This window comes from Sus scrofa, chromosome 14, assembly GCF_054392235.1.
Source record: "Sus scrofa isolate SSC_HxYL_T2T_F1_AM1 chromosome 14, Sscrofa_HxYL_maternal_Yorkshire_Landrace_v2.0, whole genome shotgun sequence".
NCBI lineage: Eukaryota > Metazoa > Chordata > Mammalia > Artiodactyla > Suidae > Sus > Sus scrofa.
In genome coordinates, this window is record NC_139396.1 from 27,695,513 (window position 1) to 27,838,870 (window position 143,358).

The 143,358-nt window shown below is 44.1% G+C and overlaps 2 protein-coding genes and 1 non-coding gene across 11 annotated transcripts; 2 read left to right on the plus strand and 1 right to left on the minus strand.

Annotated features, from left to right (window-relative positions):
- Window positions 1–10,246: 10,246 nt before the first annotated feature.
- Window positions 10,247–81,867, plus strand: PIWIL2 (piwi like RNA-mediated gene silencing 2). 5 transcript variants are annotated; one of them, XM_084992648.1, is made up of 23 exons: window positions 10,247–10,558; window positions 13,263–13,461; window positions 15,046–15,133; window positions 15,278–15,416; window positions 16,404–16,652; window positions 17,553–17,663; window positions 18,940–19,057; window positions 19,737–19,861; window positions 21,292–21,372; window positions 21,693–21,806; window positions 44,155–44,343; window positions 44,932–45,016; window positions 45,930–46,019; window positions 50,242–50,382; window positions 54,649–54,762; window positions 56,566–56,754; window positions 59,289–59,390; window positions 59,965–60,081; window positions 61,563–61,651; window positions 62,790–62,895; window positions 76,645–76,898; window positions 78,214–78,321; window positions 79,378–81,867. In XM_084992648.1, exons 2-23 carry the CDS (start codon window positions 13,270–13,272, stop codon window positions 79,532–79,534), a joined length of 2,958 nt encoding a protein of 985 aa, XP_084848774.1. In that variant the 5' UTR covers window positions 10,247–10,558; window positions 13,263–13,269; the 3' UTR covers window positions 79,535–81,867.
- Window positions 81,868–88,908: 7,041 nt separating this feature from the next.
- SLC39A14 (solute carrier family 39 member 14) lies at window positions 88,909–136,720 on the plus strand. 5 transcript variants are annotated; one of them, XM_021072999.2, is made up of 9 exons: window positions 88,909–89,071; window positions 120,198–120,475; window positions 122,400–122,586; window positions 123,643–126,325; window positions 128,110–128,232; window positions 129,035–129,223; window positions 129,351–129,558; window positions 130,535–130,719; window positions 133,687–136,720. In XM_021072999.2, exons 4-9 carry the CDS (start codon window positions 125,582–125,584, stop codon window positions 133,831–133,833), a joined length of 1,596 nt encoding a protein of 531 aa, XP_020928658.2. In that variant the 5' UTR covers window positions 88,909–89,071; window positions 120,198–120,475; window positions 122,400–122,586; window positions 123,643–125,581; the 3' UTR covers window positions 133,834–136,720. The 5 variants fall into 5 exon arrangements, with proteins under 5 accessions (XP_020928658.2, XP_005657292.2, XP_001925732.3 ...); XM_005657235.4 differs by having other exon boundaries at window positions 123,643–123,812; XM_001925697.6 differs by having other exon boundaries at window positions 126,156–126,325.
- LOC146396439 (U6 spliceosomal RNA) lies at window positions 98,927–99,033 on the minus strand. Its single transcript, XR_014828640.1, has one exon. It is a non-coding gene; the product is annotated as a U6 spliceosomal RNA (small nuclear RNA).
- Window positions 136,721–143,358: the final 6,638 nt, after the last annotated feature.

The window sequence follows — 143,358 nt, forward strand, 5'->3', positions numbered from 1 at the left end:
TCCCTCAGTAGGTTAAGGATCCAGCATTGCTGTGAGCTGTGGTGTAGGTTTCAGCCTCGGCTTGGATCCTGTGTTGCTGTGGCTGTGGCTAGGCTAGCAGCTGTAGCTCCAGTTCAACCCCTAACCTGGGAACTTACATATGCCTTGGGTGTGGCCATAAAAAAACAGGGAGAAAAAAAAAAAATCCAAGTGAGTTCTACCTTCCACAAAGCACTAGACTATAATTCAGCCAAGTTCTTTGCTCCTTTATAACAAGGATCACCTCTTCTCCAGTTTCCAATAATACCTTCCTCATTTCAGTCTGAGACCTTATGAACTGGAGTTTGGCACTTGCATCAGCCTCTACATGGAGCAAAGCTTGAAAAATTGCAGCTGCACCCCCTGAGCAGAGCTCAGCGTGGAGACCAGGAGTGAGGCACTCTGTGCTCAGGGAAAACGGGAAGAACAAGTCTTCAGATTTTTAGGAGATATGATGAGCCCAGTTCTTGCACCTCCTCATAGCTAGAAAAACACTAAAATCCTTCAATGATGACTGGTGTCCGCGACTAGAAGTAACCTTCCCGAGACCAGCAGCAGACTCCTCCTGTAAAACGCGTTTCTGGCTGCGTGCACCTCCCCCTTCACCTTTAGGACTTAGAGCTTGATACTCGCCCTTTCCTCTTTCCTCTGTCTGAAATACTGCCTCCTGGGCTGTAGTTAGTGGACAGAACAAAAGATGTCGTGGTCATCTGTGAGAACAGCCACTCTCAAGGGTGGCCAGTGAGTCCTGAGGGAACTCAGGAAAGAAACAAAGACTGGGAGTTCCCGTCGTGGCGCAGTGGTTAACGAATCCAACTAGGAACCATGAGGTTGCGGGTTCGGTCCCTGCCCTTGCTCAGTGGGTTAAGGATCTGGCGTTGCCGTGAGCTGTGGTGTAGGTTGCAGACGAGGCTCGGATCCCGAGTTGCTGTGGCTCTGGTGTAGGCCAGTGGCTACAGCTCCGATTCAACCCCTACCCTGGGAACCTCCATATGCTGCAGGAGTGGCCCAAAGAAATAGCAAAAAGACAAAAAAAAAAAAAAAAAAAAAAAAAAAGAAAAGAAACAAAGACTGGCCCACAGCTGAGGAGAACACCAAAGGAGTGATTCCAGTAAGCCCAGACCTTTACATCTTCCTATAGAAACAGGTTCTCTGTAAATCTAGTTATCTGTAAACCTTTTATTCCTACAACTACCTTCCCTTTGTTGCAAAACCCATATATCCTAGCTTCCCCCCTTGCCTTCTGGGAGCAGTTTCTCAGGGTTACCTGAGATGCTGTCTCCTGGGCTTAAGTCCTAATTTCAGCCCAAATAAAACCTAACTCTCAACTTTCAGACTGTGCATTTTTTTTTAAGTCAACCACCTCATCAAAAGCACCTTTAGGAGTTCCCGTCGTGGCTCAGTGGTTAACGAATCTGACTAGGAACCATGAGGTTGCAGGTTTGATCTCTGGCTTGCTCAGCAGGTCAAGAATCCAGCGTTGCCGCAAGCTGTGGTGTAGGTCACAGACTCGGCTCAGATCTGGCGTTGCAGTGGCTCTGACGTAGGCCAGCAGCTACAGCTCTGATTAGACCCCTAGCCTAGGAACCTCCATATGCTGTGGAAGCGACCCTAGAAAAAGGCAAAAAGACAAAAAAAAAAAAAAACAAAAAAAAAAACAAAACACCTTTAACATCCATCCTTTTCCAAACAGTTCCTTTAAGGGAAACTAGGCATTTTGTAGCACATACCTCAAAACCCTTCCACTTGTACCCATCCCCCAGTTCCAAAGCCACTTCCACATTTTTATGAATTCCACATTTTTACCTTACTTTATGGTACCAAAATCTATATTAGGGTTCTCCAGTGAAACAGAACCACTAGGATAGATAGAGATATATAAAGCCATGTATATATTTTATATATGCATATATAAAATACATATATAATAAAGGATTGTGGTATGTATTAGGGAGGTTGACAAATCTCAAGATCTTCAGAATGAGTTGGGAACTGGAGTTGCAAGAGAGCCAATGGTGGTGTTCTAGTCTGAAGGTTAGCAGGCTTAAGACCCAGAAAGAACTAGTGTTTGTTTTTGTTTTTGGTTTTTATCTTTTTCCTTTTTCTAGGGCCGCTCCTGGGGCATATGGAGGTTCCCAGGCTAGGGGTCTAATTGGAGCTGTAGCTGCTGGCCTACACCAGAGCCACAGCAACACGGGATCCGAGCCGCATCTATGACCTACACCACAGCTCATGGCAACACTGGATTCTTAACCCACTGAGCAAGGCCAGGGATTAAACCTCATGGTTCTTAGTCGACTTCGTTAACCACTGAGCCACGACGGGAACTCCAAGAACTAGTGTTTTGTTTTGTTTTGGCTCCATCTGTGGCATGTAGAACTTCCTGGGCCAGGGATCAAACTCATGCCACAGCAGTGACCTGAGCCATAGCAATGACAATGCCAGAGCCTTAATAGCTAGGCCACCAGGGAACTCCAAGAACCAGTGTTTTCGCTTGAGTCCAGAGGCAGGAAAAGAACATTTTTCACATCACAGCAGTCAGGTAAGAAAATTTTTCTCTGATTCCAGAGAGTGTGAGCTTTCTGGTCTTAGGCCTTCAACTGGTCGAGTGAGGCCACCTACCTTAGAGAGGCTGTCTCTTTCGCCCAGTCTCCCAATTCAAATGTTAATTTCATCCAAAACACCCTCCCAGAAACACTTAGAATAATGTTTGACCAGATATCTTGGTACCTGTGGCTCAGTCAAATTGATACATAAAATACCCTCACAGTTATTATCTGTCTTAACTTATTACAGCCATTCTAGTGGGTGTGAAACAGCTCTTTGTGGTTTTAGTTTGCATTTCCCTGATGACTAATGGTGAAGAGCACATTTTCATGTGATTTTTAGCCATCTGTATCCTCTGTGGTGAAAGATCAGTTCACATCTTTTGCCTGTTGTTAAAATTGGGTTGTTCGTCTTCTTTTTTTTTCTTCTTCTCTTTTTTGATGCCCCAAGGCATATGGGCCAGGGCGGGGGGTCAGATTCCAGCCACAGCTGCAGCAACACCTGATCCTTTAACCCACTGTGCTGGGCCCGCCTGGCATTGAACCTTTGTCCTGACATTGAAGAGGCACCACCAATCCCATTGTGCCACAGTGGGAACTCTTGTTTGTCTTCTTCTTGAGCCTAATTTGTGTTTTTTTAATTTAAGCTAAAAAAAAAACAAAAACGAACAAACGAAACAGTCCACACATAATGACCCTAAAGTGTTTTATCTTTTTTTTTTTTTTTTTTTTTTTTTTGGTGAGTTCTTGTTTGGGAAGTTTGAGGGCCAGGTTGAGGGTGTAGTTCTCCAGGACAGGTCTGTATTTACCTCTGCCTGGAACCCAGAGGTACTATAGATATAGGTTCATTTTCAATTCTATCCTGCCCATAGTTTCTAGGCCAAAGAGATGTCATTTTTTGCCCTTAATCTTGCTGTGGCTCTAGTGACTATTTTCTCAATAATAGCAACAGCAAATCAAAGTATATGGTCAGAATGGAAGTACTTACTGGGGACAAAAGGCCAGACTAACAATAGGAGGAAATAGTATGTATACGTGTACGTGTAACTTGGTCCCCATGCCGTACAGTGGAAAAAAAATAAATAAATAAAGCAACTGTAACCTAATAGAAAAGAACAACAACAACAAAAAAGGCCAGACTATTTGATGTCACAACTGCTTGGGAAAATCCATATTGTATTTAGTTACAAGGCCATTCTCACCCTCAATTTTAGAGCCTGGCAAGGCCAAGTGGAGAGAATTGGGTGTTATAGAGATAACATATGTAATTTAATTTCAAATACTTTATTTTATTTTTACCTTTTCTAGGGCCGCTTCCACAGCATATCGAGTTCCCAGGCTAGGGGTCTAATCGGAGCTGTAGCCACCCCTCTATACCAGAGCCACAGCAACATGGGATCCAAGCCGTGTCTGCGACCTACACCACAGCTCACAGCAATGCCGGATCCTTAACCCACTGAGCAAGACCAGGGATCGAACCGGCAACCTCATGGTTCCTAGTCGAATTCATTAACCACTGCGCCACAATGGGAACTCCTAATTTCAAATACTTTAAACAGGACAATATGTGTGTGCTATTTTAAACCCATATTCTAGGGATGGTTAATTATTGATTGAAGTGCCCTGTTGGGGAATATAAACTCCAGGAGAGGTTGATTAGCATTTGAAAGATTTTAAGCAGGTGTCCATACTTCAGAGAGCCTATACCACTGTTAACTTCAGTCAACACCAAGACCGTGTGGGTTTTCCTTTAGTGAAATAACTGGTATTCATTATATGTGGATTGGCTAGAAATATTATACCAAGGCCACTTTCTCTTGTGTGACAGGATATAAAAATCTAGGGAACCCAATGTGTATGCCCTTTGTAATGATGCTTTTTTTTTCGTCTTTTTGTCTTTTTGTCTTATTAGGGCCACACCTGGGGCATATGGACGTTCCCAGGTCTAATCGGAGGTGTAGCCGCCAGCCTACACCACAGCCACAGGAACACCAGACCTGAGCCATGTCTGTGACCCACACCACAGCTCTTGGCAACGCCGGATCCTTAACCCACTGAGTGAGGCCAGGGAGCGAACCCGCAACCTCATGCTTCCTAGTTGGATTAATTTCCATTGTGCCATGAAGGGAACTCCTATAATGATGCTCTTGGTTTTGATTCCAAAACTGACAGTTTCAGAAATTCTTCTGAGAATTGCTATTGTGAAGATCTGCTGAATCCTTCCCCTAAAATAAGTGCACTTGCTATTAAATGTTTGCATGGGCAACAGAATTGAGTATATGTGTTATTATGACATAACATTGTAAGTAGATTGTAAGGTAGAAGAATTTATATATAATGTTAAACAAAATAACATCTACAAAGAACAAAGGGGTAGCCTGCCAATTAGATTCCTGCTTTGGAAATTTTCCTGCTCCAATAATGTTTAAATTCTGTTCTAATTTGGAAAGGAGAAGAGAGTCTGATAGGTTCCCAGGAGAATGGAGACCCCCTTGCCCCCCGGCCCCAAATGTGGCTGTTCACCTTGGAGACCCGCCTCGGACATGGGTACAGCCTGGCATAAGATCTTTGCCCTTTCCGGGAATGTGGATGCTCAAGTTGGGCAGGGAGAGAAAATAGCCTGTGGAAAACAATTGTCTGCATAGATTAACCATCTACAAGGATTAACTATCCTCTGCCATGGGACTCGGACCCCCTACCCTCCCTTGACCTTCCCCACCTCCTCCATCATCATTCCTGCCACAAGTTCCCGCCATGAACTCCTTCCAGCCACAGATCCTTTATAAGCCTGGCACCTCCTCACAGTCAGGGCTGGTGCCATCCTGAGCTCAGCCCGTCCCCTCAGATGCCTCAATAAATCTCTCTTGCTTTACTAACTTGGCCTTGCACATTCCTCCCTTGGCAAACCTAGCATTTGGTGCTGAAACCTGGGAGGGAATGGCGAGGGAATGGGTACCTGGTCGGCGGTGCCCAAAACTTCTGGTTTTGCACCCCGGAGCTCAGCAGGCAGGGACAGCTCTTCCTGGGCAAACCTCCAGATCCCATCCAGCTCTGGGTCCCTGATCTAGGCACCTCCCCACCAATCCTCTCGAGCCCAGCCAGGGAGCAACGCCCAACCGGGAGTTGCACTTTTCCATTTTGGACTCCGCAATGGAAAAGTGCCAACACCAGCCTCCTAATTCTTGGGTGAGTGATTGCCACCTCTCTGGTTCTTCTGTCGGCACAGCCATTGGGCCCTGGTTCCTCTGATGCATCAGAGTGCAACCCTCTCAGACAAATCCTAGCGCTAGGTCAGAAGACTCCACGGCCACTGGGCCCTGGTTCCTCTGACCTGGGAACGCCCGCATCAGAGCACAACCTCTCTCTCTTCTTGGGGCCACTACTCAGACCTTGGGGATGCCCAGCCTGAGGAGTGGCACTCCCTTACTTACCCTCCGTCCCCTCTCAGTCCTCTCTTTCCTTCTCATCTTGGGGAACACCTCCTCCACTGCTCCGGGAACATGCCTCTTGGCTGCCTCTTACAAAATTTAGATGCGCTCCAACTAAGAGGAGACACCAGGTCCAACTATTTTAAATTTATAATCCCGCTTGGGCACAATGCAGATTGGATAATGGATCTCAATGGCCCCAAAATTGCACTTTGGATTTTAAAATCTTGCATGACCTTGATAACTTTTGTTGCCGTAATGGCAGGTGGTTTGAAGTTCCCTATGTTTGGGCTTTCTTTACCCTCCACTCCTGACCCTCCCTCTGTTCTTCTTGCTCCACCTTTCAAATTTTTCTCCTTCATTCACAGCCACCTCCCTCTGATTCTGGTTATCTCGTCCTTTGATCCTGCAGATCATCGTCCTCCCCCACGTAACCTTCTCCGTGCTGCCAGCTCTTCCACCAGCACTCACTCCTCCTCTCCTCACCCTCAGCTTCCTCAGCTCCGCCTGATCCTAATCCAGATCCCAACCCCTTTTTCTCCCCTCCTCAGACATGGTGCTGGACCCGACCTCCTTCCTCCAAAGACACCTCCTCCCAACCAGCTCCTTTACTCCCTTTACGGAAACTTGCAGGAGCTGAAGGGATTGTCTTGGTCCATGTCCCTGTCCCTATGTCCAGCCTCCCTCAAATTGAAAAAAGGTTAGGCTCCTTCTCTTCTGACCCTTTCACCTACATTAAGGAATTCGAATGTCTCAATCAGTCCCATAACCTTAGGTGACGCGATGTCTATATCATCTTATCCTCCACCGTCTCCCCCGAGGGAAAGCAGAGGATCTGGTTAGCAGCTCAAGTCCACACTGACAACCTCCACCGCCAAGATAACCACCACCAGTAGGGGCAGCAGCAATCCCCAGGCAGGATCCAGACGGGGACTATCAGGTAGATTCCCCAGGCCACAGACACATGGTAACTTGCCTCATAGCAGGACTCTAGAAGGTGGCATACAGAGCTGTTAACTATGAAAAACTAAAAGAAATTAGCCAAGGCCCAGATGAAAGCCCTGCCCCACTTAACAGAGGCTCTCCAAAAATATACAAATTTAGACCCTTCCTCAGAAGGAAGTCTTTTTTTGTTTTTAGGGCTGCACCTGCGGCATATGGAGGTTCCCAGGCTAGGGGTCGAATTGGAGCTATAGCTGCCAGCCTTTGCCACAGCTGACAGCAACGCTGGATCCTTAACCCACTGATCGAGGCCAGGGATCAAACCTGCATTCTCATGGATGCTAATCCAGTTCGCTAACTGATAAGCCACAATAGGAACTCCCAGGCCTATATTTCAAATGTGGCAAGAGAGGGCACTGAAAGGTCAACTGTGACCATCCCCCCTCAGGGAAGGGCCACATCCTCCCTGTGGAGAGACCTGATTCATAGAACTTCAACCTGCCAAGCCACCTTGGCCTGCCTGTCCACAGATGACTGAGGGTGCCCGCCCCTGCCCCCCACCCCAGGCCTATCACTCCATCAGAGCCTTGGGTAATTTTTCTAGTTGCAGGTAAACTGATCTCTTTTCTTATTGACACAGGGGCCACTTACTCAACACTACCTGAATTTATAGGCCCCATGCACTCCTTTCAAGTGTCTATTATGGGGGGCGATGGCCTAATCTCCAAACCCTTAACAACACCCACTCTCTTCAGGAACACCCTTCAGCCATTCTTTCCTGATACTACCTCAGTACCCAACCCCGATTCGGCAGAGACATTTTATCTAAATCCACAGCCTCCTTTATGCTTCTCTCTTCTATATCTGAGCCCTCCCACCTCCTTGCTCAAGCAGCCTCCATTGTTTCACTCAGGGGATGGGATACCTCCATCCATTCCATAGCTCAACATCATGCTCCCACTCAATTTGAGTTAAAAGCCTTGTCCACATGCCCCTGTCAACCCCAATACATGCCCCTGAGGGAAGTTGCTAATGGAGTCTTGAGCACAGTGAGGGTCCATGTCCCCTTCCCATGTCTACTCTATACACTAATCTAGACCTGAGACCAGGAAAGGACGTGCCATTCTTGCAGTCCATTGTATAAGCCAGGCTTCCCCTGACAGACAAAAAAACAGGGCCCACAAACTCCATTCCAGTCTTACATGACATGCATGGCCTCTAAGGTCTCAGGGAAGAGGCTTGTAAGTATTGAGGGAATTTTTTTTTTTTTTTTTTTTTTTTTTTGTCTTTTTGCTATTTCTTTGGGCCGCTCCCGCGGCATATGGAGGTTCCCAGGCTAGGGGTCGAATTGGAGCCGTAGCCACTGGCCTACACCAGAGCCACAGCAACGCGGGATCCGAGCCGCGTCTGCGACCTACACCACAGCTCACGGCAACGCCGGATCGTTAACCCACTGAGCAAGGGCAGGGACCGAACCCGCAACCTCATGGTTCCTAGTCGGATTCGTTAACCACTGCGCCACGATGGGAACTCCGTGAGGGAAATTTTTTGATGGCCTTAAAGGAAGTCATTCCAGGAGGAATTTGCCTGTGCCTTTGAGAGGCAGATTTTCTACCTGTCAAGAAACTATGGCCTGTGGAAAACAACTACCTGCATAGATTAACCATCTACAAGGGTTAACTGCCCTCTGCTGTGGGACTTGAGGCCTACCCCTCCCTAGACCTCCCCCCCCCCTTCATTGTTCTGGCCACAAATTCCTGCCAAGAACTCCAGCCACAGATTCCCGCTACAGATCCTTTATAAGCCTGGCACTTCGTCACAGTCAGGGCTGCCACCATCTTGAGCTCAGCCCATGCCCCCACCCCTGATACCTTAATAAATCTCTCTTACTTTACCAGCTTGGCCTTGTATGTTCTTCCCTCAGCAAACCTAACAGAGTCCTTGAATGTATGGATTGAAACAAGGTATGAGATAGGTGAGGCTTGGAAATAGCTAGCGCTATTCCATACAGAGCATTTGCATGTCACCACAGCATCAGCTGTGGTCTCTGGAAGCCTCACCCCAACCATCTCAGAAGACATGAGATTGGAGAAGGGTGTGGTTATTCGCCAAACTGATTGGAGGGAGAGAAATCTTTATTTCCTTGGAAAATATACTGTAATTGCAGTATGCTTTTACATAGTTCGAAGAAAGCTCTTGGTTCACAGATTCAAGTATCAAGAAATAATGATAGGCAACATTTATTGCAGGCAGTCTTCTCCTTGTGTGAAGTATTTACACTTATCATCTCATTAATGTATGTATGTTTCTGTACAACCCTATGAATGGACGATTTTATTCCAAATTTATATGTAAAGACAGTGAGGTGCAGAGATCACATAATCATATGTTCAAATGTTAACTCAAGCTTACTCTTTCCTCTTCACCACCCATATTCTTATTCCTTTAACTGGGAAGGATGGGTCAAGTCAATTTCAACATGAGCATGGAAGCTAAATCTGTTTACAGGAGTTGCTCACAGCAAGGGAGTTGGGATCTTCAAAATGTAACGAATGCGGGTTTTTTTTGTTTGTCTTGTTGCCTTTTCTAGGGATGCTCCCTTGGCATATGGAGGTTCCCAAGCTAGGGGTCTAATCAGAGCTGTAGCCGCCGGCCTATGCCAGAGCCACAGCAACAGCAACATGGGATCTGAGCCGCATCTGCAACCTACACCACAGTTCACAGCAACGGGCAGATCCCTAACCCACTGAGCAAGGCCAGGGATCGAATCTGCAACCTCATGGCCCCTAGTCAGATTCGTTAACCACTGCTCCACGAGGGGAATTCCAAAATATAACAAATGTTAAAAAAAAAAAAAAAATTTTTCCGTTTATTTTTATGGCACAAGTTCTGGTATTTGGAAGTTCCCTGGCTAGGGATCAAATCAGAGCTGCAGCTGCCAGCCAACTCCACAGCCCCAGTAAAGCCAGATTCCAGCCATATCTGCCACCTACACTACTGCGTGTGGCAACACTGGATCCTTAACCCACTGAGCGAGGCCAGGGATCGAACCCGCATTCTCATGGTTCCTGGTTGGTTTGGGCTCATTAGTACTGAGGCATGATGGGGAGTCCAGAATGTAACGGATTTTAACGATTTTAACGCTTTTTACTTCCGGGCTCCAACTATCAGCACCCCTTTGTAGGGAACGTCGAGGATGAATCCGCTAGAGAGGGAGAAGGAGGTGCTCTGTGCAGAAGAGCCAATGAGACGGCTGACTCTTGTGAGTGACATATCGTTTGGCCAATGGGTTTAGTCCCTGAGGCCCCGCGAGAGGACCGGAACTTGGGAGTCTGAGTCTGTGGGCGCGTGGTGTGGTGCGACCCTTGAGCGCAGCGTTTTCTTGAGCCCTCCGCGGAGCTGCGCGAGCTTTGGAGTGCTGGTGAGGAAAAGGGTGCGGGTGTGGAAGGCCAGGGAGGCCACAGGCCAGGTGCGCAATTGTTCCAGCTCATGCTCTTGAGCCGGAGTCCCTCGCGCCTGCTGGAACCCTCCCCTGACCTCTCCCCTCTCTCCTGGGAAGCGCGAGGACTGTAGGTCCCGGGATGGGGCCTGGGCTGAGGGCGGGAAGTCGTTCTACGAGGCCAGGTGTGTAGGAGGAACATCGAACCTCCAGAAGGTGGAATGGTGGTGGCTGAAGGAGGGAGGCTGCTCGTAGGTTTGGGGGAGAGTGGGCGTGAGCGTGAGCGTTACTTGGACAGACAGGTGGGCAGGACCATTGGATAGAAATGGTGGGCGGAGTCTGGTTCAGGGCATGCACTTGGTCCGGAGTCAAAGGAGCAGAGGATGTGCTTGAGCCCCACAGGCTCAGGCCCGCAGCTCACACCTGGAGGAGGGAGAAGAGTAGGCCGCACTGGTCCTGAGACTCTTCTTGGTTGGCTTGTGTAGTCGCTAACTATCTGCTAACTGATGCAAGGAGAAAAATCCACGTTAAGGGAGAACCTTCTGGAAGAGGTGCCTGAATCTCTAGAAGGGATGGTGGAGGTGCCAGAGGGGTGGAGAAAGAAGGTTCCAGAAATCTTGTAATTAGTAGGTGTTATAGTGCTTCTCAGTTTGTACCAGTTAGGCTCTTCCAGTGGTGTTGGGAAGGTGTGAACGAAAAGTCTAGGCTAACTGAAAAGGAGATTTAAGCAATTAAAGGGGAGAATTGTCTTTGAGGAAGGGAGGCACGTCTTCCTGTTTTAGCGTAAAAGACAGTAGTTTATTTAAAAAGTTTTTGCCAGATCCTGAACTCTGCCTGTAGTATAGATTTAGGAATTTTATGTCAGTTTTTTTTTTTTTTGTTTTTTTGTTTTTTTGTTTTTTTTCCCCTGCATGGCCTGATTTCTCTGAAGCTAGTGTTTAAGACAGGCTTACAAAAGCTGTGAAGAGGCTTGTCAGTTAAAGATTCTTCAGGGATCGGGGGTGAGTGGGGGCAATGAAGGGCGTCCCTGAAAGAAGGAGTGCTAAAGTCTATAGATTATAAAGTGTGGGTTATTTGTTTGTTTTGCTTTTTAGGGCCGTACCCACAGCATATGGAGGTTCCAAGGCTAGGGGTCCATACGGAGCTACAGTGGCTCACCTAGGCCACAGCCACAGCAACATCAGGTCCAAGCCGTGTCTGCATCCTCCACCACAGCTCACGGCAACACTGGATCCATTAACCCACTGAGTGAGCCCAGGGATCGAACCTGCAACTCATGGTTCCTAGTCGGATTTGTTTCCGCTGAGCCATGACAGGAACTCATAGAAAGTGGTTTTGAAGAGGCTTGGTGGATCTGAGATTTGAGGGGTGGGAAGAGCAGCATCCCTGGTTACCTTGGGGGGGAAACGTGTTAAATGTCACCTGTCAGACTCACCAGGAATCATAGGCTCAAACCAAAAAGGCTTTGTACCCTGGAGACCTCAGTTTTGGTAGAGTTTTTTTTTTTTGTTTTTTTTTTTTGTCTTTTGTCTTTTGTTGTTGTTGTTGTTGCTATTTCTTGGGCCGCTCCTGCGGCATATGGAGGTTCCCAGGCTAGGGGTCCAATCGGAGCTGTAGCCACCGGTCTACACCAGAGCCACAGCAACTCGGGATCCGAGCCGCGTCTGCAACCTACACCACAGTTCACAGCAACGCCGGATCGTTAACCCACTGAGCAAGGGCAGGGACCGAACCCGCAACCTCATGGTTCCTAGTCGGATTCGTTAACCACTGCGCCACGACGGGAACTCCTGGTAGAGTTTTAAAGAAGAGTTTTATAGAAAGGAATTGGATAAAGTTTTAGAGAAACAACTAAGGAATCGAGGAGATGGAGTAGTTTAATGTAAAAATAGACTGGAAGAAAAATTCAGACTCTGGTAGAAGAGAGGCCCAAACCAAAGCAAAACCCATAAATATTTATGGACAGAAAAATTTTATGATGTGGTTATGTTACCGATAAACTTGCTTATAAAGCAAAATCATGCCCATATATGCCCTTCTGTAACTGGTGGTTAACTTACAGGACTGAGTTCTCTGAGAGGCTGTTTGGGTAAAAAAATATAAGTAAATTTAAGAGATTGTTGGTGGGTGAAGAGTGTTTAGAATAGAATAATCTGGGTTAAATAGAAGGTTTCGAAGTGAATATGATGTAAGAGGCTGGTTGTATCACTGATCTGATCCAAAGTAGCTTTTTTTTTTTTTTTTAGGGCCACACCCATGGTATATAGAATTTCCTGGGCAAGGGGTCAAATTGGAGCTTTACCTGCCGGCCTGCAGCACAGCCACAGCAATACAAGATCCAAGCCACATCTTCAATCTACGCTGCAGCTTGCAGCAGTGCAGGATCTTTAACACACTGAGCAAGGCCAGAGATCAAACTCATCTCTCAGACACTGTGTTGGGTTCTTAATCCACTGAGCCACAATGTGAACTCCTTTTTTTTTTTTTTTTTTTTTTTTAAATGCTTTGTGAGTCTGTGTTGAAGGAGAAGGAAACATAGGGCTCTTTAAAACTTTGTTTATTTATTTTTTGTCTTTTTGCCTTTTCTAGGGCTGCTTCCCACAGCATATGGAGGTTTCCATGCTAGGGGTCAAATCGGAGTTGTAGCTGCTGGCCTACACCAGAGCCACAGCAATGCGGGATCCGAGCCTTGTCTGTGACCTACACCACAGCTCACGGCAACGCCGATCCTTAAACCGACTGAGCAAGGCCAGGGATCGAACCCACAACTTCATGGTTCCTAGTTGGATTTGTTAACCACTGCACCACGATGGGAACTCCATCTTTAAAACTTTACAAACAGCTAGCTGGTAATTAACCAGAACAGATTAATGCCTGTGTTCTCTGCAGCCTTTCAATGGATCCTGTTCGACCACCCTCCAGGGTCCTGTCTCCTGTGCACCCATCTCGCTCTGTGCGGATGCCAGGCTCTCGGCCACAAGCTTCAAAACCTTTGGACTCAGCTCTGGGTAGGGCAGGACCTTCAGGCAGAGGCCATGTATTTGGAATGGGAGAAGAGCCAAGCCCACAGAGTGGGCCAACACAAAGGGTAACACCATGACTGCATGGATAGTAGTAGCATATGGCTTATTGTTAAATAGTGGGTTTCAAGGTACTTAGAAAACTGTGAAGCTCTATGCAAAAACAAGGGTTATTTTTTTCCCCTTAACACGTAGGTGCATCTTCTGGGCATATATTTCAAATTCTAGAGTTGCAAGTCTAGAAAAATTGCTCATAATGAATGCTAGATGGACTTGGGTAAATGCCTTAGTCCTCCAGCTTCTATAATTGTAAGTACATATATAAATAAATGATAGATTTAAAGATACAACCTTTTCCTTTTTATTGTGTGTTTAGATTTCCACTCTGGGCTTGACTCTAAGGTGTTATCAACCCACTCTAACCTCTGAGGTCATAGTTAAGAATGGTTCCTTTCAGATGTTCTTTGCTCAGATTTTTTTCCTCCGTCTTTTTAAGGCTGCACTTGTGGCATATGGTGTTTCCCAGGCTAGGAGTGGAATTGGAACTGCAGTTGCCAGTCTACACCACAGCCATAGCAACGCAGGATCCGAGCCTCCTCTGCCACCTACACTACAGCTCACTGCAACACTGGATCTTTAACCCACTGAGGGAGGTCAAGGATCAAATCTGCATCCTCATGGATACTCGTTGGGTTTATAACTTGCTGAGTTACAACGGGAACTCCTCTTTGCCCAAATCAAAAGGATCTTCAGCTATTGCTTCAGCTGTATTTATACTTGCATGGATGTGCATTTTTAGTCTCTTAATTATATAGTAATTTTAAGAATGATATTTGTCAATAATTAATAAACCTCAAAGAAAAAAGAGCAAATACAGAAAGGACCTAATAATGCAGTTACGACAATTTTTAGTAATGTTGACAGTGTCAAATAAATGTAATGTTATGTAAAAAACATTGGTGACAGTATTCTAGTATTTTTACTCACATGGATTGAGTCCATATGTAGCAGCTGTGATTGGTGTAATGATAGTAAACTTTCAAGGCTGCTGCAGGCAAACAGTAGCAAGTTTTGTTTAGGTTGTTTGAAAAAAACGCAAATGATTTGTTTTTTGGAGAGATTTGTTAGTCAGTATGCTTGTTCCACTTCCTTAGGTGTACACGAAATTAACTAGAAAAATTGAAAAGGTGATTCTGTGACTTTTGTTATACATCGAATCATAGACTATATTTATGCTTAAAAACCTAATATGACATAGTTATAAATGTTTTGTATTTTTCCTTTTTTGGCTACACCTATGCCTTATGGAAATTACTGGGCAAGGGATCAAACCTGAGCCATGGTTGTGGCAGCACCAGATCCTTAACCCTCTGTACCAGGCTGAGGATTGAACCCGCACTGCCACAGAGACAACGCCAGATCATTAACCTGTTGCACCACAGTGGGAACTCCAATTATAAGTTTTTTTAAAAGACTCTAAGTATTTTAAACAGTTTTTATGAGATATTTTTATTCTTTGTTCTCATAGCATTTATAGAATTTGAAGTGGATGGATGATTTTTATTATTTACCAAGACTTTAAGAAAACCAACAGTATTTCTGGAGTTTTTAAACTACATCTTACAGTAACTTTATTCTTTGATTTTCCATAGGAATCTGTGGGTTTGGTCCCCATGTTCCAAGGACTGGGCCTTGAAACAGCATCCCAGACCTCTCTGAAACAGGAAATGCCTCCTTTAGGTATGTAGAAAGCTATCTCAAGAAAATGTGTTGTATGTATGATGCCTTTGTTCTTAAATTCATACAGTATGTCTTCAGAAAAATTACATACTTTGCAAAATGTCCGGCTTATAGTTACAGCTAGGGTTTGATGCTTTTGTTTAGGTAGAGGCATTTTAGGTCGAGGCTTGTCTACCAGGGTGGCACGCAAGGACAAAGAAGAACCCCATCCCACTCTTCTGGATCCTTCAGTGTTGGCAGCTGGGGATAGCAAGATGGCAGAGGCCTCTTTTGGTTGGAATAGGTGGGTAAAGTTGCCTTCTTGAATAGCCATCAAATTCGGGTGAAAAATCTGAGTCCAAAGAGAAACTCTAAAGAGGATTATGTTACTTCACAGACAAACGATGCATGGTTTTATGTTAAGAACGGGTTCCAAGAGGGAGTTCCCGTCGTGGCGCAGTGGTTAACAAATCCGACTAGGAACCATGAGGTTGCGGGTTTGATCCCTGCCCTTGCTCAGTGGGTTAAGGATCTGGCCAACGTTGACTAGGAACCATGAGGTTGCGGGTTTGATCCCTGCCCTTGCTCAGTGGGTTAAGGATCTGGCCAACGTTGCCGTGAGCTGTGGTGTGGGTCGCAGACGCAGCTCAGATCTGGCATTACTGTGGCTCTAGCGTAGGCCAGCAGCTACAGCTCCAACTGGACCCCTAACCCGGGAACCTCCATATGCCGTGGGAGCAGTTCAAGAAAAGGCAAAAAGACAAAAAAAAAAAAGAAAAGAATGGGTTTCAAGACTATTTAGCAGGTACCAATCCAGTTAGTCTTTGGACAAGGGTCAACAGTTCTCTACTGAATAGTTCATACTCCATTTGCCCTCTTTAAGAAGTCAGCCTGGAGTTCCCTGGTGGCTTGGCTAGTTAAGGATCTAGTGTTGTCTCTGCTGTGGCTCTGGTAGCCGTGGTGGTGCAGGTTCAGTCCCCGGCCTGGGAACTTCCACATGCCATGGGCTTGCCTCCCCCCTCCCCCCAAAAAAAAGCCTGATGGTATTTTTTTTAAAGCCAGGTGGGTCAAACTTCCACCTCAGTTTCTGCTGTGGAAGTTGGCTGTGAAAGTCAGTATTGATAGATTGATAGTAGTTGATAAATGAGTCATGTGACATAGCGGATTTAGAGAGAATCCCTTTTTTGCTGACTCCTCCAGGGAGAGAATGTAGATTTGGGGGACTCATTTAGATGGGCCATAGATAGAAATGTGATCAAGAAAGTCCTGACTTGCCTCTGCAACATTTCAGAATGCTTGGAAGAGGGAATTTGGATGCATCTTTATTACCTGTGGGAAGAGCAGGTCGTGGTATTGGCAGAGGAGTATACAAGCCTCTGAGTGCTCCCAGCCTGACAGGTGTTATTGGTAGAGGAGTGTACAAGGCTCCAGGCCTGACTTCTCCGGATCCCGCCCAGCTGTCATCTCCGTCACCCCTGCCTCCAGCACCACTGCACTCTCTGGATCACCCTCCACTTGGGACTGCAGAACACAAGGAAAAGTAAGTCAGGAGTGCTGCCTTCCCTGCTTGATGTTGACGTGGAAGAGGCTTTCTCATAGTATTGTCAACTCTGTTCTGTTGTGTCTAAAGTCCTCCCTGGATGGTAGGTACTGCAGGGTTGGGTTTTTTTCTTTTTTTTTTTTCTTTTTTTGGAAGTGGGGAGAACAACAGGGAGGTGGGACAATTCCTAATGAAGTGAAGTGGGGTTTGTTTATTTGTTTGTTTATTTACTTTTTAGGGCCACACCCATAGCGTATGGAGGTTCCCCGGCTAGGGGTCAAATCAAAGCTGTAGCTGCTAGCCTATGCCACAGCCACAGCAACAGCAACATGGGATCTGAGCCGCGTCTGCAACCTACACCACAGCTCACAGCAACGCCAGATCCTTAATCCACTGAGCAAGGCCAGGGAACGAACCTGCATCCTCATGGATGCTTGTTGGGCTCATTTCCACTGAGCCACCATGGGAACTCCTGAAATGGAGTTTATGGTGACAGTGTGTATCAGAGAATAAACATCCCCTTCTCAGCTCAGACATAGATACTTCGTTGTCATGTTGAAGATAAAGAAAGGATCTAAGACAAATATTCCAGCAGTTCGTCCACAGAACTAGTTCTTATCGTTCTTAGAGAGCCAGCCTCATAGGATGACTTTGCTTCTCTAATTAGAGATTGCTAAGAATTTACCTTCTTGCTTTCAAGCTTCTTTTTGTATGTCTGGGTTCCTGGTCTGTGTACCTGTAGGCGAAATGTGAGATACTACTTCCTCCAATCTATCTTTCTTTCTCCCCTCCTTTCCCCCTCCCCTTTCCTTTCTTTTCGCTTGTATTTTTGTGGTACAGCGTTTTTTCTTTGTTTTTGGTGTATGTGGGTACTTTTGTTTTTATTTTTTTATTTTCTAGAGAGATTCTTGTGAAGCAAGGATCAAAAGGAACACCTCAATATTTGGGATTAAACCTTATCAAAATACAGTGTCAAAATGAAGCAGTTTATCAATATCATGTGACTTTCAGGTATTCACAGCTTTTTTCTCCTGTTATTGTTCACTTTCTAGAGAGCAGTGATAAAATAGTTCCATAGGAATATAACTGAATTGTTCTTCTACATAATTCCAGATGAATCTCTCCCTGCAATAATTCATATACACAAATGCTTCCAATAAATTTACAGTTATCATTTTTTTGTATTTAGCTATATTAGCAATTTAGATTTCAACATAAGTACCTTTTTTTTTTTTTTCTTTTTAGGGTGCACCTGCAGCATATGGAAATTCCCAGGCTACGGGTCCAGTTGGAGCTATAGCTGCCAGCCTACACCAAAGCAACAGCAACGCAGGATCCTAGTCACACTTGCAACCTACACCACAGCTCAAGGCAACGCCAGATCCTTTAGCCCACTGAGGGAGGCCAGGGATTGAACTCACATCCTCATGGATACTAGTCAGGTTTGTTTCCACTGAGCCATAACAGGAACTCCCTGTATATTTTTAAAATGTGCTTTTCTAGAGCAGGGATTAGCAAAATGTGTTTTTTGTTTTTGTTTATGTTTGCTTTTCAGGGCTGCACCTGCGACATAAGGAAGTTCCCAGGCTAGGGGTCGAAGTGGACCCCGTGCCACAGCTGATCCAAGTTGCGTCTGCGACCTACACCACAGCTCACGACAACAACAGATCCCCGACCCACTGAGTGAGGCCAGGGATGGAACCCACATCCTCATGGATACTAGTCAGATTCCTTTTTGCTGTGCCGTGATGGAACTCCCTGGTTTTTTTTTTTTGGCTACCCCTCAGAATATGGAGTTCCCCAGCCAGGGATCTCATCCAAGCCCCAGTTGTGACATGCATCCCGGCACTGCAGAGATGCCATAGATCCCATTGCACCACAGCAGGAAATCCCCATCTTCTGTTTTTGTGGTGAAATTTTGCTGGAACATAGCCATGCTCATTGGTTTTTTTCGGCTGTGGTGCTTTCGTGCTATGTGAACAGAGTTAAGCAGTTGCCGTAGACATTGTATGGCCTATAAAATAGTAAAAATATTTACTATTAGGCTGTTTCTAAAAACGTCTTCTGACCTTCTAGTCTAAACTCTCAAAGAATGAGAGTAATTGTGTTAGGGTTGTGGAATTATGAGTGGTTTTTATTTTCTGTATGCCAATATCCTTGGGTCAGATGTATTTAAAATTTTTAATATGACCACTAGATGGAGTAGTAGTTACAAGTGACTGTGTTTCTAACAAATCTGCGTAGCTAGCTGCGTATTCAAATTGAAGTCCTCTTTATTATTTTTTAGCCCCAATGTGGAGTGCAAAAGAATGAGGTTTGGCATGTTGAGGGACCATCAAGCTGTCACCGGAAACACCACTGCTTTTGATGGATCCATTCTTTATCTGCCTGTTAAGCTTCAACAAGTGAGACCAAAAAGGAGATGCATTTTGGGATGAAACATAAGTATTCTGGTGCTTTGCTTGAGTAGTGGGAAATCATAGTGTGCCTGAGAGTTTGAATTGTACTTTCCTATTCTGAGAAGGTAGGCAGATTTCTCCATAACAAAGAAATTGCAAACTGAGGAACTTTTACATTTGAATTCTTGTTTAACGAAATTTTTATTAGAGTATAGTTGACTTATAATGTTGTGTTAATATCAGGTGTACAGCAAAGTGAATCATTTGTGCATATATCTATTCTTTTTTACACTCGAGTTCTTTCAGGAAGTCCCTTCTCACATAAGAGGAGTGGTTGGAGGGGGCACAGTCTTTAAGGCATTAGCCTACTGTGAGCCTCTTTTGCCTGGCAAAGCAATAAAGCTATTTTCTCTCCTTCACCTCTCCCCCCCAAAAAGAAGTGGTTGGAAGCCCTTGACCATGATAAAAGAGTAAAGATTTCAAATTCAAAAGGATCTTTTTTGCTGGTTCTCCATTGGGTTTCTCTTACCAGGTCCTAGTTGTCCTGCTGTGATTTTTGTCCAGTATGCACAGCAAAGTAACAGACAAGAATAAAACATGTTTAAGATATTCTAGTGTTCTTGAACACAGATTGGGGTTTGGTAGTGTTGTCATTTCTTTTTACTTGCATGTATTTATCTGTTAGGTTCTTGAGTTAAAAAGTCAAAGGAAAACTGACAGTGCCGAGATCACCATTAAGATTCAGTTGACAAAGATCCTGGAGCCCTGTTCTGACTTGTGCATTCCCTTCTACAATGTTGTTTTCCGTCGGTGAGAAACAGCTGAAGTCTTATTTTTATTTTTTTGTCTTTTTAGGGCCACACCCATGGCATATGGAGGTTCCCAAAGTAGGAGTCCAGTCAGAGCTGTAGCTGCCAGCCTATGCCACAGCCACAGCAACGCCGGATCTGAGCTGTGTCTGTGACCTACACAACTCATGGCAACACCGGATCCTTACCCCACTGAGGGAAGCCAGGAATCAAACCTGTGTGTGTCCTCATGGTTATTAGTCAGATTCATTTCCGCTGAGCCACGATGGGAACTCCATGTTTTATTTTTTTTTTACCTCAGTCTTGTGTTTGTAACAAAGCTCTTCAAGAAGCATGGATGGTATTACACTATATTGCATATATAGATAACTTTGCAAACATTTAATAAATAAATGGATGACATTAAGGCTGAGTTATTAAGAATTTATCTCAAGAATTTTCACCAGTCCTTTAAATTTTTGGATATAGGCAGCTCATAAATTTTTAACTTTTCTGAAGACTCTCAAATTTTCATAAAACTGTTATTCCCGAAAATTAATTAATTAATTAATTATTTTTAGGGCTGCATGTGCAGCATATGGAAGTTCCCAGGCTAGGGGTCGAATAGGAGCTGCAGCTGCCATCCTCTACCATAGCCACAGCCACAAAAGATCCGAGCCAAGTCTGCGACCCATACCACAGCTCATGGCAGCACTGGATCTTTAACTCAGAGTGAGGCCAGGGATCGAACCCACGTCTTTGTGGATACTAGTCAGGTTTATTACCACTAAGCCACAATTGGAACTCCCCAAACCACCTCTTTTGAAATGAAACACAGGAGTTCCCATCATAGCTTAGCAGAAACGAATCTTGACTAGTATCCATGAGGGTGCAGGTTTGATCCTTGGCCTCACTCAGTGAGTTAAGGATCTGGCTTGGATCCCAAGTTGCTGTGGCTGTGGAGTAGACTGGCAACTGTAGCTCCCATTGGAGACCTCTTGCCTGGGAATTTCCTTATGCTGCTGGTGCAGCCATAAAAAGACCAAAAATAAAAAAATAAACGAAACAACCTGATTTCTACTAATAAGCTGAACTGCCAGGAACAAACATAACTTCCTATGCCAAACTGATATTTACAAATTTAGAAATGGACTCTATTGTGCTCTGTTTATTTCATGGGAAAAAGTAATGTAAATTGAGCTTGCAAAGTCAACTTGATTTTTGGCTACCTAGTTAATAGAAAAAGCTACAGTAGTTGCATATACCCCAAGATGAATGCTTTCGTGATTTTTATTTTTCTTTTGGCAAGAGTGTTCTCAGCATAAAAGCTGTATTCTGCAAAGAGCATCAACATTTCTGCTCTTTCAGGCTTCCAAGGGAAAATGTAGCTAATAGCAGTAGAGCTTAATTTTTTTATTCTTCTAGAAAACCCATTCTTGCTCTTTATTTCAGGGTAATGAAACTTCTAGATATGACACTTGTGGGGAGAAACTTCTATGACCCTATACGTGTTATGGTACTACAGCAACACAGGTTGGTGGTGTTTTCCTCTTCCTCACTTGTGAATGTTCCGGAAAGAAATTTATCATTGTAATCACCATATTTAGGACAGAAATTTTAGCACTATTTATGTTAGTGAGTGTAATTTATGAATTATCTTCCATTATTTAGTTTTTAGTAAGATCACAATGGTGTTGATTTAATTTAATTTAATTTGTTTCTTATTAGGGAGGGGCAGTAACTGTATTGCTTCAAATGTGGGCATGGGACTATCTGTGGTTGCTTCAGATGGGGACATGGGAATATCTGTGGTTCTTTTAGGACCCCAGGGTAAAGCCCACCTGTCTCTTCAGATTGCAGATCTGGCCAGGCTATGCAGCTAGCATCCGAAGGACAGATGGAGGCCTTTTCCTGCTAGCCGATGTCTCCCACAAGGTCATTCGGAATGATTCTGTGCTGGACATCATGTGAGTGAATGGTGGGATCTACCTTGAACAAGCTAACAATTTTTTTAAGAATTTCAGTAATAGCAGGTAATAAATACAGATTAGCCATTGTTCTGTTTGGGTTTTAAATTGTAGAATAGATTGAGAATGCTGAATATATGTTCTCTATTCCGTGAGTCCTACAAAGATAGGCCTCTGAATGGAGACCTCTGCGCTTAGACCTCTCCTCACACGGTTTGCATTGCAGTCAGGTGAGCTAAACAGTAAATAATAAACATGATAAGTAAATTGTATAGTATCGGTGATTTGGTTCAGGAGTTCTGTGGTGGCTCAGCAGATTAAGGATCCAGTGTTTTCACTGCTATGATTTGATTGCTGATGTGGCTTGGGTTCAGTCCCTGACCTGGGAACTTCTGTATGCTGTGGGCATAACCAAAGAAATCAAAAAAAGATTTGGTTTAGGAGTTCCTGTTGTGGCTCAGTGGAAATGAATCCAACTAGGAACCATGAGGTTGCGGGTTTGATCCGTGGCCTCCCTCAGTGGGTTAAGGATCTGATGTTGCTGTCAGCTGTGGTGTAGGTCGCAGACGAGGCTCGGATCCTGCATTGTTGTGGCTGTGGTGTATGCCAGCAACTGTAGCTCTGATTTGACCCCCAGCCTGGGAACCTCCATATGACATGGATGCGGCCCTAAAAAGCAAAAAAAAAAAAAAAAAAAAAAAAGATTTGGTTTATATACACACACCTTGAATTTTTGTTTAAATGTATTAATATACTAAATATTTATTCTAGTAAATATAGATGTGTGTAATTTGTAGTGGCTACATGAAATCCTATCTTATGCATAAATCTGTGTGCTTATATGATTTTTTATTTTAGGCTGTGTACTTAGAAGTGGAATTACTTAATGAAAAGGCCAAACAGGGAGCTCCATCATGGCCCAGCAGTTATCAAACCTGACTATCCATGAGGTTGCAGGTACAATCCCTGGCCTCACTCAGTGGCTTAAGGATTTGGCATTGCCGTGAGCTGTGGTGTAGGTTGCAGACACGGCTCAGGTCCCATGTTGCTCTGGTCATGGTGTAGGCTGGCAGCTGTAGCTCCAATTTGACCCCTAGCCTAGGAACCTCCCTATGCCATGGATGTGGCCCTAAAAAGACAAAAAAAAAGGGAGTTCCCTTTGTGGATCAGTGGAAACGAATCTGACTAGCCTCCATGAGGACGTGGGTTCGATCTCTGCCCTCGTCAGTGGATTAAGATTAAGAATCTGGTGTTGCTGTGAGCTGTGGTATAGGTCACAGACGTGGTGCAGATCCCACATTGCTGTGGCAGTGGTATAGGCCAGCAACTGCAGTTCCCATTCGACCTCTAGCCTGGGAACTTCTATATGCCACGGCCCTTAAAAAGGACAAACAAAAAATATTTCAGTTTTCACTGTTGGTGAAACATAAGGCTGTGGCCAGGGAGTGACACAATGTGACTGAGTTATGAAAGGATCCCTCTTATTACTGTGCAGAGAACAGACTTGGTGAGAAAGGAGTAGAACTGGAGAGACCAGCCAGGAGGCCTTTGTAGTGATCCAGTAGAGAAATGGGGGTGGCAACAGTGGAGGTGGGAATGGTTGGGTTCTGGATCTATGCTGAAAGTAGTGTTCAGTTGATTTCCTGACTGGATGTGGGGTTGAGAAGGAGAGAGGTTGAGGATGACTTGGACTTTTTTGAGTGAATTTGTAATTGAGTAAATAAATTGAGTGAATTTATTCTGTCTGTCCTAGACTGTCTCTCTTTGATGACTAGGACCATGTCTCTTTCTCTCATATGATACATCCAAGACCTAGTTTATGCCTAGCTTTGTAATGGGTGTTTAAGACTGTTTATTAAGGAGTTCCCGTCGTGGCGCAGTGGAAGCGAATCCGACTAGGAACCATGAGATTGTGGGTTCGATCCCTGGCCTTGCTCAGTGGGTTAAGGATCCGGCGTTGCCATGAGCTGTGGTGTAGGTCGCAGGCATGGCTTGGATCTGGCATTGCTGTGGCTGTGGTGTAGGCCAGTGGCTACAGCTCCGATTGGACCTGTTGCCTGGGAACCTCCATATGCTTCAGGTGCAGACCTAAAAATACTAAAGACGAAAAACCAAAAAGAATGTTTATTAAATAAGAATAGATTCTTCAGGGAGTTCCCTGGTGGCTCAGCCAGTTAAGGAGCTCGTGTTGTCACTGCTGTGGCACTGGTTTGATCCCTGGTGCAGGAACTTCTGCATGCTCTGGGCACAGCCAAAAAATTAGATATCTTTAGATTCACTCTTTCTTTCTTTATGGTTTCTGTCTTTTTCTGTTTAGAAAGGTCTACTTGTTTTATCTTTATTTCCAACGTTTCAAACTATCCCGACTTTATCTTGGTATGATTTTGGGATCATCATGATTGTTTTTGTACTGTTAAAAATTTTATTGAAAAACACTAAATCAATTATTTAGATTTAAATCACTATTGTATGTTAAAGTACTTGGTTTTATTTCTGAATATTTCATTTTGAACCATTGGTTAAAACCAATGTGATGCAGGAATTCCCACCGTGGTGCAGCAGGTTAAGAATTTAGGGTTGTCTGCAGTGGCACAGGTTTAATCCTGGCCTAGCACAGTGGGTTAAGAATCCAGCATTGCCCCAGCTGTAGCATAAATTGCAGTTGCAGCTCGGATTAGATCCCAGGCCCAGGAACTTCCATCTGCCTCAGGTGCAGCCAAAAAAGAAAAACCAATTTGATACTGTTTTAATTATTGCAATTTATGGAGTTCCCGTCATGGCACAGTGGTTAATGAGGAAGGATATCTGACTAGGAACCATGAGGTTTTGGGTTTGATCCCTGGCCTCACTCAGTGGGTTAAGGATCCAGCGTTGCTAGGAGCTGTGGTATAGGTCACAGAAGCAGCTCGGATCCTGCGTTACTGTGACTCTGGCATAGGCCGGCTACTACAGCTCCAATTAGACTCCTAGCCTGGGAACCTCTGTATGCTGTGGGTGCAGCTCTAGAAAAGACCAAAAAAAAAAAAAAAAATTATTGCAGTTTTATTCGTTTTTAATATTTGTCGAGAAATTGTTTTTAGGTTTTTTTTTTTTTTTTTTTTTTTGCTTTTTTTTAGGGTTACACCTGTGTTATATGGACTGGACGTTCCGAGGCTAGGGGTTGAATTGGAGCTGCAGCTGCTGGTCACAGCTACAGCTACAGCAATGTGGGATCTGAGCCGTGATTGTGACCTACATCACAGCTCACAACAATGCCAGATCCTTAACCCACTGAGCGAGGCCAGGGATCAAACCCACATCCTCATGGATACTAGTCAGATTTGTTTCCACTGCACCACAACAGGAACTCCTAGAATTTTTATACTGAATTTCACCTACTTATTCTTTCATGTGAAACTTTTTGCCTTTTCTAGGGCCACTCCCATAGCATATGGAGGTTCCCAGGCTAGAGGTTCGATTGGAGCTGTAACCACCGACAGCAATGCTAAATCTGAGTCGTGTCTGCGACCTACACCACATGGCACTGCCGGATCCTTAACCCACTGAGCAAGGCCAGGGATGGAACCTGCCTCCTCATGGCTGCTAGTCGGATTCATTAACCACTCAGCCACAACGGGAATTCTGAAACTTTAAATAATTTAATTAAAACAAAGCAAATAATCAGTTGGCATTTTGTTGGCACTGGGGAGAGTGTTAAGTGAGGCTTCTGTTCTTTATGTTTTTTTTTTAATTAAAAAAATTGTTTTGGAGTTCCCATTGTGGTGCATCGAAAATGAATCTGACTAGGAACCATGAGGTTGCGGGTTCAATCCCTGGCCTTGCTCAGTGGGTTAAGGATCTGGTATTGCCGTGAGCTGTGGTGTAGGCCGAAGACACAGCTCAGATCCCACGTTGCTGTGGCATAGGCCAGCAGCTGTAGCTCTGATTGGACGCCTAGCCTGGGAACCTCGATGTGCCTCAAGTGTGGCCCTAAAAAGCAAAAAAGAAAAGAAAAATTTTGTCTTTTTACAGCCACACCTGTGGCATATGGTATGTTCACTTTTTTATGGCCACACCTGTGGCATATGGTAAGTTCACAGACTAGGGGTCAAATCAGAGCTGAAGCTGCCAGCCTAGGCCACAGCCACAGCAACGTGGGATGCAAGCTGTATCTGACCTATAGTGCAGCTTGGAGCAAGGCCAGATCCTTAACCTACTGAGCGAAGCCAGGGATCAAACCTGCATCTTCGTGGATACTTGTCGGGTTCTTAACTACTGAGCCAAAACGGGAACTCTGAGGTTTCTATTAAATGGCATGTGTTTTTATTTATTAGATTTTATTTATTTTTATTTTTGTCTTTTTAGGGCAGCATCCGTGGCCTATGGAGGTTCCCAGGCTAGAGGTCGAATCCGAGCTACAGCTGCTGACTTGTGCCACAGCCACAGCAACGTGAGGTCCGAGCTGAGTCTGCAACCTACATCACAGCTCACAGCAATGCTGGATGCTTAACCCACTGAGCAAGGCCAGGGATTGAATCTGTGTCCTCATGGATCCTAGTCAGATTCGTTTCTGCTGAGCCACGGTGGGAACTCCTGAAATTTATTTTCATTGAAGTTCCACTTTTATTAAAGTTGTAGTCATATTATGACTACACAAAAGCTATATATAGATTAGCTGTGTGGTATGTACTGTGATTATTTTTGTTTTTTGCCCAGTTGCTTATCTTAGATATAAAAGTTATCTTTTTTTTTTTTTTTGGTATATACAGTTTAATGAGTTTGGACATATGAACATACCTGTGATGTCATCAAAACATGTAAGAGAAAATAGATATATATACATCAACCGAGGTGTTTTGGTTTTTTTTTGTAATTTGATTTTTATTTTTTTTTACAGAATAAAATACATATATTTAAACACAATTACATTCACACAGATAATTATATCATGGATCTGAAGAAACAGATTAAGTGATTCCTTCTGGAGAAGTGGAATAGAAAATATGCTGAGACAAATAGGAAGTTTATTCTATACTTTATTCCATTTCATATGGCTTTCACCTTTACTATTTAGTATTATCTATTACATTTCAATTTTTCTTTAAAAATTAGCATTATATTAAAATTGTGTATATTATGCGACTAAAATTTATAAAGAAGAAAGCCTTATATACCATTAAATGTTTTATATAGCATAATAAAAAGAATAACTTAACTGGTAAGAATAATGAAAATAATACACCCTCTGAAAATAAGTAAAATATAAAACGCATAAATTGGTTAAAAAACAGTGTAACTATAAAAATACGTCCTCACAATTTGTTACATCTTATTGATTCTTCAATATAGGCATTACACCGTTCTAGGTGATGTGATAAACAAGACATTATAGACCTTACATTGTACCATGGAGAGAAATGGTTATTAATAATACAATTGTAGAACTGTATTATTGAATTGTACAGTTGCATTATTTAATTATAATTATCATAAATTCTTTGATGGAGAGGAAATCAAAATCAGATCTAAGAAGACTACAACATTCCAAGAATGATGTCAAATGACCCCCTTCGTGGTGGATTATGCACTTATTTACTATGAGATATATTTCTTCTCCAGAGATTCCTTGTTTGTGTCTCAATTGTAGATGTTTGGTTTGCAGGTATTCTCAAGTTTTGGTATGAGTCTATATGTATATGAGATTGTTTTAAGTTGTTGTTCTCTTCATTGCAAGTTCATCTCCAGTGTCCTGCATTTGTACCCACCTCTTCTCCTGATTTCTGATTTTGGTGGTATAACTGTGCATGGATGATTTCATATCTTTACTGTATATATATGCCTTGACCGGTGAACCTTGTCATTTGTGGTATTTTTGTTTCCTGTTGATGTCTTTTCTTTTCTGCCTAGAGAAGTTCCTTTAGTATTTGTTGTAAGGCTTGTTTAGTGTTGCTGAATTCTCTCCACTTTTGCTTTATCTGTGAAGGTTTTGCTTTCTCTTTCAAATCTGAATGAGAGCCTTGCTGGGTAGAGTCATCTTGGTTGGAGGTTTTTTCCTTTCATCAGGTTAAGTCTATCATGCCCCTCCCTTCTGGCCTGCAGAGTTTCTGCTGAAAAACCTGCCGATAAACTTATCAGGCCAGATTTTCCCAAAATGGCCACCTCCAGAGAAAGGCAGCTGCTGAATATTCCCGAGAGCTTTGCCTTCAATGTCCCTCCCTCACAACAAGCCACATTCACCCCTGTTTTCCCAGGATGTCCTCCAAGAACTGTGGAAAGGTTTGACCCAAATTCCTTTGGAGACCTCGATGTGCCCTGGGACCCAGTGCTTGTGAAAGTCTGTGTGCGCCTTTTAAGAATGGGGTCTCCATTTCCCCCAGTCCTGTGGAGCTCCTGCACACAAGCCCCACTGGCCTTCAATGCCAGATGCTCCAGGGGTGTTTTCTTCCAGTGCCAGATCCCTGCACATGAGGGTTTGATGTGGGGCTCAGAACTCTCACTTCTGTAGGTGAGTCTCTCTGAACCAGTTAGTTTCCAGTCTGTGGGGATTCCCACCCGGGAGGTATGGGGTTGTTTATATCACGAAATCAACCCTCCTACGTCTTGATGTGTCTTCTTCTTTTTCTGCTGGAGTAGGGTATCTTTTTTAAGGTTTCCAGTCCATTTGGGTGGAAATTGCTCAGTCTTTAGATGTGAATTTTGTTGTTTTTAGGAGAGAAGTTGAGTTCCAGTCCTTCTATTCCGCCATCTTAATCCTTTTCTCATAAAAATTATCTTTTAAAAAATGTTGTGTATGTTATTCTATATGTATTTCCCATTAATTCACTTTCAGATTCATACCCACTTGTGTAATCTCACTATACACTCAGACCCTAGGTATTTTGTCAATTTCACCTTCCCTCCCCACCAACCCCTCTCCCTCCGAAAAATCTTATTTATCGAATTATTTAAATCAAGTTAGATCGAGCTTTGAGCTCCTGTTCTCCAAGATAGTAAGGAGCCCTAGGTCAGGTATCACCCCATTATGTCACACACATGGACATATGTTCTAGTCCAACTGCAGGGGGCCCAGCACTCTCGTTGGAGAATATGACTGTGGCTGTCAGGTGTGGAGCTCTGTACTTCTTATCCTCCCTCACAGCTTTGTAGCTATTACACACTTGGTTGGCTTACTTCTTAAAGGGTCATGAAATAACTGTTTGCCAAATAAAGTTAGATTTCATATGTTGCTGTTAACTTCTCAATAAGGGTTTTAGCAGCCCATTCCCACAGAATTCTATATCATCTGAATCTCTGTGAACACCTGCTGGAGTGGAGTGGTTTGTGGAGTGGTTGCTGTCAGGCAGGCTGACAGTTATTGTCTGGGGTTCCCCTGCACTGTGCAGGGGATTCCACTTCCCTCTACCACAAGTCTCCTATAGCTCCATCCCAAACTTCTTCTGTGGTTTACTTTCTTGTTTTGGTGTAGAATAATATCTTCTAGTATTTTCGAGAGGAAGAGTCCTTGCAGGAAGTGTTTCTGAGACCTTACAAGTTTGAAATGTCTTTATCTTAGTTTGATTGGGCATCAAATTCAAGGTTTGAGAAAATGCTCCCTCAGAATTTGAAAATCATATTTACATTATCTTTTTTTTTTTTTTTTTTGCTTTTCTTAGGGCCGCACCCACAGCATATGGACATTCCCTGGCTAGGGATCTAATTGGAGCTACAGCTGCCGGCCTACACCACAGCCCAGCCACGCCAGATCTGAGCTGAATCTGAGACCTACACCACAGCTCACAGCAACTCTGGATCCTTAACCCACTGAGCAAGGCCAGGGATCGAACCCACATCCTCATGGATGCTAGTCAGGTTCGTTAACCACTAAGCCACCATGGGAACTCATGAATACCTTATTTCTAAATTTTTCCACTTTTTCATTCTGTGAGTAAACAGCTACCTCCTACACCATCATTATGTCTTTTTTACTTCATTTGTACCTTTTAGGCAGGCCCAGATCTTGCTTTTAATATTGCTTCATCCTTTTTTTTTTCATGTTTTATTTTCAGCTTTGATCTGTTAAATTCTATAGAAGTACTATACTTTTAAAAAATTTATGGAAAAAAATCATAAAATAAATTAAAAAGTAAAAAATTTTATGGCTTAGTAGTATATTTTTGTATTGGTAAGACAAATCTTTCTTTTTTTTTTTGTCTTTTCTATGGCCCCACCTGCAGCACATGGTGATTCCCAGGCTAGGGGTCCAGTTGGAGCTGTAGCTGCTGGCCTACGCTAGAGCCACAGTAATGCCAGATCTGAGCCGCGTCTGCGACCCACACCACGGCTCACAGCAACGTTGGCCAGATCCTTAACCCACTGAGCAAGGCCAGGGATCGAACCCACAACCTCATGGTTTCTAGTCGGATTCGTTAACCACTGAGCCATGATGGGAACTCCAAGACAAATCCTTCTTCCTTGCCTTTATCGCCACTATCTTTGTCTTTGCTTTAACTACTTTTCCCATTTATTTTCCAAGATTAATTTCAGAATATTTTTTTTGAGTTCCCCAAAAAATGTCACTGAAGTTTTGCTCCATTTTGTTTTTGCTTTCAGATTTGCTGTTGAGAAAATCTAAAGTTATTCAGATTTCTTTTTTTTAAATTAAATTTATTTTTGTTGAGGTATAGTTGATTTACATTATTAGTTTCAGGTATACAGCAAAGCGATTCAAAATTTTTATAGATTATACTTCATTTAAAGTTACTATAAAATATTGGATATATTCCCTATGTTGTACAGTATATCTTTGTAGCTTACTTGTTTTATACAGAGTAGTTTGGACCTCTTTGTCCCATACCCCTATCTTGCTCCTCCCCACTTCCCTCTACCCACTGGTAAGCACTGGTTCTTTGTATCTATGTGTTTGTTTCTTTTTTGCTGTATTCACTAGTTTTAAATTTTAGATTCCACATATAAGCAATAGCATATAGTATTTGTCTTTCTCTGATTTATTTCACTAAGCATAGTACTCTCCAGATCCATCCTTATTGTAGCAAATGGCAAAATTTCCTTCTTTTTTTATGGTTAAGTGGTAGTCCAGTGTGTTTGTGTATGTGTGTATCTCATTTCTTTATCCTTTCATCTGTTCATGGACACTTAGGCACTTAGGTACTTCCATATCTTGGCTATTGTAAATATTGCTGCCGTGAACTATGGAGTGCGTGTGTCTTTACAAATTGTTCTTTCTGTTAGATATATACCCAGGAGTGGAATTGCTGGATCATGTTTCGATTTTAGTTTTCTGAGGTACCTCAGTACTGTTTTCTTTAGAGGCTACACCAACTTACATTCTCACCAGCAGTGTGTAAATGTTCCCTTTTCTTCACATCCTTGCCAACACTTGTTATTTTTGGTCTTTTTGGTGATAGCCATTCCAGCAGGTGTGAGATGCTATCTCACTGTGGTTGTGATTTGCATTTCTCTGATCTCAGTGATGTTGAGCATCATTGCATGTGCCTATTAGCCATTTGCATGTCTTCTTTGGAAAAATATGTATCTATGTCTTCTGCCCATTTTTTAATTGGGTTGCTTGTTTTTGATATTGAGCTGTATGAGCTGTTTATATATTTTGGATATTAATCCCTTATCAGTCATATCATTTGCAAATATTTTCTCCTGTCTTTTGGTTTTGTCTGTGGTTTCCTTGGTTGTACAAAAGCTTTTAAGTTTAATTAGGTCTTATTTGTTTATTTTTGCTTTTGTTTCCTTGCTTTAGGAGACAGATCCAAAAAATATTGGTATGATTTATGTCAAAGACTGGTTTTTTTCTTCTAGGAATTTTATGGTTTATAGTCTTACATTTAGATCTTTAATTTATTCTGAGTTTATCTATTGTATATGTGTTGGAGAAGTGCTCTAATTTTATTTTTTTTGTGTGTAGCTGCCAGTTTTCCTTGAATCACTTTTTAATAAAACTGTCTTTTTCCCATTGTATATTTGTCCCTCCTTTGTTATAGATTGGCCATAAGTGCATGACTTTTCTAGGCTCTCTATTCTTTTTTCCTCCTTTTTGGCCATCCTGCGGCATATCGAGTTCCAGGGTCAGGGATCAGATCCGAGCTGCAGCTGCAATACATGCTACAGCTGTTATGCCAGATTCCTAACCCCACTGTGCTGGGCCAGGGGTCAAACCCATGCCACAGCAGTGACTAAGCTGCTGCGGGGACAGTGCCAAATCCTTAACTCATTGTACCACAAGGGAGCTCCTATATCATGTTGTGATAATTCTTGCCACAGCTCAGTTTTTCATTATTATTATATTTCTTATGCTGATCTGTGGTCAGTGATCTTTGATGTTATTATTGTAAAAATATTACAGCTTGCTGAAGGCTCAGATGGTGGTTATAATTTTTTGTGTTTATCATTTTTAACAATGAAGTGTTTTTGGTGGGTTTTTTTTTTTTTTTTTTTGTCTTTTTTAGGGCCACACACATGGCATATGGGAGTTCCCAGGCTAGGGGATGATTTGGAGCCATAGCTGCCAGCCTATGCCATAAACCACAGCATCCAAAATCTGAGCCACATCTTCGACCTCTGCCACAGCTTGCCACGCCAGATCCTTAACCCACTCAGCGAGGCTGGGTATCAAACCTGCATCCTCATGGATACTAGTTAGGTTCTTCACTGCTGAGCCATGATGGAAGCTCCCCCTTTACCCATTCTTTAATCAGGTTTTCTGGAGTTTTTTTGCTGTTGAGTTGCATGAGTTTATTATATATTTTGGATATTAACCATTTGTCAGATATGTGATTTGCAACCGTTTTCTTCCACTCTGTAGGTTATCTTTTCATTTTTTTGGTTTCCCTTGCTATGCCAAAGCTTTTTGGTTTGATGTAGTCCTACTTGTATAATTTTGCTTTTTTTGCCTTTGCTTTTGGTATCAATGGATGTCACTTGTGAGTTGAGATTATAAAAAGACTGTGGCCTCTGTCTTGGGTGCTTGCTCTGTTGCTGTCTCAGATCCATCATCCTAGGGAAACAGCCTACTAAAGTGAGCTTAGAATCAGATCCTCCTTCATTTGAGCCTTGAGATATCTGCAGCTTGGTTGACTCCTTGCTTGAGGCCTTGTGAAAGACCCTGAAACAGAGGCTTTCAACTAAGCTACACCCAAAATACTGATGAGAAGATGAGTACGTGTGATCTTTTTTAACAGCTTTATTAGGACACAATTCATACACCATATAATTCACCCATTTCAATTATGGCTTAATATTCTTCACATAGTTGTATATCTGTAAATTCAATCAATTTTAGAACATATTCACAGTCTTAAAAAAAAATCCTGCACCCTTTAGCCCTCACTTCCCAGTTCTGTAGGCAAACACTTAATATACTGTCTATAGATTGGCCTCTTCTGGAATTTACAAATAAATATAATCATATAATGTATGTGTGATAATCTTTCACTTGGCAGGTTTTCAGGGTTCATCCATGAAGTAGCATGCATCAGTACTTCATTGATTTTTTTTTTTTTCCCTGTCTTTTTAGGGCTGTACCTGTACATATGAAGGTTCCCTGGCTAGGGGTCAAATCGGAGCTATAACTACTGGCCTACACCAGCAGTGCTGTATCCTTAACCCACTGAGTAAGGCCAGGGATCAAACCTGCCTCCTTATGAATGCTAGACAGATTTGTTACCACTGGGCCATGATGGGAAGTCCAGTGTTGGGTTTTTTAAGAGATTAACAACGCTGACAAACCTTTAGCTAGACTACCTATGAAAAAAGGAGACTTAAATTGCTAAAATCAGGAATGAAAGAGAGGATGTGCTACTGGCCTCATAGAAATGAAAAGGATTATAAGAGAACACTTTAAACAACAGTATGCCAACAAATTATTCCCCTTAAGTGAAATGAATTAATTCCTATAAAGATACAAATTATAAAAACTGACTCAAAAATAAATAAAAAACCTGAATAGACCCCTAACAAGTAAAGATACTGAATTAGTAATTTATAAACTACAAAGAAAATCCCAACCCCAGATGGCTTTGCTGTTGAATTTCTACCATTCATTCAACAAAAATGATTATCAATCCTTCACAACTCTTCCAAAAAACAGAATAGGGAGGGAATATGTTCAATATCACCCAGATATCAAAACCAGACAAAGGCATCTCAAGAAAAGTACAAACCAATATTTTTTATGAATAGAAACACAAAAATTCTCATCAAAGTACAAGCAAACCTCCCCGTCATGGCACAGTGGAAACGAATCCAACTAGGAACCACGAGGTTGCCAGTTCAATCCTTGGCCTCGCTCAGTGGGTTAAGGATCCAGCATTGCTGTGAGCTGTGGTGTAGGTCACAGGCACAGCTCAGATCCCACGTGGCTGTGACTGTGGTATAGGCCAGCAGCTGTAGCTCTGATTCAACCCCTAGCCTGGGAACCTCTACATGCTGCAAGTGCAGCCCTAAAAAGCAAAAAACAAAAAAAAAAAACAAAAACAAAAGTAAAGCAAACCAGATCCAGCAACATAAGAAAATAATTATACAACAAGAGCAAGTGAGATTTACCCAGAAATGCAAGGTTGATTTAACATCCAAAAATCAATTTATAAATCAGATCATGCAGCACTATTTACAACAGCCAAGACATGTAAACCACCGAAATGACCAGACAGATGAACAGGTTAAGAAGATGTGGTATATATACAAAATAGCATGTTACTCAGCCATAGAAAAGAACAAAATAATGCCATATGCACCAACATGGATATAACTAGAAACTCTCATACTAAGTGAAGTAAGCCAGAAAGACAAATACCATATGACATCACTTATATTTGGAATCTAATATATGGCACAAATCAACCTATCTACAGAAAAGAAACTCATGGACTTGGAGAACAGACTTGTGGTTGTGGTTGCCAAGAGGGAGGGAGTAGAAGGGACTGGGAATTTGGGGTTAGTAGGTGCATAGTATTATATTTGGAGTGGATAAGCAATGAGGTCTTGCTTATAGCACAGGGAACTGTATCTAGTCACTTGCGATGAAACATGATCGAGAATAATGTGAGAAAAAGTATATGTGTGTGTATGACTGGGTTACTTTGCTGAACAGCAGAAATTGACAGAACATTGTAAATCAACTATAATAAAAATCTTTTAAAAAATCAGATCAGTTTTTTAATGTGACATCTTTATAGACTCAGGATTCAACAAAATCCAGTAGACTTTCATGATAAATAACACCCAACAAACTAAGAATAAAAGGATATTCCTCAGCTTGATAAACGGCACCTTCAGAAACCCATAACCAACATCATACTTAAAGATGAAAGACCAGAACAGGGAAAAGGATGTCTACTCTCACAACTTCTATTCAGCATTGAACCTAGAGGTTCTAGCAGCAAGAAGAAAAATAAAAAATACCCAGTTGAGGAGTTCCCGTCGTGGCACAGTGGTTAACGAATCCGACTAGGAACCGTGAGGTTGCGGGTTCGGTCCCTGCCCTTGCTCAGTGGGTTAACGATCCGGCGTTGCCGTGAGCTGTGGTGTAGGTCGCAGACGCGGCTCGGATCCTGCATTGCTATGGCTCTGGTGTAGACTGGCAGCTACAGCTCCGATTCGACCCCTAGCCTGGAAACTTCCATATGCCGCGGGAGCGGCCCAAAGAAATAGCAAAAAGACAAAAAAAAAAAAAAATACCCAGTTGAGGAGTTCCCGTTGGGGTGCAGTGCAGATGAACCTGACTAGGAACCATGAGATTGTGCGTTTGATCCCTGGCCTTGCTCAGTGGGTTAAGGATCTGGCATTGCTGTGAGCTGTGGTGTAGGTCGCACACATAGCTCGGATCCCACGTTGCTGTGGCATAGGCCGGCAGCTGTAGCTCTGATTTGACCCATAGCCTGGGAACCTCCATATGCCCTAGGTGCGGTCCTAAAAAGCAAAAAAACCCCACCCAATTGAAAAGTAGAAAAATCTCTTATTTTCAAATGATATGATCTCTTATACAGAAAATTGCAAGGTATCCATGACAAAACTATCAGAGCAAATGAGTTCAGAGATGTTGCAGGATATAAGACCAATACACAAAAATCAATTGTATTTCTATACCCTTGCAATGAACAATTCAAAAATGAAATTTTGAAATTCAATTTACAAAGTCATCAGAAAGTGTAAAATACTTAGGATAAATGTGAAACACATACTCTGAAACTACATTGTTGAATGGAATTAAAGAGGATTTAAGTAAATGGGAAAACTTGTGCTCATAGATCAGGAGACTTAAAATTGTTAAGGTAACTCTTCAAATTAAGCTGGAGATTCAGCACATTCCTATCAGGATTCCAGTTGACATACTGGTAGTTTGACAAGCTGATTCTAAAAATCAAAGTGAGGGAGCTCCCATCATGGCTCAGAGGAAATGAATCCAAAACCAGGAACCGTGAGGTTTCGGGTTTTATCCCTGGCCTCGCTCATTGGTTTGGGGATCTGGCGTTGCCATGATCTGTGGTGTAGGTCACAGATGTGGCTTGGATCTGGTGTTGCTTTGGCTGTGGCATAGTCTCTGATTGGACTATCCCTAGCCTGGGAACCTACCATATGCCAAGGGTGCGGCCCTAAAAAGAAAAAAAAAGTGAGTTGCAAGAAATCAAAAAGTAATCTTGAAAATAAAAAGAAAAAATTAAAAAAATCAAAAAAAAATTTAAAAAAAGAAATCAAAAAGCAATCTTGAAAAAGGAAAGGTTGTGGGAGTTCCTGTTGTGGCACAGCGGCAATGAATCTGACTGGTATCCATGAGGATATGGGTTCGATCCTTGGCCTTGCTCAGTGGGTCATTGATCCATTGTTGCTGCAAGATGTGGTGTAGGTCACAGATGGGGCTTGGATCCTGCATTGCTATGGCTGTGGCTGTGGGTGGTAGCTGTAGCTGATTTGACCCCTAGCCTGGGAACTTCCATATGCCATGGGTGCAGTTAAAAAAAAAAAAAAAAAAAAAAGACATATTTTCCAGTTTCAAAACAATACAGGGAGTTCTTGTTGTGGCTTAGTGATAACTAACCTGACTAGGATCCATGAGGATGTGGGTTCAACCCCTGGCCTCCCTCAGTGGCTGAAGGATCCTGTGTGGCCGTGACCTGTGGTGTAGGTTGTGGATGCAACTCGGATCTGGCATTGCTATGGCTGTGGCATAGGCTTGCAGCTGTAGCTCCAGTTCGACCCCTAGCCTGGGAACTTCCATATGCCTCTGGTGAGGCCTTAAAAAAAAACCACAAAGCTTACAGTAACAGTAATGAGACAATGTGACACTGGATAAAAGAGTCATGTAGACCAATGGAACAGAACTGAAAAGTCCACAGATAACCCTGTGTTGGACTGATTTTTTTTTTCTCTCCCTCTCTATGTGTTTTTGTTTTTGTTTTTTCATTCTTTTTGACCGCCCTGCGGCATATGGAGTTCTGGCTAGGGATCAGATCTCAGCCGCAGTTGTGACCTACACCGGCCAGGGATTGAACCTGCATCCCGGCAGTACAGAGACACCGCCAATCCTGTTGCGTCACAGCAAGAACAAAGTTTTTTTCTTTATTTTTTGAAGCGATTTTCAACAAGGGTGACGAGAACATTCAGCGAAGTTAAGAATAATCTTTTTGATAAATGTTTCTGAGATAACTGGATGTATCTACATGCAAAAGAATGAAGTTGTACCCATACTTCACATCACATACAAAAATTTATTCAAAATAGGGAGTTCCGGAGTTCCCGTTGTGGTGCAGTGGTTAACAAATCCAACTAGGAACCATGAGGTTGCGGGTTCGATCCCTGGCCTTGCTCAGTGGGTTAACGATCCGGCGTTGCTGTGAGCTGTGGTGTAGGTTGCAGACGCGGCTCGGATCACGAGTTGCTGTGGCTGTGGCGTAGGCCAGCGGCTACAGCTCCGATTCGACCCCTAGCCTGGGAACCTCCATATGCCGCAGAAGCAGCCAAAAGAAATAGCAAAAAATAAATAAATAAATAAATAAAATAAAATAGGGAGTTCCTTTGTACTGCAGTGGGTTAAGGATTCGGCATTGTCAGTCAGCAGCTCAGGAGTTGCTGTTGTGATACAGGTTCAATCCCTGCATCACAGGGACGTCCACATTCAGCGGGCACAGCCAAAGAAAAAAAACTTGTTCAAAATAGGTTAAAGACTTGAATGTAAGAGATAAAACTATAAAACTCCTAGGAGAAAACACAGGTGTAAATCTTTATGACTTCAAGTTTTGCAGTGATTTTTACATGATACTAGGAGCACAAGCAACAAAAGAAATAGATGAATTGGACTTCATCAAATTGAAAACTTTTGTGCTTCAAATGGTAATCAAGAAAGCGAAGAAAATCTACAGAATAGGAAAAAATTTCCAAATCATTTATCTTGATAGGAGACTTGTATCTTGAATGTATTAAAAATTCTACAACTCAATAATAAAAAGACAGGGAAGTTACTATTGTGGCTCAGCGGTAATGAGCCCGACTATTATCCATGAGTTTGTGAAGAACTCCCAGTACTTCAGTGATTTTTAATGGCTTGATAATAATTCGATCAAATGGTTATATCTTATTTTGTTTTATGCATTCATCAGTAGACGGACGTTTGGGTTGTTTTCACGTTTGGGGCTCTTACAAATAATCTTTTTTTTTTTTTTTGCCATTTCTTGGGCCGCTCCTGCGGCATATGGAGGATCCCAGGCTAGGGGTCAAATCGGAGCTGTAGCCACCGGCCTATGCCAGAGCCACAGCAACACAGGATCTGAGCCGCGTCTGCAACCTACACCACAGTTCACGGCAACGCCAGATCCTTAACCCACTGAGCAAGGCCAGGGATCGAATCTGCAACCTCATGGTTCTTAGTCGGATTTGTTAACCACTGCGCCACGACGGGAACTGCAACAAATAATCTTGATGTGAACATTCATGCACAAGTGTTTCATGTGGACATATGCTTTCATTTCTCATCTGTGAATACCTATGAATGGAATTGCTGGATCCTGTGTTAGCTTTATGTGTTTAACCATTGAGGAACTGCCAGACTGTTTTCAGAATGGCTCTACCATTTTACGTTCCCATCAGCTGTGTGTGAGGAGTTCTGATGTGTCCATTTCCTTGTCAGCATTTATGTGTGTTTATGATTCTGATTATCCAGGTAGATGGGAAGTGGCATGGTTTTGATTTGTATTTCCCTGATGATTAGTGCTATTGAAAATCTGTTTGTGTGCTTATCAGCTGTTTGTATATGTTCTTTGAGGAAATGTCTATTCAGATCCTTTGGTGTTTTTCTAAATTGAGTCACTTGTCTTTTTGTTGTTGTTGTTATGTTTTTCTTTTTTAGGGTCGCACCTGCGACACATGGAAGTTCCCAGGCTAGGAATTGAAACGGAGCTACAGCTGCCAGCCCGTGCCACAGCCGTGATAATGCAGGATCTGAGCCGTGTCTGCGATCTACATCACAGCTCACGGCAGCACTGGATTCATAACCCACTGAGCAAGGCCAGGGATTGGGGGTGAAAGTTCCAACCCTCTAGTCATGCGTTGTTCTTTCTGGGGACCAGCCCTAATCCTGAAGCTACTCATGGCCTCCCAGCCCCCTCTCATTTCATCTTCTGCTGTTTAGGTTGTTGTTTTTTTTTCCAGTGTCTCAAGGTAAAGATTAGGTTATTTGAGATCTTTTTTAATATTTTTTTTATTTTTAGGGCCGCACCCGCAGCATATGGAAATTCCTGGGTTAGGGGTCAAATTGGAGCTGCAGCTTCCAGCCTGTGCCCCCGCCACAGCAATGCCCGAGCTGAGCCACATCTGCGACTACACCACAGTTTATGGCAATGCCAGATCCTTAACCCACTGATCAAGGCCAGGTATCGAACCTGTTTCCTCGTGGATACTAGTCGAATTTATTTCCACTGAGCCGCAATGGGAACTCCTGAGTTGGTTTTTTTTTTTTGTTGTTTTTTTTTTTGCTTTTGGGGCCGCACTCGAGGCATATGGAGTTTTTCCAAGGCTAGGGGTTGAATTGGAGCTGTTGCTGCTGGCCTACACCACAGCCACAGCCATGCAGGATCCTTAACCCACTGGGCAAGGCCAGGGATCAAACCTGCCCCCTCATGGATGCTAGTCAAATTTGTTAACCACTGAGCCACGATGGGAACTCCCGGAGATCTTTTTTTAATATAGGAATTTATAGCTATAAATTCCTGTCTAATTATTGCTTTATTTATATCCCATAAATTTGGTTATTCTGTGTTTTCATTTTCTTTTTTCTTTTACTTTTTTTGTTTTGTTTTGTCTTTTAGGGCCACACCTGCGGCATATGGAAGTTCCCAGGCTGGGAGTCAAATCAGAGCTACGGCTGCTGGCTTACACCACAGCCACAGCAACATGGGATCTGAGCTGCTTTTGAGGCCTACACCACAGCTCATGGCAACACCGGGTCTTTAACCCACTGAACGAAGCCAGGGATCAAACCCACTTTCTCATAGTTACTAGTTGGATTCATTTCCACTGAGCCATGCCAGGAACTCCTCCTGTGTCTTCATTTTCTAATTCAAAGTATTTTCTTTTTTCTTTAATTGCTTATTAGGGCTGCACCTAGGGCACATGGAGGTTCTCAGTTCCGAGTCAGAGCTGTAGCTGCTGTCCTACACCACAGCCACAGCAACTCCAGATCCCAGCCACGTCTGCCACCTATACCACAGCTGACGGCAATGTCAGATCCTTAACCCCCTGAGTGAGGCCAGGGATCAAACCTGCAACCTCATGGTTCCTAGTCGGATTCATTTCTACTTCGCTATGATGGGAACTCCCTAATTTAAAGTATTTTCTAATTTCTCTTGTGATGTCTTGTTTGACCCACTGTTTATTTATGGGAATATGTTGTTTAATTCTCACATACTTATGTATTTCCCAAGTATCTTCCTTATATTTATTTCTAATTTCATTCTGTGGTGGTCAGAGGACTCACTTTGTATAGGTATATCCCTCTATTGAGATTTGTTTTATGGTCTCATATGTGATCTATACTGGATGATATCCCATGTGCACTTTGGGCATTTAAACTTTAGTTCAAAAAATTTTTTTCCACTTACCAAGGAAAATGCAAGAGTTAGGATTTTAGTCTGTCTTTATAAGTCGGATGCAAAAATTCTTCCAGGGAGATATAGAGATTTTGACACCAGCAGACCCATGACAAACAAGAAGGAGGAGCACTAAGGTTGTCTAAGGATGTGTGTTTGTGAACTGTGTCTCAGGTTCTAAGCACAGATAGGAAGGGTCCATGAGATCAGTGACCCAACTATCACTGACCCTGGAATTTGAACTAAATAGACAGAAGTGATCTTCCTTCAAAAAGTGACAAGACAAGGAATGCCTTCATGACATTTGACTAATTGCTATTTTACAGATTGGTTGCTGATCTAATGGACCTCCAACCATAATCTCTCAGGAGTGGGTTGGCTTGGTTTTGAGACTTACCTGGCTTATGCCTCTGTCCATTCCTTTTAGAACACTGCTTTGTACATTTAACGGAGACGAGGAAATCCAGGATAAAAACTAATGAAAGAAGTATTTATACATATAGACAAATAACAGCAAAAGCAAAATAAGCAAATGAAGAATAATCAAGTCAATAGCAAAAATAGTTTCAAATAGTATATCTTCAAAACAGAAAGGTTAAAGACTTTGTTCCTAGGTCTAATTATATACCCAATAATGCACTTCTAAAAGAGCAGTGTTATACAAGAAACAAGAGCCTGGTGAAACCAGTCAGACCTCAGATTGTTGTTGATATTGACAAACTTGGCAGCAAATCTGAAGGACAAATGGAGTTAAGTATAAGGGGCCTAACGAGTGCATCTCTTGGTTTGAGACTCCCTGTAATGTTGCCCAGGAAGAGTTTTCACAGTCATCCTGGTAAGATCTCCAGAATTCTCAGAGGATGTTGAGACCTTTTAGAGAAAGCTGATTTACTGCTCACTACAGTAAGAGATGTATGATCTTATATAGAGTACTGTATTGGAGAATTGTTTAGTTCAGGACTACAGACTTGAAGCCAAGTAGATCGACATCATTTGTAGAAGCATTTTTCTTCTGTCATTGATTGATTAGCACTTGGTGGGATGCTTATGGGGTTATCATTCTAGGATTTCCAGAAAAAGGGAATGACACCGGTTGGGTTGGTTTGCAAAAGTATGTTTGCTAATATGAGTTGATATATAATTAAACAGGTTTTAAAATGACTCTTATGGTTACTTGTTACAATGGCTACAAAACAATCCATTTTTCTACAGTTTGTGGAGATTTTTTTTAATTTCCAAGAGTATCTGAATATCTGTTTTCATTCAGATTTATTGTTTATCACATTAATCTTACTCATGAAGAATTTTATTTTTTAAATGGTTAGGAAGTTATTCTATCATTTTTCCTTTGCTATTTTTATTTATTTATTTATTTATTTTAAACATTTATTTATTTATTTTTTGTCTTTTTGCCATTTCTTGGGCCGCTCCCACGGCATATGGGGGTTCCCAGGCTAGGGGTCGAATCGGAGCTGTAGCCGCCAGCCTACGCCAGAGCCACAGCAACGCAGGATCCGAGCCATGTCTGCAACCTACACCACAGCTCACGGCAACGCCGGATCATTAGCCCCCTGAGCAAGGGCAGGGATCGAACCCACAACCTCATGGTCCCTACTTGGATTCGTTAACCACTGAGCCACGATGGGAACTCCTATAAATGTTGTTTTTTTAAAAAAAGATAAAGTATAAAATTTGATGTTGTGACATATTTATGTGTCTATGAAACATCGTAATGAAGAAAATGAACATATCCAATTGTCCTCTCAAAATTTACTCGTGTTTCTTTGAAACTTCTTCCTACTTCTGCTCTTTTTATGCCCCTGTGGGCAGCAAGTACTAATCTGCTGTCACTAGAGATCAGTCACTGAGACACCAGGGAAGTCCTGGACTCAACTTCTCTTAATTTTTTTTTCTTTTTTTTTGGTCTTTTTTAAGGCTGCACCTGCAGCATATGGAGGTTCCCAGGCTAGGGATAGAATCAGAGCTATAGCCGAGAGCCTACGCCACAGCCACAGCAAGTTGGCAGGATCCAAGCCGCACCTGTGCCGTACACCACAGTTCACGGCAACGCCGAATCCTTAACCCATTGAGTGGGGCCAGGGATGGAACCCACATCATCATGGTTCCTAGTCAGATTCCTTAACCACTGAGCCACGACGGGAACTCCAGCTTCTCTAATTTTTAATTATTACTTTTTTTTCTTTTTAGGGCTGTACCCACGGCGTATTGAAGTTCCCAGGCTAGGGACTGAATCAGAGCTACAGCTGCCGGCCTGGGCCACAGTCACTGCAACACAGGATCCGAGCTGCATCTGCAACCTACACCATAGCTCATGGCAATGCCAGATCCTTAACCCACTGAGCAAGGCCAGGGATCGATTCTGTGTCCTCATGGATACTAGGCAGATTCATTAACCACTGAGCTGTGAAGGGAACTCCCCAGCTTTTTTTATTGTAGAAATTTTTTCACCCGGTCATGACTTCTCAAAAGATAATTGTTTCTGAGAAATGTTCTCTGGGTAACATTGGCCCACTGAAAAAATCCCAACCTCTATTCCTTGACCCTCAGTGGAATTTATATCTGGTCCCTGGCTTTCTTCAGCCTACACTGACCATCTTCTGACCCTCTTTCACCTCCTTGCTCTCCCCACTCCCAGATCCCTAATTGTCCCCTGCATACCTCTGCCTCTGCCTGGGATTAACTCATTCCCCTGCCCTGGCATTTCTGTCTGGTAGGTTACTCCTTCAAGTACCTGCCTCTGTCAACTTTCCTTGACTCCCCGAGCATGCTCAGACATGCTTTCTGTGAATTTCCTGTGTGATCTTGTTCATGGCACCATTATAGAGGTTACCTTGAAGGGTACATCTGTCTGTGGTGAGACTTTTTGTATCTTCATATTTAGTGCCTTCACCAGTGCTGTCTTCTAATAGGTAGTTACAATTTCTCCAGCTAGAAAGGGCAGATGCAGTTAAGAATGTTTTGTAATTCCTCTCTAGATTGTCTCCTAATATTGATGATACAAATTATTTGATGATTGGTATAGCTTATTTTATGAATGTGTAGTTGCTGTTTCTAATTTTATTTTTATCTTTTCACTCCTTTTTTTTGGGGGGGGGTAATGTTAAAAAGAGAAGAAATGAGCATCTTAAAAGAGACGACTGGAGCCTTCTGGTGCTATGTAGCTGCAATCATAAGCCTAAAGTTCTCACTTGCATCCCCTGTCCCTTTCGTATTGCTCTGTGTATACTACATATGATCCAAAAGTCTCTTGTCTCTTCCCAAAGGCATGCCATGTACCAACAGAACAAAGAAAACTTCAAGGATGAGTGCACTAAGCTTCTGGTTGGCAGTATTGTTATAACCCGATATAATAATCGTACCTATCGTATTGATGATGTGGATTGGAACAAGACTCCAAAAGACAGCTTCACCATGTCTGATGGGAAGGAGATTACCTTCTTGGAATACTACAGGTAGAAGGAATAAACAGGCCTTGGGCTTTGCAGGTAGGGGATATAACCTGTTCTTCCCTGCAGGATGTTGAGCTCCATTGGGCACATAGCAAGACACTTCAAAAATAATTGGGTTGGTAATGCATCTAAGATTGACGGGCCTGTTTGTGGAATTTGGTCAGACTCTGCTATTCTTACAGTTTTATTTCTTTTAGTACTTTTTGGACGTTACTTCATAAATTAACCTCAGGACTTTGAATTGTGTTTCCTTTGCCGTTTTGGTTAGAAGTCTGGTTGGAGAGATTAAATTCAAGTCGTTAATCATTTGGCTATTATTTTGCCTTTCTTGTTACCTAAGCTCTTTAGCCTGATGCAATTTTAAACAAATTCTTTCCTGGGCTGTTAGCCTATTTCCCCTCTATTTACTGCAACGTTAACTTGAACCTGCTTTTTTCAGTTATAAATAATGTTGTGGTGAGTTTCTCATGGATCCTTGACAAGGCTGTTTTGCAAATTGTGTATCTCAGTGCTGGTTAAGAGACTCAGTATGTTGCTATCTGAGTGGTGATGCTGCTTCTGCCATTTTTTCTTGCCTCTGTTCTGCTCTAGCAAAAACTATGGGATCACAGTAAGGGAAGAGGACCAGCCACTGCTCATCCACAGGCCCAGTGAGCGACAGAATAACCAGGGGATGGTGAGTAGGGGCTTGTCAGCCCTTTGCTTTCAGCTAAATTCTTTTTTTTTTTTTTTTTTTTTTTGCTTTTTAGGGCCGCACTCAAGGCATGTGGAGGTTCCCAGGCTACGGGTCAAATCAGAGCTATAGCTGCCGGCTTACACCACAGCTCACAGCAACACTGGATCCTTAACCAACTCATCAAGGCCGGGGATTGAGCCCTCAACCTCACGGTTCCTAGTTTCCACCACGCCACAAAAGGAACTCCCCCAGCTAAATTCTTCCCCCATCAGCTGTTCATCAGCTTCCTCATGGCTCTGGGGACCATGGAGCTATGGTTACAGTGTAGATGGGCAAAGCTGTGCAGAGTTTTGTCTGTCTCCTCTAGACAGAGATGCTTCTGGAGTCCCCTTAGTGAGAAACTAAACATCCACAGGAGCAATTTAGGTAAGAACCAAGGAGAATTTGCTGCTAAAGATTAAAACATCGGGTCTGTTATGGAAGTTACAGGCAGTTTAACAGGGCAGGGAGCCCTGGGGGTGGGGAGTACCTCAACACCTGACTCCTCTGTCGTAAGGAGACTGAAGATCAGTAGGCTAAAGATGAGACGGAGGCACCAGCCTGATAGGTTTCAGTGTCACAGCTTATTGAGAGGCCCAAGTGGAAAGAACTGTTTTAGTTTTCTAGCTTTTCCTTTGCTTTCAACAATGTGAATATTTTTCTCTTCACCTCATACAGCAGGCTATCGTGGCTTTAGGGGAGAAGGGGTAAAATGCTTGTAGTGTTCCCTGCCTTTTTCTCTGGGGTTTTGTGTTCCTTAGTGTGCCAGCTACACCCCTGAAGGACCAGCTCTGGGCCTGGCAGACCTTGTACTGGTGAAGGAACAAGACCCTCTATTACTGCCTCACTTTCCCTCTCTGTTCTTTCCTCAAAGCTGCTAAAAGGTGAAATCCTGCTGCTGCCTGAGCTTTCCTTCATGACTGGAATCCCTGAGAAGATGAAGAAGGACTTTAGAGCCATGAAGGTGAGAAGTGCTTGGTTTGAACTGATGACCTTATTTTGATAGCAGATACAAGCAAGACCAGACCAGGCTTGCATCACCCCTGGGCAGGTCATATTTTTCCTCTTGGTAAATATGATGCGTGGCCTTTCCCAGACACTGTGAAAAAACCTTTCTTGGGACCTTCCTTTGGAAGGTTGTTAGAACAGTAAGTGACTGGATTATAAGGTAAAAGGAAACAAGCAATTATGTCGCTACCCTCACCAATTAGAAGGATGACTGTAAACTGGTCATATGACCATAAATGAGGCTCTTTGAGAGCACTGAATTTTCCTTACATTTCTGTAGGCATTCAGTGTATTTGAAGGAATGAAGGAGATAACGTAGCAAGGAGTCAGCAAGTAAGAGGATGAGGGTAAAGGATAGGAGTTTATGTTACGGGGCTTAGAGGGTCGTGGAAGTTCTGTGTTGGGCACATTCTCATAGGAAATGTGTGTAGTAGTGTGGGTCCAGACCCCAAGGGCTCCACCTCCACACTGTCTGCTAGGGGCTTTCCACCCTCTTGCTGTACTGCTGCCTTTTGCAGTGCTTGTCTGTCCTAGTTTTGGACCCCTGGGCTTGCCTCAGATGCCATGTACTATTTTTGGTAACATTATAAAGAGCTGAAGTGAAGCTCAGAATTCCTGTAAAAGGTTTCTTTCATCTTTACCTTCTGTACTTCTGCCTTTAATATGTAGGTCAAGGCTTCTTCCTTATAACTCCCAGTTGCCTAATGACTTAATGGTCACAGGGCTATCTCTGTAGCTCCCAGACTCATTGACTCTAACGACTGCCATGCAGGGAGCAGCAGGTTCACAGTTCATTAGTCCCAGAAGAGTAAAGAAGGAACTCACTTATGTGATGCAGAATCTTCATAAACACCTAATATATATTCATTCAACAATAAATATTTAGTAGTTCCTGTCATGGCATAGCAGAAATGAATCCGACTAGGAACCATGAGGTTGCAGTTCCATCCCTGGCCTCCCTCAGTGGGTTAAGGTTCTGGCATTGCTGTGAGCTGTGGTGTAGTTCACAGATGCAGCTCGGATCCCATGTTGCAATGACTGTGGCATAGGTTGGCAGCTGTAGCTCTGATTGGATCGCTAGCCTGGGAACCTCCGTGTGCCCTGGGTGTGGCCCTAAAAAGCAAAAAACAAAAACAAACAAAAAAAACCAATAAATATTTAGAAAATACCTATTATGGGCCACACACTGGACCAAAGGAGTGTCTTATGGTGAAATTAAATGGCTAGGGTCCTATGACATAAAGTATGAGACTAGATGTGTTTTTCCATTCTGTCGTTTGCATGGCACAGGGAATTTTCTCCAACCCTCCATCCCCCACCAAGTATGAAATAGGTCTAATCAAGCACCCTTACATGGCTTTGAGAAAGAGAGTAAGATTTATTTATTTTTAAATTTTATTTTACTTTATTTTTTGCCCACACCCACAGCATATGGAAGCTCCCAGGCCAGGGATTGACCCTGTGCTGTAACAACCCAAGCTGCTGCAGTGACAACACCAGATCCTTACACTGCTGTGTCTTAAGAAAACTGCAAGAGAATAATAAGATTTAGGTGTCATGAGGGAGAAAGAAACAATGACATTTAATTTTTTTATAATGATTTTTATTTTTTCCATTATAGCTGATTTACAGTGTTCTGTCAATATTCTGCGGCACAGCAAGGTGACCCAGTCACACATACATGTATATATTCTTTTTTCTCACTTTATCATGCTCCATCTCAAGTGACCAGACATAGTTGTCAGTGCTATACAGCAGGATCTCAATGCTTATCCGTTCCAAAGGCAATAGTCTGCATCTATTAACCCCAAATTCCCAATACTTTCCACTTCCTCCCGCTCCCTCTTGGCAACCACAAGTCTGTTCTCCATGTCCATGATTTGCTTTTCTGTGGAAAGGTTCATTTGTGCCCTATATTGGATTCCAGATATAAATGAAATCATATGGTGTTTGTCTTTCTCTTTCTGACTTACTTCACTTAGTATGAGAATCTCTAGTTCCATCCATGTTGCTGCAAATGGCATTATTTTGATCTTTTTTATAGCTGAGTAGTATTCCATTGTGTATATATACCACATCTTCTTAATGCAATCTTCTGTCAATGGACATTTGGGTTGTTTCCATGTCTTGTCTATTGTGAATGGTGCTGCAACGAACATGTGGGTGCATGTGTCTTTTTCAAGGAAAGTTTTGTCCAGGTATATGCCCAAGAGTGGGATTGCTGAGTCATATGGTAGTTCTATGTATAGTTTTCTAAGGTACCTCCATACTGTTTTCCATAGCGGTTGTACCAGTTTACATTCCCACCAACAGTGCAGGAGGGTTGCCTTTTCTCCACACCCTCTCCAGCGTTTGTTATCTGTGGACTTATTAATGATGGCCATTCTGACTGATGTGAAGTGGTACCGCGTAGTAGTTTTGATTTGCATTTCTCTAATGGTCAGTGATGTTGAGCATTTTTTCATGTGCTTGTTGGCTATCTGTATATCTTCCTTGGAGAACTGTCTATTCAGGTCTTTTGCCCATTTTTCTATCACGTTGTTGGCTTTTTTGCTGTTGAGCTGTATAAGTTGTTTGTATATTTTAGAGATTAAGCTCTTGTCAGTTGCATTGTTTGAAACTATTTTCTCCCATTCTGTAAGTTGTCTTTTTGGGTTTTTTATGGTTTCCTTTGCTGTGCAAAAGCTTGTCAGTTTGATTAGGTCCCATTGGTTTATTTTTGCTTTTATTTCTGATGCTTTGGGAGACTGGCCTGAGAAAACATTTGTTAGGTTGATAGCAGGTTTTGCTTACATTCTCTTCTAGGAGTTTGATGTGTCTTGTTTTAAATTTAAGTCTTTAAGCCATTTTGAATTTATTTTTGTGCATGGCATGAGAGTGTGTTCTAGTTTCATTGATTTACATGCAGCTTTCCAGTTTTCCCAGCACCATTTGCTGAAAAGACTGTCTTTTTCCCATTTTATTCTTGGCTCCTTTGTTGAAGACTAATTGACCATAGGTGTCTGGGTTTATTTCTGGGTTCTCTGTTCTGTTCCATTGGTCTGTTATGTCTGTTTTGGTACCAGTACCACACTGTCTTGATGACTGTGGCTCTGTAATATTGCGTGAAGTCTGGAAGAGTTATGCCTCCTGCTTGGTTTTTGTTCCTCAGGATTGCTTTTGGTAATTCTGGGTCTTTTGTGGTTCCATATAAAATTTTTGTATTACTCAAATGAATTTATCACATCTGTAGCTGTATCCATATAAATTTTTGGATTGTTTGTTCTAGGTCTGTGAAAAATGTCGTGGGTAATTTGATAGGGATTGGATTGAATCTGTAGGTTGCTTTGGGTAGTATGGCCGTTTTTACAATATTAATTTTTCCAACCCAGGAGCATGGAATATCTTTCCATTTCTTTGCATCCTCTTTAATTTCCTTGATTAATGTTTTATAGTTCTCAGCATATAAGTCTTTCGCCTCCTTGGTCAGGTTTATTCCCAGGTATTTGATTTTTGGGGATGCAGCTTTAAAAGGTATTTTTGTATTCCTTTAAACTAAATATTAGTTTCATTGTTAGTATACAGAAATGCAACTGGTTTCTGAATGTTAATCTTTTTTTTTTTTTTTTTTTTGTCTTTTTAGCTACTTCTTGGGCCACTCCTGTGGCTATGGAGGTTCCCAGGCTAGGGGTCGAATCGGAGCTGTAGCCACCGGCCTACGCCAGAGCCACAGCAATGCGGGATCCGAGTGGTGTCTGCAACCTACACCACAGCTCATGGCAATGCCGGATCGTCAACCCACTGAGCAAGGGCAGGGACCGAACCCGCAACCTCATGGTTCCTAGTCGGATTCGTTAACCACTGCGCCACGACGGGAACTCCATTTATTTATTTATTTATTTTTGAATGTTAATCTTATATCCTGCTAGTTTGCTGAATTTATTGATCAGTTCAAGTAGTTTTGGGGTTGAGTCTTTAGAACAATGACATTTAAAATTCTTATTTTTATAATTAAATTTTTAACCTTATACCTCCTTCACATTCATGAGATATTTATTAATATCCCTGGAGATGTTTAAATTTTTCTGCAAAATTCAATTGGAAGGAGGTTATTATGGAAATGTTTTACACATTGGAGTTTATTTAACCTCATACCAGAGAAAGTGATAACTTAGTATTTCCATTTTGATTCTATTTAGGATTTGACCCAGCAGATCAACCTGAGCCCCAAGCAGCACCATGATGCTCTGGAATGCTTGCTACAGAGAATTTCAAAAAATGAGATAGCCAACAATGAACTGACACGTTGGGGACTCTGCCTGCAGAAGGATGTACATAAGGTAAACCAGAAAACAGATGGATAGGAAACAGCATTTTAGAGCTTTCTGGTTCTAGGTGATAACTTCCTATCTTGTTTTTATTTTGAAGTTTTTGCTCTATTATGGTGCCTTTCTTTTTTTAACATCCTAGTTATAGTGCTTGAACTTCCTTGACTTAATTTGCTAGTATCTCATAAGTTTTCTTTGGTAGCTCCCAGGATCTGAGCTGTTAATTTCCAAATAGATAGCAAAGGAAATATTGACTTAAAATTTATCTCTTTTTAAGTTTTCCAACCCATATTATTCTTGAAGTTCTATATGTTTTTCCTTTATTTCCCTTAAGGTTTTCTTTCCCAATAATTGTGTTTCTTTGAGTATACTACTGTCATTGTTTCTGTAGATGTAAAGACTCAGACTTGTACATTTTAATTTTCTTTTGTTTTTGCTTTTTAGGCTGCACATGCGGCATATGAGAGTTCCCAGGCTAGGGCTCGAATCAGAGCTATAGTTGCCAGCCTAGACCACAGCCACAGCAGTGCGAGATCCGAGCCACGTCTGCAACCTACACCACAGCTCATGGCAACACCGGATCCTTAACCCACTGAGCAAGGCCAGGGATCAAACCCGCAACCTCATGGTTCCTAGTCAGATTTGTTAACCATTGCACCACGACGGGACCCCCTAGCATCTCTTAGTTTATCACTAGAATAAAGATAGTGATTGAGTTAAAGGAATTAAATGGTAAAATCTTTAGCATATTATCTGACACATAGCACGTGCTCAGTAAATATTAGGTTTTATTACTTTTTACTTTTCTTTCTAGGGTATGCCAAAATAACTAATGTTACCTTTTCTCTAGTTTTCTTGCACTCTGACTTCTTGTAAAAGTTGTTTCTTGGAGTTCCTGCTGTGGCACAGTGTGTTAAGAATCCAACTGCAGGGGTTCCCATTGTGGCACAGCAGAAACAATCTGATGTACCTATGAGGTTGCAGGTTTGATCCCTCGCCTCACTCAGTGGGTTAAGGATCTAGTGTTGCTGTAAGCTGTGGTGTAGGTCGTAGATGTAGATTGGATCTTGAGTTGCTGTGGCTGTGGTGTAGACTGGCAGCTATAGCTCCGATTCAACCCCTAGCCTGGGAACCTCCATGTGCTGGGAGTATGGCCCTAAAAAGCAAAAAAAAAAAAAAAAAAAAAAAAAAAAAAGAAAGAAAGAAGAAGAAAAAGGATCCAATTGAAGCAGCTCAGTTCTCTGCGGAGGTTCAAATTTGATCACCCCTAGCCCAGCACAGTGGGTTAAAGGATTCGGTGCTGCCAGAGCTGCAGCATAGTTCGCAGCTGTAGCTCGGATTCCACCCCTGGCCCAGAAACCTCCATATGCCTCAGGTGTGGCTATAAATTAAAAAAAAAAAAAGATATGGAGTTCCTGCTGTGGCACAGCGAGTTAAGGATCCGGCATTGTCTCTGGGGCAGCGTGGGTTTGATCCCTGGCATGGTGAAATGGGTTAAGGATCCAGCATTGCCACAGCTTTTGAGTTGCAGGTCAAAGCCGCATTTTGGATTCAATTCTTGGCCCGGGGAACTTTCATATGCTACAGGTGCGGCCAAAAAAGAAAAATAAAGGTATTTGTCATCCTCTGCATCCAAAATTGGATAGTAGGTTCAGAGTACTCATTATTCATTTTATTGTCATTATTTCGAACTTATAAGTCACATATAATTTTAGAGATATACATGATATTAAGATTAAAAAGTATATGTGCACAATGTGTATATATACTTATATTTACTTATATACATACATGTTTGAACCAACCATGTTACTCCTCTATTTGAAAGCTTTTTGTTTGTTTTTTTGCTTTTTAGGGCTGCACCTGCAGTGTACGAAAGTTCCCAGGCTAGGGGTTGAATTGGAGCTGCAGCTGCTGCCCTGCACTACTGCCACATCTGAGCTGAGTCTGCGACCTACAGCTCTTGGCAGTGCCGGTTCCCTAACCCACTGAGCAAGGCCAGGGATCGAATCTGCATCCTCACGGGTACTAGTCAGGCTCATTTCTACTGAGCCATAATGGGAACTCCTACTTGAAAGCTTTTAATGGCTTCCCATATTGGTCTGCATAGCTCTGAATTATCTAGCTGTCTAACCTTCTCCTACATTTCCAGCTTTATCTCATTACTCCTCCTTACTTTTTCCTTTTCTTTTTAGGACTGCACCTTCAGGATATAGAAGTTCCCGGGCTAGGGGTTGAATAGGAGCTGCAGCTACCAGCCTACACCACAGCCATAGCAACTCAAGATCCGAGCTGCATCTGCAACCTATGCCACAGCTTATTGCAACACCAGATCCTTAATCCACTGAACGAGGTCAGGGATCAGACTCCCATCCTCATGGATACAAGTTGGATTTTTAACCTGCTGAGCCACAATGGGAACTCCTCATTGCCCCTCCTGATTTTACTTTACAGTAGCCTTCCTGGCGTTATTTTATTTTTTTGTTTTATTGAGTTTATTTACAATGTTGTGTTAATTTTTGCTGTACAGCAAAGTGTTTCAGTTATATACATACTCATGTACACTTACAATCAATACATTGGTATGTATTTTTTGCAAAAACAGGATTATATTAAATGCAGTTAGTGATTTTAATGGTTGCAAAATATCCTTGGTATTGATGTGTCATCAACTTAGTTATCTTCCTATTTTTGGATATTTAGATTTAATTGATTTACTATTCTTTTTTGTCACTTTTTTTTTTTTTTTTTGTCATTTTGCTATTTCTTGGGCCGCTCCTGCGGCATATGGAGGTTCCCAGGCTAGGGGTCGAAGCAGAGCTGTAGCGGCCAGCCTACGCCAGAGCCACAGCAACGAGGGATCCGAGCCGCGTCTGCAACCTACACCACAGCTCACGGCAACACCGGATCGTTAACCCACTGAGCAAGGGCAGGGATCGAACCCTCAACCTCATGGTTCCTAGTCGGATTCGTTAACCACTGCGCCACGACGGGAACTCCTGATTTACTATTCTTAACTTCAATTTGGTTTTTTATTATACTTGTACTTTTTCCCCTGCTTTTGTATAAAATGTAACAATAGTTTATGTTTAGCTTCATTAAGAAATTTTATCTTTGGGGTTCCCGTCATGGCTCAGTGGTTAGTGAACCCGACTGGTATCCATGAGGACACGGGTTTGATTCCTGGCCTCACTCAGTAGGTTAAAGGATCCGGCGTTGCCATGAGCTGTACCATAGGTCGCAGATGTGGCTCGGATTCGCTGTGGCTGTGGCGTAGGCTGGTGGCTACAACTCTGATTGGACCCCTAGCCTGAGAACCTCCACATGCCATGGGTGTGGCCCTAAAAAGATAAAAAAAAAAATTTTTTTGAAAAAAAATTTTATCTTTAATTTTCTACTTTTAGTTTTTCCCTTAAAATATTCTAAGATTATTTTTTTGTTCATCTTGAAATTATAGACACTTTACATACATTCCCTGATTCTAAAGAGACAGTATTTACTGATATCTTTCTTGGGGACTATGTTAGAAGCTTCAATAATTAAAGAGGAAGTTCCCATTGTGACTCAGTGGGTTGAGAACCTAACATGGTGGCCATGAGGATAGGGGTTTGATTCCCTAGCTTCACTCAGTGGGTTAAAGATCTGGGAGTTCTCTTCATGGCTCAGTGGTTAACGAAACTGACTAGCATCCATGACGATGTGGGTTCAATCCCTGGCCTCACTCAGCAGGTTAAGGATCTGGCATTGCTGTGAGCTGTGGTGTAGGTCACAGATGTGGCTCAGATCCCACGTTGCTGTGGCTCTGGCATAGGCCAGCAGCTGTAGCTCCGATTGGACCCCTAGCTGGGAACCTCCATATGCCCCTGGTGCGGCCCTAAAAAGCAAAAAACAAAACAAACAAACAAACCATAAAAAAAAAAAAAAAAAAACAATAAAGATCTGGTGTTGCTGTGACCTGTGGCCTAGGTGGCAGATGTCGCTCTGATCAGTGTTGCTGTGACTGTGGTATAGGCCACCAGCAGCTGCAGCTCCAGTGGGACCCCTAGCCTGAGAACTTTCATATGCCACAGGTGTGGCCCTAAAATGAAAAATTATTAAAGAGCAATGTCTATCAAAATTCATCTATGTGTGTCCAGGGTTTTATTGACATAAATTCTCACTGCTAGCAGTTGTATAGGTGTATATAGTGGAGCTGACCAGACTGCAGAACAGAATCAGTGTTTTTCTAAATAGTGTTTGCAGATGGTTCATGTCTTAGACACTTTATTTTCTATTTAGGTTGAAGGACGTGTTCTGCCAATGGAAAGAATTAACCTAAGAAGTACATCATTTATCCCATCTCAGGAGCTAAACTGGATGAAGGAAATAACCAGAGATCTTTCCATCTTGACTGTAAGTATCTTGTGAAGTGGCAAAGAGAGGTCCAATTTCCTTGAAAGTGTGGAGATCAGGAAGCATGAATTATTTAGTGTCCTCTTTATGAGAGGAAGTACCAACTGAATTCCCATCCTGAGTTATTTACTAAACAGGGGTCCTTCAAGTAAGAGCAAGTTGATGAGTTGTTAGAGGTAAGCCTTTTGCCTGACCTTAGACTTAAGACAAGGAAATAAATTCCTGTGGTAATTCATGTGGTGCCAGCCTAGTATCCACTCTCCCTTTGTTTGTCCTTCTTCCTTTCTCTTTCCTTCCTCTTTTCCCATAGGATTTCTATGAAAGAATTAAAATTAAAGCAGTTTCCTACAAAGGCGACCAAGGAACAAAATGATAGAGAATTATTTTTAAAAGTTTTTGGCTAATCTGCTCTCTATGGCCATGAATAAAGTACCTTTGTTTCTAAAACTTTTTTTTTTTTTGTCTTTTTGCCATTTCTTGGGCCGCTCCCATGGCATATGGAGATTCCCAGGCTAGGGGTCGAATCAGAGCTGTAGATGACGGCCTACACCAGAGCCACAGCGACACGGGATCCAAGCCGTGTCTGCAACCTACACCACAGCTCACGGCAATGCCGAATCCTTTAACTCACTGAGCAAGGCCAGGGATCGAACCAACAACCTCATGGTTCCTAGTCGGATTCGTTAACCACTGAGCCACGACAGGAACTCCAGTTTCTAAAACTTTTCATCAAAATATATTTAAAGGAAAAAGTACACTCATAAGTATATATAGCTTGATAAATTTTCACAGTTAAATAGAGTTGTGTAATTAACACTGAGGGTTAAGAAACATAACTTTGGAGTTCCTGTTTCTGCTCAGCGGTAATGAACCCGACTAATATCCATGAGGATGCAGGTTTGATCCCTGGCCCTGCTTAGTGTGTTAAAGATCTGGTGCTGCCATGAGCTGCAGTGTAGGTTGCTGGTGAGGCTCAGATCTGGTGTGGCTGTACATGTGGCTGTGGCCAGCAGCTGCAGCTCCAGTTCAACCCCTAGCCTGGGAACTTCCATATGCTTCGGCTGTGGCCCTAAAAAGAAAAAAAAAATTAGAACTTTACCAGTGCCCCAGGAGTTCTGCTCCTTGCTCCTAGTTACTACCTGCCTGTCACCCTTACGCAATTCAAAAAAAGCCAGTATTCTGACCTGTAACAGCATTTTTTTTTTTTTTTTTTGTCTTTTTAGGGCCGCACCTGCAGCTCATGGAGGGTCCCAGGCTAGGGGTCTAATTGGAGCTATAGCCAGCGGCCTATGCCACAGCCACAGCCACAGCAACGTCAGATCCAAGCTGTGTCTGCAACCTACACCACAGGTCATGGCAACGCCAGGTCCTTAACCCACTGAGCAAGGCCAGGGATCAAACCTGCATCCTCATGGGTCCTAATTGGATTTGTTTCTGCTGCACCACGACGGGAACTCCTAATAGCATTGATTTTTTTTCATACTTGATATATATGTGAAATCATATGGTGTATATATTCTTTCATGTCTGGCTTCATTTCTTCAACCTTGTTTGGTGAGTTTCTTCATATTGTTAAGGATAGTGGTAGGTCTTTGATTCTCATTGCTGTGTAGTATTCCATTTTGAGACTGTGCCACAGTTTACTTATCACATACATCCATATTAGTAGTAGGCGTTAGGTAAGACAGGGCTCAAGCAGAGAGAGTGAAAAGCAATTTGTTCTCTAGAATAACATCTCCTGAATGTGGAATTGGGGTGTTCAAGTTGTGGGAAGTACTAAAAATAGTTTGTGGTTGTTCCTAGGTCCCCATGCATTTCTGGGCGCTCTTTTACCCAAAGAGAGCAGTGGATCAGGCCCGAGAACTGGTGAACATGTTAGAGAAGGTAGCTGGTCCCATGGGCATGCGCATGAGCCCGCCGGCCTGTGTGGAGCTGAAGGATGATCGCATAGAGACCTACGTCAGAACCATTCAGTCCATCCTGGGAGTTGAGGTAATAATTTTATTTGAGTAAATTTTTAGAATTCCCATTCTGCAGTACTTGAATACTTGATTTTAAATTGTCTTGGTTATTGGTCTGCTGTTGATGATGTCTAGGAACATGTATTTACTCATGTACACATGAAGTACTGAACCAGTAGGGTCGTTCTCATGTCCTTTGGTTGGTCTTGCTTCTTTCATTCTGTGTTGGCACTCTTGCTTACTCTAGCATTCTGTTCCTCACGTAATGGGCTGAGAAAATAGCTGATTTCAGTTCCTTATCTACATAGAACATGCTGTGCTCAGAAAGCAACTTCCTGGGCCAGGTGCCATCTTGCACGATTCACTACTGAGCTGTCACAGTCTGGTCTGGCTCAAGATTCAAATTGCTCTGATGATAAACTTGGCAGGGGGCCATCGTCTTGGTCCTGATAGATAAATGGGAGGGACTACTGGAGCTGAGCAGGTCATAGTATTCACAGCTCAGTAGTTCAGGCCTGCAGTTCTTAGCTGTTTGTACATAAAACAGAGGGGAAAGATTAAGGAGGAAACGGACAAAGTTTTTGGAAATAATTAGTCTTTGAATTGAAGAGTCAGTTCTTGTGAGGTCAATACTAGAATTAGATTATTTTGGCATCATGATTTTCTCTTTTGATCCACCCCTCTAGGTGTGTCATCTGTAACAGCACACTCAGGTTTTCTCTTTTCTCATATTGTCTTCCTGACTTCCCAGGCCTTCTTACTCTGTTAATGGCCTCCCTGTGGGCCTGATCATTGATAAATTCTGTCCTGCTTTCAAAAGAAAAAGCCAGCTTAGTACATCAGCTCCCCAGTCGCACAACTTGGCATGTTGTCTTTATGGGAGTGCACTGCCAACAGTCTTCATGCAGCATGGATATGATTTTCATTCATAATGTTTATTCATATTGGTCTTGCTGTCTCCCTCTCATCTTTAGGGCATTCTGTTTTATTATTCTCTTTGTTTAAGGGTCATAAACTCAGACGTCTCTGGGAGCCAGATGAGTCACAGAAACCAATGAAGTGGGCTGGGAGGGGACCTTGGTGTGAACTAAAGAGAGTAAATCCTGTGACTGCAGATAATAGCCCAGTGTTGTCAAATTGATTTTTAATTTGTTTGTTTTTCAGTAGAAGCTAAAAATCTAGATTTGCATATTTGTATACCTCCCTATGTTTGAGGGTTAATTTTAAAAAGACTTACAAATCATTATGGGGTAAAAAAACCACATCTGTTTCCTAGATCCAGCCCACAGGCGCCCAGCATGCAGTTGGAGTTCTGAGTGACTTGGAAAGTTCTTTGATGTGATTGCTGGAACGTGTGTCCATTGAGAAGTCTTAATCAAAAACTAATCTTGATTTGGAATAGTATACTGTTGATACCCATTTCTGGGATAAAGGGTTGGCAACTCTGTTTCACTTGTGTGCTGCTTTTCTTTATTCAGATTTCGAAAGATTTTCTGTTTTCAATATCAAATCTCTTAAGCAGTGAGAGGTAGAAGATGCAGAGATAAACTCCAACACTGCTGGTTGGAGTTCTTGCTGTGGCAAAGTGGGTTAAGAACCTGACTTCAGAGATGCAGGTTTGATCTCCAGCTTTAGCACAGTGGGTTAAAAGATCTGGCATTGTCACAGCTGAGGCTTAGACTCAAGCCCTTTCTCCGGACCTTCCATATAGCTTGGGTGTGGCCATTTAAAAAAAAAAAAAAAAAGGTATACTACTGGCAGTATTCTCTATAGTCAGAGAGTTAGGAGAGCTGCCTGTGGATTTGGCAATAGCTTCATTTCCTCTGCATTTGCTTCTGAATCCTTTCTTATGGTATTGTATCCCACTTTCCTCAGCTAAAGTTCTGAATGAATGTCAAAAGGCATGAATGTAAAAAGGCGCTTAGTTTACTAAGAGTATTAAAAAAATTAGGAGTTCCCATCCTGGTGCAGTGGTTAACAAATCCAACTAGGAACCATGAGGTTGCAGGTTCGATCTCTGCCTTTGCTCAGTGGGTGAACGATCTGGCGTTGCTGTGAGCTGTGGTGTAGGTCTCAAAAGCAGCTCGGATCCCACGTTGCTGTGGCTCTGGCGTAGGCCGATGGCTACAGCTCCGATTCGACCCCTAGCCTGGGAACCTCCATATGCCGTGGGAAGCGGCCCTAGGAAAGGCAAAAAGACAAAAAACAAAAAACAAAAAACAAAATTATAGGGAACTGAAAGCATCATGTAGTAAGAAATTCTTGAATATTTTAAAGTCTTGTTCTTTTCCAGGCATGTTGAATCTTATGGTAAATAAATCAGGTAGTCAGGATCAGCCCTAGATAACTTAATATGTAGTTATGCAAAGAAGCTTGGAACTCAACAAATGCTCATTCATCTTCAAGGACATTTTTCTGTGTTGGAATGTCCACCATTTTTGCTTCAGTCCCCTCATTCCCCTAAAGGTCCTGCGGCTTTGCAGACTCTTCAACTGCCCCAGCTGAAGCCGTGTCAAGGTTCTTGGAGTTCCAAAGCCTGACTTATGTATACTTTACCTCCTCAAGGGGAAGATACAGATGGTTGTTTGCATAATCATGGGCACACGTGATGATCTCTATGGGGCCATTAAAAAGCTGTGCTGTGTGCAGACTCCTGTGCCCTCGCAGGTGAGTGGGAGCTGGGCGGGAGGCACAGGTGGAAACTCTAGCCTCCCTTGAGGCTTGGAAAAGAGGGATACATGTGTTCAAAAAGACTCAAGTAACTATTAGAAGCTAGCGTATATAGACCCGGCTGGTGAAACCTTCCATGTTAGAGTAACCTGGTGAATAGCAGATGCTCTTTGTGAATGCTTTCATGTTCCCAAATGAGCACCTTTGCTTGTTCAGAGGTTATTCATCAGGTGGTTTCACATGATTAGGTTCTGACAGCATAGACTTGACTTTGAAAGGGGAAAGCTGTTTTTTGTATGGAGGTTAATTTTTTTTTTTTTAAATCTGCATGACACCTTTTTGAAAGTTTTTTTTTGGCTGGCTGTTTTTTGGATTTGGTGTGTGTATGTGCATGTGAACATGCGTGCATACTCATGCCTGACTAGAGACCCTAGAGTTAGAACTGTTAGTGCAAAATGTCTTATCTGTAATCTGCAGTTTCTTAAATGTGGTGTTTGCTTTAGCAATGTTTACATTGTCTGAAAGGTTGGTAATGTCATCTTTGCCCAAACTTTTGTTTCCTCCGTTATAGGTCATCAATGTCCGAACCATTAGTCAGCCCACCAAGCTTCGGAGTGTGGCGCAGAAAATTTTACTTCAGATTAACTGTAAATTGGGTGGTGAACTCTGGGGAGTGGATATTCCTCTGGTGAGTGATACTGAGATATGTCTTCAGTTCAGCTCTCCATAGAGTCCTACTTAGATATCTTTCTAATCGTCCTCATAGAGTTTTCCTTATTCTCTCTCTCTCTTTTTTTTTTTTTTCTGTCTTTTTGCCATTTCTTGGGCCGATCCCGCGCATATGGAGGTTCCCAGGCTAGGGCTAGGGGTCTAATAGCAGCTGTAGCCACCAGCCTACACCAGAGCCACAGTAACACCAGATCCAAGCCGCGTCTGCAACCTACACCACAGCTCACGGCAACACTGGATGGTTAACCCACTGAGCAAGGGCAGGGACCGAACCCGCAACCTCATGGTTCCTCGTCGGATTCGTTAACCACTGCGCCACGACGGGAACTCCATCCTTATTCTCAGTGCTTATAAATAGTCTGAGTGGTTCATTGCTTGTTTTTGTATAGCCCACAAGGTAAGAATGGTTTTCACATTTTTAAAAAATAGTTGAAAAAAATAAAAACAAGAGTAATAGCTTCAGACACATGAAAATTATGTGAAATTCAGTTTTCAGTATCCTTAAATGCAGTTTTATTGAAACATAGCCATACCTGGGAGTTCCTGTCGTGGCCCAGCAGAAACAAATCTGACTAGGAACCATGAGGTTGCTGGCTTGATCCCTGGCCTCGCTCAGTGGGTCAAGGATCTGGCATTGCCATGAGCTGTGGTGCAGGTTGCAGACGTGGCTTGAATCTGGTGTTGCTGTGGCTGTGGTGTAGGCTGGTGGCTACAGCTTGGATTCAATCCCTAGCCTGGGAACCTCCATATGCTGTGGGCATGGCCCTAAAAAAAAAGACAAAAAAAAAAAAAAAAAAAAAAAAAAAGGGAAACCTAGCCATGCTCCTTTATGTACTACCTGGCTGCTTGTGTGCTGGAATGGCAGAATTGAACAGTTCCTGCAGAGACTGTGTGGTTCACAAAGCTCAAGATATTTACTCTGTCTTTTACAGAAAGTTTTCAATCTCTGGTCTCAACCTGTTTGTTCATAGTTTTTTCTTTTCTTTTTTTTTTTTTTTTTTTTTGGTAGGCAAGAAATAGATTTATTAAGGTAGGATGCTAGTGAGAGATGCAAGCAGGTAGGCAAGGAGGTCCTGCCTGTTCATAGTGTTTTAAAAATGTAAAGTTGGAGTTCTCTTTGTGGCTCAGTGGGTTATGAACCTGACTAGTACCTATGAGGATGCAGATTCAATCTCTGGCCTCCATCAGTGGGTTAAGGATCTGGCATTGCAGTTGCCATGGTGTAGGTCAGCAGCTGCAACTGATTCGACCCTTAGCCTGGGAACTTCCATGTGCCACAGGTGCAGCACTAAAAAGCCCCCCCAGAAAAGTCAAGCTGATTATACTCTTTTCCTTTCCCCAAACTTACTTTCATATGTAGCTATGGCATTAGGATAACAATTAAAAATGGAGTGATGGATTGCTTGGATGTTTTGGTTTGTTTTTTATTTTCTGACCCAGAAACAATTAATGGTGATTGGGATAGATGTTTACCATGACCCCAGCAGAGGCATGCGCTCAGTGGTTGGCTTTGTTGCGAGCATCAATCTGTAAGTGCCACTCCTGGCTCCATTACATTTGGTTACTTTTACCTTAATGCTAATACTGTAAAGCCAGAAAGTTTTTTGAGTGTTTAATATACAGTAAAAACATCTGAACTCATTCCTTCTCTATTTTCCTATGATATTAGTTTGTGCAATCTCTCATCACATGTGTAAGTTTGTTCCCAGGCTGCAGTGTAATCTCTTTCAGAATGGGGTCTGTGTCTTAGTTGTGGTGGGTTTTTCCCCCCAGAAATGAGGGTTTTTAAAAATTTGTTCTTTTGGATGATAAAAGTAAAGCATGTTTAGGCAAATATTTCCAGAAATTGAGAAAGTGAAAATTCCTCATGATCCATCTTTTATTAACCACCACCAAAGGTTTGATGTATATATACTTTTAGTTACTCTTGTATGCATATATTAACACATATGTAGCTGGTACACATACATACACACACACGTATTACTGTGTATACTATTCCTCATTTTCTTTTATGAAATTAAACTGTATATTTTGGGGAGTTCCCATCATGGCTCAGTGGAAATGAATCCAACTAGTACCCATGACGATGAGGGTTTGATCCCTGGCCTCACTCAGTAGTTTAAGGATCCGGTGTTGCCGTGAGCTGTGGTGTAGGTCGCAGATGAGGCTCGGATCCCATGTTACTGTGGCTGTGATGTAGGCAAGTAGCTACAGCTCTGATTCAGTCCCTAGCCTGGGAACTTCCATATGTTGCTGGTGAGGCCCTAAAAAGCAAAAACAAACAAAAAACCCTGTGTATTTCCCATATCAATACAAATAAATATCAACTAATTCTTTCCAATTGCTACGTGGAATTTATTATATGCTAGAGCACTGTTTATTTAACTGGTCTTCTGTTGGTATATATCTCAGTTAAATCTTTTCAGTTGGAAGCAATTTTTTAGTGGATATCCACAATTATGCCTATGTTTTTATATGCTGTTGCTGGCTTATATGTATCTTTTCCCTGTATCAGCATGTGTTTTTCCATGTAAAACACATTTGCTGGGTACTTGTGTGAGTGGTGCATGGAGAAGCCTGTGTGTGCTGACATTCATATGGGGGCCTTCCTCAGTGTGTGTTCATCTTTCTCTTCTCTCTCTCTTTTTACTGCCTTTGCCCCAGCACTCTCACAAAGTGGCATTCACAAGTGGTATTCCAGATGCCTCATCAGGAGATTGTGGATAGCCTGAAGTTGTGCCTGGTGGGCTCCTTAAAAAAGTTTTATCAGGTGAGGAGAAAAGCAGTTCTAAAACTATCTATCAAGGTTTTAAAGTATTGCCTTCCTGACCCCTTTAAGAGGAAGTCTGATTTAGTGGAAGGGATCCCAAATTGAAGGTGAGTTTCCTAATCCAGCCGACACAAGCAGCTCAAAAGGACTGTTTTCAGATTTCTGCTTATACAGAGCAGCTTAAGAGTTCATTGTTTTTATTTGGTTTGGTAAGTAATGCTTATTTCCTACATTGTGAGCCTCCTGCCTGTAGATACAATCTTTAGACCCTTATCTGGGAAGTCGGGGTAAATTTCAGTAATTAAAGCAGCTTATTAATTTTCCCAGCTTTTTATGGCTATCATTAGGTACTGGCTCATTTCATTTAGGTTCAAGACAAATGTCTCCCTGAAAATTAGCCCTAGAACTCCAAAGAATGCTAACCATTGAGAATTGCTGTCATTAATCTGATACTGGGTCTGGAACAATGAGCAAGCAAGGGACTAGTTTTTGCCTTGGCCAGTACATCAAAGGAAGCGCTGATAAGTGGCTTTCATTTCTTAGGGTCAGAATTAGCCCTTGGCATAGAGAAGAAGTTTAGATTTTGCATGATTAAGGTCACTCTTTTGAACTCCACCTTGATTCTTTTTAGAATAATGTTTCCTACAGTGTCCTTCAAATAGTTTGCTACTGTTTCATTATTACAGATTATATAAACCAGAAGTTAAGTTTTTGCCTCTAAGGAGGTCCATGTGATATGCTACTTGGTTACCAAATTCTATTACACTCTCCTTCTTGTTGTTGCTGTTGTAGATTGGCAAAGTTCTATCTGTCTTTTAGGTCCTAGGCAAAGATTACTTCTGTAAAACCTTTCTCATTTTTCTCCCTCTGCTCCATTTCTTAGCTAGACTTAGTTCTTTATGGTCCTTGGAGTTGTTGTCGTGGCTCAGCGGAAACCAATCTGACTAGTAACCAATCTGACTAGTAACTATTAGGTTGCAGGTTTGATCCCTAGCCTCACTCAGTGGGTTAAGGATCCGCCGTTGCCCTCAGCTATGGTATAGGTTGCCAGCACAGCTTGGATCTGGCGTGGCTGTGACTGTGGTGTAGGCTGGTGGCTACAGCTCAGATTCAACCCCTAGCCTGGAAATCTCTGTATGCTGTGGGTACGCCCTAAAAAGATTAACTAATAAATTAATTAAGTAAAAGCTAACCCTTCGCACCTTTATTCTCTTTATTTTAGCCAAAAAAAAATGTTTCAGTTGCTCTTTCTAATTTTCTGTCAAATAGTTACTCTGAAGATGAAAGTGTGTTCCTTGGTCTGAGGAAATGTGACTTGGCAAACTAGTTTAGTGTCTTCTGTTTTAGTCTTTTTATAGTATTTTGAGCATTTGCATCTGCCAGCAGGTATGCACCCCCAGTCCAAAAGAGGTGTCTGTTTCTAGCAGAAACTATTTGACCCTTCTGGAGCTGCAGGATCAGTCTAACTTGCCACTGTGCGCAGGTCCTTCTCCTCAGGGAATCTGCCCCAGGGCCTTCTGCATTCTCTGTCCTCTTGCTAAACAGAACAGTTCTTATCAGCATTTTGCACTTCTTAAGGTGCAAGAAAAATATGTCTACATGTAGCCAATTTCTGTACTGCTGCAGCCCCCAGTGTCCACTCATTTCTGGGCCCAGGTACTACACACCAAGATAATCTGCTTGCTGGTTCCAACTATTTTCTACTCCTGGCTCCTGGAAGGGGATAGTTATTTCCTAATCACCCTTCCACCTACTTCCTGGTAATGTCTGATCTACTTTCTGTCTATATGGATTTGTGTATTTTGGACATATTAAATAGAGATAATCATAAAATATGTTATCTTTTGTGTCTGGCTTCTTTTGTTAATCATGCTTATAAGATTCATCCAGGGAGTTCCTGTTGTGGATCAGTGGTAACAAACCCGACTTGTATCCATGAGGATTCAGGTTTAATCCCTGGCCTCGATCAGTGGGTTAAGGATCCAGCATTGCTGTGAACTGCAGCGTAGGTCACAGATGAGGCTTGGATCTGGCATTACTGTAGTTGTGGCATAGGCTGGTAGCTCCAATTCAGCCCGTAGCCTGGGACCTTCCATATGCTTCAGGTGTGGCCCTAAAAAGAAAAAAAAAAAAAATTCATCCAAATTGTAGAATATATCACTACTTTGATCTTTTTTTAGTAGATGAATAATATTCCATCATATGTTTATTCATTCATCATTGATGGACATTTGGACTGTTCCCACCTTTTGACTATTGGAATGATGTTGCTGTAAACAGGCCTGTATATGGATTAGTTTGAGTACCTTTTTCAGCACTTTTGGGTATAAACCTAGTAGTGAAATTGCTGGATCATAACTTTTTGAGGAACCCTCAAACTGTTTTCCACAGTAGATGCACCATTTTCCATTCCTACTAGCAGTGTAGAAGGGTCCTAGCTACTCCACCTCCTTGCCAACATTTTTTATTTGTCATTTTTTAAATTGTAGCTATTGTGAAGTAGTTTTTCATTGTGGTTTTAATATGCATTTCCTTGATGACTGATGATGTTGAACATCTTTTCATGTGTTTATTGTCCATTCGTGTATCTTCTTTAAAGAAGTACTTTCAAGTCCTTTGTCTTTTTCGGTTATTTTAGTTGTCTTTTTGTTTTTGAGTTGTAAGTGTTATAGGGATTTTTTAAACATGTTCTGGATATCACATCTCTTGTCTGATGTACTATTTGCAAGTATTTTCTCCCACCTATAGGTGTCTTCACTTTTCTTGATAATGTTATTTGATGCACAGTAGTTTTAAATTTTGATAAAGTCTCATTTATTTATTTCTTTTGTTCCATGTGCTTGTATGTCAGTTCTGTAGCTAAATTTTAGGTCTTGAAAATTTGTGCTTCTGTTTTCTTCTAACAGTTTTGTATAGCTTTAGCTTTTATGTTTAGGTCATCAATCCTTTTTTTTTCTTTGCCATTTCTTGGGCTGCTCCCACGGCATATGGTGGTTCCCAGGCTAGGGGTCCATTCGGAGCTGCAGCTGCCAGCCTACTCCAGAGCCACAGCAATGCCAGATCCGAGCCTCATCTTCAACCTGCACCACAGCTCACAGCAATGCCGGATCCTTAATCCACTGAGCAAGGCCAGGGATCGGACCCACGACCTCATGGTCCCCAGTCAGGTCGTTAACCACTGCGCCACGACGGGAACTCCCATCAATCCATTTTTGAGTTATGTTTATGTATATAGTGTGAGGTAGGAGTCCAAATCTACTCTTTGTTTGTTTTAGTTTTAGTTTTTGGGTTATTTTGGCTGCACCTTTAGCATGTGGAAGTTCCTGAGTCAGGGATGGAACCCACGCCATGGCAGTGACCCAAGCCACTGCATCGACAGTGCAGGATCCTTAGCCCACTGTACCAAAAAAGAACTCCCCAACTCTATTCTTTTGCTTGTTCCAAAACAACTTGTTGGAGACACTGTATTCTTTAAGTAATATTGGCACACTTGGGGTTTTGTTCTTTGTTTGTTTTTTGTTTTTGAGAGCTGCACCTGTGGCACATGGAGGTTCCCAGGCTAGGGGTCCAGTCGGAGCTATAGCCTCCAGCCTATGCCACAGCAGTGCGGGATCCGAGCCGCATCTGCTACCTATACCACAGCTCACAGCAACGCCGGATCCTTAACCCACTGAGCAAGGCCAGGGATCAAACCCGAAACCTCATGGTTACTAGTCAGATTGGTTTCTGCTGCACCACAATGGAAACTTCTTGGCACACTTGTTAAGAAATCAGTTAGCCTTAGATGTTTGGTTTTTATTTTTGAACTCTGAATACTACTCCATTGGGCTGTATGCCATCCTTATGTCAGTATAACACTTGTGTTGATTTTTGTCTCTTTTTAGTTAGTTTTGAAATGAGGAAGTCTGAGGTTTTGTTTTTTTTTTTTAATTGTTTTTGCTACAGAGGGCCCATTGGGATCCCAGTCAGTTTGAGTGTAGGCATTTCCATTTCTGTAAAAAAAAAAAAAAAAAAAAAGCCATTGGAATTTTGATAGGAATTACATTGAATTTATAGAGCACTTTGCAAGTATTGTCATCTTAATAATAGTCAGTCAGTCTTAGAGTTCCCATCGTGGCTCAGTGGTTAACGACCTCACTAGTATCCTTGAGGATGCGGGTTTAATCCCTGGCCTCACTCAGTGGGTTAAGCATCTGGCGTTGCCATGAGCTGTGGTGTAGGTCGCAGATGCAGCTCGGATCCCGAATTGCTGTGGCTATGGCATAGGCCAGCAGCTGCAGCTCCAATTCAACACCTAGCCTGGGAACCTCCATATGCTATGGATGTACCCTTAAAAAGACAAAAAATAAAAAATAATAGTCAGTCTTGTAATATGTGGACACAGGATGTCTTTCCATTTATTTAGATTGTCTTTAATTTCTTTCAGCAATGTTTTCTACTTTTCATGGACAAGCGTTTCACCTCCTCATTTAAATTTATTCCCGGGTATTTTATTCTTTTGGATGCTACTGTAAATGGAATAGTTCTAATTTCTGTTTTGAATTCATTGCTGGTGTAGAGAAACATAACTATTTTGTCTCTTAACCCTGCAACTTTTCTGAATTTATTAGCTTTAGTCGGTTTTTCCCTCTATTTCTTAGGGATTTTCTATATATTGAATCATGTTGTCTGCAAATAGAAATAGTCATGCTTCTTTCTTTCCACTTTGGATGCCTTTTATCTATTTTTCCTGCTTAGTTACTCTGACTGGAACTTCCAGTACAATATTTAATAGCAGTGGTGAAAACAGGCATCTTTGTCTTTTTCCTGATCTTAGGAGGATGGTTTTAAGTCTTTTCACCATTGAGTGTGACGTTAGCTGTGGGTTTTTCATAGACTTGTTTTATTATATTAAGGAAGTTTCTAATTTGCAGAGTGTTTTTACAGTGAAAGTGTGTTGTATTTTATCAACTGCTTCTGCATGTTATTTATAACGGTCTCATTCATATTAATACCAAATTAATTTCAGTAGTACATTAAAAGTTTGTTCCTGTGTAATTCTATGGTGTCCCTCTTTCTTTGTGCTAATTTTGTGTGAGCATTTCCAGAGAGACAGAATCAATAGGGTGTGTGTGTACATGTGTATTTTGAGGAATTGGCTCATGTGATTTATGGAGGCTGGCAAGTCCAAAATCTGCAGGGTTGGCCAGCAGGCTGGAGACCCAGGAAAGAGCTAATGTTGCAGATCAAGTTTAAGTTTATCCTAATTGGTATTTCTTACTATTCTTGCATGTGTCAGATAACTTTTTTTTATTGTTGTTGTTGGTCTTTTTGCCTTTTCTTGGGCTGCTCCTGCAGCATATGGAGGTTCCCAGGCTAGGGGTTGAATTGGAGCTGTAGCCTCCGGCCTATGCCAGAGCCACAGCAACTCGGGATCCGAGCCGCGTCTGCGACCTACACCTTAGCCCACAGCAACACTGGATCCTTAACCCACTGAGCAAGGCCAGGGATTGAACCCTCAACCTCATGGTTCCTAGTTGGATTTGTTAACCACTGAGCCATGATGGGAGCTCCTGTCGGTTAACTTTTGCATTGCATTTGGGGATTTGGGGTCCCCTGTTTCTTCAAACACACTTTTTGCCTCTTTCCTCGCCTACTGAGACCCCAGTTATTAGTATGTTATGCTCGATGGTATCTTGCAGGTCTCAGAGGCAGCATTCATTTATCTTTTTTTTTTTTTTTTCTTTCCTTTTCTCACACTGGATAGTCTTGATTGATGTATCTCTTGGTTCACTTATTATTTCTTCTGCCTGACTAAATCTGCTCTTAAGCCCCTTATAGTGAATTTTTTATTTCACTTATACTTTCTGATTTTGTTCTTTCTTACAATTTTTTTTTTTAAGTGCTGCACTCACGGCATATGGTAGTTACCAGGCTAGGGGTCAAATTGGAGCTACAGCTGCTGGCCTACGCTACAGCCACAGCAACTCAGGATCCGAACTGCCTCTGCAACCTACAGCACGGTTCATGGCAACGCCGGATCCCTAGCCCACTGAATGAGGCCAGGGATTGAACCTATGTCCTCATGGAAACTAGTCAGATTCTTTTCCTCTGAGCCACAATGGGAACTAAAAATAACTTTTAATAAGATTAACAAAGACATTCCATGGCAAATAAAAAATTGAGAAACTCATTGGCAAATTTGCACTGAAGGAAAATACTAAAGAATGTTTTTCACCTAGAAGGAAAAATATCCCAGAAAGAAACTTAGAAATCGTTAAAGGAATAAATAAGGAATAAAAGAGGAAATATGGGGATAAACTTAAATTAATACCTATACAACTATATGGAAGTTAAACAATACTTTCAAGTTACCAGGGGGTCAAAGAAGAAATCAAAAGGGAAATTAGAAAATGCTTTGAGATAAATGAAAATAAAGACAAAACAAAACATACCAAAATTTGTGGATGTATGCAAAGCAGTGCTCAGAGGGAAATACCTATAAATACCTATTTAAAAAAGAGGAAAAATTTCCAAGTTGCACTTTAAGAAAGTAGAAAAAGATGAGCAAACTTAAAGCAAAAAGGAAGGGATTGATAGAGATTAGAGCATAGGTAAATGAAATGGAGAATTAAACACAATTGAGAGGAAGTTCCCTGGAATCACAGTGAGTTAAGGATCCTGTGTTGCCACAGTTGTGGCACAGATTGCAACTGCAGCACAGATTTAGTCCCTGGCCCAGGAACTTCCACATGCTGTGGTATGGCAAGAATGAAGGAAGGAAAGGAAAAAGGAAAGGAAGAAAGAAGGGGGAGAAGGAGGAAGGAGGAGAAAGAAGTAAAGAAAGGAAAAACAATAGAGAAGATCAGTGAAACCAGAAATTATTTGGAAAGATCAACAAATTTGATAAGCCTTTAGCTAGACTATCCGCAAAAAAGAGGAGAATCAGATTACTAAAATTCGAGATGAAAAAAAGTCACTGATGACTTCACAGAAATGAAAACAATTATAAGAAAATACTTTGGGGAGTTCCCGTCGTGGCGCAGTGGTTAACGAATCCAACTAGGAACCATGAGGTTGCGGGTTCTGTCCCTGCCCTTGCTCAGTGGGTTAACGATCCGGCGTTGCCGTGAGCTGTGGTGTAGGTTGCAGACGCGGCTCGGATCCCGAGTTGCTGTGGCTCTGGCGTAGGCTGGTGGCTACAGCTCCGATTCGACCCCTAGCCTGGGAACCTCCATATGCACGGGAGCGGCCCAAGAAATGGCAAAAAGACAAAAAAAAAAAAAAAAAGAAAAGAAAGAAAGAAAATACTTTGAATATTTGTATGTCAAGGAATTAGATTACCTAAATGAAATGGACAAACTCCAAGAAAGACACAAACTACCAAAACTTCTTAGTTACAACAAACATTTAAAGAATTGATAATCATTCACAAATAATTCCCAAAAATAGGAAGGGAGGGAACACTTCCCAGTTCATACCATAAGGCGAGTTACCTCATACTAAAGCTAAATAGAACTATCACAAGAAAACTTCAGGAGACATCAAGACTGGAAAGGAAGAATTAAACTATACCTATTTCTATTTGGCATTATCCTGTATATAGGAAACCCTAAAGAATACACACACACACAGACACACACACCCCATGGTAGCAAGTAAAAAGAGTTCAGTAAGATTGAGAATACAAGATTGGTATACAATAAGCAACTATTTCTGTACACTAGCAATGATCAATCCAAAAATGAACTTAAAACAATTCCATTTATATCAGCATAAAAACAACTATGTAGGAGATTTCTAAGAGAAATGCCATGTACTGAATACTGTAGAACATCGTTGAATAAAATTGAAGAAGACCTAGATAAAAGGAAAGACATATATGTTCAATACTTAATAATGTTAAAATGGTAATACTCCTCAAATAAATTTAGAGATTCAGGGAAATAAATATTAGAAGTCTAATTTTTTTGTAGCAATGGACAAGTTGATTTTCAGATTCATATGGAAATGTAAAAAATTCCAGAATTGGCAAAACAATTTTGAAAAAAGATGGAAAGAAACACTTTCTGAATACCGAACTTACCAACGAAGCCAGAATAAGCAAAACAGTCTGGGAGTTCCTGCCGTGGTACAGCAGGTTACAGATCTGGCATGTTTCCGAGGTGGTGTGGCTTTGGTCTCTGGCAGTAGGTTAAGGATCCAGCATTGCCGTAGTAGTGGCGTAGCTTGGATTCCATTCCTGGCCCAGGAACTTGCATATGTCACAGAGCAACCTGAAAAAAGAAGAAGCAAGATGATCTGGTTCTCAAATGGAAATGGAGGTAGAGATCTACTTAGAGTCCAAAAGTAAACCTGTGTGTGGTAAACTGATTTTCTACTAGGGTGACATTCAGCAGTGGGAAAGCATAGTCTTCAAGAAATGGTGTAGGGCCTACTGGATATCCACATGCCAAAGAATTAAGTTGGTTCTTTGCCTCATGCAGTATACAAAAATCAGGTGGGGAGTTCCTGATTGGCTCAGCAGAAACGAATCTGACTGGCATCCGCGAGGACTCAGGTTCAGTCCCTGGCCTCACTTAGTGGGTTAAGGATCTGGCGTTGCCTTGAGCTGCAGTGTAGGTCGCAGATGCGGCTTGGATCTGGCATTGCTGTGGCTGTGGCATAGGTCAGCAGCTACAGCTCCAATTTGACCCTTAGCCTGGGAAGGTCCATGTGCTGTGGGCGGGGCCCTAAAAAGCAAAAAAACAAAACAAAACAAAAAAAAAACCCACAAGAACTTAATATCATTAGTCATTAGGGAAGTGTAAATCAAAATCACAATGAGATACCACTTCACTCCAAATCCAGGTCAAGGCATTATAATAAAGGAAGCTACAGACCAATATTTCTCATGATTATTGATGTAAAAATTCTTAACAAAATATTAGCAAGGCAAATCTAACAGTGAATAAAATGAATTATACACTGGACTGTATTGAATTGAATATTGCTGCTTTAAATTCATGTCCTCTTGGAACCTGTGAGTGTAACCTCATTTGGAAATAGGGTCTTTGCAGATTTAATCAGGTAAAGATGAAGTGAGACTGAATAGGAATGGACCCTAAGCCAATGATTATAAGAAGAGGGAAGTTGACATGGAAACAACCCAAATGTCCATCAACAGACAACTGGATTAGGAAGGTGTGGTATATATACACAATGGAATACTACTCAGCCATAAAAAGGAACAAAATAATGCCATTTGCAGCAACATGGATGGAACTAGAGACTCTCATACTGAGTGAAGTAAGTCAGAAAGAGAAAGGCAAATACCATATGATATCACTTATATCTGTAATCTAATATACAGCACAAATGAACCTCTCCACAGAAAAGAAAATCACAGACTTGGAGAACTGACTTGTGGTTGCCAAGGGGGAGGGGCGGGGGTGGGGGGGTTGGGGAGCTTGGGGTTAATAGAAGCCTTGATGGCAAGCTTAATCTCATCTATGGTTTCATTTAATATCTGTACTTGTATTTCTAGTCTAGCAGTTACCAAGTTTTATGGTCTAAGGAACTCTTTACCTTCTTGAATATTACACAGTCTTTTGTTTGTATGGGTATATTCTGTCAGTAATTAATGGGTATTATCTGTCAATAGTTACCATATGAGAAGTTACAACTGAAAACATTGTTAATATTTTTAAATTACTTAAAATAGGGAGTTCCTGTTGTGGCATAGCAGAAACAAATCTGACTAGTATCCATGAGGTTGAGGGTTCTATCCCTAGACTATCAGTGGGTCATAGGCTGGAAGCTGCAGCTCCAATAAACCCCTAGCCTGAGAACCTCCACATGCTGTGGGTGCCCTAAAAAGACAGAGAAAAAAACTGAAACTTTATACCCATTAAACAGTAATTCCCATGCTCCCCTCCCCCCAGCTCCTTGCCACCACCATTCTACTTTTTGTCTCTGATTTTGACTGCTCTAAGTACCTCATGTAAGTGGATCATACTGTATTTGTCTTCTTGTGACTGGCTTATTTCACTTAGCATAGTGTCTTCAAGGTTCGTCCATGTCTAAAGTATATTGCAGAATTTCCTTCCTTTGTAAAGCTAATATTCTCTTGAATGTGATACTGCGTTTTGCTTATCCATTCATGTGTTGATGGACATTTATATTACTTTCCTCATATGGGTAGGTCTCCAGTTGTTTACTTGCCCTTTGTCCAGCTATGATCTAGACTTTGCTCACGTTCTACCTGGAATCCTTTTATCCGTCTTTGCTGACTGAATTGCCTGCCAATTTTTTCACTGAGGCATAATGCTGATTTCTTCCTCCAGAGAACATATGTTGTATTTGTCTCTGTTCTCATAGTATTTTACTCATACCTTTATTATGTTATTTATGTATTGAGAGCATTTGGTTATGTGTCTGTCTCCCTAGTTTTGAGTTGCGCTAACATTTGGAAGAGAGCAATTTTTTATATTTCTGAGACTGGCACAGTGGCTCATATCTAGGGAGCATTAGGTATTCAGTGAATGAGCAGAATCACACATAAACGAACATCTCAAACTCTCAGCAGATATTTATTTTCTACTTAACCCTCACCTTTGTACTAGTGCCAGGGATACAAGCCAGTGAGCGCAGTCCTGCTTCTAGTACTCAATAATTTATTGTTTCATGTATTTACCTAATACTGAAGTGATTTAATAATGTATATTTAACATTTATGTTTCAGTATTGTGATTTATCTCCTATTTTGATCTCGCCCTAGATCATAATCTTTATCATTTATGAAATGAGAATCAACTAGGTGATCTGGAAAAGTTACCGTTGTTGACTACAATTATATTATTGGATTTTAAAGCTCCTTAATAGCAGGAATCATGCCTTTCCCTTCTACTGGAAGCTTACATAGGGTCAGGTATACTGTCTCACAGTCAGTGGTACGGCCAATTTTAAAGTAATTTCAGTGAAGACTTGAGACAAATTCAATTCTGTTTTTCACTCCATTGATCTTGTTAGATCCCTTCCCTATTGCTTCAGAATACTGTATTTCCTTGATCTAGTTCATTCTCAACTTCTCTGTGTAGCTTGAAAAAATTACATATAGGAATTCCCTCATGGCTCAGTAGGTTAAGGATTGGGCATTGTCACTGCATTGGCTCAGGTCATTGCTGTGGTGTGGGTTCATTCCCTGTCCTAGGAACTTCCTCATGCCACAGATGCAGCCAAAGAAAAATTATATACATATATACACACTTTATCCCTGTTAACCTTAAGAAGAAGTTAAGGTCATCATTTACCTCCATTTTTTAAGTAAGGAAACCAAGTCGTGAGGATCATAGCTGAGGAGCAGAACATTCAGACTCAGTCCCAGGTCTAATGACCCCAGATCCAGTGTAATTCCTTGTTGTCTCATCTGTGAAATAAAGGGTTTTTTTCAGATTTCAGTGCCTGTATGATCTACCCTTTAATGCAGAATATCAGGAAGTCACTAAAATGTGCTGTCTTTAGCAAAATGGAGATTAATTGGGAAGATCATGGAGAGTCTCAGAGGATTGGTGAGAAGGTTGAGCATTAAGCTGGGAAATGGACAGGAGTTCCAGGAGCAGGGACTGGAAGAAGCACCACCACAAAGGCGCCTGAGTCCAAGTGTTTCTCATCCTCTGCCAAAGTGTCCAAGTGAGGGAGGAATATTCTGCTGGTGTCATGTCTGTGTCCTTTGGTTACTGCAGTGGTTCTCAGTTGGGGGCAGTTTTATCTTCCCTGTGGGCATCCTAGAGACATTTTGGGTATAACTGGGAGAGATTGCTACTGGCATCTAGTGAATAGAGACCAGGATGCTGCCAAACATCTTCTCATGTCAGCCCCCAATAACAAAGAATTAACTGGCCCCATGTCAGTAGTGTTGGAATCGAGAAACCCTGGCTTAGGGGAAGGCACCTCAATTAACAATCCCATCAGACCATATCATGTTGGACACTAAAATACTCTTAGCATAAATAGAGAAATAGATGCTAGACAGCTAAAACCAACATAAAAACAAAAAAGTACTACAAACTGGGGCAATAATTCCAGTCTTGAAATGTGGAGATGAATTGCATGTTTGTAAATATAGTACCAAAGGGATCTCAGAAAAAAGGAATGATTATCAAATATTTGAGGCGTTCCCACTGTGACTCAGTGGGTTAAGAACCCAACATAGTGTCTCTGAAGAAGCAGGTTCAATCCCTGGCCTCGCTCAGTGGGTTAAGGATCTGGCATTGCCTCAAGCTGCGGCATAGGTCACAGATGCAGCTTGGATCCCTCGTTGCTGTGGCTGTAGCCAGCAGTTGCAGGGCTGATTCGACCTCTCACCTGGGAACTTCCATATTCCATAGGTGTGGCCATAAAAATAACATACGTTTTTTTAAAATTTGAATTTTGAGCTTAAACTCCAGAAAGATTCTAAGCAATTATTATTATTATTATTATTATTATTATTATTATTATTATTATTATTATTTTGTCTTTTTAGGGCCACACCTGCAGCATATGGAAGTTCCCAGGCTAGGGGTTGAATTGGAGCTGCGGCCAAAGGCCTATGCCACAGCCCCAGCACCATGGGATCCCAGCCTCATCTGCAACCTACACCACAGCTCACAGCAATGTCAGATGCTTAACCCAATGAGCAAGGCCAGGGATCGAATTCGTGTCCTCATGGATACTAGTAGAGTTTGTTAACCACTGAGCCATGACAGGACCTCCAGATTATTTATTTTTTTAAAAGGGTTCTTTGAAGTGAAACATAAATTGTCTTGTAGAATAATCTATCAAGAATACACAGTATAAGTCTGTCTGATTCAGTGATAATTTAGGTGTTTGAGGGAGATTGTGAACAAAAACCTACAATGACCCACACTCAATTAGAAACAAACTGTCACTTAACCAACTGAATTAAACCAACACACTTTAAAAGAAATGGCTAGTTTAAAATGAAACAGCTTAATTTTTTTTGAAATATTGATGTCAAAAACAACTAAAATGTAATTTAATTCTTTAATTGGGGAAAAATTACTCTTCAGACTGATTTAGGCTGGCATTTAATTTGATTTTGATCCATGGACAATTTACCACAACTGCTGTTTACTTGGTTATAAAAAGACTTTCACACTGTACCTGATGGTAGGATAGTATTTAGTAAGGGACTCTTTCATTTCTTAGCAACTTTGGATGTTGCTAGTACACAAAAATGTGATGATGGTGGATCTGTGGAATGTGTGGTCATATGTTAAAATTTCTAACAGTTCACCTTGTTCTTTGCTTAGACAGTGATTACTGTTAAATCCAAGTAGAAGGAAGATTGATTCAGCATATATAATTTTCCTTCCTTTTAACTTTGTTCACCCTGTTTCAGTATAAACAAGTGTTTATACAGTTGATGTAGTGTACAGTATTATATAAATACTTATTTGGTTTCATATTTTATAATACCTTTGTTGTGTTAAACCTGTTTTGGTTTCATTTTTATAATACCTTGGTTATTTGGTTTCATATTTTATAGGGTTTTTGGTCTCATATTTTATAATACCTTTGTTGTGCTAGATCTGTCTTACTACCCTGAGGAAGTCCAGAAATTACTAGAAGCTACTTCTCTCTGCCCTTCTGATACGATGGCTTTGGGCCCACCTATCAAAGGGAACTGTTGCTGCGATTCCAGGTTGTTGGCTGAATGAGCCTTCCTCTGCCTATGGTCAGTAGCCCCAGGGCCACACAGTTCACCTCAATAAGGTGTCGTTTCAGGTGAACCACTGTCTCCCAGAGAAGATTGTGGTGTACCGTGACGGAGTGTCTGATGGCCAACTAAAGACAGTAGCCGGCTTTGAGATTCCTCAGCTCCAGCAGTGTTTTGAAGCTTTTCAGAATTATCAGCCCAAGATGGTGGTATTTGTAGTTCAGAAGAAGATCAGCACCAATCTGTACCTGGCTGCTGCCCAGCACTTTGTGACTCCCTCCCCTGGGACTGTGGTAGATCATACAATAACAAGCTGTGAGTGGTAAGTGGGTGAGTTGTGATATTTCAGCAAGAAAAGGTTGGAGAAATTATCTGTCCCTTGGGTACTGGCATGGGGAGGTTGCCTGCAGAGATGTGGAATGGAAGCCTCAGGGATTTTACTGTTAAAAATTAAAGTTGTGGGAGTTCCCATCATGGCTCAGTGGTTAATGAATCCAACTAGGAACCATGAGGTTTCAGGGTTCTATCCCTGGCCTTGCTCAGTGGGTTAAAGGATCCGGCGTTGCCGTGAGCTGTGGTGTAGGTTGCAGATGCGGCTCAGATCCCTCATTGCTGTGGCTCTGGCGTAGGCTGGCATCAACAGCTACGATTGGACCCCTAGCCCGGGAACCTCCATATGCCACAGGAGTGGCCCAAGAAATGGCAAAAAGACCAAAAAAAAAAAAAAATGTGGAGTTCCCTGGTGTCCTAGCAGTTAAGGATCTGGCATTATCACTGCTGTGGCTCAGGTTGCTGGTATAGCTTGGGTTCAATCCCTGGCCCAGGAACTTCCATATGCTGTGAGTGTGGCCAAAAATAAATAAATAAAAGCTAACCAACAATAAAGCTTTTATCTCTTAAATGTAAAATATTGAACATATATTCTTTTCCTAAGAACATGCACTCCTAGCCCTCTGCACACAGATATGGTTGTTTCTACCACTATTCTTTTTTTTTTTTTTGGCCTTATCCTCGGTGTGTGGAAATTCCGGGGCCAGGAATTGAGTCCCAGCTGCAGGTGCAGCAATGCCAGATCCTTTAACCTACTGTGCTGGACTGGGGAGCGAACCTCTGCAGACAGCCAAGCCACTGCAGTTGGATTTTTAACCTATTGCAACATAGCAGCAACTCCTCTGATACCATTCTTTTTTTTTTTTGGTCTTTTGGTCTTTTGTCTTATTTAGGGCCGCACCCGAAGCATATGGAGGTTCCCAGACTAGGTGTCGAATCTGAGGAGCTGTACCTGCTGACCTATGCCAGAGCCACAACAATGCCAGATCTGAGCCACATTTGTGACCCTCACCACAGCTCATGGCAGTGCTGGATCCCCAGCCCACTGAGCAAGGCCAGGGATCGAACCCAAATCCCCATGGATACCAGTTGGGTTCATTAACCACTGAGCCTAACACCATTCTTAAATAGCCTGTTGAGTAAGGAGACCTGAATTCTCATCCTGGTTTGGTCCTTGTATATCCTTGACCCAGTCATTTGACCTCTCTGAGCCCTAGATGAAGGAGCTAGAATGATCTCTAAGATCTTTTCCAGCTCTCTTTGGCCAAATCCAACCATATCATTACTTTGTACTTTTTTCTTCCCAGGGTGGACTTCTACCTTCTTGCCCATCATGTACGGCAGGGGTGTGGCATTCCTACCCATTATGTTTGCGTTCTCAACACTGCAAACCTGAGCCCTGATCATATGCAGAGGTGAGCTGACCAGTAACTTAATCCTCACTTGTAAATAATTCTGGCCAATGAGCTAAGGCTAAGACCTAAAATTTTAAAACCACTAAATCAAACAAAGTGGATCACTGGTTTTGGCTTCATATAGGTTTCTGTTTCTTTTCATAAGCATTTTGAATTTATCTTTTGAAGTTGGATTTCCTAATATTTATTTTCTCTTACATAATCAGAAAAGACAGATACTGCCCAAGAATATGTGTTCCTTGAGTTTCTTCATGTCATTCATGATTTTGGTATCTTTTTGAGGAGTGATTGATAATCCTTGTTGTACCCTAAAATTACTTTGGAGAGCATTCAGGAATACTAACACCCAGGCTTCTCCTCCAAGCATACTGAGGCATTTGTATTTTTAAAAAGTGTTTCAGTGAGTATGACACAGCCAAGTTTGATACCCAATTTTTTTTTTTTTTTTTTTTTTTTTTTTGCTTTTTAGGGCCACACCCATGGCACATGTTAAGTTCCCAGGCTAGGGTCGAATTGGAGCTACGGCTGCCAGCCTACACCACAGCCACAGCAACAGCAGCGTGGGATCCGAGCTGTATCTGTGACCTACACCATAGCTCACAGCAGCGCTGGCTCCCCAACCCACAGGGAGAGGCCAGGGATCGAACCCACATCCTCGTGGATACTAGTCGGATTTGTATCTGCTGCGCCACAATGGGAATTTCCCTGTTGCTCTTGAGCTCAAGTTATTTCAAAACTTTGCTGGTGTACTTACCTTTCTGCAGCTTTTTCTTGAGGCAAAAAAACCAAAACAGTGCTCTCCTTGTTATTTTCCTTGTTTCGATATAAAAACAGGAGCACCTAAAATGAGGGAATTCCTCCATGTCCTCTTACAAACATTGGAAATAGAAACAATTCCACTTAAAAATAATGATTCCCCAAAATTTTATCTTACATTCCTTAGCTCCCCAATTTGCTGGTAATTATGCTCTGTGTCCTGCACCCGTAAGTACATGATTGTGCCCCAAACGGAAGTTGGAGAATCATAAGGATTATGTTTTCTTCTTGGCCTTACAGGTTGACTTTCAAACTGTGCCACATGTACTGGAATTGGCCTGGTACCATCAGAGTTCCAGCTCCTTGCAAGTACGCCCACAAACTGGCCTTCCTGTCAGGACAAATCTTGCATCGTGAACCAGCCATCCAGCTGTGTGAGAACCTGTTCTTTCTGTGACTGGACAGTCAGTACATGGGCTGGTCAGAGCAGTCAGACTTCTGAACTCAGCTGTGTAGGATCAACAGCGACCGAAAGGGGTTTTGTATTGGTGATTTCCCTTTTACCAACACAGTAGAATAAGATACCTTTTTCTTTTTCTTTCTCTTTTAAACCTGATATCACCAAGAAGCAAGTTCCATTCTAAGTATCAGCTAGAAATCTTCCTGTTACCTTTGTAGAGCAAATGGGGATAGTGCTCCAACTGCATAGATGGGGTGGGTGAAGATGGGACCATTTAAGAGCCTCCAAAGCCAACATGAGCTATAGAAACCTGCAGAAGCAGCAATTACACCTATTAAACTCTGCTTACTAAGCCGTTCCCATTTCTGGTGCCAGAGGTGGTGATGAATGAAGTCACTGCAAGTATCTTAAAGTACAGAGCTACTTTATTTAGGCAACTGGGAAAGGTAATAAAAAGGCAAAGTTTAAGATACAGCTCTCGCTGGCAAGTGTGTAAGGCATGTCGTAAAACCACCTGGTGGGGAGTCAGTGCCTCACTGACTTCATCTTCTCTAGGGATAGAACTGATGATACCTATGACTTGAGCTAGCTTTGAAAGAGGATGTTTAGCTATTCCTTGGCCTCTTGAGAGAGGCCAGATGCAGTTTTTTCTGCATATTTCAGTTGCTTTATAGTATGTCTTGTTTTGTTCTGTTTTGGCTATGCCCATGGTATGTGCAAGTTCCCATAGCCATGGCAGTGGCAATGCTGGATCCTTAACCCACTGAGCCACCAGGGAACTCCTATAGTATGCCATGTTGATTTTTTCCCTACCTCCACAGCCCCTATCCCTGCCAGGCACATACACACACATAGCTTTGCTCCTTGTTACTGATCTTTAGTAAGTTTCATTTTTTTTAAATTAAGAATCAGAGGAGTTCCCGTTGTGGCTCAGTGGTTAATGAATCTGACTAGGAACCATGAGGTTGCAGGTTCGATCCCTGGCCTTGCTCAGTGGGTCAAGGATCTGGCACTGCCATGAGTTGTGGTGTAGGTCGCATTTGCGGCTCAGATCCCGCTTTGCTGCGTCTCTGGCGTAGGCTGGCGGCTGCAGCTCCGATTCAACCCAAGCCTGGGAACCTCCATATGCTGCAGGAGCGGCCCTAGAAAAGGCAAAAAGACACACACACACACACACACACACACACACACACACACACACACACACACACATTAAGAATCAGAACATGTGAAATTCAACAGCTAGGAAAGTTCATGATGGGGTGTGAGCTATTCCTGACCCCTTCTTCCCAGTGTGTCACTTTTTCTGTTGATATGTTTCCAAATAGAATCACTCATTTCCCTTGCTCAATATTCTCTTCCCAGCTGTTGGCTCTTTTTATTATAATTTTTCTGGGAGTTCTTGTGGTACAGCAGAAACGAATCCGACTAGTAACCATGAGGGTGCGGGTTTGATCCTGGGCCTTGCTCAGTGGGTTAAGGATCTGGTGTTGCTGTGAGCTGTAGTGTAGATCAAAAGACGAGGCTCAGATCCATCATTGCTGTGGCTGTGGTGTAGGCCGGCAGCTGTAGCTCTGATTCAACCCCTAGCCTGGGAACTTCCGTATACCTCGGGTGCGGCCCTGAAAAAAGAGCAAAAAAAAAAAAGAAAATTTTATGAATACACATTAAGGTTTCCAGAAGTTGGCTTTGGAAAATATGACACACATGCTAAAGACCAGACATTTCAATTTAGAAAGTTGTCACTATGCCTGTGGATTTCAGTACTTTGGGGAAGAACTATTTTTTTGTGTGTTTATTTTTCCCCATTTTAAAATCTTCCAGTCCCTTCAGGGCTAATTCAGTCTTATCGTGCTTTACCCAAGTTTTAAAAACCAGTTTTATTTAACCTTTTCAAATTTGTATTTATTTTTTGGTGTGATAGCAGGGAGGGAATGAGGCAGAAATCCCCATTTTATATGACAGTATGTGAGAAGAGAAACTTTAGCTAAAAACTCCTTTTAAGAAGGAAGCAGAGTTAGCATAGTGCACTCCCGAAGCCACTCACAGTGCGGGACGGGGAAGGCTGAGACCTGGGATTTCAACACCGCATCAGATCACTGGGGTTTAGCTTAAGAGTTTTCTGGTTTTCTTTGGAAGTGTTTTGAATTTCTCCTTTGAGGTTAGATTTCCTAATACTCGTTTTCTGTTATATTAATTAGAAAAGACAAATACTTGAATATAATATAAACATTTCTTCTCTTTTATTCCTAGTTTTCTTGGCTTGTTTTTTCAGTCTTAACGTGAAATGACTGGGTCATGGGGTAGGAAATAAAACAAATTTGTATAAATGTGTAGTTGTGTTTGAAACAATATCATTGACATATTGATACAGTTCTTTCCCTTCACAGAGCTGTAGTACTTGTTAGAATTAATAATTTGTTACTGGGCATGCTGGGTTCAGCTCCAGAATTACTATCCAGGCAATTTTACTGTGAGCTGGGCAGTAAGATTTCTTGGAAAAGATACTAACAGGGACAAATGAGGCACAAGGATGTGTGTTTTGTCTTGTTTTTAAAAACCTCTTTCCCCATCAGAAAATTTCTGTCAGCCTAAATGAGAGCCAGCTCCTAAGAGTGGCCCTCTCCTCTCTCCACCTTTTTCTAGTGCTTGCACTTCTTTGCATACACTTCATGGGGTGTCTGTACCCTTTAAAAATACCTTTCCAAAGCACCCTGGCTTCCTCCTTCACCACTACAACCTTTTCTGTTTATCTAGGAACTCCATCTTAAATGATGCAGTGCTTCATGAACTCATTCTAGAAAGAACCTAATTTCTATACAGCATTATAGAGCCCTTTTTATTTGGGCAGCATTTTATTGAATTGTGTGAAAAAGGGAGTGGTTTTATAAATGACAATCTCTTCATGGTTTTTTTTCTTTTTTTTTTTTTAGGACCACACCTGTGGCATATGGAAGCTCCCAGGCTAGGGGTTGAATTGGAGCTGCAGCTGCTGGCCTGAGCCACAGCCACAGCCACAGCCATGCAAGATCCGAGCCAGGTCTTCAACCTACACCACAGCTCATAGCAACACTGGGTCTTTAACCCACTGAGCAGGGCCAGGGATTGGACCTGCATCCTGCATCCCCATGGATACTAGTCAGGTTCGTTACTGCTGAGCCACACAGGAACTCCAACGAGCTTTTTATGTTTAAAATGTTAAAATTTGTGCCTGAAATTTCTCAGTGATTTGGGATTATTGGAGAAAACACTGCTTTCTCTTTGTGGTTATATACTTAGCTTTTTCTGTCTTTCTTAGTAACTTTTCCTGTTTTGACCTATTTTCTTTCTTTAAAAAATGAGGAAAGGAGTTCTCATCATGGTGCAGCAGAAACGAATCCAACTAGGAACCATGAGGTTTCGGGTTCGATCGCTTGCCTCCTCAGTGAGTTGAGAATCCAGCGTTGCCGTGGGCTGTGGTGTAGGTCGCAGATGCAGCTCCAACTGGATCCCCTGGCCTGGGAACCTCCATATTCCATGGGTGCTTCCCTCAAAAGACAAAAAGACCAAAAAAAAAAAGGGAAAATCAGGAGAATGAGAGAAAAAAGCCATAGATTGGGAGAGAATATTTGCAGAAGATACATCCAATAAAGGGCTGTTATCCAAAATATACAAAGAAGTCTTAAAACTCAACAAGAAGAAAAACAACCTGGAGTTACCAGTGATGCAACAGGATCAGTGGTGTGTCTGGACTGATGGGACACAGGTTCTATCCCCAGCCTGGCACAGTGGGTTAAGGATCTGGCATTGTTGCAGGTGCAGCATAGGTTGGCAACTGTGGCTCAGATCTGATCCCTTGGCCTGGGAGTCCCATATGCTGTGGGGAAGCCAAAAAAGAAAAAGAAAAAAAAAACTTTATTAAAAATTGGACAGGAGTTCCTGGCGTGGCACAGTGGTTAATGAATCCGACTAGGAACCATGAGGTTGGGGGTTCGATTCCCTGGCCTTGCTCAGTGGTTAAGGATCTGGCATTGCCGTGAGCTGTGGTGTAGGTTGCAGACGTGGCTCAGATCCCGAATTGCTGTGGCTCTGGCGTAGGCCAGTGGCTACAGCTGCGATTCGACCCCTAGCCTGGGAACCTCCATATGCTGCGGGAGCGGCCCAAGAAAATGGCAAAAAGACCAAAAAAAAAAAAAAAAAAAAGTTGGACAAACAGATTTGAAGAGACATTTCAGATATACAGATGGCAAATAAGCATATGGAAATATGCTCAACATCACATACATTAGAGAATTACAAATTAAAATGAGATACCACTGCACATCTATTAGAATGGCCGAAATCCAAAACACTGACAAGCCCAGGTGCTGGTGAGGATGTGGAACAACAGGAACTCTGATTCATCATTGCCCGAGGAAATGTGAAATAGTACAGCTACTTTGGAAGAAAGTTTGGTACTCTCTTACAAAATATACTATTATCATATGATCTAGTAATCATTCTACTTGATATTTGCCCAAGTGACTTTACAACTTATTTTGACAGAAAACCACTCACATGGATGTTCATAGCAGCTTTATCCATAATTGCCAAAACTTGTAAGCAACCAAGATATCCATCAGTAGGTGAACGGACAAATAAACTATGGTACAACAAGACAATGGGATATTATTCAGTGCTAAAAGAAATGAGCTATAAGGCATGAAAAGACCAGAGGAAACTTAAATGGACAGTGCCAAGTGAAAGAAGCCAGTCTGAAAAGGTTACATACTATATGATATATATATGATATAGTATGTAGTGTTCTGGGAAAAAACTAAAACTATAGACAGTGAAAGGGTCAGTGGTTAGGGAAGAGGGAGGGAGGAATAGGCAGAACCCAAGATTTTTAGGGCAAAGAAACTAATCCGGGAATTCCTGCTATGGCTCAGCAGGTTAATAACCCAACTACTGCCCATGAGGATGGAGGTTTGATCCCTGGCCTCACTCAGCAGGTTAAGGATCCGGCATTGCTGCAAGATGTGGTATAGGGTGTGAGCTGTGGTGTAGGTTGCAGATGCAGCCTGGATCCGGCCTTGCTGTGACTGTGGCATATGCTGGCAGCTGCAACTCAGATTCAGCCCCTAGCCTGGCAACTTCCATATGCTTCCGATGTGGCCATAAAAAAAAAAAAATGAAAGAAAAACTATTCTGTGTTGTAACGGTGGATACACGTCATTAGATTTTTGTCCAGACCTTTAGAATGTAAGACACTGAGTATGAACCCTGATGTAAACTATGGACTGTGATTGTGACACATTGATGTAGGTTCACTAATTGTAACACACGTACTATCCTTGTGGGGGATGTTGATAGTGGGGGAGGCTGTGTGCATACGATAAATCTCTATCCTCCACAAACTGTGCTGTGAACCTAAAGCTGCTCACTTGTATCCTCTCTCTCTCTATATATATATTGCTTGTTTGTTTGTTTGTTTTTAAGAATGAGTATGTGAGGGGTTCCCCATGTGGCTCAACAGTAAGGAACCTGACTAGTATCCATGAGGATGTGGGTTTGATCCCTGGCCTTGCTCAGCAGGTTTAAGGATCTGGTGTTGCTGTGGCTGTTGTGCAGGTCGGTAGCCCCAGCTCCAATTTGGCCCTAAATTTGGGCAGCTCTAAAAAATTGTGTTGGGGGGATTCAGATTGCAGAGGCTCTGGTCTCTGTGGAGGCACAGGTTCAATCCCCAGCCTGGCACAGTGGGTTAAAGGATCTGGCAGTGCTCCAGCTGCAGTGTAGGTTGCAACTGCAGTTTGGATTCATTCCCTGGCCTGGGAGCTTCCATAGTCCTTTGGGTGCATGCCAAGGTTGCAGCCATAAAAAGAAAAAGAAATGGAAGCCAGAGTGGTTACAGTTGTTGCTAACACAGCTCCCAGGATTATGGGTTCTGGACAAAATGCAGGGACAGGAGCAATGAGGTTTCTCATTCCAGGTAAGGGTAGAAGATGCATCCTTAGACCTCATGAGGTGCAGGATTGCTGGAGTGAATTCTCTGAGGTGAAGAGAGCTAGAGTCTGGAAAGGGCATAGGGTGTCTATGCCAACCATCCTGGGGCAGCAGCAAGAAGCTTAGGGGCAAAAGTCATTCATGACAAATCCCCAAGCCTGGGCCACAGCCTGAATTTATATTACTATTATTAGCACGTGGAAGGACCCCATGCTGACACCTTACCATGAAGATTGGCCCAGACTGGTGAGAGCCCCAAGCCCTGCAGAAACAAATTTTCAGTTAATTGGATTGTAGCACAAAGAGATATAAATGTGAGCTATAGAAGACATAGGAGGGAATGGGAAGGTCTCATAGTTCCTGCAGGTTAAAATAGAATCAGCTGCACAATGTGGAAGATATGAAGACAGAATTTTCTAGAATTAGAGACAAGTATGAGTTATCCCCCTGAAGAAACTCACTGAGGATAAAGAAAAGCACAACCACTCCTAGATGTACTGTAGTGAAACTCTAGAGCATCAAAGACAGGGAATCTTAAAAACAACCAGAGAGATTGCTTGCAAAGAAAGTTAGACTGGCAGCAGATTTGTCATCAGCCACAGCAGATGCTTAAAACAAAAGGAATAATAGCTTTAACATAATGTCAACTTGGAATTCTGTACCCAACTAAACATTCATTCAAAGGTGAGGACAAAAATAACATTTTCTTTTTTTTTCTTTTTATAGCCATTCCTGCAGCATATGGAAGTTCTCTGGGCTAGGGGTTGAATCAGAGCTGCAGCTACAGGCCTATGCCACAGCCAGGGCAACACTGGATCTGAGCTGAAACTGTGACACATACTACAGTTTGTGGCAAATCTGGATCCTTAACCCACTGAGTGAGGCCAGGGATCGAACCCACAACCTCATGGTTCCTAGTTTCCTCTGGGCCATGACAGGAACTCCTGGCTGCCTGTCTTTTGGCAGGCAGCTGTGGTATCTCATAAGACGGGAAGTAGCAGTAACAAAAATGTCCTGTTTCTGTGTTTAGTACCTTAAATATTGCCCAACATCAAACTTTTAGTGAGCTGGCCTATTCATTCATGGGTAATGAAATCAGTGGGTTTTTAAAAAATTGAAATAGAATATAAAATAGTAGATTGCATATACACTAAGGCAGTTTGGTAAGATTTTTATTTGCTGTATTGTTATTTGTACTGGAGATACAATGTAAAATATTTTTTTCTGTGAGAGTAAAAAATTGACAGGGTAAATTAACTTCAGAAGAATAAAGAATCTTTTTGAAGAGAGGTGGCTTTGAAGAGTTAGAATTTTTAACAGGTGGAAATGGAGTAATAAGAGGAAAAAGGGGCAGATTAGATAGAAAAACAGAATTGGGGCTCCAAGCCTGGCATTAGGCAAGAAAGACTGAGTGACAAGGCAGGACTTTGGGTGTACCTGAAGAATTTTGTGTGTGGGTGGAAATGGAGTGTTAAGACCTTTTGATTTTGAGCTGTGTTAATAATTAATTAAATTCTCTAATGGATTACTGATAGCTTATCAGCTCTGGTGGACTTCGGCAGCTCTACCCTTCACCGATTGCAAACAAGTGAGAATGCTGTGATAGGCCCTGTGGTGGGGTGTCTTGTCCTGCCTCCCCTCTCTGACAGGGACCTTTTCCCCCTGTTGGTAGTATTGACACATTGCCTGAAGAGCCTCTGGGCTTGCTTTTAGACCTCAATTCTAAGAAGAGTTTAATATCTCTGTGTAATATGTATTTATGGACTTCATACTTTTCAGAGCTCTATGTGTTAAAAGCATGCTTGTTTTGCTTAATCACTGGGTGAGTTTCCCATTCCTTTTCCAGGACTTCAAGAAAGGGAAGGTGTGGTAGAGACTGGGCCATTTTAGACAGCCCATTGGAGATGGGGTTGAGAGTCCCAAATGGATGACATAATGTCTGAAAAATACTTAGTTTAACCAAGAAAGACAAATATAAAGGGTTATTACAGAGACGAAGGGGCTTTGAGAGAGATTTTGCAAGAGATACCATTACTCTGAAATCTCTTGGAAAATGAGAGATATCACCCCACCCCTTACTCAGCTGGAGCACTGTAATTGCAGGGTGAGGATAATTAAATTTTAGAAAAACCCATGGCCCAGCTAGGCTCTTAAAGTGGCATAAACAATCTGGCCTACTCTGGCTTTGCTTCAGTGCTTTCTCTCTTTCCCTCTCTCCCCTCCTCCTAAGGAGGAACAGGCTGCCACTGAGCCCAGATTCTTCCTGTCACCCGCTCCAGGGATTGTCTGCTTTCCTTTTATTGCAAGCACTGTCATGCACGGGCCTTCCTCTTCCCAGGACTTGCAGAGTGAGATGTGGCCCCTCTGCCCTGTGCAAATCCACATAGACACTTAGTGCTCTTGCTGAGCACAGTCACTGAGCTGGAATGGGGGTACTAACAGGTGACAGTTCAGGAGGCCCTTCCTTGGGGTCCCCTAGATCCAGGTGGCAGCTGGTTTAGTTGCAGAGGAAATAATCTTGACTTTCAGCAGAATAGAACAATGGGAGTTTAATGGTCATCTTATTTTCTCAAGAAATTTGCATTTCCGAGACTTGATATCCATCTCAATAGAACCACTCCACATCAGAAAAGACTCCTAAGACACTTCTCACCCAAAAAATTAACATTTCTTCCAGCTTTTGGTTAAGCAATACGGCTTCTTAGGGAGTCGGATCGTTTGGGGGAGTGGTGCAACATCTAATTCGAAAAGCGAGTATAATAGGGCTTATTTGGAACTTGAACGGGAATTTTTTGTTCTTTCATCTGGTGGAAAAATGCAGAAGAAACACTGTTTACGGGTGCATCCTCTTCCAAGGAGTATTTCAGAATTGAGTTGGGGAGGAAGGTGAGATTTTTACATTAATCAGAAGTGTTAAGAGGTATGTGTATGTGTGTGTGTGTGGGGACACACACACACACATATACATACATTTCAGGTGAGTAGCAGTGTTAACTCCGAGGGGATGGAGGCCAGGTTGGTTGAGCCTCTCACGTAAGGAGGGAAAGGTCTTTAATGGAAGGTTTCCACCGGAAGGAGGAGCCCGTGGGGCTTCAGTGGAAGATGAATGGAATTCGCGGCTGGGTTAGAAGATGAAGCCGATAATGCTAGGTGAGCTAGGATGATGGCGATCTAGGGTCTCGGGCCCAGGCCGCGAGGCGCGGATGGGCCTAGCTCGCCCCGTAAGCCTGGGCAAGCCAAGCGCTGGTTGGGTCTATCGGGCAGCTGGCTGGCAGCTCACACACGTCGCCCTACAGCCGGCCGGGGCCCCACGTGGCAGGCCCTGGGGACAGGGGGGCGGGGCGAGGGCGGGGGCGGGCCTGGCCGTGACGCGCAGGGTATATAGCGGGGCATGCGCGCCGCGCGGGGGACGGACGCAGGCAGGGGGGGTCAGGGCACGCGGGCTGCCTGCGCTGGCGCGCCGACCTAGCTACGCTGTCTCTGCCGCTGCTGCAGCCACTGCCGTTGCGGGCTGCTCGAGGGCCTGGCTTGTGAGGGTGCTCGGGGCCAGGTGTGTCCGCCCAGCTTCAGGTGAGGGGTGGAGGGCGCGCGGGCGGGGCGGCGCGGTGCCCGGGAGATGAGGCATCGCGCGGAGGAGCAGTGCGCCTCCAGGGCTCCGGGTCACCGGGTGGGGGTGGGGGCACGGGCACGGTTGCGCCGAGGACCCGGAGCCTGGCCGCGGTTTCGAAAGCCGCTCTGGAGGGCCGGCACACGGCCCCGTCCGCTGGAAGGAGGCGACACCTGGCCGCGGTGCCACGACGGGGTTACTTGGGGGCCAGGGGAGGGAAAGCGCAGTTGCGGTCCCTTTGGCTGGAGAGCGGGGGATGTAGGAACAAGAGCAGGATGTCTATAGCCGCGCTGAAAGGCTGAGAGAGGTTTCCTTAGTGTCGAAGACAGAAAAAGCGGAGAGTAGACGGGCACAACTGAGGGGCAGCTCCAATGAGGCACTGGTTCTGGACCTCGCTTTTCAGGAGCTGAGTCCCCCACCCAACACTGGTCAGACCACGTTCCAGCTGAAGGCAAATGCCCGGCATCTTCCGGCTGGCCGGAGCAGGAGCTGGAGAATGGCAAAGGAGGGACTAACTAAACTCTGACCCGGCTTGTCCCGTGGGCACGGCTTTTTTAGCTATTTTTGGTCCCTACCGACTGAATTAGGTGGTCTGGCGGAGGCTGCCCTCTCTTGGTGGGTTAACGCAATGGGTCAAAATGCCATCCAAGCCGTTTTACCCTATGTTCCTGAGGTCCAGCTGAGTTAAGGAATTTTCCTCAACTCTCAGTTGTGGCTTCAATTTTGAGGATCTAAAATCTACCAGGGCTGGGTGGCCAAGAGGACCTGTGATTGTGATTTGGTGAGGGGCTGAGTACTCTGCTGGGGCCTAAGAAAGGGGTTAGGGGGCAGGAACAGCTTTGACCTGACCCTTCATCCTGGAGCCTCCTAGGCTTGGATTTGACTGGAGTTACTCTTTCGTAGGAACCCCAGGCCACCTAGGTCGGCTGGTGGGAAGTGGTGAGGGGAACATGTAGTGGGTACTGGCCTGGCCACCTTGCCTCAGTCCCAGCTCTGCCCCTAATTTGTGCTATGGCCTGAAGAAGGGGACCAGTGCTAAGGTCAGGTTAAATCTGTGGGCTCACCCACAGCATCTATGATTTATGATTACTCTTTAACTCTTAAAACCAGAGCCATAAAAACTGAGAGAAACTTGATGAAGTCAGAGAAAGAATGTTGAGAATCGTAACTTTTAACAGCTGGAATTAAAAACTATATATTCCATTTTCTGTTGGAGGCTAGTAGGTAAGGTTTTCATTAATTGTGTGATAGCCACTGCACAGACTAGTGGTACTCTGCCTGATTTGCAGGTTTGATTAGAGGGCACCAAACAGAATTATTGACCCTATCATTTAGGTGAGAATACTACCTTGATCTACCAAACCCCCACTCTCAGTAATTCATCCCTTCAGTATGTAAAATACACAGCGCCTGGTCTTTGCTTGGCTCTGCACTGGCCACTGGAAGGTGCAAAGAGAGGATGGGGCCTGGCTCCAGGAGACCCTTATTAGGGTCATAGATGGAGAATAAGGTAGCAACACAAGAAAGTTCCCATTGATGTGTTTGGTCAAGTTCAGAGAAGACAGCACTCCCTTAGAGATGGTATAAGGTAGCAGGAGAATTTCAGGCTTTTGAGCCAGGTAAATCTGTTCAGATCCCGGCCCCATCACTCTGCAGCAGGAGACACTTCTTGATGTTCTCATATGGCGCAGCATGTTGTGATTGTGCCTGGAACATAGTTGAGGTCTTGTTATCAGCATCATCTCGGTGGGACAGGCTGGCTTATTTAGGGGTCCCAGGGGCTGATGGGTAGATTGGATTGTAAGAATGGTATGAGCCCAGTCCCCCCTTAGGAACATGGATGCAATTTCCCTGCCTTTCTGGGTAGGCCTTTTTTCTGTGGCCTGCGAGGGACTGTCCCACAGATTCACTGTCCCACGGAGACTTTTCTTCCACCTTTAGTTTGGGGAGCTACTTTGATTTCTTCAGGTAAAGGAAATGTCCCTTTTCTGGGCTGATAATAGGTAGGAAGGACAAACAGTGTGTAGCTGTCTGTGTGTGCATGTGGGCATGTTTGGAAGTATTCATGTGTGCGTGTGCACAATATATACATATCAAGTCACTGGACTGGTTCTTTTCTCAAACACTTTCTGCAGCCTTCCACTTTCCTTACCTGTTCACACTTCACTCTGTTTATTCCTGGAGGACCCTCAGTCCATGTCCAGTATTTACAAGATCTTAGGATGTAAGTGGTAGTGCCATGAATAGATGTATATGTCTGGAAATCGGGACCTCCTCCAAAATAATTCAGCCTTTTCGCACTTGAGGCTTGAAGAAAGTAACAACTTAAGCATTTTGTAGAACCACAGACGATAGGACATTGACCAGGAGGGACTTTAGGAATCTTGAGTCTAGGCCTTTTGTTTTACAACTAAAGAAACTGGATCTAGACAGGTTAATTGGTGTTCCCAAGTCACATTGCTTGCCAGAGGCCACGAGGCTTGTTAGAGAGGACCAAAGGTTCAAATTTTATTCCTAAGTGTGATGATAAAATTGTTGATAATCTTAGACTTTTTCTTGAAAACATGAAGAAGAAAGAGCCAGTTGTCCCTGTGCTTATTTAGGAAGAGGGGGTTCTTTGCTTGTGTGGATAGAAATTCCTTCTGGAGGAGCCTTCTCTTTCCAGACTCCCTGGTGACATAGGAGGGTAGGGGGTGGATGAGGAAGGGTCATGCTGCTGGGACCCCTGTCTGCAGAAGGACTACTCTGACCTCAAGGCTGGCGGGCTGGCAGAATGCCGGCAGATAAGGAGTCCAGAGTCTGCTGCCAGCCAAGGGGCCTTCTGCCCTTCCCAAGGCAAGCAGGGCGGCCTCACCACAAGGTCTCTGAGGCCCAGCTGCCTTGTTCTCACCCGTACTTGTGGCCATCCCCTCTTATTGGGCCTGGGTGAGATCTGGAGGCAGAGCCCCCTGTGGGCCCTCTGGGACTCCCACAAAGAGGGAGGGAAAGTGACCACAGAACCAGCCTGGAGCAAGCACATTGCATGCCCATTTGTGGGAAACCAAATTTCCTGCCTGGGATCTGACTGCATCCTCAGGCCTCCTAACCTTCCAACAGCCTCAGGCCCAGGAAAGTCCTGGGGTTTGGTAGAAGGAAACTGAGTGTGACTGTCCTAAATTTGTTAGTTACCACTGGATCCCTAGAGGCTTTTATTACAAAATTAGTAATTAATAAAAAAATGGTTAGCTAAACGTTGGGGATTCTTTTTTTTAAAAACATTCATGTTTTAAACAATTCATTTTCCTTAAAAACATGTCCATGAATTTTTTTCTTCCAGTTTTATTCAGATGTAACTGACAACACTGTATCAGTGTTCAATTGTGAAATGAGTACCACAGTCAGATTAATGAAGGTACATCAACTCACAGAGATACGAGATTAAAGAAATAGAAAAAAAGTTTTTCCTTGTGATAAGAACTGTTAGGATTTACACTCTTTTTTTTTTTTTTTTGGTCTTTTTGCCTTTTCTAGGGCTGCTTCCCAAGCCATATGGAGGTTCCCAGGCTAGGGGTCTAATCAGAGCTGTTGCCGCTGGCCTACACCAGAACCATAGCAGCAAAGGATCTGAGCCACATCTGCAACCTACACCACAGCTCATGGCAACGCCAGATCCTTAACCCACTGAGCAAGGCCCTGCAGAGAACAAACCTGCAACCTCATGGTTCCTAGTCTGATTCATTTCTGCTGTGCCACGACGGGAACTCCAGGATTTACATTCTTAACTTTCATGTATAACCTATAGCAGTGCTAATTATATTGATCATGTTGTACATTACTTACTTAGTACTTAATTTTTTTTTTAATGTATTTTCTAGGGCTGCCCCCAGGGCATTTGGAGGTTCCCAGGCTAGCGGTCTAATTGGAGCTGTAGCCGGCAGCCTATGCCCAGCCTATGCCAGAGCCACAGCAACACCAGATCAGAGCCATGTCTGCGACCTACACCACAGCTCACAGCAGTGCTGGATCCTTAACCCACTGAGCAAGGCCAGGGATCGAACCCACAACCTCATGGTTCCTAGTCGGATTCATTAACCACTGAGCCACGATGGGAATTCCACTTTATTTTATTTATTTATTTACTTAGTACTTAATTATAACTGGATGTTTGTAACTTTTGAATGCCTTCATCCAATTCCCCTCCCTCCCCCAGGTGCATGTATTTTTATTACCAAAATTTGGTTTGGGTCTGAGGCCTTTTCTTTGGGTCTCTAGGTCCCCTAAATAGACTTGCGATTTGTTTGTATATAAAAATCACACTTGCATGTATCACCTGTGCTTTCTTGTTTCTTATCTTTTATGAAAATATTTTCACCGTATGTGAATTATATCTCAGTAAACCTGGAAGAAAAGAAGTTTTTTCACTAGCCTAGTTCAAAGATCAACACACCCACACACTCTTAAACAGTAAAAGTCTTCCTTCTGCTCACCCCACCCCATTTCTACAAGTGTACAAGTTAGCATTTTAGACATTGTTTAGTGTCTTGCTTTTTACACCTAGCAACTATACTAGATCTTTCCATATCCACTTATGGCATACTTTTATTATTTTACCCTGATTGCATATCCCAGAATAGGGAAGCAAGGTAATTTTTTAACCAATACGTTGCTTCCCTCTCTTCCCTCTTCCCAACTTGCATTGTTTCCAGTATTTTGTTAGATACAATGCTGCAATGAATAACTTTATACAAATGGCATTATGTGTACAAATACAACTACAGAAGAAATTCTCAGAAATGGGATTGCTGGGTGACAGGATATGTACATCTATTAATTCCTCTCCATAAAAAAATAAATGTTCCACTTGTGGCTCAGGGTTAAGGATCTGACATTGTCTCTGTGAGCATGCAGATTCGATGCCTGTCCTCACTTAGTGGGTTAAGGATCCCATGTTACTGTAGTTGCAAATGTGGCTCTGATTCAACCTCTGGCCCAGGAAATTCCATATGCTGCAGGTGCAACCATGTTAAAAAGGAAAGAAAAAATACCAAGTGGGGTTGGGGAGGGATGGATTGGGGTTAGCAGATGCAAACTATTAGATGTAGACTATATAAACAGTAAGGTCTTACTGTATAGTGCTGGGAACTGTATTCAATGTCTTGAGATAAACCATAATGGAAAAGAATGTAAAGAGAAAAAATATATATATTTAAAACTGAATCTCTTTACTGTACAGCAGAAGCTAACAACATTGTAAATGAACTATACTTCAATTAAAAAAAATAATAAATAAGAGTTCCCATTGTGGTGCATCGGAAATGAATCCTACTACTATCCATGAGGATTCGGTTCAATCCCTGGCCTTGCTCAGTGTAGTCCGGGATCTGGTGTTGCCATGAGCTGTGGTTTAGATCATAGGTCGAAGACGTGGCTTGGATTCCACGTTGCTGGGGCTGTGGCATAGGCTGGTAGCTGTAGCTCCAATTCGACCCCTAGCCTGGAAACTTCCATATGGCTCACCTTTGGTCCTAAAAAGCAAAAAATAAAAATAAATCAACAATAATAGGAGTTCCCATTGTGGCTCAGTGGTTAACAAACCTGACTAGGAACCATGAGGTTGCGGGTTCGATCTCTGGCCTTGCTCAGTGGGTTAAGGATCTGGCATTGCCTTTTGTGAGCTGTGATGTAGGTTAAAGACGCAGCTCGGATCCCTCGTTGCTGCGTCTCTGGCGAAGGCCAGTGGCTACGGCTCCGATTTGACCCCTAGCCTGGGAACCTACATATGCCACAGGTGCCGCCCTGGGGAAACAATAATAGAGTCAGAATTTAAGATCTTTGCAAAACAGTCCATGTGGAGAATCTTCCTCACCGCCCCCCCCAGCCATGTTTGTGGAAGTTCCCAGGGCAGGGATTGAACCCAAGCCTCTGCAGTGACAACACTAGATCCTTAACCTGCTGCACTGCAAGGGAACTCCCCAGAATCCTACTTTTTAAATCCACACACCTAATTTAATCTTTTTTTCCCCCATTTGTAGCATATCTTTCTAGATGAGTGGATCTTAAACTTTGATCCTAGGATTCCTTAATGTTGTCTTTTGTTTATTGGCTATATCTAATGACATTTATAATGTTAAAATTAAATATAAAAAGTTACTTATTCATTTAAAATTATAAAAATGAGGTCATTATGTGTTAACATAAAAGCATGTTTTTAGCAAAAAATTATGTTTTTCAAAGTTAATAAAAGCAAAGGGAAAAAGTGGCATCTTTACATTTTTGCGCATCTTCAGGATTTCAGAATAATGATTAGATAATAATGAGAGAATAGATTGTAATAAGTGTACATAGATTTGCTGGTTAATACCAAGAACAAGAACAAGCTGAAGTCCCAAGAACAAGCTGAGTTAATGTCTGAAAACACACGCATTTACATCTTAAACTTCTACCTGAGAAATTTTCAGAAAACTTAAGATAGCACAGGCACACATTCATCCCACTTCACGCAGGCTCCGAGAAATGAAAGTGAAAAAGCTTCTAACACCTTAACTTTATAATAAAACTTGTTTTTATTTCACAGTCCCTCTAAACAGTCTCAGGGACCCCAGTGTCATCTAAGACCCCAGTTTCAGAATTACTGTTGTCAATCACTTAGTTTCATTTTTGTAGAGATAAAACCTTTTTCTGCGTTTATATTTTCAGTTACTACCTAATTAAATTACTACCCAATTAAAAACAGACAGAACTAGCATAAAGAAGTTTGGGAACAGGCACTGCAGACCCTTGGTAAATGAATCCTGGGCTGGTACCAGCTGAGGGGGCCTCTTTGCTACAAGGATACACAGGAGAAATGGAAGGGATAGGCCTAGCCAGCAGAGCTCAGCTAAGAGCTCCCACTCTCCCACTCCATGAAGCCAGGCAAACACTGTCTGTGTTCCAGAGATGCTTGTAAAATACGTGTGGAGATGAGCTGAGTACTTGTGGAAATTACATGCTATGGCATGGTGTTCTTTAAGCTCCACTAAGTGGAACAGATAAGAGACCCATAAAGAGGCTAATGGAAGGCAAGTGACTGGGGGCAGGAGTGGTGTGGAAAGGCTACCAAGAGGTGGAATTGAGGAGTTCCCGTTGTGGCGCAGTGGTTAACAAATCCGACTAGGAACCATGAGGTTGCGGGTTCAATCCCTGGCCTTGCTCAGTGGATTAAGGATCTGGTATTGCCATGACCTGTGGTGTAGGTTGCAGATGAGGCTTGGATCCTGAGTTGCTGTGGCTCTGGTGTAGGCCAGTGGCTACAGCTCCAATTCGACCCCTAGCCTGGGAACCTCCGTATGCCGCAGGAGTGGCCCTAGAAAAGGCAAAAAGACCAAAAAAAAAAAAGCTCAATTCCACCTCTTTTTTTTTTTGGTCTTTTTGCCTTTTTTAGGGCCGCATCCTCAGCATATGGAGGTTCCCAGACTAGGGGTCAAATTGGAGCTGTAGCCTGCAGCCTCCACCACAGCCACAGCAACACCAGATCCAAGCCTCGTCGAGACCTACACCACAGCTCACACAATACGGGATCCTTAATCCACTGGGCAAGGCCAGGGATTGAACCCGCAACCTCATGGTTCCTAGTCAGATTTGTTAACCATTGCACCACGACGGGAATTCCTCGTATATCAGTGGTTCGTTAACCACTGAGCCACAACAGGAACTCCCTTGAGCCAAGTTTTGATGGAAGAGTTGTGTGAATAATGGCACAAAGAGATATATTTCTGGGGTGGGAGTGGTCACTAGAGGCCAGAGTAGCTGGAAGAGGGAAGAGCAAGTACATGGCTGGTTACTCAAATACTGGAACCTTCTCATGTTTCAAATTCTTTTTTTTTTTTACTTCCATTTTTGGTCATCCCATGACATATGGAGTTCCCAGGCCAGGGGTCAGATCCAAGCCAGGGTCTCTTCCTAACCCTTAACCCACTGTTCCTCTGGTTGCCTGGAAAAATTACCACAAAATCTGTGGCTTAAAATGGCAGGGATTTATTCTCAATTCTGGAGGCTAGACGTTCAAAATCAAGGTGTTAGCCCGGCCATGTTCTCTCCGATGACTTGGAGCGGGGGGATGCAGTCCTTCCTGCCTCTTCCCACCTCTTCTGGCTCCAGGTGTCCCTGGCTTGTGGCAGCATCACTTCTGTCTCTGACTCGTCTCCCCACATGGTCTTCTCCAGGTGTGTCTGTGTCCAGATCTCCCTCTCCTTTATCTCATAAACATTACCCAGCCTTGAGGACCACCCTGAAGCCCGAGATGATTTCATCTCCAGATCCTTAAATAATTATGCCTGCAAAGACCTTATTAATCAATAAGGTCACATTCTGAGGTTTGGGGTAGACAGGGATTTGGGGAGGTATTCAACCCATCACCCTCAGAATGGGGCAGTTGTCCTCTGTAAACTCCGGTTATAGAGCTGCAGTAGAAAAGGGAGGTCTCTTGTTATTTTTTTATGTAGTTATTGTCTTTTTAGGGCCACCACCCATGGCACATGGCGGTTCCCAGGTTAGAGGTCGAATCAGAGCTGTAGCTACTGGCCTATACCACAGTTACAATGCAGGATCTGAGCTGGGTCTATGACCTACACCACAACTCAACGACAATGCTGGATCCTTAACCCACTGAGTGAGGCCAGGGAGCAACCCTGTGTCCTCATGGATGCTAGTCAAATTCATTTCCACTGAGCCACAATGGGAACTCTGGGAGGTTTCTTTTTAAGCCTTGGACAGAAAGTAGGCCTGGCTGCCGTGGAGGCAAGGACCCACCCTCAGGCTGCCTGCTCCCCTCATGTTGAGACAGATCTGAGAACCGGGTGGGTATAAATTATAAAGGTGGCCTCAGAATCCCTACATTCCGGACACTGGAATTCCAGCCGCTTGTTTCTGTGCGTGGGGTTCTCCTTGAATGTTCGTTTCCCTGTAGGGTGGGCAGGGCAGATTCTGTGGGACCCATTTGGTAGAGGGCGGAACTGACTTGAAGAGTTTAAATACATTGCAGAATGTCAAGCTGATCTGTGACTAGTCCAGCAACCTGACCAGACTGAAGTGTCAGACCAGTGTCCCTGACAAGAACCAGGTTGATGTGTCAGAACTCTCTGTACAGATAAGACACCTGGATCTCACCCAGGAGACTCTGACTGAGGAGAGATGAGGTGAGGCCTTGCCCACTGGGGCTGCCAGGTTGAGGAGAGGCACGCATGTAGTCCAGCCCATGACCGATTAGGCCTGGAATCTACCTCCAGACTCCAGACTCCAGAGAAGAGACACTCAGTGGGTTAAGGATCTGGTGTTGGTGTCAGCTGTGGTGTAGGTCAAAGACTTGGCTTAGATCTAGTGTTGCTGTGGCTGTGGTGTAGGCCCACAGCTACAGCTCCGATTGGACCCCTAGCCTGGGAACCTCCATATTCCTCAGGTGCAGTCCTAAAAAGACCAAAAAAAAAAAAAAAAAAGAGGGAGAGAAAAGGGGAGAGAAGCCTTCTACTTGGTCAGTCATCTTTAAGCCTTTCTCATTTCCTAATTGAACTCTAAAATTAACTTCATAAAGTCATGCAGATTCATTATAGGAAATACTGATGAGTGAAAAGATAACAGAAGGTATCATTAAACCCACCACCAAGAAATAACAGTTAAATATTTTTAAACTTTTCCCTTGAATGCATACATTTTAAGCAAAACTGGTCTGCTGTACCTACTTTTGCAGGCTCCCCCCCCCCCCCCGGCCCACTTCACATAAGAACATCTTTCCATGTCCTTCCCTCAGATACTAACCTTTGTTGACCTATTACATGTATCAGGTACTGTATTTGTTTGTTTGTTTTTAAATTTTGGAATGCTTCACGAATTTGCGTGTCAGACTTGCTCAGGGTCGTGCTAATCTTCTCTGTATCATTCCAATTTTAGTTATGTGTGCTGCTGAATCGAGCACCAGGTGCTGTATTTATACTCAATATCTCACTTAATTTTCTCAGTTGCTCCGAGAGAGAGAGACGGTTAGTAGCTTTGTTTTCCTGTATAAGGACGATAAGTCTCCTTGAAGTTGTGACTTGACTCAAAGCCTTGAAGCTAGTAAGTGCAGATTCAGGATCCACACCAAAGTCTGTTGCACTCAGAGCCTAAGCTCTTCTTAATCTCTGTGTTTGAACTCTGTTTATTACTTGGATTCCCTTACTTTAGCAGCCCCCTTCTATTGTACATTTCGGTTGCTTGCCGTTTTTCACTATTACGAGCCCTGCAGAAGCTCAAGCTCCACAAGGGTAGGGACTTTTGTCTTTGGGTCATTGCCATATTCACTGTGCCCACACCAGTTGGTACTCGATGGGTATTTGCTTTTGAATGTATACTTCTATGAAATTCCTTAAAGCTGAATGCCCCCATTCAAGATGTCATGAGTTCCCAAAGTAGAGCATTGAGACTAGACAAGACGACTTTAAAGTTTTTTTTTTTTCCTGAAAAAAAACAAAACAAAACAAAACAGAATGTTTAAGACTAGCTAAGAATAGTCTTAAAGAGAAAGTAGTAGAGTTCCCGTCGTGGCGTGGTGGTTAACGAATCCGACTAGGAACCATGCGGTTTCAGGTTCGATCCCTGGCCTTGCTCAGTGGGTTAAGGATCCGGCGTTGTGTGGTGTGGGTCGCAGACATGGCTCGGATCCCGTGTTGCTGTGGCTCTGGCGTAGGCTGGTGGCTACAGCTCTGATTAGACCCCTAGCCTGGGAACCTCCATATACAGCAGGAGTGGCTCAAGAAAAACGCAAAAAGACCAAAAAAAAAAAAAGAAAAGAAAAAAAGAAAGTAGTGAAGGTGGACTTGCTTTACCAGAAAAAATTAAAAATTAAATGTGGGGAGTTCCCAGCATGGTTCAGTGGTTAACGAACCTGACTAGGATCCATGAGGAGGGAGGTTTGATCCCTGCCTGGCCTCGTTCAGTGGGTTAAGGATCCAGCATTGCCATGAGCTGTGGTGTAAGTCACAGACACTGCTTGGCTCTGGCGTTGCTGTGGCTCTCTGGCTGTCGTGTAGGATGGCAGCTACAGCTCCGATTAGACCTCTAGCCTGGTAACCTCCATATGCTGCGGTTACGGCTCTTAAATAAAAAAAAACAAAGTTAAAAAAAAAAAAAACTTAAACGTGACATGGACGTAGGATAGATAAATGGAACAGAAGAGAAATGTCCAAAGAAACAGTCCTCAGCCCATGTAGGCACGTAGTAAACAGTAGTCGTATTATTTCTTACTGCTTGTGTGATTTTGAACACGTTTTCTTAGCCTCACCATCCTCATTTGTAAAATGAGAATGATGCCATTTCTTCAGTTTTAAAAAGGTTTCTCGTTTTGTTTCCATGTTTCTGAAATAGGGAGGAGTCTTATTGACACATGCATTTAACAGAGTATCTTTTTCTACTCTGAAAAACTGTCATTGATACTTACAATTAAGGAGGCACTATAGACTCCATCTTAATAAGGTTGTTGAGAAGATGAAATGAAATAATGAAAACAAACTGCCTTACAGAGTACCTGGCAGACAACAGAAAATCCTTGCTTATTGTGGATGAGTTACAGGAATGTTCAGATGCAAATGCCAGAGTCCAGTCAAGGCTGGTTTGGGCAAATAGCATATAAAGCATCTGGCGATTAGCTGTGGGAGGCCAGTGTGTTCCTGCCCCGTGGTGCCTGCAGGGACCCAGGCTCTCTTCAAGGGATATTTCAGCTCCGCCATCCTTGGCACATCCTTCTCAAGGTGGTGGAGCCTGTACCTCTGAGCAGGAAGGAAGAAGAGAGGGATGGGATCCCAGCCATGCAGTTACATTCCATTGGTAGAGTAGCCAGCTGTCTCCTTCCTCAGCACAAAGGATGTAGCTGTCTTCACCTGGGTTTCTTACCTTTTATAGACTCTATAGTTGAGATTTACAAGGAAAAGAGACTGTTCATTAAACAGCATTGGGATAACTGGCTAAAACTTTTTTTTAAAAAAAGTTATTAGAACCTCTTTCTCACACTGTGTCAAATTCTAGATGAATTAGAGATTTAAATTTTTTAAATGCAAGAACATATACGACTATATTTTTATAACTTGAGGGTGAGAAAGGGTTTCCAGGAATGCTCTCTACTTAAAAATTTTGTCAATAGGACCAGTTAACAGAATTAAAAGGCAGAATGACTAAGCAGGAAGAGTATTTGTAATATGTGACAAAGGTTAATATTTGTACCATACTGTAAACTCATCAGTAAGTGAATGGCAAAAATGGGCAGAGGAGAGTGATGGGCAATTTTTAAAAGAAGGAATTATGTTAAAACCTGAAAGTGTGTTTAGCCACACTGATGATCAAAGAAATGCAAATTAAAAGAATTGTAAAAATAGTTTGGGAGTAACCATCATGGCTCAGAAACGAATCTGACTGAATCTGACTAGTGTCCTTGAGGACGCAGGTTTGATCCCTGGCCTCTCTCAGTGGGTTAAGGATCCTGTGTGCTTTGAGCTGTGGTGTAGGTCACAGACGTAGCTCAGATCTGGTGTTGCTGTGGCTGTGGTGTAGGCCAGTGGCTATAGCTCTGAATCGCCCCCTAGCCTGAGTACTTCCATATGTCATGGGTGTGGCCCTAAAAAGACCCCCCCCAAAAAAATTGTAAGAATTGTTTTTAACACTATTTGGCAAAGATAGAATCCTGTTTTAATACTTAGTGTTGGTGAGAATCTTATGAAGCAGGCATCCTTATCCACAGACAGTAGGAGTATTAAATTAGTTAAATCTTCAGAAGGATAGTTGAACATACTGCATAGTGAGTTTTTTCTTTTTTCTTTTTTTTCTTTTTTTTTTTTTTTTAGGGTTGCACCCGTGGCAAATGGAAGTTCCCAGGGAAGCCTGAAAGGTTGGTTTGTGTGGGAGAAAGTGAGGTGGGGGGGGTGTCCTGCTAGTCAAGAGCGCCCTGTAAATCACGGGGAGCAGGCCAAACTGCTGGCCAGTGTCCTCCTTTCCTGGAAACCAGAGGGCTCCCAGCCAGCCCCAGGGCTTGCTTTTCTCAGAGCACAGAGTACGTGAGGCTTGGGGCGAGGTGCAGCCATGCTGGCCTGCAGGGAAACTGGCCCTGCTTCGCCAACCAGAGGCAGAAGGGCCTGACCACTCCCTCCTGGCCTCTGCTCCCTGACTTTGATTAGCCTCTGTAGATTTCAGTGCTGACCATTTCCCGACGTAGGGGCTGGGCAAGTTCTCAGGATACCAGGGGGAAGTTTCCAGGGGTAGCAAGCCAGGGTTGTTCTCATCACCTTTCCCAGAAAGACACAAAAAAGTACAAAGTCACCTGCTCCCCCAGCCCAGGCCACTAGCCAGAGTGCTGTCTGGGACAGCCTGACCAGCCCTAGGAACAGAGATTCTTCCTTGGTTCCTGCTCCTCCTGCCTCAGCCACCACCCCGACATCCAGCAGATGCCGTGGAGGTGCCTCCCATGGCAGAGGCCTTGACCGTGGCTCTGCTGACCAGATTGGGCCAGTGACCTTGGCTCCTCAGAACTCTCCCTATTCTTGGCAGTGGCCACGAGCCCCTCCCCCCGCACTCAGGATGTGTGCAGTTGGCACAGAAAGAGGTTGTAAGCAGCAGCACCAAGACTCAGGGTTTCCATGAGCAGCTGAGAAATTCTCGAAACAGCCTGTACTTGTGAGGTTTCCTTTTCTTTTCTCTCCCTGCCACGGGGAACAGTTAACATGGTATTTCCAGCAGGGCTGTCAGCTGGTGCCTGTCCTCTTTATTTTTTTACCTTATGTTTTATATTCCAACTCCAGATGAACTTCTGGCTCTCTGGGGTCTTCAGCTCTATGGGAGCTGCAGGGGAGGTGTGTCCTCGCCCTGAAAGTTGCTAATGGTTCAACTGGGGTTCAAGACCAAAGAACAGTAAGGTTCTAAACTTGGGCACAGCCACAAGGGGCCAGCGGGAAGTGAACACATCACTCAGCAGATGTTCTTTGGGGGCTGTATCAGTGCCAGACACTCACTCTTCCAGGCTCAGGGAAGAAAATAGGCCTGAGTCTCACCGTTGTGCAGTTTATAGTCAGTAGGAGGAGAGAGATAATAAATACATAAACAAAACAAGAATATGTACATATATATAAATGATATATGATAAGAAAGAAATAAAAGTGTTGGGATTCTCAATAACTCAGGAGTAGGTTTTTTTTTTTTTTAACCCCTAAACTAGGTGGCTCTCCACTTTGAGGAAGTGACATTGGAAGTGAAACTTGATGTGAAGATGTAGGGGAAGAGCTTTTTCAGCAGAGAGGCAGCCAGTGCAAAGGCACTGGATGTGCTAAAGGGACAGAAAGAAGGCCGGGTGGCAGGATCCTTGTGAGCAAGGTCCAGATGTTATAGTGACTGAGATGCCAGGAAAAGGGCTTTATTTTTTATTTTTTGGCCGCACCTGTGGCATTTCCCGGGTTAGGGATTGAACACACGCCATAGCAATGACCCAAGCTGCTGCAGTGACCACACCATCCTTAAGCCACTGTGCCACAAGAGAACTCCAGGGAAAGGGTTTTAGATTTGATTCCACCTGTACTGGGTTCAAACCAAAGAAAGTGCTATAGTCAGCTGTGTACTCTAAAAGGATGACTCTTTATAGGAATTCCCATCGTGGTGCAGTGGAAACAAAACCAACTAGGAACCATGAGGTTGCAGGTTTGATTCCTGGCCTTGCTGAGTGGGTTAAGGATCTGGCTGTGGTATGGGTCGCAGACGTGGCTTGGATCTGGCGTGGCTGTGGCTGTGGCATAGGCCAGCAGCTGTAGCTCTGATTAGATCCCTAGCCTGGGAACCTCCATATGCCGCAGATGTGGCCCTAGAAAGAAAAAAGAAAAAAAAATAAATAAGGGTGACCCTTTAATTGAGCTGTACGCTTAAGACTTGGGCTCTTCACGTGTGTATACGTTACACTTTAAAAAGAGTTCCTGCTGTGGCACAACGGGCTTGCCAGCTGGCATCTCTGGAGTGCTGGGATGAAGGTTCCATCCCTACCCCAGCACAGCAGAGTAAGGATCCAGCATTGCTGTAGCTGTGGTGTAGGTCCCAACTGCAGCTCAGATCTGAGAGAAAGAGAGAGAGGACTCAGGTAGGTTAGGGTGAGTGCCCAGTGGAAGCTGGAAGGGATTGGTTAAGAGATTTTACATTATTTCAACTAGCATCTCAAATTCACTCAAATTCCCTGCCTGCAGTTTCAGACGGTCCTTGTGCATCTTCTGGAGAAGTCTTCAAGAATGAATTGCTCTTGAGTGAGGTCTTGACAAATTTTAGCATTCAAAAGGAGGTTGTTACCGAAACCTTGTACTGTACATGGGTGTTCATGTTGCTGTAGTCGATTCGCTCTGTTTGCTCTTCCGCTGTGAGAGGTGGCTAGTTTATTTGTGCACTCTCCTGCTGATGGGCTTCTGGGTTGCTTCCAAGGTTTTTTTGTGAATAGTGTTGCCGCAAGAATTTTTTATCTCTAACTCCTTTTTTTCCCCCCTCTCTGTTTGGGGTTGAAAGTCACCTAAACTAGAGGATGTCTGAGTTGCAAGCTGAAATCAGAAGCCCTTTCCAGGGGGCAGTCCAGTTGCTCCTTGGGGTTTGTGTTGGCAGGAGAGGGTAAGCCTTTAAGTCTGGTTAGAATGTTAATCCCTTTTTAATAAGCAAGCAGTTTGCAGGAGGTCGGCGGGGAGGGCAAGTGGAAATACATGTGTGAGGGTCGTGTTGTCAGGGAGGTCCCTTATTGGCACCATATTACCTGGGGACTGCTGCCGTACCCATGGCCTTGAGGGGTGTGTTATCCTGAGAAAGGGGAACTTCTCTGGGTCTTTTACTGGCCCCGATCTGGATCTGACGATGATAGGAGCCAGAAACGAGGTTGCCTTGGCTCTGGAATCCCATCTTGCTCTGGACAGCCCCTCTCCAGGGCTCTGGCTGGTTAGAGATGGGGAGTCAGAAGGGCAAAAGTGTTGGGGTCCTTATGCTCCCCTTTGCACCTTTGACAAAGAAAGAGCTTTGAGGAGACACTTGTCCGCTCCTGCCTTTGACCCTGTGGCCCTAAATAACTGCATCTTCAGTGCACTGTATCCCAGCCATCCTGTGATTGCTGGAGAAAGTGAGGGTATGTCTGTTTACATAGGCATTTGTGGTTACATATCCATTCGTGCTGAAAGAACTTATTTAGATCCTTCCAACCTCCTAGGATTGTTAAGAAACAACCAGGAAAAGTAACTGAAGGTGTTAGAACAGTCGCTCTGAGACACTGCACCATTGAGATGGAGTGGTAGGTTCAGGGGAGGATGCCAAGGCTTTCCTGACAGGGTGGGACTTAGGCTGGGGGGGAGGGGGGATTTGAGGGGAAGCAGAGATGGTGCTTTTTCCTTCAATTCATGGATTTCTGTTTTGTTTTGTTTTAAACAACGCACTTGTGGAGAGAATGCTTGGAACACATGTGGGCTGTGTTCAGCTTTCTGACTGATGTTTCTACCAGATGTTAATCAGACTTTCCAGTCTTGGTCCTGTGGGCGGTGTAGAGACAGCCCAGGCTGGGGGCAGGCATTCTGAGTGCAGCCCAGGGTCTCAGCCAGAGTCAGGGCAGCTAAGGATGAAGGATGATGGGAGCCTCATTGGAGGACCCATGACAGCCAGGCAGAGGGACTAAACTTTGCTGTTGGGTGGAGGGGAGTGACGGAAGGTAGGGATTTTAGCAGGAGAGTGTAAGGGCAGTGGTTTCTCTCCTGAGTCCTAAGAAGAGGGGTGCCCTGGTCCCAGTGAGGCACAGGGTGAGGGAACAGAGGATGAGGGAAGGCCTTTGACCTCAGTGACCTCGGGCCGGGAATGAACCATGTGGGAGGTTTGGGAAATGGGAGGGAAAAGGGAGGAATGAGTCAGGAATGTAATTTCTCAATCTCCTTCCCCTTTTTGCCACCTTTCTCTGATTTGGAAATAGGGGCTTTTTTCTCTTTTTCCCCCTAAGCATCTTTCTCTGGAGAGTGAGGCTCATTCACAATTCTGCTCATCACTATTTATAGTCACAGAAACCTAAGGCCTGAGACGCAGCCTGTGCCTTCCTTCTGGGGCCCTGGCCAAATGCTCATGAACAGTAACTGTGAGGAGGGGCCACCACGGGACAGCAGCGGCTTTTGGTGAAGAAATCTGGAAATCTAACCATCATCCTCTGAAAATAGCTGTCCTCCTCAGACCTCCCTTTGCATCATAAGTGCCCAGAGAGCTTCCTAAAACTTGGACTGCCGGGCCCCACCCAGAGTTTCTGATTCTGCAGATTTGGGTGGAGCCGAGAACTTATACTTGGCTCAGGTTCCCAGGTGATGGATGCTGCTGGCCCGGGGACCACACTCTGAGAACTGCTTTCCTAGAGAACGTACTCCCACCCCCGTTCAGCATCTCAGCTGTAGAGATTGGCATGGTCAGGGTCTTTGAGTGGGGGGCTTGCGCTGGCTGCAGGATGGGAGGGTTGGAAAGGGGGGAGGTAGAGGTGAGCAGGATGTGGAGGGAGGGACGCCGGGCGGGCTGGCCGAAGCACAGTCTTTGCTGCAGGCAGGGCAGTGGAGCCGTCCTGGGGTTCCCTGAAGCAGGGAAACCAAGCGTGCCTCTGCCTACTGCAGCCCACGGTCTTGTAAAGGCTCACTGTCTGGGAAGAGCCCACCTCATTGCCCAGAGGGAGCCTGCAGCTCAGAAGCCCTTCTTACCCATTTTTGGGAAGAAGGGAACCTAAGAGACTTCTTGTCAGAGGCCCTCGGTGGCAAATTCTGCCTGCAGGGTGTTGCTGCCCAGGAGTTGCGGTTGACATTTATAAAGGACCCTCCTGCTACAGCCAGAGAGTTGAGGGGGCTTGTCTCACCCTGACTGAGGAAATGATGGGGGGAGGGTTGGTCTTATCACTGATTCCAGTACTGTTGGTTACCAGGACAGTGGTGTTTCTCTCCTTGTAGCCATTAAAGGAGAGTCTGTTCAGCATTTTAATGCATTGAAAACTGTGAGGTCAATGGACCCAAGGGGCAGGGAAACACCCCTGGCTGCACTGAAGCTGGGAGAAGGAAGCCTTGCTTTTTAGACCAGACTGGGTGCTGTGTTCTCCCACCTGGAACCCAGAGGATCTCCTACCTGGTCTCCTGACCGTTCTTGGCCACCTCCGGTCCATTCTCCACAGTGTAGCCAGACCAGTATACTGAAAACTCTGGCATCTACCTTCTTAGATGCGGCGTCTTGGCTGAGGCATTCCAAATGAAGCTGCATCTTCCTGGAACACCCCACCCCATCTCACTCCTTCACCTAGACGTGGCCCACTTTTACACACCTTCTTTCAGGTCTCAGGTAAAATAATCTCTCCGCTTGGAGGTCTCCCTTGTTCCCTGACACTAGACCTGACTGCCCTGCTGTGTTCGCCAAGCTGATGATGTAGATTGGCTTGTTTACCAGGCATCCACACCAAGGCAGTCCTGTCATTTGCTCCTCTTGTCTGGTGTGTTCACTAATAGCGCCTCCTTTCGCTATCGAGCGCTTTTCTTTGGGCAAAAAGTTAGAGTCTAAGCTAATGAAAGTAGAGAATCAAAAACATGACACTTGCCAAACATCCTTTCCCTGGAATTCCTAGTGTGACTTGCATTCTGCCAATTCGCCACACTCAGTCCAGTGTTCAACGTGTGGACACCCTCTTGCTCAGGATGCCCTCTAGGACATGCATTTGCTGGTATGGGTCATGGCAGGGCCAGCAGGATCCTGGAGCAGGCAGCTTCCCTGTGCCATAGCTACCTGATAGTGGGGGTAGGGGTAGGGGGAGCTCCTTGGGGATTCCCATGATTACCTAGGCTTTGTGCGTGCGTGCGTGTGTGTGTGTGTGTGTGTGTGTGTGTGTGCGCGAGCATGCTTTTTAGGACGGCACCCTTGGCATTTGGAAGTTCCCAGGCTAGGGGTCACCACAGCCCCAGCAACATGGGATCCAGTGTTGGTGTCTGCAATCTATACCGCAGCTCACAGCAGTGCTGGATCCTTAACCCACCAAGCAAGGCCAGGGATGGAACCCACATCCTCATGGATACTAGTTGAAGTGTAATCTGCTCGGCCACAACAGGAACTCCCAATTCCCTAGGCCATTTCATGTACCTATATGAAGTTCCTGTCCGTACACAACCTTGTCATCACTGTTCTTGTAAGTTGCTTGTTGAATTGTTTGCTTTCCCTGCTCTGTGAGGGCAGGCACTAGGCCCTCACATCCTTATTCCTGGTATGAAACCAGTCGGCAATGCATATTTGTTGAATGAATGAACTCTCGGACTGTGTTTTTTAAAGTCCGGCAGGGGTAGGTAGCTAGCCTTTTGTTCAATGAATATGAACAAAATTGAAGGAATGGGGATTGTTTAGTCTAGAGTAATAAGTGTTCCGGACATCTGACTTCAGATAATGTCTGAAGGCCCCAGGGTGGTAGGTGGTGGGGAGTAGGATGTCGGTAGAAGGAGATGCTGGGCTCCTTTTCCTTATCGAGCTGTAGGGGTGATGTGGGCAGACATCAGTTAGATGGGAGGCTGGACTCGGCATCTTCCAGCAGAAAATTCTCTGCTTCTCCCCCCTTGTCTGCCCAGCACTGGTCCAGGCACTAGGGGGTTTTGTTGTTGTTTTTACCTACATCACAGCTCACAGCAATGCCAGGTCCTTAACGCACTGAGCGAGGCCAGGGATCGAACCCGTTTCTTCATGGATCCTAGGCAGATTCGTTTCCACTGAGCCACGACAGAAACCACCCAGGCGCTATGCTACGGGGAAGCATAAGAGGAGGACCTCTTTGCCTTCAAGGAACAAAAAACTGTTGAGAAGGCTCCCCGGGAGACCAGGTCATTAGGAGTCCAAAGCAGTTGGAGATTAGTGCTCAGAGTGGTCCAGGAAGGCTTCCTGGAAGAAGTATTCTGAGAATAGGCAGATTCAGGTCTAGCTGTGGGTATTGGCCTGAAAGCTTGGAGGACAGGGAACAGAAGGAACAGACCTAAGTACATACTGTGCCGTCACCTTTAAGCTCTTTCTCATTTATCAGAATCCCCCTGAGAGGCTGGATATTTCATAGAGTAATTGGCCCCAAATTTGAACCCAGCCCAGCTTGTCATGCTGTCTTATGATTTAGCCACTAGATCATATATTTTACTTATTTATTTGACCCCACATAACAAATTGGGGAGTTTTGCTTCAAGTGGATGATGTCAGTGGTGGATGTGAGGACCTTGTTTCCTAAGCCACACACCGCACCCCATGGCCTGGCAAACAGAAGTGGACTTAGAGGGACAATAGGTCAGAATTTTGCAATGGAGTGTCTGGGAAATGTTGATGGATGAATGATGAGAATAGGGATGACTCGTCCCGGCCTCTACTGGGGAAGTCCTGCCGGCTGCCCCTTACAGGGGTGCTAACTCAGTTGATTTTGGAAGATTTCTCTGTTCTCTGCCTGGTCAGGCCCAGGCTCCACAGGCATGGTGGAGCCTGACAAATGCTCTCCTCTCCCCTGCTGGTCCAGCCCTCTGGGCCTGGCTGTCTTTAACCTCATTCAGGGCTCAGTGTGTGGCTAAATCAGCCACCCCCTGCCGTCGTCTGTGGTCTACAGTGCCGCCCAGGGCCCTTCCTGGCTCCCTTCGTGGGCACTGACACGCACAGTGGGGGCTCAGTAAATATTGGTCGATGAGCGGCAGGCTACTGGTTCTAATTTTGTTCCCTGCTTCTGGGTCACTGCTTTTTTTTTTTTGAAAGTTTTCTCATCTCACCATGCAACGTGAGGTTTCACAGGGACAGTACAGGGCCTGCGAACCCGCGAACTCGAGGTACCCCCGGCCCCTCCCACAGTCCTTCCTCACTGTTTCCAGAGCCCCCCACCCCTCCCCACCCCCAGGGCCTTTGGCTGAGCCAAAGCTTGAGGCTAGGTTTCTGGGAGTTGGAGCAGGAAAAGGAGAGCACATCCTTTTAGGGTATATAGGAGAGTGGTTGGGGGTGGGGGAGAGATGTGAGGGAGGCAGAATAATGGGCCTGTTGAATCCAGGACTGGCTTTCAAGCTCTGATTTGCACCCTCTTTGGGAGGGGGTTTCAGCTTGTTGAGAGGAGAGTAGCCTCTGAATGGTGTTCCTTCGGTGGGTAGCGAGGACCACAGGCTAGGCAGTTTTGGGTTGTTTTTTTTTTTTCCAGAACCTTTTGGGCCCCAGAGAGTATGTACTTGAGTACCAAGCTGTGAGACTCCTGGTTTTCTAACTGGGTCTATTGGGATTTACACAGAGGACTGTATCGTTATTAGTTTCACCATGAATACCCGGTGTACACTAATTGTTTATAGAACACTTGGCAGTTTTTGTGGTCAGATTATTAATTTTACAGGTTCTAGCTTTTGTTCCATGCAGAAAAAGTTCTTCCTGACTTTTTTTTTTTTTGTCTTTCTGCCATTTCTAGGGCCGCTTCTGCAGCATATGGAGATTCCCAGGCTAGGGGTCTAAACTCCTCTGACTTTTTTTTTTTTTTTTTCAGATTTTTTAAAAGTATATTTAATTTATGGTGTTGTGCCAATTTCTGCTGTATTGACTTCTTTTTTTTTTTTTTTTTTTTTTGTCTTTTTGTCTTTTTGTCTTTGTTGCTATTTCTTGGGCCGCTCCCGCGGCATATGGAGGTTCCCAGGCTAGGGGTCCAATCGGAGCTGTAGCCACCGGCCTACGCCAGAGCCACAGCAACGCGGGATCCGAGCCGCGTCTGCAACCTACACCACAGCTCACGGCAACGCCGGATCGTTAACCCACTGAGCAAGGCCAGGGATTGAACCCGCAACCTCATGGTTCCTAGTCGCATTCCTTAACCACTGCGCCACGACGGGAACTCCAGTATTGACTTCTTGATTATAAAAATAATCACTCAGGAGTTCCCGTCGTGGCTCAGTGGTTAATGAATCCTACTAAGAACCATGAGGTTGCGGGTTTGATCCCTGGCCTGCTCAGTGCGTTAAGGATGTGGCGTTGCCATGAGCTGTGGTGTAGGTCGAAGACATAGCTCAGATCTCACGTTGCTGTGGCTCTGGCGTAGGCCAGCGGCTACAGCTCCGATTCGACCTCTAGCCTGGGAACCTCCATATGCCGCAGGAGTGGCCCTAGACAAGGCAAAAAGACAAAAATAATAATAATAAATATTAAAATAATAAAAATAAAAATAATCACCCATAGTTTTTGTTTTGTGTCTTTTTAGGGCTGCACCCATGGTACATGGAGGTTCCCAGGCTAGGGGTCAACTGGAGCTATAGCTGCTGGACTACACCACAGCCACAGCAATGTCAGATCTGAGCCCTGTCTGTGACCTACACCACAGCTCACAGCAACGCCAGATCCTTAACCCACTGAGCGAGGCCAGGGCTGGAACCTGCGTCCTCATAGATGCTAGTCAGATTCTTTTCCACTGAGCCACGACGGGAACTTCCACCCATGTTTGCTTATGTTGCCATGCCTATACCACCCATTGGTGTGCATCAGTGAGTTAAGGTTAAAACAAAAAGTCAAAACACTCGAAATCCCACCATTCAGAAATGGTGAGCATTATTCCAGGCACTCTTGCAGGCATGCTCACAGATGAATGGATACAGAGAAATACATATAAATACTGCTATAAAAAAAAAGGTATTAAAACTTGCCTGGGTGTAACAGGAGAAGAAGAAACTAGTAAAAGTAAAGGAATTATTGAGCTGTAAAGGCTAATATTTATTAAGCTGTGTGTTTCACAAGAGAGATGATTTCCCAAGAGACCCCAAAAAGGCTTAAAAAAAGACTTGTGAGTCACATCTGTAATTACTTATTTCATTTTAGACAGTATTTATTGACTCTGCTATGAAAAATGAGGCCATTAGCATTTCCACATTTTCCCCTTTCTTCCCTTGTCTTGATTGTGTTAATTATGTTATTAAACAGCCCATGATTATAGCATTTAGATTCTGTCCTATAATCATAATCCACATAGTTTTTATTTCATATTTGAAGCATTTTAATGCTTACCTCATTTCTGCATTCCTGAGCTCTTCCGTTTTTATTTTTCTACTCATTAGCCGCATTTTATTATCATGTCATTCCCCCGCCGCCCTCAAGGGGACTGAAGTCTTGACTTTTTTCATGCCTGTTTTGACCACATTCATAGGACGTTATGGCCAGAAATAATATTCATTGGCTCCTGTTTTCTTTCTTGCAGAATTATGTAAATGTTGTTGCATTTCTTCTGATACTAAATCTCACTATGGAAAAGATGAGGGCAGTATGAATTTTCTGCCACTTGAAAGAAGTTTTAGTATGTTTCACAATTTTTTTTTTTTTTTTAAGAAAAATTTTTTGGGGAAAAATTTCTTCTGAATGCCTGGAAAAGTCTTAAGTTCAGTTAACTGGGCAGTGTCTCAGCATTGAGCCTTCTGCATGAAATGTTTGTGGAGTACAGTGTATTATTTCAATCATCAGGTTCTGTTTTTCCTTTCATTTCAGGGAAATCGTGTGCTTTTAATCTTGGAACAAATCTTCTGTTCTAGTCTCGGTTCTCTCCTGCAGCAGCACCACTTATCCTGATGTTGGTATTGTGTCTTTTCCATCTGCAGTCACTATGGTTATCTCAAACTTTGTTTTGTCCGTATTTCTTTTTTTCTTTTCTTTTTACAGCTGTACCTTGGGTAAATGGAAGTTCCTGGGTCAGGGCTTGAATTGGAGCTGCAGCTGCAGCTGCAACCTGCAATGCCAGATCCTGGCCACTAAGTGAGGCTGGGGATAGAACCTGCATCCTCACAGAGATGGCGTTGGGTCCTTGACCTGCCACCATGGGAACCCCTTGTCAGTATTTCTGTATGAAATTACTGGCAAGATTTTGTTCTGTTCATTGTAATCTATGTGTTGGCTCTTCAGTGATGTTCTGTTCTTTTTCTGATAAGCGTGAGTCTCTCTCTCTCTTTTTTTTTTTTTTTCTTTCTTTTTAGAGCTGCACCTACAGTATATGGAAGTTTCCAGGCTAGGGGGTCTAATCAGAGCTGCAACTGCCAGCCTACACCACAGCTCACAGCAACGCTGGATCCCTGACCCACTGAGCGAGGCCAGGGATCAAACCCGTATCCTCATGGATACTAGACGGATTCGTTTCTGCTGCGCCACGATGGGAACTCCCCTGCATCTCTCTCCTTTTCTTTCTTTCTTTCTTTCTTTTTTTTTTTTTTTTTTTTTTTTTTTGCAGTGTCCTTTGGTTTTTCAGTCCCATCTTTGCGCCCTGAGTTTATTGCCAGAATATTCTGATTGGGTTATTCCACAGAGGGCGGCACTTGTGAGGAAGTGCTTTCTCTGGAGTGAGGGTTCCTTTGGGTTGACCTCTCTGTGTCTCGTGTGGTTGGCCTGCTGTTTCTTCTCATCGTGTTCATGCTGGTGCTGTTCAGCCCTGTTGGCTCTAAAATAAGACAGTGACTTTCTTCCCACCACATTGGGGCTTTCTTGTCCGCACACCAACAGTAGCAATGCTGATGAGGGCTGGGTATTGATGGCGTGTTCCCTGGAGCCTGAATGAGTGGGGAATGTGGAGACAGGGGTGAGACGGGGGTCTGCCCTCTGCTCTGGGACTTCGGTGGCGGCCCCTGTGGTGTGGTTCAGCCTGCGGACTGGGGAGATGCTCCATGCTGTCGGAGATGGGGAAGCTCTCTGCAATTGGAAGCTTTCCCTGACTGAATAGGTGGCCTTGGAGCCCGTATTTCCCTCAGAGAAATATTGCTCTTGTTCCCCTTCCACCTGTTTGTTTTCCAGCACCTTTTCCCACTACTTCCCGGTTGAGGAGGAAGAAGGCTTAGTGGCAGTTTGCCTCTCTCCAAACCTGGGGCGGGTGTAACCAGAACCCTCCCGGTTCTGTTCTCATCACCAGGGCTGAGAGGGAGGGAAGCCACCAGTGGTGCCACCTACATTCCCTTCCTTGGCTCTGGTTTGGAAGTTAGCATGTCCAGTTATGCCTGTTGCCTTGATGGCCTGCTGTTGGTGACTTTTTGGCGTGCTTTTTACCTTTTTTTTTTGTCTTTTTGCCTTTTCTAGGGCTACTCCCGCAGCATATGGAGGTTCCCAGGCTAGGGGTTGAATTGGAGCTGTAGCCACCAGCCTATGCCAGAGCCACAGCAATGCGGGATCTGAGCCGCCTCTGCAACCTACACCATAACTCACGGCAATGCCAGATCCTTAACCCACTGAGCAAGGGCAGGGATCGAACCCGCAACCTCATGGTTCCTAGTCGGGTTCGTTAACCACTGCACCATGATGGGAACTCCCGCCCCCCCCTTTTAAAAAAAAAAAAAAAACCTCCAAAGTTAGTTAAATACGGGAGGGAAAAATCATGATGCCATTTCAGTTTTCCATCTTAATTTGGAAATCTTTATTTTTATCTCATGTTTCAACATACTTCCCTCCCTTTCTTCCTTCCTTCCTTCCTTCCTTCCTTTCTTTCTATTTTTCTTTTTAGGGCCACACCCACACCATCTGGAGGTTCCCAGGCTAGGGGTCAAATCAGAGCTGTAGCTGCTGGCCTATACCACAGCCACAGCAACCTAGGATTCGAGCCCACATTGGTCTTTGACCTACACCACAGCTCACAGCAATGCCAGATCCTTAATCCACTGAGCAAGGCCAGGAATCAAACCTGCGTCCTCATGGATGCTAGTCAGATTCGTTTCTGCTGAGCCAGGGAACTCCAACATACTTTTCTTAATGCTCAACGCTCCGTGGGTTTGTTTTCCTCTTTCCAAAATAAGGGAGCAGACCAAGTGAGACCAGTGAGGTACTGCGTGTCCCTACCGGTTAGGCTTCTCCTAGTTACAGACCCAAGTCCCGGAAGACATGCCAGGCTTTTTGAGTCCTCAGGACCTCCACGTCCTCCCTGAGGCCTGGCTTTGTCTTCGGTCTGCAAGTTTCTAAGCTTTTTATATGCCCCTCCTGATGGCAGGCTCAGGCATGTGGCGCCCTTGGCTCACCATCTGCGTTTGTTTACCCCTCCCCCAATAGTTACCTCTCCGTGGGGAGTGTCCATAGGGGAGACACTCCTATTATTAGGCTGATGGATCACAGCCTAAGAATGGGTGGGTCGGGGGGCCAGAAAAAGTGCGCTGTCGACCTAGAGAGCGCCCCCAGGGGGTGGCGGCCGCCTTGAGGTTAGTTGGGTCACTAATGCTCAGATCCTCCATCTCAGGGGATGACCTGAGGCCACAGGTACCTCAGAGACCCCCTGCTGTCTGTCCCCAAGAGAAATATTAAAGATTGTGATGCCTGTTTTTATATCCTTTGGATTTCAGGTGGGGAGGAGACGGTTGAGGGGAAAAGCTTAAGATGATTTACTAAGGCTGGTCACTGGTGGGGCCAGGGACTCTGGGAGCCATCACTCCCGTCACTGTAGCCTCCCTCTTTTCTCCTGCCCCCCGTCCCGGTCTTTCTTTGGTGTGGACCACCACCACCTTCTCGGTTTTAACTAAAGTGCTTTACAGAAACCCTGTTCTGACCGCCCTCGCATGGACTGCTGCCTGTCGGCCTGCCGCTGACCCAGGATCCCACCCAAAGAGGTGGAGGCTTACAGTCCACTGTGCTCCCACACGGCCCAGCCTCGAGGGGGCGTGGGGTGGGCTGGAGTAGGTCTGGTTACAAGCACAGCCTTTACCCATTTCCTGTGGCTTCCAGTTGGCCTTGGAGACGGCTGTGCTTTAGCCAAGTTTGACTCTAGGGCATTTGATCTTATCTCCCGTGTTCCATTCCTCGGCCCAGAGGAATCTGAGAGGAAGCGAGGTGGGCTCCCCGGACAGCTTGCACTCAGGGAAGGGGTGGGTGTTTGGAGGTGCAGCAACTCCCAGGCCCCTCGGGTCTGTTGCCTATACTGCTCACATCGGCGTCCAGCCTCTGGACCCCGCACCACAGCAGGGTCACTGCTCTGTCATCCCAAAGAAGTAAATGTTCGCTTCTCTCTGAGACAGGGGGTGGCCATGGAAAAACTGTGGCACAGTAAGTACAGTAGCTGAGTGTGTCCACGGGACAGAAGGGTCACTTGCAGGATGAGGTGCTTTTGGACCAAGCGAAGGGACAACGGGTGGGAAGGACCTGGGTCTGCTGGGCCCCAGGAGGGTACCAGAGCAGGCCTCTCTCTCCAGCCACCTCTCATGCCCCGGAGAGGGTTGGGTCTGGCGCCTGGAAGACAGACCTAAGGCACTAAAATAATTTACTTCTTTGAACCTGAGCCAAGTGAACAAAAGGGTGGAGAGACTCCAGTGTCTCTTCAGTGAGGGAGCCTGGTCCTTGGAGCTAGCAGCACACTCGAGCCTTTGTCTTGCTCTGGCTTGTGCTTAGTGCCCGGCCCCACACTCCTCTTACTCCTCCTAGAAGGAAGGTAGCCTTGAGGGCCACCGGCTCAGCTCCCCAGGGGAACAGCCCACCCAGGGCCCCATTTCCACGGCTTCCTCCATGCAGCTGGGGCCTTGCCGCAAGGACCCTGTCCAGCCTCACCATCCGGCTGCACCCAGGAGCTGTATGTGTTTGCTTCCTCTCCTTTTTTTTTTCCTCCAAAGACGCTCTTTGAAACTTTTTTTCCTCTAAGAATAACTTAAATCTCCATCGGAGCAGAAAGCTCCCCTTTCTTATCTGCCAGAAGGCCAGGGTCACTTGGATTTGAAGTGTCTTTAGTGACTCCAGGATCCCTGAACCAGAACTTAAACCACCTTCCAGTTGTTTCTAGACTTTCCTTTGTCTTGGGGGTGGGGGGGTGTTCGTGACTGGAGGGTGGGCCTGGCAGGAGGGCCCTTCCCTGGCAGAGGGGCCAGGGGCCCCCGCCCCGGATCAGAGAAGAACCAGCACTAGTAGGTACTTATCTTGATGTGAATGCCCATCCATGTGAAGCTCTAGGTACCGTGGGTGTCTCCCCCTTGAAATGTTTTTGTGTGTCTGTTTCTCAGTGTAAATGAGAAGGAGTGGGGACAACTGTTGAAGTCTGTAGAGGCAGACCTGGGTTTTCCCCTGCACAGGTCCTCAGAGTATCTTAAGCCTTGACAGATTGAGGTGCTTGTGGGGTTGCTAGAAATTGGGGAAGATCCGCCCAAAGACAGGTGCCTCTCCCAGGGACCCAGGATGTGTATGTTTGTTTCCCCACACAGTGGGGACAGTGGTTAAGATTGCCCTGACTTTTGGAGTTCCCGTCATGGCTCAGTGGTTAATGAATCTGACTAGGAACCATAGGGTTGTGGGTTCGATTCCTGGCCTCGCTTAGTGGGTTAAGGCTCCAGTGTTGCCGTGAGCTGGGGTGTAGGTCGCAGACGCGGCTCGGATCTGGTGTTGCTGTGGCTCTGGCATAGGCCGGCAGCTACAGCTCTGATTAGACCCCCTTGCCTGGGAACCTCCACATGCCGCAGGTGCGGCCCTAGAAAAGACCAAAAAAAAAAAAAAAAAAAAAAAAAAAAAAAGAGTGCCCTGACTTTAGTGTTATTCAGACCTGGCTTCTGTTGATGAAGAGCTGGATTTCTGGCTTCACTGCTCTGCTTGCTGACCGTGGGTTTCCTCATCTGTTAAATAAGGCTAAGCATCCCACCTGCTCTTAAAGGAAATCGGTGAACGTCAAGCGCTTCAGCAAAGTCCGGGCTGCTGGCTGCTATCATCATCATCTCTTTGGCTCCCCTTTTCTAAACCCATACGATAACAACCCTCCTCCCCTTCGTTTTGACAGTGCAGCACACGCCTTAGATACATTTCGGTGTGGTCCGGCAAAGAACAGCTTTCTTTGTACAGTGGGGTTTAGTTGTCGTGGACCAAGATCCACCCTGCTCACTGTAATTTAACTTGTTTGATGCCGGGTGGAGCTTTGAGAGTTAATAGTCTCAAAGTAACACTTCTATAAACTATCGTTTTGGCTGATGCCTATTCCATCCATTTGTGTGGATTCATTGAAGAATGCTGGTTTCTGTCCCCGGATTCTGTGTGTGTTCCATGTGTGGAACCTAAAGCCTGGGATATCCCAGGTTTGCTTGTGGTTGGGAACCTGTGTGCTGTGTGTGCTGCAGGCCTGGAGTAAAGTAAAGCCGGCCACTGGGTATTCCTGCTGGTTTCACTGGCAGCTTAATATCTGGACTGAGAGGGAGTCAAAGTGGAGGGGCCCTGGCAATTAATTAGGTCTTAAAATAATCATAGCCACTTTTTTTTTTTTTTTAATATGTCTCATGTCTTTTTAGGGCTATACCCGCAGCATATGGAGGTTCCCAGAATAGGGGTCTAATTGGAGCTGCAGCTGCTGATCTACAACACAGCTCATGGCAGTGCTGAACCCTTAACCCACTGAGCAAGGCCAGGGATCGAACCTGCATCTTCATGGTTACTAGTTGGATTCATTTCTGCTGCGCCACAACGGGAACTCCTCGAGTTTTTTCTTGTGTCTAAGTCCCTTGCCAAAGCCCGTGTCATTAAACATTCACAGTAGTCCAGTGAGGTGGGTACTGGTTTCACAGATTAGAAAACTGAGGTATGGAGGGAAGACTACGTAAGTTGGCCACGGTCACTTCTGGGAAGCAGCGGTGTGGAAATGCAAGCCAGGTCTTTCTGACATGAAGGCCATGGTATGCTACATCACAGCTCTGGGTGATTCTAGAATGTTGACTCTGGTTAAATAACTTGCCCAAGATCACACAGCTGGTAAATGGCAGAGTCCGGATGTCAACAAGCCTACTCCTGACCCCTCTGCTCTGGTTCCTCTGTTCCCAGCAAAGGCGGGAAGGTGGAATGATCCACACGGGGCCTTGAGCCAGAGCCCTGGGGGCCTGGGGAGACCTGGGAATCGGTGCTGCGCCCAGGTTGTTTATTTCACAAATTAAATTATAACCATACCAAGGGAAATGATTAACAAAAGAAAAATCACCCAGGACTGCTACTATAAGCTTTCATTTTTCTCTGTTCCTTCTCAGTTCTTAACTGTTTTACACAATTGTTCTGCTTCTTTATTTAACATTAAACTCACGGTTTTCCTTTTTATATCTGCATGAGTTATCAAATTGATAGAATTCACTTGACTGCAACACATCTTTCTGCCTGTACATAGCCTTTTTATTTTTGGATTGCCGCTATTGGTATAGATTCTGGAAGTAGGATTACTAAAGGATTTAAATATATTATCATATAATTTTTTAAGAGTCATATTATTTATGGAAGTATCTTATCCTGTTGTTTAATCTCACTAACATTTGATTTTATGTCTTTTTTAAAAATTTGGTTTTTGTAAGTTCCCGCTGTGGCTTAAGGATCTGGCGTTGTCACATCTGGAGCTCGATTTGATCCCTGGCTTGGGAATTTGCATATGCTGAGACTGTGGCCAAAAAAAAAAGTGTTTTGTATGCAGAGCTTCCCAGGCTAGGGATCAAACCTGCACCACAGCATCGACAATTGCCTGATCCTTAACCCACTGTACCACCAAGGAACTCCTAAATTTGCATTCTTAACAAATCAGAGAGACTAAGTATTTTTTCCTACCCATTTAGGCAGGATAGAAATAACTCTTTGGCAAATTTGACGGCGTCTGATTTTTCCCATGTATTTTTCCCACCTTCTTCTAGTTGTGGTTTATTTTTTAAAATTTTTGTTTGGAGAATTTCAAACATATGAAAGTAGATAGATTAGTATAATTAATTTCCATCTACTTGGTTCCACCAGTTACCACCTCCTGCCCAATCTTGTCTCATCTGTACTCTAATGCAAATACCCTCTCCTTTGTTATTTTGAAGTAAATCCCAAGTAAGCTGTTTCATCCATGATGATTTCAACATCTCTAAAAAGATAAGTAAGGACTTGAAAAGTGTAAGCACATGGTTTTTCTGCTTTTTTTTCTTTATAAATTTAGTCAAACCTGCTAAATTTGTCCTTTTATCTTTTTAAATTCTGTTTCAAACGAAGAATGTTTCTCAGAAGCTAAGCAGAGGCATTAGAGAAGGGGTGAAGAGTCCGCTCCCATACTGACTGGGTTCCAAGTCTAAGGAGGGACTGCTCCTGTTTGGAATGTGACTGGGCCTGGCCTGGTTGCCTGTGGACACAAGGGTGGGTCTCTAAACCTTGCCCTCATCTGGCTTTTTGCTCTTCCAGGTTCACCTGTCACCATGAAGCCGCTGCACCCAGCTCTCCCTCACCGCTTCCTGCTGACTCTACTCAGCATATGCATAGCTGTTCCCGAGGCGCGCGCTCTGTCCACCGGGATGCCTGCCATCAGCGCAGCCTCTTTCCTGCAGGACCTCATGCACCGTTACGGGGAAGGTGACAGCCTCAGCCTGCAGCAGCTCAAGACCCTGCTCAACCGCCTCAATGTGGGAGTGAGCCGGGCCAACATCTCCCAGTCTGTGCAAGAACAGAGGAACCTCTCAACGGTAAGGCTCCCAGCCCTGCCCAGCCCTGTCTCTGCATTCTTGAGGTTCACAGTCTAGGTGGGGACAGGCAGGCCTTGATGACAGAGCAGAGAGGCCACTCTCTCCCCGTTGCCTGGATCAGCTGGTGTGAGTCTCCACCAGCACCTCCAGCCTCTTCCGTGGGTGTACTGAAGTCCTTGGCAAAGGGCAGCCACGAAGTAGAGGTTCTCAGCCCTCTAGACCCTTCCTCAGAGCTATACGGAGATCTCCTGGAACAGCCAGTCAGCAGGGGCTCCCAGGCCAGCTAGTGTTTCTGGGGGAGTTTCTACAAAGCCCTTTGCCTACTCTCCCAGGTGAGCCTGGAGGCGCAGATGGAAAAATCACCATGTCCTGTGTATACTGAGATTCTGAGTGTCCCACAGCAAGCCCTGGAGGGACCCAGGATTAAGACTTGGGGCTTTTAGGAGTTCCTGTTGTGGCTCAGTGGTTAACGAATCTAACTAGGAACCATGAGGTTGCGGGTTAAATCCCTACCCTTGCTTAGCGGGTTAAGGATCCGGCGTTGCTGTGAGCTGTGGTATAGGCCAGTGGCAACAGCTCTGATTGGACCCCTAGCCTGGGAACCTCCATATGCCGCAGGTGAGGACCTAAAAAGACCCAAAAAAAAAAAAAAAGGACTTGGGGCTTTTGGCATCTGGTTCTTTGTTCTTCATTCCAGTTACCTTGGCTAGTCAGAGTCAGAGGCCCTGTTTGTGACAGCCAAACAGAAGTCATCCAGGAGGAACGTCTTTATATATATCTCTGCTTTGCTCCCTGGGCTGAGTGTTGTGAGAAATAGAGAAAAATGAGTCATGTTTGGGGAGTTGACCATCAAGATGGGGAGCTCAACCACCAAAAACAAAGTTAGCTGCCGTGGGTTGGACAGTCATGGTAGGATTCAGAAATGAGAGAAGAGGGTGAGTGTGCTCTAGGTGGTCATGGAACCTTTGCAGGTGAGGTGCCCTGGAACTTCGCCTTGAAGGAGAGCAGAGTTCGGAATGGCCAGGAGTGAGGGACCGTGTGCCATGGATACAGAACCACAGGGGTGTGAGTTGGGGGCGGGGCTGGTCAGCCAGACCTCAGGACACCTGGTGCAGCAGCAGGATCTTGGGGTCACTGAGTCCAGCCTCCAGCTCTGTAGGGCCAGAAACTCTCACTGGTCAGCACTCCCAAAGGGCTGGCTCTCTTAGAGACAGACCCACATAAACCCTCACTCGGCTAGACTGATGTGTTAAGCATATAATTACAAGTGAAATGGCAGTGTTTCACAGGACCAGTATGTGAGCTCCACTTAGCTGATGCCTCCCAAGTGGACCCAGGGCTCTCGTCCGCGGGCCAGCCCACACTTGCTCCGTGGCAGGTCTTGAGTCTTGCGATCTCCCCTCCTTCCTTCCCTAATCTGTGCCAGCACATTCTGCAGCCTGGGGACAGCACTGTGTGTCGGTCAAGGAGACTACTGTTCCCCTTAGATGCCTGTGCTCAATTACTAAAGAGAAGTATCTGAAATCTGCATTTTACAATAATAGCTCCCTGGGCTGTGCGATGCGGAGCCAGATTTGGTATCTGGATGAGGCCGTATCTTCAGGTATGCAAATAGAGGCATGTTTTCCAGCAACCACACCCTGGTCATAATGATTGGAATTCAGTTGTTCCCAGAACTTCTGGGTAGCCATTTACAGATGGCCGTGTGAAAGGTATGTGTGGATGGCTGGTCCCAAAGATTACTTATCAGTTTTTCAAGTTTAGGTAGGGACCACTTTGCTCTCAACCTTGGAAATTAGTTTGCAGAGTCCATGAAATCGGGACAGTTCCATCTTGTTTTCCCTCTTGGAAGGCTCGTCAGGGGCCAGGCATGTGACTTGGGTCCTAAGAGACTTTTTGCCCCCTGTCCCCCAATTGGTTTCAGTGCTTCAGTTCTGGAGACCTCTTCGCTGCCCACAACCTCAGCGACCATTCTCGAATTAGAGGACCTGAGTTCCAGGAGTTCTGCCCCACCATCCTCCAGCAGCTCGATTCCCAGGCCTGCTCCTCTAAGAACCAAGAGAACGAGGAGAACAAGAAGACGGAAGAGGGGAGGCCCAGCTCAGTTGAAGGTGAGCCGGGGATGGGAAGGCAGGGCCTGGCGTCCGTGCCTATCTGCACGAGGACCGCTGGGCTGATCAGATAGAGCTGCCCGCTGAATGTTTAACTGGTTACCTTCGTCTTATCATCATCGGGAAGGGTGAGTTGGAATAATGAATGTGCCGGTATCTCGCGCTTACAAGACCAGTCAGCGCGTTGCCAAACTGGGCAGCGTGGCTGGTGCTTTTGGAACAGCCTGGAGGTGCTCTTTCTCACCCCTCTTCCATTTGGGTTTTCATTAAAACACAAGAGGACCAGAGTTCTCCTTGTGGCTCAAACCCAACTAGTATCCATCCATGAGGATGCAGGTTTGATCCCTGGCCCCACTCGGTGGCTTAAGGATCCGGTGTTGCCGTGAGCTGTGGTGTAGGTTGCATTCGAGGCTCAGTCCTCCTTGGCTGTGGCTGTGGCTGTGGTGTAGGCCAGCAGCTGAAGCTCTGATTTGGACCCCTAGCCTGGGAGCCTCCATATGCCACAGATGCAGCCTGCAAAGAAAAATAAAAATTAAAAAAAAAAGATCTACAAGGGGGCCAACACCTTGGCTTCTCAATTTAGCATTTAAGGCCTTTGACAGTCTGCCCACTTCATCCTTCTCCCCTGCCTGCTGCTCCAGCCACAGTGGACTCCTGGGATCTGCATGCACCCGGTTCCCTCGGGCCTGGATCACCCTTGTGAAATCCTGTCCTGCTGCTGCGAGCTGTCCCAACACTGGGTACCTTGCATGTGGCACCTATGTCATGCCCCCTCATCATTTCCCGCTATCGTTATTTAACTCCTATGGTCTTTAGCCTTTCACCTTGTCACCTGCCTCTCCATCGAAAAGGTAAGCTCCTTTTGGATGGCGTCTTTGGCGTGTTTTTTTAGGCTTCACAGCACCTAGCAAGAGACGGACTTGACACACCTTTACCAATGGGTGACGGATCTCTGTCTGCCCCGATCACCCCGAGTTCACAGTAAGCTGCCCCCGGCAGCAGGCACACCCTCACCCCTAGTAATGGAGGCCCTCGTCTCTTCTTGTTCCTCCACAGTGTGGGGCTTTGGTTTCCTCAGTGTCTCACTGATTAACCTGGCCTCTCTCCTGGGAGTCCTCGTCCTGCCGTGCACAGAGAAAGCATTTTTCAGCCGTGTGCTCACTTACTTCATCGCCCTGTCCATTGGAACGCTGCTCTCTAATGCGCTCTTCCAGCTCATCCCAGAGGTGCAGTAGAATAGAACCCTGCGCGTCCTCTCTCCCCGGGGCGCCCCCGCCCCCACCCTGTGCTCAAAGGCACCTGACAGCTGCCACCTGAAACATTAACCTTTCCCTCATGTCAAGGGACGCCAATGACTTCTGCCTCTGGATCTCAAGGGCTCCTTTCGTTCCTGGGGCACCAGGTTTGCCTCTGGCCTCTTCAGGGGATGTCAGGTGCAAGGTGCTTAGCATTTGCCCCCTGTCTCGGGGACCTCAGCCTCCTTCCTCCGTCAATGCCTGTTCTAAGCCCCAGTGGCAGGGTTCAGAGGGAAAGCTGCACGGTGGTGGCTGTCCCTGCCCTTGGTCCTATGGACCCCTCTCTGTTCTAAGAAGCCGCTGTGGCAGTACTCAGGTGTGGCCACCAGGAGATTGTCCACCTCCAGTGAGGTGAAAGGAAAGAGGTTACCAACTGCAAAGCTGAATTGGCCTGAGAAGTACGTACTCCTTTTTTTTAAGCAGGACATAATCCATAGTGGAGGAGCCAAACACAGAATGAAGACTGCTGAACAAGGGAGTTCCCTTCATAGCTCAGCAGTTAACGAACCTGACTAGTATCCATGAGGTTGTGGATTCGATATCTGGCCTCAGTCGGGGTTAAGGATCCGGCCTTGCCGTGTGCTGTGGAATAGGTTGCAGATGCAGCTCGAAATCCTGTGTGGCTGTGGTGTAGGGGGGCAGCTATAACTCCAATTTGACCCCTAGCCTGGGAACTTCCATATGCTGCAGGTGCGGCCCTAAAATAGCAAAAAAAAAAAAAAAAAAGAGAAAGAAAAAGAAAAAAAGACTGCTGAACAAAAAAAAGCAAAATTAAAATTGCAAAATAAAGGAAAGGGACCCATGGTTCTAAAGACCTTGCATCTTGACTTTGACCTGATGAGACTGACTTCCTGGTGCCCTTCCTTGACTGTTATGAAATGTTGGTTAATTTTGTTTTTTTAATTGTAACCAATGAGGAGCTAAAAAAAAAAAGACCCAAAGTGACAGTCTGCCCACCTGTCAGCTCAGGTGGGTGACGTGTGGGCCTCTTTTGGGAATGACAGCAGCCACCTTCCATAAAGAGCCTGTGTTGGCAGCTTCCCACGCCTGGCCTGCTCCCTCTTCATAAGGAGAGATGAGTCTGGTGTAAGGTGTGAATCTAGCAAGCACTTCTCAGGGCAGACCTCATCTTGGGCTATTTTTTTCAGCTCCAGAAATTAAATTTGTTAATTTTTTTTTTCCAAGAAATGGAAATGAAATGCTGTGTTGCCTGTTGAATGGGAATATAATGACAGTCCCCACTCTGCTCCCGGGCTTCCAGGAGAGGCCCAGGCCTGGATCACTTTGATCCTGCCTAGAGTGTGTGACTCTGGGAAATGGCAGAGGAAGTATTTTTTTGATGGAGTGGTCCTGGAACTCTGTTCTCTACACTGGAGCCCTCTCAGAGCAAATGGAAACAAACAAAACCTGAGCTATCATAAAGAGAATGAATTCTGGGGAGTTCCCATTGTGGCTCAGCGGGTTAACAACCTGACTAGTACCCATGAGGATGCGGGTTCAATCTCTGGCCTCACTCAGTGGGTTAAGGATTCGGCATTGCCACACACTGTGGTGTAGGTCACAGATGCAGCCCAGATACTGTGTTGCTGTGGCTGTGGTGTAGGGCCAGCAGGCTGCAGCTGACTCTACCCCTAGCACTGGGAACTTCCATATGCCATAGGAAAAGAAAACCCAAAAACCCATGAATCTTTAAAAAAAGAATGACTTCTGTGGCAGCAGACCTTGCTTGTCCTCTGTCTCTGCCCCGCACGTGTGACTGTTGTGTCTTGCACAGAGCAGCCCAGGTGCAGGGAGTGTCCCGAGTGCCTGCGTGGCTCAGGTCAGAGGTGCAGACAGGACGGCACAACAGACCAGTTCTTGCCTCACTCTCGTTTCCTCCAGAGAGCCTGCGAGTCCAAAGTCTGTCCGCTAGCCTCTGGCCGGGCACCCCACAGCAACCGCCCTGCTGGTCACAGCAGCTGGCAATGAGGACTCCACACCAGGCAGCAGGGGCAGGAGACACAGGGTTCCACGCCCACCTCGAGTTCCTCCCCATTTCTCCTGAACCGATTGATGGAAATTGCATCAGACTTGAATCACTAACAAATGTTCTGTTTCTCTCTCCCTCCCTGCTTGTCTCTGATTTTTCCTTTTTGTCTCCTTTGTTAATATCCACCCAAACCTTCCCCGTTTTTCCCACCCCCCCCCATCCTCTCCCTAAATGGTGGCTGCTGTCCCGCGGGGCATTGGCCCTTCCCCCTGTCCCGGGTGGGGCTGGCTCTCCCCCAACGGCAGTGTGGGGGTACGGTCTCCTCTGCGTGACCGTCATCTCCCTCTGCTCCCTCATGGGGGCCAGCGTGGTGCCCTTCATGAAGAAGACTTTTTACAAGAGGCTGCTGCTCTACTTCATAGCTCTGGCGATTGGAACCCTCTACTCCAACGCCCTCTTCCAGCTCATCCCTGAGGTATGGCGAGCCAGGGCCCTCACACAGGAGCACGCCGTCTCCTGGGGGGAGGTCCTCCCTTCCTGGAAAGCGAGGCTAAGGCATAGGCACGAGCTGGGAGAGGCAGCAGAGAGTGGGTTTGAGAGCAGGTTCACCTCCCAGCTCCACCAGCCATAAGTTCTCTGACCTTGGGCAAGTCGCCTAAATTCTCTCTGCTTGAGGTCCGGCCCTCACACGCAAAATGGGACAGATGATGTCCTGAGGGTTCCGTGGGTCAATGTTGGTAACAAGATGGGTACCTAGTAAACGCTTACTGTTGGGTGAAGAGAGGTCGTGTAGTTAGATCGTGGTTTGGCTCCCAGTTCTGGGCTTTTGGCACACCAAAAAACGCCACATCAGCAGAGCCCATAGGTCTCAATTAAAAAGATCCCTTCTTCTCAGGCCAGCCTCACACATTGACAGCACCTTTGCCCTGTCTCCTGGGCTCACCAGGAAGCCCTCCCTAAGGGGGGGGCGGAGCAGTGCTCACAAGGTTTGGCAGGGCTTTGGAGGAGTTTCCGACCCTCGCTGTGGGTGGCCTGACTACCTGTGGGTGGGCCCAGACTAGTGGGAGGTGAAGCAGAAAGATGGCGCCCAGCACTCCTTAGAGCAGTTTGTTTTCCAAGATAGGGTTTTGGGTTTTGAGTTGATCCTTAGATCAACTCTGTGATGTCTAGAAAAAAGGAATGTTTTACCCATTTAATGGATGCAGAATCCAACCTGCACAGGAGCTCATATCCCAGGGCTTTGCGTGGAGAACTGATGGTTGCCTCTTCCTGCTCCACTTTTCCCTAGCATGATTTGACTTGCAGGGAAAGCCAGCCTGAATGTGTCATTTCTATTCTAGAACTTGACCTTTAATGTCTTAGAAAACTATACTCCGGGTCGAGATTGTGTTTTGTCCTTTTAAAATAGAAAAGAAAAACACAGAGCAGCCTAGAGTTCCTGGCACCAGTGGTCACTTTTATCTGTGACCCGTTCATGAGAGCACCGGTGGTCATTCAAGAGGCCCATTTCCTGTCAGGAAGCTGAGGAGCAGATCACCAGACACTCTCTCAAGGCACCCCCTCCCCCATGAGTCAGGAGCATAACTGAGAATGGAGTTCTCCTGATTTCTACTCCTCTTGCTTTCCAATTTCTTTTTTTTTTTTTTTTTCCCTCCCTAATAAGTGAAGTTCCCAGAGCTCAAAACAAAACCCCCCAAATTGACACATGCAGGAACACTGTCTGCTTTCTCGGCTTTGTGGTCACTGGGAGGTCTGCGGTCAGGAAGATGCTGCAATTGTACTGTTTAACTGGGGAAAGGATTTCCCATTTTAGATGGTGTAATTACACCATCTCCCTCTGTGTTTACAGGCAGATCAGCCAGGGATACTAGATAACGATGGAAATAAACACACGTGTCTTCTCCTTAAAGATGGGATCTGCCGGCCAAGTCTGCCCTTGTAGCAAAACAAAGCACCAGGAAAAATGAAGACAGAGTCCTTGTTAAAAGTAGAAAACCAAATCCGGGACTGTTCTTCCTGAGAGTAAAATTCCAAAGACAGCTGTCTATCTGCATCAGAAAGTGAGCTAGAGAGAACCAAGCAGGACTGGTGATGTGACATTAGGGAACCATCAGGAGTTAGATTATGCTGGAAAGCGATTGGGCAGAGTGGTCCCAACCTCTTCCTCTCCTAGACCCAAGGAAGTGGTTAAAGAGATGAGAAGGGACCAGTGAAGGTTTTCTATATTCTTAAATTCATTTTGTTTTCCCGGGTCCACAGGCTTTTGGTTTCAACCCAACGGAACGTGATTATGTCTCCAAGTCTGCAGTGGTGTTCGGGGGCTTTTATCTTTTCTTTTTCACAGAGAAGATCTTGAAGATGCTTCTTAAGCAGAAAAATGAGGTGAGCATCCACATCAGACACGTCGATGTATCTTGGTGGTGGTGTTACCTTAATACCACTCCAGTGAGCCTGCCTGGATTCACACCCCCAGGAGGTGTGAATTTCCTGAGGAGATACTCCACTTCACCTCAGGAGGGGATTAGCAGGGGCTGAGGGCGAACCAGAAACTAGATCTGGCCTTTGTGCCTTTTACGAGGCAGTATACCGCTTTTGTGTTAGTATAGGTTATTCCCTTCATAGAATTTTACACCTTTCATAGATGGGGTTTCACTGGGTAACTGGGTATGATATATGACCACAAAGAAATAGGACTGATTCTTTTTTTTCTTCTTCTTCTTCTTCTTTTCTTTTCTTTTTTTTTTTTTGGCTGCACCTGGGGCACGTAAGTTCCTAGGCCAGGTGTGGAACCCACGCTGCAGCAGTGATCCTTAACCACTAGGCTACCAGGGAACCCTGAAATAGGTCTGAGTATCGCAGTGTAGTTCCAAGTTATCTTTGGAGCTTGCCCTGTAGTTTTCCCCGAAACAATTGCTAGATGGAATGCTGTTAGCCATTGCAAGGAGCAACTTCAGCACTCTGCCTCCTGGTGGGAATGAGCGTTGGCCCTGAGGTCACAGCTCTGACATCCGTGCTGCGCCCGCCCCCCAGTCCCCTTGGCTTAGCTTTCTCCAACAGCTTGGCCTGGGTTTCTGTCCTGGTGCCTGCCTGTGTTTTCTGTGATGGTGGGAGTGAGGTCTTCCTGTTCAGTGAGTGGTTTGGGCGAGCATGGTGCTGACCTGGCCCCATCCTGCCGCCCCCCCAGCACCATCATGGACACAGCCATTACACCTCTGAGACGCTCCCTTCCCAGAAGGACCAGGAGGAGGGGGTGACGGAGAAGCTACAGAACGGGGATCTGGACCATATGATTCCTCAGCACTGCAGCAGCGAGCTGGACAGGAAGGCCCCTGTGCTAGACGAGAAGGTCATCGTGGGCTCCCTGTCTGTCCAGGTCAGTGGGCCATCTCTGGCTTGGCTGCCAGGCATCTTTCAGCGGTCCTGGCCTTGATGACTCTGGGCCATACTCTGAAGGTCCATCCTTTGACTTAAAAAGGCCGTGGGGCCGGGCTTTCTTGCAGGATCTGCAGGCTTCCCAGAGCGCCTGCTACTGGCTGAAGGGTATCCGCTACTCTGACATCGGCACGCTGGCCTGGATGATCACCCTGAGCGACGGCCTCCACAACTTCATTGACGGCCTGGCCATTGGTGCCTCCTTCACTGTGTCTGTCTTCCAAGGCATCAGCACCTCGGTGGCCATCCTCTGCGAGGAGTTCCCACACGAGCTAGGTAAGTGGGTGTGTGCCCGCCGTCCCCCCTCCCAGCGCCCAGCCCACTTCTTGTGCTGCCTCCGATACGGGCATGGACACCCTTCATGTGGCTGACTCCTCCCCCAACTGCAACACACTTATTATAATTAATATGTTCAATAATTATTGAATTTACAATTGAAAATTGATCATTGGAAATGACGGAGTTTTTACAGAGATTTGTTCCATTTGTTCCACTGCGCCCTGTATCCTGTAGCTCGGTTTCCTTACCTCTACCATGGGGTTAATTAGCGGTATCCACCCCACTGATTTGTCATGAAGGTGGAGGTTCCCAGGCTAGGGGTCGAATCGGAGCTGTAGCCGCCGGCCTACGCCAGAGTCACAGCAACGCGGGATCCGAGACACGTCTGCAACCTACACCACAGCTCACGGCAACGGCAGATTCTTAACCCACTGAGCAAGGGCAGGGATCGAACCCGAAACCTCATGGTTCCTAGTCAGATTTGTTAACCACTGCGCCACGACGGGAATTCCTCATATATCCTATTAATCCTCCAAAGTTTGAAATCTTGTGGCCAGAAGATGTGGAATGGCCAGGAGTTGGAATGTCCTTGGTTTTATCAGAGGGAGAGTGTACAACAGCCAGGGGTTTGGGGAGGTCATGTCCCGGTTTTGCCATTTATAGCTTTCCTAAAAGTGTCACTCATTGTGGTTTTAAGGAAGGAAGCTTTCTGTTTCACCTTCTGTCAAAAGAGAAATGAGGCCAACACAGTATGGTTTTCTCTTCTGAGACTCCCCTGCAGGTGTCTTCAGCCTTGAGGGTGGAGGCAAACGGGGCCTTGTCTTGTTGCTATGACCTCCACTCTGGGGCTGGCTGGATTTTTCATCCAGTCTCCACCCATGGTTTAAGCATGCTGTTCTCATCCAGTTCTGTGTCCCGGGGCCTAGCATGACTCTTCCATCCACTCCCTCCCCTCTGGTTCTCCCCGCCCTAGGAGACTTTGTCATCCTGCTCAACGCTGGCATGAGTATCCAGCAGGCTCTCTTCTTCAACTTCCTCTCTGCCTGCTGCTGTTACGTGGGTCTGGCCTTCGGCATCTTAGCCGGCAGCCACTTCTCTGCCAACTGGATCTTTGCACTGGCTGGAGGAATGTTCCTGTATATTTCTCTGGCTGATATGGTAAGTCTTCCATGGTTTATGCCTTGGCAAAACTGGATCAGGTTATTGAATTCATTGGCTGGTAGGACAGAGAATGAGCCATTAGTTAATTTCATTTGTTTTATTGAATGAAATATGATTGATTTACAGTGTTATGTTAGTTCCTGCTGTATAGCAAAGTGATTCAGTTATACATGTGTATATTCTTCATATTCTTTTCCTTATGATTCATTACAGGATATTGAATATAGTTCTCTGTGCTGTGTAGCAGGACCTTATTGCTTATTAGTTTGTTTTTAATACCAGCTTATTTTATTTTATATTATTTTATGTCTTTTCAGGGCTGCACCCGCGGCATATGGAAGTTCCCAGGCTAGGGGTCTAATCAGAGCTGTCGCTGCCAGCCTACGCCAGAGCCACAGCAACGCCAGACCTAAGCCAGGTCTGTGCCCTAAACCACAGCTCACAGAGACACCGAATCCTGAACCCACTGAGCGAGGCCAGGGATTGAACCTACGTCCTCATGGATGCTAGTCAGATTCATTTCCACTGAGCCATGAGGAGAACTTCAAATAACAGCTTTATGGAGGAATCCATTTATATACCACACAGTTTACCTCTTGAAAGTGTTCAGTGCTTTTTAAGGGAACATTAGTGGGGTGTTTATTTGTTTGTTTTTGGCCACACCCATGGCATAGGGAAGTTCTCAGGTCGGGGATCAAACCCTTGCCACAATAGTGACCTGAGCCACTGCAGTGACAGTGCCAAATCCATAGCCCACTAAACCACATGTTTTCACATGTCATTAAAGAAAATAACTTAACTCCAGGGTCCTTTAATATTGAATAGAAGGAGGCAGGGAGGGAAAGAAGGAAAGAAAATTACCTGTAATTACTCTTCCCTAAAACAACAACACTGGGGTTTGTTCTTTTTCCTCTCAGTACATTGTATTTGTTTTTAAATCTAATCACATGAAATATAAATTTTTTGGTTTTATTTTGCGTTTTACTTGATGTATCCAAAACATCTTTCATGTTGCATACTCTTTAAAAGCTTACCAAATACTACCTTTGACTGGTAGTATTATTTGGTGAGAGGATTTACCTTATCCACAACAAGAATTGCTAGCTCAGACGGGAGTATGGTTTGAGATTTTTTTTAATATGTATTGCCTAATTGCTTTCTAGAAGGACTTATCTTTTTTTTTTTTTTTTTTTGACTTTTTAGGGCCACACTTGCAGCATATGGAGGTTCCCAGGCTAGGGGTTGAATTGGAGCTGCAGCTGCTGGCCTACACTCAATATTTAATCCACTGAGGAAGGCCAGGGATTGAACCTGTGTCCTCTTGGATGCTAGTCAGATAGATTCATTTCTGCTGAGCCATGATGGGAACGTCTTTCCTTTTTTTCTTTTTTTTTTCCCTCTTTACATTATTAGCAGGTGTGTTGTTCTGTATTCTCTAATGTTTGGTATAGCCATTTAATTAGTTTTGAGTTTGTTAGTGAAATACCTGATCTGTTACACTTGGATAAGGTTGGTTTCCTTCCTTGTTTGTTGGTATGACATGTTCTTTGGCATATTTACATGTATTATTTCCCATATCCCTGGAAAGCAGTTTTGTGGGTTTGTTTGTTTTTGCCAAGCCTGCAGCCTGTGGAAGTTCCTGGGCCAGGGATCGAACCCAAGCCACAGCTGTAACCAGAACCACAGCAGTGACAAGGCCATTTCCTTAACTTGCCAAGCCCCAAGGCAACTTTGGAAAGTAGTATTTTTGATGAGATGATAAGAGTGCTGACCACAATGCCTTATCTTCAGCCCATAGAAACATCTTAGATTCTTTCCTCCTATGGGTGGCTCTCCCCAGGGTTAGGGTATTTTTTGCCACCTGCCTTCTTAGCCAACAGCAGGAAGCCTTGAGTCATTGTAGTGTTGTAGCTCCGTTGTCTGGCCCCTTACACATTTGCTCACTTTCCCAGACAAGTGACAGCATTCTGGTAGCAAAAAGACCTTTCAAGTGTTTTCAAAGATCACAGTAGGAGTTCTCTGATGGCACAGCAGGTTAAGTTTCCTGCATTGTCACTGCTGTGGCGCAGGTTTGATCCCTCTCCCAGAAACCTCCATATGCCACGTGTGTGGCACCCCTTAAAAAAAGATCACAGGAGTTTCTGCTATGGCACCGCAGGATAGGCAGCGTCTCTGGAGCACTGGGACACAGGTTCGATCCTTGGTCTGGCACAGTGGGTTAAAGGATCCAGAAATTGCTGCAGCGTTGGTTGCAAATGTGGCTCAGACCTGATCCCTGGCCAGTGCCATGCTGCAGGGCAGCCAAAAAAGAAAAAAGCAGGGTGGTGGGAATATAACAATAGGGAGTTCCCTGGTGGCCTAGTGGTTCAGACACTGGTGCTTTCACTGCTGCTGCTCAAGGTCAACCCCTGGTCTGGGCACCGAGATCCTGCATCAAGCCACTGCATGCCCTGGCCTAAATAAATACATAAGATCACCATAATAATTTTAATCAAAGTGATTATTTTTAGCCAGCGTCTAAACACATCCTGGGCTACAGGCGTATATACTTGGTCTTACCTCCCTAGTTGTAAACTAGAGGGTACCACCTTGGAGAAAGACTACTCCATTTAAGCAGTAGAGATCATTGCTGTTGATTTTCTTTGTAAACCAATGCTATATTTTATATATATATATATATATATCTTATGTATTAAAAATAATAACTTAAAACTAATAACTAATATTAGTTGTAACTTATGACCAATAACTAATAAAATAATGAAAAATAAAGTTAAAAATAATGAAATAAATGAAACAATAACCAATAATAACTAGTAGTAATAACTAATTGTTGTATTGCTATTACGATAGTACTATAACAATACATATGATAACAGTTATTTGATAACCTATACTACCGAACTGACCTGCACTTAAAGGTTAAGAAAGGAACTGCAGCTGTCGTGTTTTTTCTCTCCTCAGTTCCCTGAGATGAACGAGGTCTGCCAAGAGGATGAAAGGAAGGGCAGTATCTTGGTCCCCTTTGTCATCCAGAACCTGGGCCTCTTGACTGGTTTCACCATCATGGTGGTCCTCACTATGTATTCAGGACAGATCCAGATCGGGTAGGGCCCGGCCAGGAGCTGGCAGGATTGGAAGTCTGGCCCTTGGCTGCCTGATCCCTGCCTGAGGACTCCTCATCCGTGAAGCACCTCGGAAGAGGCAGTTCTCTTAAAAACTGTGACACGGACTGTATTCCTGCATTCGAACGTCGGCTGTCTTGAAAATGCTCTCTCCTAAGAGTAAGCTGCCCTGGTAACCGGCCTCTAGGTAGTGCCTCTGTCCTTTCCCTCTTCTTTCTCAGAGTGATTCTGGAACCGAATGCAGCCTCAACGACAAGCCTAACTTTTTTCTCTGGTCCCCCTGGCCTCTTTCTCTTCCAGCCAGCACAGAGACATTTGAATCCTTTGCCCCACAATGCAATAAGATAACCGAGGGTCATAACTAGGTTAGAAAGATCAGGAGGTGAACCAATCATTTGGGGCCCATCAATCTAAATGTGTATCGCGGGTCTCCTGATGACCTGGTTTTAAGTGAATTTGCCTATTTTTACAGAAAAGGTACGAAAAGACAGGAATCTCTCGTTTTTCCAAAGTCTGCTCAGTTCCCTATTCTGTCGAAGAGACCTGAAAGTTGGAAATGGCCGGAGGAGAGGCAAGGCTTGTCCCTACCAGGACGCGGGGTGTTGACTCTGTGACCCTACCTGGTGTTTGGTGACCCTCCAGATGAGCCGGCATGGAGGTTCTTCTTTCAGGTGGACACTGACAGGCTGGGGGACAGAGGACTGACTTGTGAGCAGTCAGTGGGTTTTGTTGTGATGGCCCCCACCCCCAGCTCCTGAGAGCCTTTGCTGCGGCCTCCCTGGAAGCACATTCTAAAGCACAGTCACGATGCTCTTGATAGAGGGGAGCCCGCACACATTTACCTCCCCTCGTCAACTCTTCTGCCGCCAAGTGGCGAGTTGACACTTGCTTTAGAATTGCACTGAGCCTGATGCTCTTCTAAACCAGGGTCTTCAAAAAACCGAGTCAGTGCAAGCAACACGTAGGATTTGTTCATTCCGTGCACAGCAGTGTGAGTCCTAGAACTCGAAGTCTTCGGCCTGGATGGGGGGGCACCCCCAGTGTTGAAGGACCAGAGGCCCTACTGGTTATGCTTCACTGCCTTAGGCGACCCCCCCTCCCTCCCCCTAAACAAGGAAGGGTGAGTCCTGTATTGAGTTGAATACGAATTGCTCAAACTCTCTTCAGAAAACTGATCGACAGACTTGTGTGTGTGTGAGACGGTCGGCCCGCCGCCAGCACTGTGGAGCCCTCTCCTCAGGGCTCTGGCTGCAAGGGGAGCTAACCTCCAGGTTCACTAGGTGAATTGCTTTATTATTATCATATTGATAATGTGAGATTCCGTGGCCACTCTGGGGAGCCGACCTCTCCAGAAGCCTTCCTCAGTGGTGCCCACAGTTGCAGCCCAGGGGCTGTGTTCACAAACTGACCCTACACATGACTGACCGGCCGGGGTCGTCGCCACCACCCATTCGTTTTTCAGTTCTTGCCAGGCACACTTTCCACCCTACAATAATTAAAAGCAGCATCTACTCCCCCCACCCCCATCCCCACTCTCCTGTGGGAAATGTCCCCCAAACCAGGAATATTCTTCAAAAGAACATGAGTGGGAAAACTGCCAGTGATGCTTTATTAGTATTTCTCATCTTGCCTGATGTCTTTGATAGATTTGAGAATGGGCGGATGAAGGCAAACTCAGTTCTCAAGATTCTAGATGAACTATCAGGACGGACTCCCTAAGTAGGATGCTGGTCCAGTTTTTACCAAAGAAACAATTCCGTGAATGTTGGAACCTAACTTTTTTTTTTTTTTTTTTATATTACCATTATGATATCATTACTGTGTTAAAAGCGAGTCTTTGTCTTTTCTGTTGTACTTTTTTCAAATTGCTTTCAGGAGCTAGCTGGAAATAACGTTTTATAAAGACTTGAGAAGATTTTGCTTCCCTTCATTCACATCGATGTATTAAATTTCTAATTTTAGCATCGCCTATAGATCTGTCATTCCTTCCAAATGCCGTTATTCTTGGAGTAGAATCCTAAGGAAGAGTTAGTGGGTTCTAGGTTTAGACGAAGAGCTAAAAAATGTAGTCTTTAACACATTAAAAAATAAAATATGAAGTAGTAGGGTGCTTTCCCATCTACATTAACCCCTTTCCTTTCAGAGACAGCTGCCTTGAGGGAAGTTCTCTTCAAACTGCAGTAGGTCCAGGGGCCAGTCCTAGTTGGAGCTGAGGAGGGGTGATTATGTGCTGACCTTGGCCATGGATTGAAAGTGTGGCAATTTCTTTTTTGACTTTTAAGTGTTGGATTTGCTGTTTTAAGCATTTGTACATACATATGAGAAGTCTGAGGAGTAGCGAGTTCTGGGGACCTTTTCACCCCCGGCATTAGCATCTTCAACTTCTCTTGCCCACGTTGACCTGGCCCTGGCCCCTATTAAGGATAACGAGGAATGATGTGTCAGGTGCAGGGGCAGGGATTCTGCTGCTTCTCACCCTCACCCTGGCTTGCAGGTTGTTCCTGCCCCAAAGGTATTTTTGTGTCTAGTGTTAGCTTGGGTCTTTCCTTCACTGGTCCTTCACCCTGGGTTTTAAAAAAGAAGGCTTCTCTCTTCTGATGTTTTTAGTTAAGTCCTCTTCCACATAGTCATATGGAAATGGTAATATGTTGGAAGTCTGCTTAAAAAAACAAAAAGTTGTCTGATTTTTGAAGAGGGAGGTTAGGTTTTTATCATTCAAATTTCCTTCTATGGTTCTGTAATTCCATCACAGTATTTTTTTAAAATGACTCAGGTGTTATGAGGATAAATTAGAAGAGAAAATAAGTTATGTGGACTGTAAATGTTTTTATTTAAGATTCTATTAAATAAAGCTATATTCTGTAACTGTCCAATCTCAAGTGTAATCTTTTGCAATACCGTGAGTGTGATGAAGACTGTTCAACACAAGGTGGCAGTGGTAGCTCACTACTTATAAAGCTTTGTTTTACTGGCCTAGCCTACATTTGGAGAGAGGTTTTTTCCCCCCCTTTTCTTTTTCGGCCACTCTGAGGCATATGGAGTTCACAGGGCAGGGATCAGATCCAAGCCAAAGTTGCAACCTACACTGCAGCTGCAGCAATACTGGATCCTTTAACCCAATGTCCTGGGCCGGGGATCAAACCTGCATCCTGGCACTGCAGAGCAGCCGCCAATCCTGTTGTGTCAGTACAGGAACTCCTAGAGAGAGGATTTTAGGAGGAGCTTCAGATAGCATCACATGCCCACTTTAAAATGATTAATATATCTTTTAATGGAACCTGTGACTTCATCAGTAATCAAAGAACTGTGGTGTGTCCCAAGGAGAACTTAGCGTCACACTGTTTTCACTTGTATAAATCCATGGTTTCAAACTTTAAATGTATATTTGGTTCATTTAAACCCTATCTCTGGTATGTCTTACAGGGGAAAGTCCTATCCTGAGACTTAAAATTCTCAGCCTGCCCTTGTCCCAATTTATTCAAAGGGCTAGGCATCTGTTATTGATACTAAAAATGAGGAGTACGGTAAAATAATTGATGCCATCTTATTGCTATGTACATTGGAGATTCTCAAATGCCTATTGCTCTGTACTTCTTTGGGGTTTGTTTGGTTTGGGTTTTTTTTTTTTTTGGTGTAATTGTCTTTCTCAGAATACAGATCTTTTGTCTCTTTGGGTAGGTTTATTCCTAAGTATTTTATTCTTTTTGATGTGATAGTAGATGGGATTGTTTCCCTGATTTCTCTTTCTGATCCTTCATTGTTAGTGTATAGAAATGCAGTCAATTTCTGTGTATTAGTTTTGTATCCTGTGACTTTGCCAAGTTCACTGATGAGCTCTAACAGTTTTTCTGGTAGCGTCTTGAGGATTCTCTAGGTATAGTATCATGTATCTGCAAATAGTGATAGTTTTACTTCTTCCTTTCCAATTTGGATTCCTTTTATCTCTTTTCCTTCTCTGAGTGCTGTGGCTAGGACTTCCAAAACTACGTTGAAGAGTAGTGGCGAGAGCGGACATCCTTGTCTTGTTCCTGATCTCAGTGGGAATTCTTTCAGCTTTTCCCGTTGAGAATGATGTTAGCTGTGGGTTTGTCATATATGGCCTTGATTATGTTGAGGTAGTTTCACTCTATGCCCACTTTTTGATGCATTTTTATCAGAAATGGGTGTTGGATTTTGTCAAAGGCTTTTTCTGCGTCTGTTGCGAGGATCATATGGGTTTTATTCTTCAGTTTGTTTATGTGGTGTATCACACTGATTGCTTTGCGGATATTGAAGAATCCTTACATCCCTGGGATAAATCCCACTTGATCATGATGTACAATCCTTTTAATGTATTGTTGGATTCAGCTTGCAAGTATTTTGTTGAGGATTTTTGCATCTATGTTCATTAGTGAAATTGGCCTGTAATTTTCTTTTTTTGTGGTATCTTTGTCTGATTTTGGTATGAGGGTGATGGTGGCCTCATAGAATGAGTTTGGGAGTGTCCCTTCCTCTGCAGTTTTTTGGAATAGGTTCAGAAGGAGAGGTGTTAGCTCTTCTCTAAATGTTTGATAGAATTCGCCTGTGAAGCCATCTGGTCCTGGACTTTTGTTGGAAGTTTTTTAATCACAGTTTCAATATCAGTACTTGTGATTGGTCCATTCATCTTTTCTATTTCATCTTGGTTTAGTCTTTTTTTTTTGTCTTTTTTTGTCTTTTCTAGGGCCACACCCTCGGCATATGGAGGTTCCCGGGCTAGGAGTCCAATTGGAGCTACAGCTCACGGCCTACATCACAGCCAGAACAATGCAGGATCTGAGCCGTGTCTGTGACCTACACCACAGCTCACAGCAACACCAGATCCTTAACCCACTGAGCGAGGCCAGGGATGGAACCTGCAACCTCATGGTTCCTAGTTGGACTTGTTAACCACTGAGCCACAACGGGAACTCCATCTTCGTTTAGTCTTGGAAGACTGTACTTTTCTAAGAATTTGTCCATTTCTTCTAGGTTGTCCATTTTATTGGCGTATAGTTGCATGCAGTAGTCTCTTATGATCCTTTGTATTTCTGTGATGTCCATTGTAACTTCTCCTTTTTCATTTCTAATTTTATTGATTCGAATCCTCTTTTTTTTTCTTGATGAGTCTGGCTAAGGGTTGACCTTTTTTGTTGATCTTTTCAAAGAAAACCAGCTTTTAGTTTCATTGATCTTTTCTATTATTTTCTTTGTTTCTATTTCATTTATTTCTTCTCTGATCTTTATAATTTCTTTCCTTCTGAGAACTTTAGGTCTTGTCTGTTCTCTCTGTCTAGCTGCTTTTGATGTAAAGTTAGGTTGTTTATTTGAGCTTTTTCTTGTTTCCTGAGGTGGGCTTGTATTGCTATAAACTTTCCTCTTAGAACTGCTTTTGTTGCATCCCATAGGTTTTGGCTTGTTGTATCTTTGTTGCCATTTGCTTCTAGGGTTTGTTTTTGGTTTGTTTGGGGCTTTTTGTTGCTTTTTTTTGTTTGTTTTTTTGGCTTCTGGGTATTTTTTAATTTCCTCTTTGATTTCTTCAGTAATCCATTGGTTGTTTAGTAGCATGTTTAGTTTCCATGTGTTTGTGTTTTTTGCAGTTTCTTGTTGATTTCCAGTTGTATAGCATTGTGGTTGGAAAAGATGCTTGATAACGACTTTTTTCTTTCCTTCCCCCCCCCCCCCCCCCCCGCTTTTTAGGGCCACACCTGTAGCATATGGAGGTTCCCAGGCTAGGGGTTGAATCAGAGCTACAGCTGCTGGCCTTTGCCACAGCCACAGCAACACAGGATTCTTAACCCACTGAGTGAGGTCAGGGATCAAACCTGCAACCTCATGATATCTAGTCAGACTCGTTTCTGCTGCACCATGATGGGAACTCTGAGAATTTGTACTCTGCTTTTGGATGGAATGTACTATAAATATCTATTAAGTTCATCTGGTCTGATGCTTCATTTAAGACCTGTGTTTCCTTGTTGATATTCTGTCTGGATGATCTGTCCGTAGTATTATAAGCGGGGTATTAAAGTCCCCTGCTGTTATTGTGTAATTGTCCATTTCTCCTTTTAAGGTTGTTAGCAGTTGCCTTGTATATTGTGGTGATCCTATGTTGGGTGCATATATATTTACAATTGTTATATCTTCTTCTTGGATTGATCCTTTTATCGTTATGTGATGTCCTTCCTTGTCTCTTAAAATATTCTTCATTTTAAGGTTTATTTTGTCTGATATTTGTATTGCTACTCCAGCTTTCTTTTGATTCCCATTTGCATAGAATATTTTCTTCAATCCTCTCACTTCAATTTGTATGTATCCCTAAAGTAAAGTGGGTCTCTTGAAGACAGTATATACATGGGTCTCATTTTTGTATGTATTCAGTCAGTCTGTGTCTTTTGGTTGGGGCATTTAGTCCATTTACATATAAGGTAATTATTGATAGGTATGTTCTTACTGCCATTTTATTAATTGCTTTGGATTTGTTTTTGTTGCTCTTTTTTCTTCCCTTCTTTTCTTGTTCTCTCCTCTTGTGGTTTGATGACTATCTTTAGTGTTACATTTGAGTTGATTTTTCTTATTTGTATGTGTATCTATTGTAGATTTTTGGTTTGTGGTTGCCCTGAAGTTTTGATATAGGAGTCTGTATATATGTGAGATTGTTTTAAGTTTTGGTCTCTTATTTGCAAGTGCATCTCCAGTGTCCTGCATTTGTACCCTGCTCTTCTCACGATTTTTTATTTTGGTAGCATAATTGTGAGTTGATGATTTCCTATCTTTACTGTATACATACCTTGACCGGTGAGCCTTGTCATTTGCGGTATTTTTGTTTCCTGTTGCGGCCTTTTCTCTTCTGCCTAGAGAAATTCTTTTAGTATTTGTTGTAAAGCTGATTTAGTGTTGCTGAATTCTCTCAGCTTTTGCTTATCTGTAAAGCTTTTGATTTCTCTTTCAAATCTGAATGAGAGACTTGCTGGGTAAAGTAATCTTGGTTGGAGGTTTTTTCCTTATATTAAGTACATCATGCCACTCCCTTCTGGCCTGCAGAGTTTCTGCTGAAAAATCCGCTGATAAGCTTAATCGGGATTTCCTTGCATATTATTTGCTTCTTTTCCCTAGCTGTTTTCAGTATTTTTTCTTTGTCTTTAATTTTGGTTGCTTAGATTAATATTTGTCTCAGATGTTCCTCCTTGGGTTTATTTTGTTTTGCTTTGTTTTATTATTTTTGGGGTTTTTTTTAGGGCCACACCCACAGCATATGGAGGTTCCCAAGCTAGGGGTCAAATCAGAGCTATAGATGCCAGCCTACGTCACAGCTCACAGCAACGCTGGATCCTTAATCCACTGAGTGAGGCCAGGAATTGAACCCTCATCCTCATGGGTCTTAGTTGGGTTATTTTATATGGTACTCATTCTGCTTCCTGGATTTGATCAAGTGGTTCCTTTCCCATGTTAGGGAAGTTTTTGGCTCTTATCTCTGTGAATAATTTTTCTGTCCCCTCTCTCTCTTCTCCTGGCTCCCCTATAACACAGATGTTGGTGCATTGTACGTTGTCCCAGAGTTCTCTGAAACTGTCTTCATTTTTCAATCTTTTTTCTCTTTTCTGTTCATCAGTGATTTCCACTAGTCTGTCCTCCACCTCATCCATTCTTCTGCCTCCTGTATTCTGTTGGTTGCTTCTAATGATTTTTTTATTTCGGTTATTGTATTTTGCATCTCTGCTTGTTTAAGTTTTAAATCTTGTGTTTCTTGGCTCAGTGTTTGCTGTAAATTGTCAGTCTTTGCCTCTAGTTTATTTCCAATGTCTTGCATCATATTCAGCATCATCAGTCTAAAGTCTTTTTCCTGGATGCTGATAATCTCCAGATCATTTAGCTGTTCTTCTGGAGTTTTTTCTTACTCCCTTATCTGAGTTATCATTCTCTGCCTTTTCATTTTTACAGGTTTTTGGCGTGGTCTCCTTTTTGTAAACAATATAGTTGCAGCCTCTCTTACTTCTTCTTCTTTTTTTTTTTTTTTTTTTTCTTTTTTTTGACTTTTCAAGGCCGCACTCTTTTCCCAGGCTAGGGGTCTATTCAGAGCTGTAGCTGCCAGCCTACACCACAGCCACAGCAACACCAGATCCAAGTCACATCTGCAACCTACAGAACAGCTCATGGCAATGCCAAATCCTTAGTCCACTGAGTGCAGCCAGGGATTGAACCTGCGACCTCATGGTTCCTAGTTGGATTCATTTCCGCTGCGCCACTAAGGGAACTCCAAGCCTCTCTTAACTTCTGTTGTCTGCCACCCTTGTGGCTGAAGTTGGTAAAGGGGCTTGCTGTAGGCTTCTTGATGGGGGGGACTGGTGCCTGCCCACTGGTAGGTGGGGCTGATTCCTATCCCTCTGGTGGGTGGGGCTTTGTCTGTGGGTGAGATTAGAGGCAGCCTGTTTGCTGATGGGAGGGGCTGTGATCCCACCTGGATTATTGTTTGTCCTAAGGCATCTCAGCACTGATAGATGGGGCCAGATTTTCCCAAAATAGCTACTTGCAGAGAAACACACGCTGATGAATATTCCTGAGAGCTTTGCCCCCAGTGTCCTTCCCCCACAACAAGCCACAGTCACCCCGTTTTCCCAGGAGTTCCTTCAAGAACTGCTGTCAGGTCCAACCCATATTTCTACGGAGCCTCTGCTTTGCCCTGGGATCCTGTGCACATGAAAGCCTGCATGCGCCTTTCAAAAATGGGGTCTCTGTTTTCCCAATAAGAGAAGGTGAGCTCCAGTCCTTTTATTCTGCCATCTTAATCCCATCTCCCCTGGTCTTTTTGTCTTTTTAGGGCCACACCCATAGCATATGGAGTTCCCAGGCTAGGGGACTGATGGGGGCTGTAGCCACCAGCTTACACCACAGCCACAGCAACGCAGGATCCTTAACCCCTGAGTGAGGCCAGAGATTGAACCTGCATCCTCATGGATGCTAGTTGGGTTCACTAAACTGCTGAGCCACGACGGGAACTCTCTCAGTACTTCTTTAAAAAAAAAAAAAAAAAGTCTAGAATAATATATTATGTGGCTCCTACTGGTCTTTTAAATTTCATTAACTAGCTACTGTATTCGACTAGTATCTGCAGTAGTTGTTCAAAATGACATTCACTCCATCCTTTTTGGCTTGTGCCTCTGGGGAGCCTGCCCAGGCTGGGATTAGTGCCTCCCTGATAATAACTCAGTTACTGGACTTGCACTGCAATCCCTGTTCTTTATACACCGAGTTTCTTCTCAGTAGAGGCTATTCCTGGTTTCTTTCTGTGATTCCAGCACCTGCCAAACAAAAAATGAATGAAATACCTGCAAATTCTGTGTTTGTGGAAAGGCTCTTTTTGCACTGGCAGCAGTTTTTGTGTGTTCCTGTCTTGAGTGTGGTTTCACTAATGCCTTGTTTCCTGGTCCTTCTTAATTTAGCAACAGAAGTTTCGAGAGGTGAATTTGTAGCCAAGATAAAACAGAGCCAAGCAAAGTAAATAGGTCGCTAAGAAGAT

What these genes read in the sequence shown, in the direction of transcription:
- PIWIL2 (XM_084992648.1), top strand. Translation starts at nt 13,270, where the DNA reads ATGGATCCTGTTCGACCACCCTCCAGGGTCCTGTCTCCTGTGCACCCA. An exon ending in ACAGGAAATGCCTCCTTTAG is followed by an intron (nt 15,134 to 15,277) that starts GTATGTAGAAAG and finishes GCTTTTGTTTAG; the next exon opens with GTAGAGGCATTTTAGGTCGA. An exon ending in TTTGTTGCGAGCATCAATCT is followed by an intron (nt 61,652 to 62,789) that starts GTAAGTGCCACT and finishes CCTTTGCCCCAG; the next exon opens with CACTCTCACAAAGTGGCATT.
- SLC39A14 (XM_021072999.2), top strand. Translation starts at nt 125,582, where the DNA reads ATGACTTCTGTGGCAGCAGACCTTGCTTGTCCTCTGTCTCTGCCCCGC. An exon ending in TCTTCCAGCTCATCCCTGAG is followed by an intron (nt 126,326 to 128,109) that starts GTATGGCGAGCC and finishes CCGGGTCCACAG; the next exon opens with GCTTTTGGTTTCAACCCAAC. An exon ending in GGAGTTCCCACACGAGCTAG is followed by an intron (nt 129,559 to 130,534) that starts GTAAGTGGGTGT and finishes TCCCCGCCCTAG; the next exon opens with GAGACTTTGTCATCCTGCTC.